Below are 143,010 nucleotides of genomic sequence, written 5' to 3' on the forward strand. Positions count from 1 at the left end.
ACTGTTATCAACAATTACCTCAGAGTTTGACTGTTTTGCCATTGCTGGAGATTTTAACATCCATATAGATAATGCAGAAAACAATATGGCAAAAGAAATCAAAACTGTTTTAAAAACTTTCGATCTGACTCAGCATGTACATGGACCCACACACAATCGTGGACACACTTTAGATTTACTTATCAGTAAAGGTCTAAACATTTCATCGATTGTTATTAAGGATGTAGCACTGTCTGATCATTTCTGTATTTTCTTTGATATATTGATCTCTCCTGCCACTGAAGCTAGATCTGTGTCTGTCAAGAAGAGATGCTTAAATGAGAACACTAGTGTCCTATTTATGAAGGCTATATCTTTAACACCAAGCATATCTGCAGACTCTGTTGATTTTCTCCTTGATTCTTTTAACTCAAAAGTTAAAGGTGTAATTGATGATATTGCTCCTGTTAAAGTCAGGAAGAAGAGTGGCAGACAAAAGGCCCCTTGGAGAAAATCAACAGCAGTGCAAAATATGAAAAGACAATGCAGAAAAGCAGAGCGCATGTGGCGGAAGACAAAACTTGTAGTCCATTATAACATCTACAAAGACAGCCTTCATGCTTTCAATATGGAACTAGGCAAAGCTAGACAGACTTTCTTCTCAAATATTATAAACAGCAATTTAAACAACACACGCACTCTTTTTGCTACTGTAGAGAGACTGACAAACCCCCCAAGCCAGATTCCCAGTGAAATGCTCTCAGACAGCAAGTGCAGTGAGTTTGCTTCTTTCTTCTCTGAGAAAATCAATAATATCAGAAAGGTGATCAGCACATCCTTGAGTTGCGCTGGGGTCAGACAGATCAAACCACCTGAGAAAGTAGTTACTATGTCTGATTTCAAAGAAATTGATGGCAAAATTTTGGAAGAAACCGTACAGCACCTTAAAACATCAACCTGCGCTCTTGACACACTTCCCACATCGTTTTTCAAAAGTGTGTTAAACAGTTTAGAAGCAGATCTTCTAGAAGTGGTAAATGCTTCACTTCTCTCTGGGAGTTTTCCAAACTCCCTGAAAACTGCAGTTGTCAAGCCCCTCCTGAAAAAGAGCAATCTGGATAAGACCATATTAAGCAACTATAGACCGATCTCAAATCTTCCTTTCATAGGCAAGATCATTGAAAAAGTTGTCTTCAATCAACTGAACAAATTCTTATGCTCGAATGGATACTTTGACAATTTTCAATCTGGTTTCCGACCGCACCACAGCACAGAGACAGCGCTCATAAAGATAATAAACGATATTCGCTTAAATACTGACTCAGGCAAATTATCAGTGCTGGTACTACTCGACCTCAGTGCTGCATTTGACACTGTCGATCACAACATACTTCTGGACAGGCTGGAAAACTGGGTGGGGCTTTCTGGGATAGTCCTAAAATGGTTCAGGTCATACTTAGATGGGAGAGGTTATCATGTGAGTATAGGAGACCATAAGTCTGAGTGGACATCTATGACATGCGGAGTCCCTCAAGGCTCAATTCTTGCGCCACTCCTGTTCAACCTGTATATGCTCCCAATGAGCCAAATAATGAGAAAGAACCAAATTGCTTACCACAGCTATGCAGACGACACACAGCTCTACTTAGCCCTATCGCCCAACGATTATAGCCCCATTGACTCCCTGTGCCAATGCATTGATGAAGTCAACAGTTGGATGTGTCAAAACTTTCTTCAGTTAAACAAAGACAAAACTGAAGTCATTGCGTTTGGAAACAAAGATGAAGTTCTCAAGGTGAATGCATACCTTCACTCTAGGGGTCAAACAACCAAAAATCAAGTCAGGAATCTTGGTGTGACACTAGAGTCAGACCTTAGTTTCAGTAGTCATGTCAAAGCAATAACTAAATCAGCATACTATCATCTGAAAAATATTGCAAGAATTAGATGCTTTGTTTCCAGACAAGACTTAGAGAAACTTGTGCATGCTTTCATCACCAGCAGGGTGGATTACTGTAATGGACTCCTCACTGGCCTTCCCAAAAAGACCATAAGACAGTTGCAGCTCATACAGAACGCTGCCGCCAGGATTCTGAGCAGAACCAGAAAATATGAACATATCACACCAGTCCTCAGGTCTTTACACTGGCTCCCAGTTAAATTTAGGATTGATTTTAAAGTATTATTACTGGTATATAAATCATTCAATGGCCTAGGACCTCAATACATTGCAGATATGCTCACTGAATATAAACCCAACAGATCACTCAGATCATTAGGATCATATCAGCTTGAAATACCAAGGGTTCACTCTAAGCATGGCGAGTCCGCTTTTAGCTATTATGCCAGCCGCAGCTGGAACCAGCTTCCAGAGGAGATCAGATGTGCTCCTACTGTAGTCACATTCAAATCCAGACTCAAAACACATCTGTTTAACTATGCATTTACTGAATGAGCACTGTGCCAATGTTCGTCCGACTGTTTGTACTGTATTTTATTTTTTATTTTTCTAAACTGTTTTAATTATTCTTATTTCTTTTTATTATTTTAATTTCTTCTATGTAAAGCACTTTGAATTGCCATTGTGTATGAAATGTGCTATATAAATAAACTTGCCTTGCCTTGCCTTGCCTAATTGGGGTTGGAGCTAAACTCTGCAGGACAGCGGCCCTCCAGGACCGAGATTGGTGAACCCTGGATTAAGGTGTGATTGAGCAGCCAATTTGAATACTAATGTATTATTTGGTTAAAAAAATAAAGCCTGTAGGCTACAGCTGTTCTGTCTGCCCAGTGCTTCCGCCGGCCGGCCGGCCGGCCGTGTGTGTGTGTGTGTGTGTCCATACCTTAGACATACTGCCAGTCTCTGTTCAGGATGGATTGGTTCACGATAATTGGTGGTCTTCTTTTTAATGTGTGGCTCCAGTATTGCTAGCAAATCGTCAAACTGTTCCACTGACATTCTGAAGTAAATTTTAAATCGCTCGGGATAATTTAGTAACTCCTTAATTAGGAGGTGAAACTCTCCTTCCTCTCGCCGCAAAGTCAGAATTGGATGGACCCAATATTTCCTCTTTCTTTTATTTTTAAGAAGAGACAGGGCAACAAAATCATCCTCACTGCTTAACGAATCCATTTTGTATTGTTTGCGTTTTTTTCCGCAAATGTGTAATAAATACGCATCGGACTCGGTGTGCAAGGTTTCTGTGCGTGACGAATTTTTAGGCTGACGAACACGAAAAAACGCATACGAAAATTTCGGACTCGGTGTGCAATGGCCTTAACAGTTTTTAATGCACAATGAATGAAGTGAACAAACATGACCAATCAAGTGTTTGCATTAAATAACATTCACAAACATTAATTAATGTTGTAAAAATTTATTGTTCACTCGATGTGTTGATGTTAGACAACGCATTAAGTAATGTTAATGAATGGTATCTTATTGTAGTGTTACCAAACTAGATAAAACGTGTTTTATTTGACTTGACTGTACTTTTATTTAATCCAAAACTGCATTCATGTTTAATTTTACTACTACTTTTATTAAGCTGTTCTTGTCTTTACTAAAATCAAAATTAGGCTAATCAAAAGGGATTATTTTTTGTAATGATTTTACTTATTGCGAGATGAAAAAATTGACTTTTAGTCGCACAACATTGGTTAATGGAAACGCCGTCATTTCGCAATAGTTTTTTGTAATGGAAACGCGCATAAAGACACTTAAGGTGGGATACAAGACATTTTATGCTTCCACACTCTTTGCCACAAAACTCCCAAGAACACTTTAACTGCACAGATATATGACGATTAAAAGACTGCTTTCCCCCTTCACGGTGAATTCTGGACAAGTGCACATTTAAAGAATTATAAGAGGAAAAGCTTCTGCCACAAGGAAAAATTGCCCAGCTAATGTTTCTATGGGTCCTGACGTACTTCACATAGTCCGAAACTGAGGCACTGATAAACTCACAAATACCACAATGAAACATCATAGTAAGATATTGCTGAAGTGGAATAAATTAATATAATTAAATTATATAAAAGTTATTGAAGTGTAAATTTATTGTAATGAAAATATAATAAAATATAGATTTTTTCTTTTATTAAAAAAATATATAAATTAATATAGGTTTCAGCCATAGTTCTAACCAAGTTGTGTTAATAATTTAAGGTCAAAATCTCAAAAAATGAGCTTTGTGAGACTTTTAGCTGCATCACCTCCATAAATCCACTAAGGGTCAGGCACACCATATTGGTGATTCCTAAAGGTCACTTAGTTACTTGATCTGGCATATGATAACACAACACACATTGATTTGTTGTTTTTTTCCATACTATTTGTTTGATTGCTTTTATACAAATAAATGTTACATTTCTATAAAAATTTCATTTGGAACAAACAAATAAGACAATGAATCAAAAAAGAAAACTATGAAAACTAAACCACAAACATTTTACAAAACTTTTTACAATCTAAACTATTTTCACCTATTTACAACTCTTTTCCCTCTTGTTAACAACTATTTACACCTTTATCAGAGCTAAACTACAAGTTATGGACATCATGCCAGTAATTGAAGCAGTCTTGTGCTAAATCTATTTTGTTTTGCAATAATAGGGGATATTCTAGATATGTATAATATTATTTTCTGAATATTTTTGGCTAGATACTAGAATCAATGTTTCTTTTATGAACTCTGAGCATGAAAAATCAAAGTTTGAATGATTAAAAGTGTGGTTGATGACGTTTTGTTACAAAGGTGAAAATGTTGGATCAAGTTAGGGTTTTTGCTTACTCAAACTGGCCCAGAATTACGTTAAAAGAGAGCCTTCATTAAACGTTCAGCCCCCAAAAAGACACCACTGATGTCGCACATCAACACATTAACGTTAACTAACACTGTCTTAACCACAACCGAACATTTAATGTTTACAGCTTACGATACCAAGAAAATACTAGCGTTAACTTCTATGACATTTCAAAATGACCTTTACCACTGCCACAAAGAATGGAGAAGCGGGACATGATCAATAAGGGGTGACAATTTGCTCTGACCTATAATATTACAAAAAACAACTCACACAAACCTGGTCAGTTTTAAATCTTCTGAGAAATAACAGCTCTTTAATCTCCCTAACCAGGGGCCCCAGCTTCTGCCCATTTCTCTTCGGAGTGTGTGTGGGAATAGGCAAGACTATTTTGTTACTGGCCTTACATCAAAGCATGGTGTGAGCAGTACAAGGCATGTCAGACACGGTGCGGTCCGGTTCCAGCCCTCTGTGCACCAAGGGGGGGGGGGGGGGTCCGAGTCAGTACGGCCATTTGAAAGAGTAGCTATGGACATCTTAGAGCTGCCAGTGACTTTAAAAGGAAACCGGTATGTGCTGGTTGTCGAGGACTACTTCACCAAATTTGTCAACCTGTATGCTTTGCTTAATCAGCCAGTACAGACAGTAGCACATTGTCTGTTTGAGGACTATGTTCTGATTCATGGCATTCTAGAGACTTTGCATTCGGACCAGGGTTGTCATTTTGTGGCGGAGGTGGTTCAGAATCTCTGTCATCTGCTGAGCATTAAAAAGACACGCACCACTCCCTACCATCCGCAGTTGGACGTTATGGTTGAACGATTTAATCGGACCCTGATTGATCAACTGGCTAAGACTCTTTTGACCTATGGAGGGGAATGGGACGATTATGTGAAGCATGTGGCTTTCGCTTACAACACAACGACTCCAGCACTCGTTTCACACCTTACTTCTTGACCCATGGTCTTGTTTCTCAGATGTCAGCATCACATGTTGAGTTTGTTTGAGTTTGAGTGTAAAGTAACTGAATACCTATGTGAATAAGAGAGTGCAAGTTTGATTTTTTTCTATTGTAGAGCATGTTGTAAATGTCAAAAAACAAACAATTAAGTTAAATTAGTCAGTTAAATTAAATCTGCTCAGAGTACAAGTGGTCCCTCTCTAAGGAGTGTTATGCTGAGTTTTTCACACTGAACGATTTTAGCCCCGATTTTCACTCAATGCCCGAAATCACAGGCAAAATGGTGCTCGTTCCCGTGAGTGACAATCACGCAGTGTGAATTATCAAAGACTCGATCTGAGAAAATATCTGTGAGATATTTGGCTAAATATCGGTGATTCACAATCCTGCTGTGTGAATAGGCTGTGTTTGAGATTAGCAAAATCTGCGCAGAACCAATCAACGGTGATCAGCGCGGGATGCATGCCAGTTAGAAATGTGTCCGAGTGCGGTCCGCCTTGGTCTGATGTCATGCTGACGTATGTCAAAAATCTCTCGCGACCGCAAGGTGCACGAGTTGGATTCTATTGCTCTCCACCGACTGCGCTGATTAAAAGCATGATCGGAAACAACTTGCTGACGACATGGCTTAATGCTAATTGGTTTAAACAACCGTGATGTATTGTTCTCTTTTAAAATGTTTGATTTTAAAACTCTGATCTCATGTTTTTATGTGTGTAAATCAGGCTTGTGCACAATTCAGAATTGAATTGAGAATGACTCCTTAATTCCAATTAAATTCTTGAATTTGAATTGAATTTGAATTGATGTCAAAAACAGGATCTAGAATCCCCGGTTCCACTTGACCAAGTGTCGAGGTTTTCCATGAGCAAGACACCTAACCCCAGACGAGCTGGTTGGCGCCTTGCATGGCTGACGCCGTTGGTGTATGAATGGATGAATGTGAGTGTGACGAGTGTATGTTGTTACACTAGATTATTGACATAATTTAATCAAAAGCAGTATTATGTTTGGGGACTCTTATTTTGAAGACATTTATTTTGGAAGTTGCACAGTTGTCAATGGTCATGTGATCATAAACTTAATAATTTGCGTTGTTTTCAATTCTTCATACATGTTTATTTCTTATTTTGTTTGTATTGTTTTTGGTTTCATTATTGATAAATATTTCTGCATTAAATCAAGGAAGCACTATTACGTAAGCGACGTCATGCGTTAGGGTAATGCTGATGCAATTTGCGTGCGCGCTCTCTCTTTCGCTGGATCTCGTGGCGAGAGGTACGTTTTTATCTGCTCCTCAGACAAGTGTGTAAATGTGCTTTATTGAGTGTTGTATTGGGATTTTCTGTATATAATGAGTTTATTTGTTGCCTCTTCTGTACTGAGAGATCAACAATCTGGGTTATAAATGTTATAAGAGTATGTTTGATCGAAGTACGAATTTGATTAATGGCCGCTGTTACACGTGCGGTATGCTTGATATGCAGGATATGAGTTTAGAACGATATATTTTTTCGTTATGACATTTACAGTTGAATTTAATGTGAGTTATACATTTGTAATTGTATAAAGTTGTATTTGTTTATTTTGAAGGATCCATGCAATGGTCAAATGTATTTTCTGTATATGAATTTACATTGAGATATCGTGTGTTGATTGACAGGCACGGCTAGACCTGAAATTGCCAATTACCTGTGATTAATTGTGACCGTCCTTCGGATGAGACGTAAAACCGAGGTCCTGACTCTCTGTGGTCATTAAAAATCCCAGGATGTCATTCGAAAGAGTAGGGGTGTAACCCCGGCATCCTGGCCAAATTTGCCCAGTGGCCTCTGTCCATCATGGCCTCCTAATCATCCCCATATACTGATTGGCTTCATCACTGTCTCCTCTCCACCAGTAAGCTGGTGTGTGGTGAGCGTTCTGGCGCAATATGGCTGCCGTCGCATCATCCAAGTGGATGCTGCACATTGGTGGTGGTTGAGGAGATTGCCCCTTCTATGTAAAGCGCTTTGAGTGCCGAGAAAAGCGCTATATAAATGTAATGAATTATTATAATTATTATTATCGTGTCTGTTATTTCTTTTGACACAGGTATGTAGATGGATCATTTACTATTGTTATTTTTCTATACTTCTTATTTCTCTTTCTTTCATTATTATTGAGTTTTTCTATTATTCTATTATTTTCTATTATATTTCTATAATTGTTAAGTGCGCTCTCTTTCGCTGGATCTCGTGGCGAGAGGCACGGCTAGACCTGAAATTGCCAATTACCTGTGATTAATTGTGATCGTGTCTGTTATTTCTTTTGACACAGACAAAGTGAAGCTGAGAGTAAATCAAAACAAAATTACATCATTGTGTGGGATCTCTTTATTTAAAATCAAACACAACGCAGAAGAAAACCCACTACAAATTGGTGCCGTGACCTGTCGTTTGGTTCGCTGATTGCTGACCACCTGGGATGCTGCAAGCGTGCCTCGTCTGCTGGAACTGTCGTCGTCGTCCTGAATAATCTGCCTCGTCTGCTGGGACTGTCGTCGTCGTCCTGAATAATCTGCCTCGTCTGCTGGGACTGTCGTCATCGTCCTGAATAATCTGCCTCGTCTGCTGGGACTGTCGTCGTCGTCCTGAATAATCTGCCTCGTCTGCTGGGACTGTCGTCATCGTCCTGAATAATCTGCCTCGTCTGCTGGGACTATCCTCGTCGTCCTGAATAATCTGCATCGTCTGCTGGGACTGTCGTCGTCGTCCTGAATAATCTGCCTCGTCTGCTGGGACTGTCGTCGTCGTCCTGAATAATCTGCCTCGTCTGCTGGGACTGTCGTCGTCGTCCTGAATAATCTGCATCGTCTGCTGGGACTGTCGTCGTAGTCGGGGATGTTGTGAATGGTTGGAGTATTTAAGTAGTGACTAGTTTGAAATTGGTTAGTTTTATTTATTTTTTATTTTTTTTCTCTCTCTCTCGCTTGTAAAAAAAAAAAAAAAAAAAATTCTTAAGGGAAAATTATTTCAGAGATAAAGTGATAGATATTTAACTTCATTTAAATTTTTCAAATTCAGTAATTTTTCAAAGTTCTTTCAAAGTGTGTTGAGAAATTGAGGGTGATAGGTGTGGCAAACGAGTAAAGGTTAGCATTTGAGCAGAGTGTAATTATGGCTGGTAGAGGAAGAGGTGTATTACTGGCCACACCTGACAGAGATTTCAAGTTTATGGGTCCTGAGTATACAAGCACTGGGAGGGGTAAAGCAGTTAGATCATCGGTTGATATTAGGCCAGACATGTGCTGTAGTCCCATTGCAAAACCGGTCAAACCAGAGTATACTAATGTTGAATCAGGACTTACAAATGAAATGAGTGACCTCGTTAGACAAATTGGTTCTGAAATTGGCGAAGCCATCAGGGACACTCTGTTGCAGACTGGACGTTCAAGTTTGCCATCTAGTGGTCGCTTTGCAGATGCCACTAACAGTTCTGACACAAAGGTATCAAATGCAACCATCATAGATGCTTCCAAGTTAAATTTGGTTCTGAAGTCTGAAGTATCCTCACCGCCGTATTATCGTGGAGATGGTACAGATAAGTGCTCCATGATGGAGTGGGAAGAATTGATGCGAGTGTATCTTAACAAAAAAGAAGTGGCAGATTCTGACAGAGTTGAGGAAGTGATGAACAGACTAATGGGGAGGGCCAGGGATATCATAAAAGTCTGGCTGAGTAATAGACTAGTAACCCCGACTGTAGATGCGGTTTTCACAGTCTTGAGACATCATTTCAGTGATTCCAGTAGCTCAGGGATGCCTTTAGCTGATTTTTACTCTGTGAAACCTTATTCCAATGAAAGCTCTTTGGACTATTGGATAAGGTTAAACAAAGCAGCTGAGGTGGCTGAGCGGAGCCTTAGGGAGGAGGGCAGAACCTTGGAAAATCGGAGCAAAGAACTGGCTGTGATGTTTATTCGACACTGTCCTGATAAGGAACTCTCTTTGGTGTTCAAAAGCAAATCTGCGCAGTCATGGACCGCGTCTGAGGTCCAAGAGCGATTAGATGAGATGCTAAGGGAACAGAAAGCCACTAAGCGAGTTACGTGCCAACAAACAGCCAAAGTATTTGAGCCTAATAGTGAATCATCTTCTGTGTCTTCTTCTCAGTCAGAAACTGCCACACCAGTAACTGACAACAGCACTCTGGACAAGGTCTTGACCATGTTGGAAAAGGCTCTTGTGTGCAATACTCAATCTGTGCGTGGTGGTTGGTCTAAGAATCCTAACAAACAGGGTCGTGAATGTCGAGTTTGTGGCAGCAAAGATCACAGCACTACTGCCCATTGCAAAATGTACAATCTCTGCTTTAAGTGTTTTTTGTCTGGGCACCGGAGTTTCAATTATGAGATGACCGGGCCCAGGGAAGGCACTGGCAGACGAGGAGATGATGCGCCGCAGGGAAACTAGAACGCCTACATTGGGGGGAGGGCAATGTGGGGCAAAATGAGAGTTCCTCCTGGAATACTGATGTCGAGTCGGTCTATTCATTTTATTGTGAGAATGTAAGCAGAGACAAAACTGTGATTTTTCAAAATACCATTCGTTCTGCACAAAATGACAGTCTGTTTTATACTAGTGTTTTAGTACAGGACAAAGTTCGTTTGAGGGGGATGTTGGACAGTGGCTCTATGGCGACTACATTGAGTGCTGACATGGTACCTCATCTGTTGGAAGCTGGAGTCCTGGATCAGGAGTTCTTTTCCCCATCAGACATTGTTCTGGTTGGGTGTGGTGGGAAGCAGACTTGTCCTGAAGGTATGTGTGATCTGAAAATTGAGGTGTATGGGTTCAGTTTTAGTGTTCCAGTCCTTATTGTCAGTGGGCAGGTAGACCAGCTTATTATCGGAACCAATGTGTTGAAACCACTGATTAGAGAAATGAAGTCGAATGAGGGGTTTTGGAGAGTTCTGGATAAACCAGACCAATCAAATGCAAGTGAGGATTGTCAATTTCTGCGTATGCTGTCAAGCATTGAGAGATGGAGGGGTAGTATGATCCCTGACATGGTGGGCACTTTAAAATCCAAGTCTGCTGTGGTCCTGCAGCCCATGAGTGAACATCTTGTTTGGGGTCGGCTGCCACCGGGATCAAAACTTTCAGTGGGCAGTACAGTTGTGGTTGAGCCGAGTAAGTCTCGTTGCGTCCACCGTAATGTTCTTGTTGGTAGAGTGATCTCGCCTTTGTGGGGCGACGGTTGGCTCCCGGTGAAAATGATAAACCCGACAAATTCTGAAATTGTGCTGCGCAGAAATGCTAAATTGGCTGATGTCTACCCGTGCATCGCTTTGGAAGATTTTGATCATGTGACAGAGAGAAGGATTTTCCAGAATGTGGCCATCCACAGTGGTAGGTTTTGTGGTAGTTTATCAGCAAAGAGTTCTGTGTCTGGTGTTAGGCAGGTGAATGACACTCAGTTGGATGGCTTGGGTCTCAAAGACTTAAATGTGAACGACTGTGAGGTGTCGCCTTTCTGGAGGGACAAGCTTGTTGATTTGATAAAGAAATATGAATGTGTTTTCTCTAGGCATTCGTTGGATTGTGGCGAAGCGAAGGGGTTCTGTCATCGCATTCGTTTGTTAGATGATAGACCTTTTCGTCTGCCTTACCGTAGACTTTCTCCAGCGCACTATCACAAGTTGAGGGAGACGCTTGATGAGATGGAACAGAAGGAGATCATTAGGAAATCTTCCAGTGAATTTGCATCACCTTTGGTGTTAGTTTGGAAGAAGAACGGTGATTTGCGGCTGTGCACTGACTTTAGGTGGTTGAATGCTCGTACGGTGAAGGATGCACATCCACTCCCTCACCAAGCAGATGTGTTAGCAGCTCTGGGGGGGAATGGTATGTTTAGTACCATGGATTTAACCTCTGGGTACTATAACGTCCCTTTACATGAAGAGGATAAGAAATTTACAGCCTTCAGCTCTCCTCTTGGGTTGCATGAGTACAACCGCTTACCGCAGGGTCTGTGCAACAGTCCTGCAACGTTCATGAGAATGATGCTAACTATTTTCGGTGATCAAAATTTCTTGAGTTTGCTCTGTTACTTAGATGACCTGTTAGTTTTTGGTAAAACTGAGGAGGAGAGCTTGCAGAGACTGGAAATGGTGTTTCAACGGCTCAAGGATCATAATTTGAAACTGTCGCCTTCCAAATGTAAGTTTTTGCGGAGATCTGTGAAATTTTTGGGTCACATTGTTTCACAGGAAGGTGTGGCGAGTGATCCAACAAAGGTAGAGGCTATTGTGAATGTGTCAGAGGAAGACTTGATGGAAGCTGATGGGGTTACTCCATCTGTGGGTAAAATCAGGTCATTTTTGGGCATGGTTGTGTACTATCAACATTTCATTGAGAATTGTTCCATGATTGCGAGGCCTCTTTTTCAGCTGATGTCTGGCCAGAAGAGACCTAGGAAAGCGAGGGGTCTTGGAAAAAGGTCAGGGGCTGTTCGGAAGCTCACGCCTGAGGATTGGACAGAAGAATGTATATGTGCATTTGAGAATTTGAAGGCTGCACTGGTAAAGAAAGTTTTGCTTGCCCATCCTGATTTCTCTAAACCATTTTTACTGTCGGTCGATGCTTCGACCAGTGGGCTTGGGGCCGTGCTCTCCCAAGTTCAGGAGGGTTGTGCGGTTGCAAGGCCAATTGTTTTTGCATCGAAGTCACTTAATCATGCTCAGTCTAAGTATCCGGCACACAGGCTTGAATTTTTGGCGATGAAATGGGCCATATGCGATAAATTCAGCCACTGGCTTCGTGGACATAGGTTTACGGTTTGGACGGATAACAACCCGCTCAAGTATATTTTGACCAAACCAAAGCTTGATGCCTGTGAGCACAGGTGGGTTGCGAAGTTGGCTCCGTTTGAATTTGACATACAGTACATTCCTGGACCAAAAAAAGTGGTGGCTGATGCCTTGAGTCGGGAACCTTTTGCTACTCCCAAGATCTTGCACAGACTTACCAGAACGCCTTATGAAATCTTGAGGCATGAAGCAGATGCACTTGAGGTTGAGCGGGTTCAGGATATGTTTCATTTGTCCTGTGAACATACAAAGAGTGTAGCTATGGAGAAAATATCTGGGTCGCAGAAGTGTCATGAGGTCACTAACATGGTTCAGAGTTTGGCTGGGGGGCGAGTGTCCTGTGAAGAGAAGTCAGCTGTACTCCGCTCTCATCGTCACTGGGAGGAAGGAGCAGCTGTTAGAGCAGTGACTTATGTGCAGCATTTAAGGGGTTTGGAGGATGCGGGGCAGTGCCCACTCGATAAACTTACCCAGGCAGATTTATTTGACAAGCAATGTCATGATCCGGTCATAAGTAGGGTGAGGTTCTTTGTGGAGCGAGGTAGACGACCATCTAGGAGAGAGAAAGTCAGTGAGTCAAAAGAAACTGTGCGAACACTCAGACAATGGGGCAAATTCACAATGAGGTTAGGTATACTTTACCGTGTGTCTAAGAATCCGACAACCAAGAAAAAGACTTTTCAGTATGTCGTCCCGGCAGCTTTGAGAGGCTTGGTCCTAAAAGGGGTGCATGATGACGCAGGTCATCAGGGCCAGCACCGCACTCTTTGGCTAGCGAGGCAAAGATTTTACTGGTATTCTATGGAGAAAGACACTAAACTGTACGTGATGCAGTGTAAGAGATGTGTGTTGAGTAAGACTCCTGAGCCTGAGGCCAGAGCTCCACTTGTGTCAATAACCACTACAGCGCCGCTTGAGTTGGTTTGTATTGATTTCTGGTCGGCTGAGGATGTCAATAACAAATCGGTTGATGTGCTGGTAGTAACCGACCACTTCACAAAACTTGCATGTGCATATGTCTGTCCGAATCAAACTGCGAAGTCTGTTGCCCGGGTTCTGTGGAACAATTTTTTTTGTGTGTATGGATTCCCAGGACGGATTCATTCAGACAAGGGTGCAAATTTTGAAAGTTCTTTGATTGCTGAAATGTTGAAGTTGTCAAGTGTTACCAAATCTCGTACCACGCCCTATCACCCTATGGGTAACGGTCAAACTGAAAGGTTTAATCGTACTCTTGGTGACATGATAAGGTCTCTGCCTCCGAGGTCTAAAGCTGTTTGGCCTCAGATGTTGAACACACTGACTTTTTCGTATAATTGCACTAGACACGAGACAACTGGCTACCCACCTTTCTTTTTGATGTTTGGCCGTACTCCGAGATTGCCTGTGGATGTTTTGTTTGAGAGTGTAATTTTGGATGATGGGACTGTTGATGTGAGTAAATATGTCCAGTCTCTGGGGAAGGATTTAAGGGAGGCAATGTCAATTGCACAACTGAATGCACATCAGCAGCAGAGTAAACAAGCTGAATATTATAATCGCAAGTGCAAGGGTCATTCATTGGAGTTGGGCGATCGGGTCCTTCTGGCAAACAAAGGAGAAAAGGGAAAGAGGAAATTAGCTGATCGTTGGGAAAGCACGGTGTATATTGTGATCAGTAAGAACTTTTCTTTGAACACGTACAAGATTCGCCACCCTGTTAATGGTCGTACCAAAACTGTTCATCGAAACCTGTTGATGCCGGTGAACTTTTTACCATTGCCTGCTTGGGATGATTCTGTGAGTTCAGAGTGTGATTTGAGTTCAAACTGTGATTTGTCACATACTGACTGTCAGAAGAGTGATACTACAGACCGAATTTCTCAATGGATTACTAATCTAGACGAAGTCGCAGGGACTGCCAGTGGTGAATTGAATGATGACATGATTGACAGTGGTGAGCATGAAATTTGTGATCATGAAGTGAGGAATCAAATTGAACAGGTTGGAGGGATGGAGTTTCATGATAGTTCTGAGAGAATGTCTGCTCCTTCAGCGTCTTTGTGCCTCACATCAATTGCTGGAACATCATTTGTGTCAGATGTTGAGACTGAAGTCTCTGTATCTCAGATTGTCGTGCCTGTAAATGATCTTGATGGTGACATTTCAGTGGCAGTGCGAGAGATCTCTGAGAGTTCATCTGAACGTGATTCGGTTTCTTGTCATGCTTCAAGAGAGCCTGGTGAACAGCAGAAAGTATATACAAGATTTGGTAGACTTATTAGACCTGTGAGTAGATTGATTCAAACAATGTCAACTCAAAGAGTTTATCCTGTTCTGGAAGTTTGATTTTTATTTATTTATTTTTTTTTATTATTTTTTTTTTTCAGTGTTTTTGATTGAGTGTACATCGGTCGATCTGTCAGAGGTGGCATGATCTTTCATGATCTGTCATAGATTAAGTTGTTTAAAACAAACAATCAGCGTAAGTGATTTATTGGTGTATGTCATATTTGAAACTATGTATATGGCATGGTTTTTCGAATGGTAGATTGGGGATTAGCTACCCTTGATTTACCTGAATTTTAAACAAGATGGCTTTAGAGCTGTATAACCTAAGGTGGGTTATGTGTAATGACATCACCGATATATCAAGTGGATGACCTGTCCAATAATCTAGAGTAAAACAGTGGGGGTGAATGTGACGAGTGTATGTTGTTACACTAGATTATTGACATAATTTAATCAAAAGCAGTATTATGTTTGGGGACTCTTATTTTGAAGACATTTATTTTGGAAGTTGCACAGTTGTCAATGGTCATGTGATCATAAACTTAATAATTTGCGTTGTTTTCAATTCTTCATACATGTTTATTTCTTATTTTGTTTGTATTGTTTTTGGTTTCATTATTGATAAATATTTCTGCATTAAATCAAGGAAGCACTATTACGTAAGCGACGTCATGCGTTAGGGTAATGCTGATGCAATTTGCGTGCGCGCTCTCTCTTTCGCTGGATCTCGTGGCGAGAGGTACGTTTTTATCTGCTCCTCAGACAAGTGTGTAAATGTGCTTTATTGAGTGTTGTATTGGGATTTTCTGTATATAATGAGTTTATTTGTTGCCTCTTCTGTACTGAGAGATCAACAATCTGGGTTATAAATGTTATAAGAGTATGTTTGATCGAAGTACGAATTTGATTAATGGCCGCTGTTACACGTGCGGTATGCTTGATATGCAGGATATGAGTTTAGAACGATATATTTTTTCGTTATGACATTTACAGTTGAATTTAATGTGAGTTATACATTTGTAATTGTATAAAGTTGTATTTGTTTATTTTGAAGGATCCATGCAATGGTCAAATGTATTTTCTGTATATGAATTTACATTGAGATATCGTGTGTTGATTGACAGGCACGGCTAGACCTGAAATTGCCAATTACCTGTGATTAATTGTGATCGTGTCTGTTATTTCTTTTGACACAGGTATGTAGATGGATCATTTACTATTGTTATTTTTCTATACTTCTTATTTCTCTTTCTTTCATTATTATTGAGTTTTTCTATTATTCTATTATTTTCTATTATATTTCTATAATTGTTAAGTGCGCTCTCTTTCGCTGGATCTCGTGGCGAGAGGCACGGCTAGACCTGAAATTGCCAATTACCTGTGATTAATTGTGATCGTGTCTGTTATTTCTTTTGACACAGACAAAGTGAAGCTGAGAGTAAAGCAAAACAAAATTACATCATTGTGTGGGATCTCTTTATTTAAAATCAAACACAACGCAGAAGAAAACCCACTACATGAGGCTATGGCCCTTTGGCGGCCATAGGTCTGTGAAAGTGCTATATAAATGCAGTCCATTTACCATTTAGTCACAGAACAAATAATTAAGTTTGATTTATTGTAATTGTAATTTTTTGGAACATGATGGAACATGACTCCATTTCCCAGAATGCTTTACTTTAACCAAGTATTTAAAATGGTTGCTAAACAATTTGAGGTGGACATTTGTTTGAAAGCACAATTTGATGGGCAACACTTGACTTTTTAAGTTTCAGAAGTCCCTTACAACTTCACTCTGCACCTGTTGAGAGAATCTTTAGTGTTGCAGGAAAGATATTCAGACCAGAACTCTGCAGACTCAATGAAAAGGAGTTGAGGAGCTATTGAGAATTAGATGCAACAGTGTTGCTCAGTAATTTTTTGCATTGGAATAAATGATAACTTCTTTTACAACAACTTTGTGTTTGTGTGATTACTTTGAAATGAAAATTACATTGGAACAAAACTAATTAAACAACACTGAGGGGGTAATTTATTTCAAGAATTTGATCAATATATATTTTAGAACAAAATGTATGCAGGGTTGAGGAGTAAATAGTTACATGAAATGAAATTTCTGTTATTAAATTACAAAATTAAAGTAATTGTATTTAGTTGTATTACTGAGGTAAAATGTTTAATTCAACTAGTTACTTATCAACTTAAAACGAAATTGCTTTGCTTTGATAAAGTTATCCAAATAAAGTAATCCAAACCACATGTATAATGGGTAACTAATAACAGTAAGCAATAACATTTACAAAGTAACCTTCCTAACACTGAATGCATGCGAGACTCAACACATTCTTTCTGTTGTGTGACTGTGTGGAATTTCTTTGAATTGCCATGAATTTAACTCCACTTCCTGTCATTCCAATTCAAATTCAATTCAATGTCCTGTGGGGCGGAGTAAATTCAATTCAAATTCCAATTCATAAATTGAATGGAGGCCAATTCTGAAATTCTGAATTTTGCACAAGCCTGGTGTAAACTAGATGTACCGCATCGTGGTACAAAATATGACCGCCGCTCAGGCCTGCACTGGCTTTCCACAAAAATAAATGACGTGGAGTAATTTGGCTGTATTGCGTGTTTATGTATATACCTAAAAAAAGTAGTAGTATGTGCATGTCTGTCTGTGTGTGTGTGTGTGTGTGTGTGTGTGACGTGTGTGTGTGTGTGTATGTGTGTGTGTTTGTGTATGTGTGTGTCTGTGCGTGTGTGTGTGTGTGTGTGTGTGTGTGTGTGTGTCTGTGCATGTATGTATGTGTGCGTACATGTGTGCGCGTGTGTGTTTGTGTGTGTGTGTCTATGCATGTGGATTTGTATGTGTGTGTATGGGTGTGTGTCTGTGCGTGTGGATGTCAGTGTGTGTGCATGCTTGCGTTTGTTTGTATTCCTGCATGTGTGTGTGTGACATCCTAAACCAGCAACCCTTCGCTCAACAGCACCATCTACAGGCCGAGTGTACAGTCACTAAATGTGCACATAAATGAATTTATTTTATACCCCCCCATGGATGAAATTCTACGAAACTTAGCAGAGGATACCCCCAGAGGATGTCAAGTTAATCATACACATGAAATATGGTGCAGTTCTGAACATCTCCACTGAAGGTAGGGGCGATTAAAGCAGAATAATATTGCATTTTCATTTTTTATGGGAGGGGCGCAAATCACAAATGAGTGATTATGGGCTAGGTTGATGTGGGCCCTTAACCCTCTGGGGTCTGAGGTGTTTTTGGGGTCCTTGAGATGTTCTGACATGCCCTGACATTTGTGCTTTTTTCAGTTGCTTATAAACATATTAATGGCAAAAAAAAATTACACACTATTTAGCACAAACAGGGCTACCATAATATGTGAGCAACAAGAATGTACATGTCTGCATTTTTGAGAGAATAATGTTTATGCGTGGTTATTGAAAAAACTAAAAACTAAAGTTTCTGAAATAAGACCACAAAACACACACTAAATATGTGCCAATAAGACTTTTGTCTAATGGATGTCATCGCCTAGTGTTTTTTCTTCAAAATTATGTGAAAATCACCCTGCCTAATCCTTCACATAACACAATACATTGATTTGAATTTTGCAAAGCACTTTCTGTTTGGAAAGGCCATATGCGGAGTGGGCGTCACAGATCATGCATATGTAGTGGTTCACACCTGAGGACCGCATACTTAATGAGCCATTCATTCAGGTGAGTCACTGAGCCACAAGAATGCAAGAGCAACAGTTGGAAGCATCTCAATTCTTTTTTATTTTTCCACATATTGTGCTTGCAATTTGGCCTATAATAGCCAAGGAAAACATGTAATTGTGCCGTTAATTCTCATACTGTATTTTCAGTTTTGGAATATTTATCCTCTCCCCAAATTTGTCACTAATAAAACACAATAAAAATTATTTAAAGAAAAGGCTTATATTTACCTTTTAATAGTTTGTTTACATCTACCTTGTAAATATTTAAATAAACAACAATTCAAGTGTAATCTTTCTTTGTACAAACTAAAGTATACATTTTATCATACATATTTCAAAGTTAAGGATTTGATTGATTATTTGATTATTTTTGACAAAAAAATTGGCAAATAAAAGCTTATTTGAGGTGGCAGATATTTTACAGTAAAAATGTATAATCTATCCAAAACTAATCAACGAAATGTTGTCTTTCATATGTCTGTAACATAGGTCTTTCATTTTTATTATAAGGAATATAAATGCTAATTTGCAGTTTAATACGTTGCTTATACAAATATATATATGTGCATACACACACACACATATACATGTGTATATATTTATACATAAAAATAAATTTTATTTATATTTTTTATATACATTTTTTTTTCCACAAATTGTGCTTGTAAATTGTATAATATCCAAGGTAAACATGTCTAGTAATTGTGCAGTAAATTCTCATACTGTATTTTCAGTTTTGGAATATTTATCCTCTCCCCAAATTTGTTACTAATAAAACACAATAAAAATTATTTAAAGAAAAAAAAATTATATTTACCTTTTAATAGTTTGTTTACATCTACCTTTTGAGGGACATTTTCCCTTATTATTATTATTCCTCACAGCGCTGCGAGACGGTGTAAACAAGTAATGATCTGAATAAACTTGTGTTTTCTTGAGCTGATATGGGGCTCGAGAAAACACAGCCCCTCACAGGTTTGCGCCGTGGATTCCCGCGAGTCAGACGCGGATACTGTGTTTGTTTTAGGCTCGCGCAGTCTTCACTCGGACGCGCGCTTCAATCCGTTGTGGAGACTCTCTTTTCGTTCCAGTGAAATTACAAAACAAAATACACACACACACATGTCTCTGCCTGATATACAACCACTGATAAACATAATCTGATTTGACAAAAAAAAAAAAAAAACTATGAGTGTAGATTCGAACTCAGAACCTCTGACACGCTAGGCAAATGTTCTACCACTAGACCACTTGATGATCTCCAGTTCAAGCACCTTATGTTGTGATTGCTAGCCTATTTACTTTTTATGTATTAAATCCAGGAAATTTGTTAATGAAAATAATATTAAAATTAAGATACAATTAAAACAAAACGAAATTCGTTTTAAAGAATGGATTTGTGCTTTCTGTTTTGAAGTCTCTGTGAAAGTTTGAAAGTCTTTTAGTGCTGCTTCAGAGCGCTCGCGTCCATAATGGAGAACTGTCACGTAATATTGTTTTTTCCTCATAAATGCGAACATGTGTCAACTAATGCAAGTAAATTTAAAAAGACTTACCCGAAATATTATCCACGGCTGGATCAAGTCGCTCAACGTTCGTCGCTCAAAATACAAACGTTCGTCGTCAGAGTCCTGCTCTTCTTCTGAGCAAAATTTGAACTCGTGTCATCTTCCAACAGCGCAGGAAAGTGAATAAATGAAACTTGCTGGTTTTAAGGCATTTCAGGGGGCGTTTACCTTATTTTGCATAGATCACCTCAGCTCATTATCTTATGAATAGCGCGCTCTGCGAGTGGGTGTGAACTCATTACCGATAATTAGGTGAGACGGGAGAAACTGTACTTCTCTTTAGTTTCTTACAGATTACATTGCAGGAGAATATTTGTTTTGAATGTGAATTGTTTTATTTAAAAGTAGAAATTTAAAGCTTTCTTTAGACGCATGTTTCATGGTTGTGTGATAAGTATTAGCTGAGTTTCAGTTCATTTTCCAGACTTGTTTCAAAAAGATTTTTGCGGAGACAGAGTGAGCTGAAAGCGCACCCTGTTTATTTTATTTATTTAAAAATAAAAACAAGGTTTTGATGTTAATGTGAGTGTACACAAAAAAAAGAAGACCCTCTATAGTTTATAATCATGTATTTATTTTATTAATATGACCGTAAATGACGGACTTTTTTAAGTTTATGTTGCTGCTATGTGAAAAAAATCCAGCAAAACGCGGGGGCGCGTTTGCCGACCTCAGAGGGTTAAGAGCAACATACCATAAAAATTTCTTCATCCTTGGTGCCACGGTTCAGGTAGTTATTTAGGAAAAACTGCATTTTTTTGGTTTTGGGGGGGCCCAGCGCGGGGGGGGAGTGGCCCCCAGGGACCAAACAAAATTTTTCCGTAGAAGTCTAGTGGGGCTACATGCCCACCAAATTTCATGTTCCCCGGTGCTTCGGTGTCCCTGGTATTGTTGACGAAAAATTTACGGGGGCCCCAGCGCGCGGGGGGGGGAGTGGCCCCCGGGGACCAAACAAAATTTTTCCTTAAAAGTCTAGTAGACCAACATACCATAAAAATTTCTTCATCCTCGGTGCCACGGTTCAGGTAGTTATTTAGGAAAAACTGCATTTTTTGGGGTTTGGGGGGGCCCAGCGCGGGGGGGCAGTGGCCCCCGGGGAGCAAACTAAATTTTTCCGTAGAAGTCTAGTGGGGCTACATGCCCACCAAATTTCATGTTCCCCGGTGCTTCGGTGTCCCTGGTATTGTTGACGAAAAATTTACGGGGGCCCCAGCGCGCGGGGGGGGGAGTGGCCCCCGGGGACCAAACAAAATTTTTCCGTAAAAGTCTAGTAGACCAACATACCATAAAAATTTCTTCATCCTCGGTGCCACGGTTCAGGTAGTTATTTAGGAAAAACTGCATTTTTTGGGGTTTGGGGGGGCCCAGCGCGGGGGGGCAGTGGCCCCCGGGGAGCAAACTAAATTTTTCCGTAGAAGTCTAGTGGGGCTACATGCCCACCAAATTTCATGTTCCCCGGTGTTTCGGTGTCCCTGGTATCGTTGATGAAAAATTTACGGGGGCCCCAGCGCGCGGGGGGGGGGGAGTGGCCCCCGGGGACCAAACGAAATTTTTCCGTAAAAGTCTAGTAGACCAACATACCATAAAAATTTCTTCATCCTCGGTGCCACGGTTCAGGTAGTTATTTAGGAAAAACTGCATTTTTTTGGGTTTGGGGGGCCCCAGCGCGGGGGGGGAGTGGCCCCCGGGGACCAAACGAAATTTTTCCTTAGAAGTCTAGTGGGGCTACATGCCCAACAAATTTCATGTTCCCCGGTGCTCCGGTGTCCCTGGTATCGTTGACGAAAAATTCAGTAAGGTGACGAAAAAAAAAGAAAAAAAAAACTTTGACAATCCCTATATGACCGCTTTCGCTAGCTACGCTAGCGGCGGTCATAATTATGTGTTAGTATTCCCAAACTCTCTGACAGTGTGATTTATGGGTTATTTGATTGTTGTCATATTTATACAAAAATATAGGCTATATAAAACATGTCTGTAATTAAAGTAAAAATGATTGATAAACACATCTTTGGTATGTTATTAAATGAGTGTCTTGTTTATTATAATTATTTTCATATAAAAGCAACAGAACTTAAATAACATCCAGTTTATTAGCAACACCGAGCACGAGCGTGAATCCCACGATATCCGCCTTCTCACGGGTGTCTGATCCACTGTGAGAAGAGAGGTCTGCCCGTCTCGCCTGCACTTTTTTCACTCCTCCTCTCTGCAGCGCCTAGTCTCGACTACAATTCAGACAAACAAGCCTAATGTGTTCGGACTGAAAACTACATCGGCGATGATTGACAGCCAATGAGAGAGCAAGATACAGGACAGCGGGATGATCGGGGAGGAGTTATAGACTAGACAATTTAAGAGATATATTTACAATCATATCATACAGAAATAAAGCACAAACATTTGCTTGACCAGCAGCAACAGCAGCACATTGCAAAATTATTTATTTACCCCCAACTCTCTTTGCAGAAACACACAATCCTTGCTCTCCTCAACCATTTCCTTCTGCATAATGTTTTTCATTTTCTCCTTTTTACTGCAAATCAGCGCACAGACAATTTGGATCGCAATCTTCTTGCAGGCTATCATTTTTAATAACAATTTCGGTCTCACGCATGCGTGATCTCGCGTTATTTCCATATCACTTCTCGCATACGTTTGCTTTTAGTGCTATCAGGCTAAAGTTAGCATTTTCCCAGATGTCCTACAGCACCTTTACATCTCTGGAGATTTCAGCAGAGGATGATTAAACAACTCCACAAACAGCATTACCAGCTTCACTTATCTTATTAATAAACAGATCGACTTTATTTCTGTCAGATGTCTACAGAAGCTCTTATTGAGATTAACAGTGGTTTAAATGTTGATGATTTATTGAGCATGTGTGGTTACCATTATGGTGATCAGTGTTTCATTTAGTTGACAGTTTGACTCTTGGCTTTTATGTGAGTGTGTGGTCTTTGTAACAGTGTTCAACAAAACACATAATTTGTTGCAAAGGGAACCTGAAACAAAGATGATTAGGTGATATAGTAATTCACTGATATTATCCCTGACCAAAAGTGGCTATTTCTTATTAATAGATCAGAGGCTAAAATCAGGCTAGGAACTTTTTTTTTTTTTTTTTTCTAAATCATGACCATTTTTTATGTTAAAAAAAAAAAAAAAAAAAAAAAAAATCACACTAGCATTATAAGAGCACCTCATGACCATGATATAATAACTTAAAAAATGCATTTCATAACCCGTTTGAGAACATCTGCTAATGCCTGATATGTAACTATCACTGATCTTAAAAGAGAAGAGCTGATAGAGAAGGTTGTATTTAATTAAATTGCACATTGATGTGATTGTTGTGTTGTAGTTTCAGGAGAAAGTTCAACAGCTGAAGATGAGCATCAGATTCCTGTGAGGAAAGACCAGATCAGACTGATTCTGCTGGGAAAAACTGGATGTGGGAAAAGTGCCACTGGAAACACCATCATCGGCAGAAACCTGTTTAAATCTACATCCGGTTCAGACTCTCAGACGAAACAGTGTCGGGCAGAAACTACAGTGAGGATGGGTTAAGAGATCTCAGTGATCGACACTCATGGCCTTAATAATTCTAGCTTTCGGCCGAACGCAGTCTACTTGCGCCTAAAGCACTAAGTGTGTCATGGCGTAGCGTAAATATCAGCAGTGCGTCACATTATTTGCGTCAGTCTAAGCGCAACTTAAGTCAAATCCATATGTTTGTTTGGCCGGGAGCTAGTTATTTTGCTTTATAAAGTTTTAAATGTGGACATTTTTCTTACGCATCGCTTCAGAAGGCATTTTATTAACCCCCTGGAGACATGTGGAGCTCTTTTATCATGGATAGATGCACTTTTATCATGGATAGATGCACTTTTATGGACTTCAAAACATAAAAAGCCATTCCCTGCCATTATAAGCGCATTATAAATAGCCAGGACGGCCGTCAAAAGCCAACCACCTCCTCCTCGTGGCGTCGGCTGGAAACGAGGACCCTCGGGGACCTACAGCGGGATGTTCGGGGTGTGAGTGCCGCCTGGTCAAAGTGGCGCCAAGTCACGGGAATGCTATGCGATCGCCGAATGCCCATCCACCTAAAGTCCAAAATCTATAAGATCATTGTACGCCCTGTCGCCCTGTATGGAGCCGAATGTTGGCCAGCGACTGCCAAACATGGCCAGCTTCTACACGCCACGGAAATGCGTATGCTCCGCCGGTCACTCGGCCTGACAAGGCTAGACCACGTCATGAACATCGACGACAGGAAGCGGATGGAAATAGCGCAGATTACGGAGAAGATGCTCGAGGCTCGTCTCCGCTGGTACGGCCATGTAACACGCAGCCATGAGAACTCAGTGGCGAAAACAGCTATGCGCCTTGACCCACCCGGTAACCGACCATGTGGCCGCCCAAAGATGAGATGGATGGACCGGCTCAAACAAGATATGAAGGACGTGCAAGTCGCCCCGGAGGACACTACGGACTGGAATAAATGGAGAGCAGCCTGCCAAAAAGCGGACCCTGCACCTGCGCGGGACAAACGCTAGGATGAAGAAGATAAATAGCCAGGACATTTTTTATATAACTCTGATTGTATTTGTCTGAAAGAAGAATGTCAAACACCCCTAGGATGAGTTGAGGGTGAGTAAATCATGGGCTAATTTTCCTTTTTGGGCTAACTATCCCTTTAAAATGCTTTCTCAATGGATCTGCCAGCTCTGTGTAGTAATGTTGTTGTGTGATCGAGATCGGCTCGAGTAAACCGCTGTCTAGTATTGCTCCGAGCGGATAAACTGTGTGTGCTGCGCAGCCTCAGGCGAGTAGCGTGGTTTCATTCTGCTTTCGTTTGCCGTGTGATGTTTCTCGTATGCGGCAGAAATGGCAGCTCTCTCTTATAAAAGGTCACAAAATGTGACCATTTACTCGCAGTCTAGAGCCCTGTATAGTGCTGTATTTCTGCTTTACATGAGCGCCACCTACTATTTTTGCTGCGCTGCTCACGCTCAATTAAAGTGAAAGCACACTTTTGATGGACAAAATAAATATGATTTCACACTAAAAGTACCTAAAATGCACATAATTTCCATGTATAGTGTGTTTTAATGTCAAAAATCAGAAAGACTCAAACATATTTATATAAAATGTACCCATTTAAACTTGTTTTTATTAATCAGTTTGGGTAAAAGTGGTGTTTTATAAAAAAATATATATACAGTGGAGAGAACAAGTATTTAATACATTGCCGATTTTGCAGGTTTTCCTACTTACAAAGCATGTAGTCTTTAATTTTTATCATAGGTACTCTTCAACTGTGAGTGACGGAATCTAAAACTAAAATCCAGAAAATCACATTGTATGATTTTGAAATAATTAATTTGCATTTTAATGCCTGATATAAGTATTTGATCACCTACCAACCAGTAAGAATTCCGGCTCTCACAGACCTGTTAGTTTTTCTTTAAGAAGCCCTCCTGTTCTCCACTCATTACCTGTATTAACTGCACCTGTTTGAACTCGTTACCTGTATAAAAGACACCTGTCCACAAACTCAATCAAACAGACTCCAACCTCTCCACAATGGCCAAGACCAGAGAGCTGTGTAAGGACATCAGGGATACAATTGTAGACCTGCACAAGGCAGGGATGGGCTACAGGACAATAGGCAAGCAGATTGGTGAGAAGGCAACAACTGTTGGCACAATTATTAGAAAATGGAAGAAGTTCAAGATGACAGTCAATCTCCCTCGGTCTGGGGCACCATGCAAGATCTCACCTCGTGGGGCATCAATGATCATGAGGAAGGTGAGGGATCAGCCCAGAACTACACGGCAGGACCTGGTCAATGACCTGAAGAGAGCTGGGACCACAGTCTCAAAGAAAACCATTAGTAACACACTACGCCGTCATGGATTATCTGCAGCGCACGCAAGGTCCCCCTGCTCAAGCCAGCGCATGTCCAGGCCCGTCTGAAGTTTGCCAATGACCATCTGGATGATCCAGAGGAATGGGAGAATGTCATGTGGTCTGATGAGACAGAAATAGAGCTTTTTGGTCTAAACTCCACTCGCCGTGTTTGGAGGAAGAAGGAGGATGATTACAACCCCAAGAACACCATCCCCAACCGTGAAGCATGGTGGTGGAAACATCATTCTTTGGGGATGCTTTTCTGCAAAGGGGACAGGACGACTGCACCGTATTGAGGGGAGGATGGATGGGGCCATGTATTGTGAGATCTTGGCCAACAACCTCCTTCCCTCAGTAAGAGCATTGAAGATGGGTCGTGGTTGGGTCTTCCAGCATGACAACGACCCGAAACACACAGCCAGGGCAACTAAGGAGTGGCTCCGTAAAGAAGCATCTCAAGGTCCTGTAGTTGGCCTAGCCAGTCTCCAGACCTGAACCCAATAGAAAATCTTTGGAGGGAGCTGAAAGTCCGTATTGCCCAGCGACAGCCCCGAAACCTGAAGGATCTGGAGAAGGTCTGTATGGAGGAGTGGGCCAAAATCTACAGGAAACGTTTGATCTCTGTAATTGCAAACAAAGGTTTCTGTACCAAATATTAAGTTCTGCTTTTCTGATGTATCAAATACTTATGTCATGCAATAAAATGCAAATTAATTACTTAAAAATCATACAATGTGATTTTCTGGATTTTTTTGTTTTAGATTCCGTCACTCACAGTTGAAGAGTACCTATGATAAAAATGACAGACTTCTTCATGCTTTGTAAGTGGGAAAACCTGCAAAATTGGCAGTGTATCAAATACTTGTTCTCCCCACTGTATATAGAAATTAAGTCACAAGAAGAAATTAAGCCTCGTCACAAGCATTTCAATGCACAGTTCTTCCCCAGTGTTAACTATGCAAATGACAAATAAATGCCTCTTGACTCTTCTTAAATATTTGTGTGTGCTGTAAAGTGGTTAAAAAAATGAAATCGGAATCGGCTAAAATCTGTATCGGCAGGTCAAACTCAATGCAAAATCGGAATGGGCCTAGAAAATTGTAATCGGTGCATCTCTATAATCTTTCTGATTGGCTGGTATCAAACATTATCACATAATCTGATGTTCACCTAGATGTTTCATTTATTTATTTCTACATTTGCCGTATAGTATTGTCGATGGGTTCAATAACACAACCTGCAAAAGGGGGGCCTTGGCCAGAACCTAGTGGTATTTGGGGGCCTTGTCATTTGAAAAGTTTGGGAACCCCTGCTTTAAGATATTTTAACTGCGCTTATTTCCGTCATTGGTATAAGTTGTAGTGGGTGGTAATAGACAAGAAATTTACAGTTTTCGACCATCTTGCTGACAACGTTTCTTTAGTCATTCGGCAGTCTTGCAGCCTGAACCCCTGCAAGAAATCCAACTATAAACGGATTTTAATGGTGATTGAATGTGGTTCAAATGAGCTGTTGTCACACAGAGGTGGTAAAGGATCAAAGGATCACTTGTAAGGTTTTTCTCCAGTGTGGATCCTCTCATGTCTTTTCTGATCTGCTGACAGACTGAATCTCTTGTCACAGTGTGAACACTTGTAAGGTTTTTCTCCAGTGTGAATTCTCTGGTGCCGTTTTAAACAGTTCGCTGTAGTGAAAGTCTTCTCGCACTCAAAGCACATGTACTCTCTCACACCCGTGTGAATTTTCTCATGTCTATGTAAATTGTGCAGCAGTGAAAAACTCTTTCCACACACAGAACATGAATGTGGCTTCTCCTTCGTATGAACTGTCAGGTGTTTCTTCAGGTTTGATGCACAAATAAATGTTTTGCCACATTGGTTACATGAGAACGGCTTCTCTCCGGTGTGGATCATCATGTGAACATTAAGGTTTGCTGATTGACTGAAACTCTTCCCGCATTGATCACATGAGAACAGCTTCTCTCCAGTGTGGATCCTCATGTGAACATCAAGAGAATGTTTGTATGTGAAATTGTTTCCACATTGATGGCATACATGCGGCTTCTCTCCAGTGTGAATCCTCTCATGTTTTTTCAGAGATAATGACTGACTATATCTCTTGTCACAGTGTGAACACTTGTAAGGTTTTTCTCCAGTGTGAATTCTCTGGTGCTGTTTTAAATTGTACGCTGTAGTAAAAGTCTTCTCGCACTCAAAGCACATGTACTCTCTTACACCAGTGTGAATTTTCTCATGTCCATGTAAATATTGCAGCAGTGAAAAACTCTTTCCACACACAGAACATGAATGCGGCTTCTCCTTCGTATGAACTGCCAGGTGTGTCTTCAGGTGTGATGCACAGAGAAATGTTTTGCCACATTGATCACATGTGAACGTCTTCTTTCCGGTGTGGATTCTCATGTGAACATTAAGGGATGATGATTGACTGAAACTCTTCCCGCACTGATCACATGAGAACGGCTTCTCTCCAGTGTGGATCCTCATGTGTCGATAACGATTTGCTATGTGTGTGAAATGCTTTCCACATTGATCACATGAGAATAGCTTCTCTCCAGTGTGGATCCTCATGTGAATCTGAAGACTTTGTTTTCTTGTGAAACTGTTTCCACACTGAGTGCAGATGAAAGATTTCTTGGCTCTTCTTTTCTTTAAAAATGTCTTTTTAGTCTTTGAGCGACTTTGAGGTTGGACATGATGTTCCTCCTCCACTTCACTCAGTTCTTCACTCTCCTCCTTCACTTCACTCAGTTCTTCTCTCTCCTCCTTCACTTCACTCAGTTCTTCACTCTCCTCCTCCACTTCACTCAGTTCTTCACTCTCCTCCTTCACTTCCATCAGGTCTGACATGAAAGAAACAAATATTACATTTAATTTTCAGTACATCAAAATAATTCAAAGAGAGAAATATAAAGTGAAAGGACATGAAAGTGAGCCCTGATGTAATAGTAGAAAGTAGACAACTGTTATAAATTATTGTGATCATTTGATGCCTTTTTATAAATGTAATTATCATTATAATAAAATTATCATTAAATTGATTATATGTTCTTGAAACTTTCCATGAATGAGGTCAATATATCTTCCAATTATTATTTTTAAAACATTGTAGGCACGAATCCCATGTTTCTTTAGCAAGAACTATTAAATGTATTTGATCAATGACAATTATCTAACATGATATTAAAATTAAAATATACAATACTTCCATGTTTTGACACCAACTTTGAGATTGATATTTATTTTACTAAAAACTTTTTAATTATTACTGGCCGTTAATATAATAATATTAATTTTGTAAACTGTTGAAAATGACTAAAATTCTGGTAACGTTGTTGCAAATTGGAAACCAGATATAAAATAAATATAAAATAAAACAATTAAAATAGTATTTAGCCTGATCTGATATTGACAATCAATATAAAAATGTCTCAAATCTCCCTTTACTGACCATATGTTGAAGAAAACCCAGAACATTCTGTACCATTTCATAGTTTAACTGTTTATCTAAACGTGATGAAGTGCTTGAATGTTTCTAACATGAATGTTCTTCAGCATCATGAATGAATGAAGAATAAACACCAACCTCTTTGTTCTTCAGGATCTTCAGTGTGTTTCATTCTGCAGGGTTCTGGATCACTCATGTTCTCACTGTCCTCTTTAATAAACTTTGCAGATTTCAGCTCTTCCTGATGCTTTCATGCTCGTCTTCACTTGTAGCTGATAGGAATTTACAGCATTTATTGCTGAATTACTGTGGGAGGAGCTTCACTGATGATGTGATTGCAGTGGGAGGAGCTTCACCGATGATGTGCAGGAGTGCAAAAAAAGATATTTTGTGGAAAAAAAAGATATTCTTATTAAATAACATTTGAAAAACCTGTATAATCGGAACACCAAATAACATTATTAACTATGCAAATTATTAACAATATACCGAAGTAAAATAAATAAATAGCCAAAGCTAAAGGCTAACACTTCTGTTGCCTTTTTCCGAGGGAACTCGCGCTGCATCGATGACGCTTTGGGAACGCCCCCACATGATTACGTCTGAAGCACATAAATCAACTAGTCCAATGGAAATAATGAACGTCACAGACGGGTGACGTCATGACCAGGAAAGGATAATAAGCACATCCGGTGCAACCGGCGCTAGCTTTTGTGCCTCAGCAAAGGGCTCTGTGTCAAAACTGTCTATTATATTTATTGTTTGTCTGTCACATCATTATCTAAAGTATGGCAAAACAGTTATTCAAGTCATGTGCTTCTCCTTGCCCTCGTTTCCTTACGGGTGGGGATACACACGATTTTTGTGTAATCTGTTTGGGAGTGGAGCATGCTATTGTCAGCCTTTGAGGGAGCTGACTGTCAGCATTGTGAGCAGCTACGGCTCTGCATGCTCCGCTCCCGCCCCGCATGCTCCGTTCCCGCCTGTCATTATTTGATGAAAGTGGCCAGGCTCGCAAACCTCAGGGTGTGGGACCCGCTGCTGCTTAGGCAGCACGGAGATCGCATACCTGGGGTTCGCAAATGGATCTCTCGGTGGGGTTGGAGACGGCCCCTGCCTTATCTCCTCCCTTATCCGTGGGATCCATTGCTCTTTTGCCTGTGTCGGAAGCCCATCCTGCGGCTCCTTCCACCCGGGGAGAGAGCCCAATGCTTCGGTACTCTAGCTCTGAGGAGGCAGATGTACTGAGCATTGGAGATAGTGTCTCAAACATTAGGGAAGAGGATTCGCCATCTCTTTCCGCAGCATATAAGGAGCTTGTGGAGGTGATAACTCGTGCTGTACATAAATTAAAAATTGAGTGGCCAGCCAAGAAAAAAGGAGCTCGTCCCAAAAGCAAGTTAGACGAGCGCATTTTATCTTCTAATTTATCATCTCCATCACGGGGCCTCCATTTTTTCCCGATCTACATAGTGAGCTATGTAGATCGTGGAATAAACCATATTGTTCCCTTCTCTTCAGTCCCCAGGTGCATACATATTCAGACATAAGGGGACTGAGGGAACATGGTTATGGGTTGATGCCCCGGGCTGAGCAGAAGCTCGCAAGCTATCTGTCTCCTGGTTAAGCATAGTCCCTGAAGGCTCCCGTGCTGCCCACTAAACCTTTAAAATTAAACTATATCTAATTTAGTGGTCAAAGCTTATACTGCAGCAGGTCAATCTGGAGCCTGTCTTCACACTATGGCAGTGCTTCAGGCTTATCAGGCAGACCTGTTGGGGGATCTGGATAATAGTGAGGGAGTGGGTCCGATGAAATTCGAGAACTTTGTCGGGCCACAGATCTGTCTCTCAGGGCTACGAAGGAAACCACTCATGGGTGGTCTATGGCAGCCCTTGTAGCTACTGAGAGACATCTCTGGTTAAATTTAGCAGAAATCTCTATATTAACGAATGGAGCAATAGAGCAGGTGTACTCGCCCAATAGAGAATCAGGGTTTGCGGGGGGGGGGGGGGTAACAAAATTGTTGCGTCCAATTTTAGATCTTCATCTGTTGAATCGCGCAGTCGAGAAACTCAAGTTCAAGATGCTCACACTCAAACAGATCGTGACTCAAATCAGATATGAGGACTGTTTTGTCAAGACAGATTTAAAAGACGCTTACTTCCATGTCTCCATCCTCTCTCGACACAGGAAGTCCCTGAGGTTTTCTTTCGGGGGCAAAGAATACCAATACCGGGTGCTTTCGTTCAGAAGAGTGTGCTTTCTCCACTATAGAGAACCACTTTCCTTGGTGTGATATGGGATTCAGTCACGATGCAAGCCACACTATTGCCTGTTCGTGTAGCTACTATCCTCACAGCCACAAAAGAGTTGAAACTAGGCCAGTCACACACTGTGAAACAGTTTGAGAGACTGTTGGGCCTACTGTACATGAGACCCTTGCAGTGGTGGCTCAGGACCAGAGGGTTCTCCCTGAGGGGAAACCCATTTCGTACGATCAAAATCACATGGCACATGATGGCAGTCTTCAATGCGTTGAGACATTTCCTCCCAGACCTGAGGGGCCATCATGTGCTTGTGGAGCACATAGACAACACATCGGTGGTCTCTTACATAAATCGTCAGGGGGGTCTGCATTCTCGTCCATTCTGCAAACTGGCGCACCAGATCCTCCTGTGGTCCTTAGGGAAAATACTCTCTCTGAGGGCAGTGTATCAGGGGGGCAAAATATAGGAGCAGACACCCTGTCGAGGCAGGGGCTGAGGCCAGAGGACTGGAGACTCCACCCCAAGGCGGTGGAGCAAATATGGGAATTTTACAGCCATGCAGAAGTGGATTTGCTTGTGTCTCAATACACAACGCTTTGTCCACTATGGTTTTCCCTCACTCACCAAGCCCCCTGGGGCTAGATGCTATGGTGCAGACGTGGCCGAGGCTACATCTGTACGCATTTCCCCCTGTTGCTCTGCTCCCAGGAGTTCTGGAGAGAGTCCGCCAGGACGGAATAAGTCTACTGCAAGTAGCACCATGCTGGCCGAGCTGAAATTGGTTTGCGGACCTAATTCATCTCCTCAATGAGGTTGTTGAGACCATCCTAAGCTCCAGAGCTCCAGCTACGAGGAAATTATATGCACTAAAGTGGAGAGTTTTTACTTTCTGGTGCCACCAGCATCAGAGGGATCCAGTTAACTGTTCTGTAAACACAGTACTTGAGTTTCTGCAAGATCGCTTTGCATCAGGTTTATGTCCTTCCACCTTAAAGGTCTACGTGGCGGCCATTGCAGCTTTCCACACCCTGGTGGGTGGTACATCTTTGGGTCAAGACCCCCTGGTCATACGATCCTTTGTGGCACCTTGAGGCTGAGGCCAGCAACTCGCACTAGGGTGCCGGCTTGGGACCTGGCAATAGTTTTGGAAGGCCTGTCAGGGACTCCATTCAAGCCCCTAGATTCAGTCTCAGAAAAATTTCTTACTTTAAAGACCATCTTTCTTTTAGCTATTTCGTCCCTCAAAAGAGTCGGAGACCTTCAGGCCCTTTCGGTTTCTCCCACCTGCCTTGAGTTTGCACCCAGGATGGTCAAGGCATTCTTATACCCTAAGAAGGGATACGTCCCTAAGGTGCCGACCAATATTCCGAGGCCTATTGTGCTGCAGGCTTTCTGTCCTCCTCAGTTTGCTTCTTCGGACCAGGAAAAACTGAATCTCTTGTGTCCAGTGTGAGCACTGGATACTTATGTCCAGTGTGAGCACTGGATACTTATGTCCACAGGGCTGGGCCGTGGAGAAAATCAGATCAGTTGTTTGTCTGCTTTGGATCACCTAAGAAGGGTCTTCCAGCCTCTAAGCAGACAATCAGCAAGTAGATATTTGAGGCTATAATAATAATAATAATAATTCGTTACATTTATATAGCGCTTTTTCTGAGACCTCAAAGCGCTTTACATAGATGGGGGAATCTCCTCAACCACCACCAATGTGCAGCATCCACTTGGATGATGCGACGGCAGCCATATTGCGCCAGAACGCCCACCACACACCAGCTTACTGGTGGAGAGGAGACAGTGATGAAGCCAATCAGTATATGGGGATGATTAGGAGGCCATGATGGACAGAGGCCAAGGGGCAAATTTGGCCAGGATGCCGGGGTTACACCCCTACTCTTTTTCGAAGGACATCCTGGGATTTTTAATGACCACAGAGAGTCAGGACCTCGGTTTAATGTCTCATTGGAAGGATGGTGCTCTTTGACAGTATAGTGTCCCGATCACTACACTGGAGCGGTAGGTCCCACATAGACCACGGGTGAGCACCCCCTGCTGGCCTCACTAACACCTCTTCCAGCAGCAACCTGGTTTTCTCAGGAGGTCTCCCATCCAGGTACTAACCAGGCTTGCTAACCTCTTACAATAACAAAGGTTTACAGCTTTCCTGTAGCTCAGTGGTAAGAGCATTGCGTTAACAACGCAAGGTTGTGGGTTTGATCCCAGGGGATTGCACATACCTATGTATAAATGTATAGGATAATGCAATGTAAGTCGCTTTGGATAAAAGCGTCTGCCAAATGTAAATGTAATGTAATGTAATGTAAAGGTGTAGGTTGATGACGCATAAGCTGAATTATGGAACTTGTCGTCATGCCGATGGATCTAATAATGTTTATGGGTGAGTGAGTACATTGATGTTTTTAACATGACTGTGGTATGTAGCAGGTCGCCCATATGGAAAAGGTTTGCTAAAAACTCCTGTGATTCTAATATGTTCCAACAGAATATTGTAAGGGACATATATGCTGCAAAAACCACATATATAAATTGTATAATATTAGTGTATTTTTAATCATATTATGTCATATATGTCCTACATACAACTGAAGCCATATAGATTTTCATGATGTAAAAACATAGGAAAATAATGCTAATTTAATATGAATGTCCAACATGGATGTGTATAAAACAGTGCAGTTTACCAATCAGTATAAGGCTGTACTTCACTCATGCTTGTTCTTATCTTGTCCTAAGTCAAGCCCTATGCCTGTAGTCAATCATGGTTACTGTATATACTGTATAATCAGCCTTAGATAAAACACAACATTTAAACTACACTAACAAGCACACATTTATTAGAGTGTGTTCTACAAGATACAGTTGCATATTTCACATATAAATAGTTTTCATTTTAAATCCTGCATCACCAGATTTCATTTTCATTTGTGAAAATTTCTCTAAACATTATCACAGTACTATGGTATACAACATGCAGTTCTATTCTTAACATATAACTTTCCTAAATGTCGAAGTGATTCTTGTGGGTAAAATAAAAAATAAATTCTAAAAAAAATAATTCAGTGGCTTAGTAAATATCACAGCAATAATTAACTTTATTCACTTAATAAAATCTCTGAATATCATTTACTTGATAGTTTGAGTTGAACATACCGAAATAGGCTAATTGACTAAAACTCCAACAATTAATTTTGTCTGAAATGTACAGTTATATTTAAGTTTGAAGTTTTTCACTAAAATAATTTAGTATTTGACTAACCAATTATTTATTTAAAATACACTGAGCTAATATATTTGTGAAATTTCCATCACCATATTTGAGAATGGATAATTAAAATGATCTGTTTCAAGAACCACAAATATTACTTAAATAAAATCAATATTATTAATATTTAACACGCATAAGAAATTAAGTTTACTCAATAGGCCTATTAAAACAATGCGCGCACCTCCCCCCTCCCCTCTGACGTGACGAGACAACAGCTCAGCGGTTGAGTGAGCGCGCGCTGTTTGAATTCTCTTCAGTCTTCAGAGAGTTCTCCTCTTCTCTTCTCAGCGGCGCAGAATTGGTGCATTTCCTCTGTGAAATTCAGGTGTGTGCATGTTTTATTTGGTCTGTATAATCATTAATGTGCTTTAAATCATTTTATTTAATGCGAAAGAACATACAGAGATGCAATGTTACTCACCGAGTGTCGGCTCGCGTCTGCCTTTTCGCATGATTGTAACGCCTTGCATAAACACACGACTATATTCCTAAAGATAGTGAATATAACTAATTTGGATGATAAAATGTCCTCAGAACTGTGCACTATTTGTTTATTGGCAGGTTATGGAGTCAGTCGCGTCGCAGTATCTTTCGGCTGTGAGTGACGCAGGACGGCGGTGTAAAGTTAGAGGCTTCCCCGCAGAGGCGAGTCCATCTCCGGGATGGGAACCAGCGCTGATCCGGTGGATACTGGATAACAGACTGGTTGATTACACTTGAATTACTTGAATGTTTAGGCCTAAATGTTTAATTTTTACTTCGAAAATGTTTCTTACATGAGTTTAAATATTGTATACGTGTTAAAAAGATTATAAAATATGCTGTATTGCTGTAGGCTACTCATTGACAATAAAGGCCAATGTCATGTAGTTATACTGGTGGTTGTATGGAATATTTTTTACAAAGGTTTAGAGGAAATAAAAAAGTTAATATTACTGGCATATAAACACAGTTAATATTACTCATAAATATTTGTTTTTAAATGTTCTCCCCAAATTATTTCTACTCAATTTTATTTGTTAATGTACCAAATGCAGTTACTCAGATCTATTTAATTAGTTTTACTTACATTTACTCAGTTAATACAGTGTATGTAATTTATTTCACTGCTTAAAAATCTAATCAATATTCTAAGTGTAAAAATGTTTCACCAAAAAAAATTGAGTAAATAATATTAAAAGTTTTTTGAGTGAATCACCACCAGAGTTCATATACAAAAGCATATTCCAGCCAATTTTCAACATTTTAATCACTGTTCTAGAAACATATTTGACTCAACTTTGTTCATTTGCAATAATATGTTATGATTTGTTCACAAACAACAGGCCCAGACAGTTCACAATTAATGTAAATGCACGGTCTTACAATGTCATTGCTTTATAACTGCTCTTTCAAATCCTGTAGGAAAATTAACAGTCTTCATAAAGGTCAGTGATATTCTGACAGCTAGTAATCCTCGAACCGGCTTCTGCACTGTGTACAATTTAAAGGGATACTCCACTTTAAAATTAAAATTCTGTCATCATATATTCACCCTCATGTTGTTTCAATCCTTTATGAATTTCTTCTGCTGAACAGAAAGGAAGATATTTAGAAGAATATCAGTAACCAGACAGTTTCTGGTCTCATTGACTTCCATAGTAGGAAAAAAAGTCAATGAGACCAGAAACTGTCTGGTTACTGATATTCTTCTAAATATCTTCCTTTCTGTTCAGCAGAAGAAAGAAATTCATAAAGGATTGAAACAACATGAGGGTGAGTATATGATGACAGAATTTTCATTTTAAAGTGAAGTATCCCTTTAAAAATTTGCCAACTGCATTTAAGTGAATCAGATGTTGGTCATCAAAACATGAAATCTGTATGAAACACATAAACAAATGACACAAAATGTGTATAAATTCTATATGACTTTAATTTGACTAGCATATGATTCAATATAAGAACTTTAAATGATTTATATATGAATTGTATATGAGTTTTATATATTTCTACTAATACCATACACATTTGCATACTTTTGTCATGTAAAACTCATATAAGTCTTTTAACAGTATTCATATATAACGCAAAAATCCCCTACAAGTTGTATGTGTGCTATTTAGTATGAAAGTGGCCATAATCGGTCTGATTTTGTATAGGACATATATTGGCCTTATATGAAACACAGAAGGTAATTCTGGCCGATTTAAGTAAGGAAGATATATGGTTGCTGTATATGAACCATGCAGGTTTTTTTCATATGGGCGCAATTGCCAAAATGGCGGTCACAAGTTTCTGTTCGTCTTGTTGGTCACGGTAACCCCGCCCCCAGCCCCTGACGCGAGCGGTTCTTACTTCTAGACCAGCAATGTTTTGGTGCTACTTAAGAACCACTTTTCCTGGTTCAGAGCTGGTGCTCTGGGTGTCGAAAAAAAAAAGAACCCATTTGAAACTAGGCTCTAGGCGTGAACCAGCACCAGCACTGCCTTGGTGGAAAAGGGTTAACAAGTCAGTTTATTTGGCGAATTAAACTTGTGAGGTAACGCAGCGCTGTTTCACTTGGTCTACACTATCACACTAAACTGCATTTGAGTGTGTTGAAAGTTATAATGTTATTCTATGCGTTGGTTTGTCCGTATGAGACTAGCAGTAAGCTAGATGAACATTAGAATAACATACTGATCATATTCTAACATTTCATCATGTTGAGCTATATGACATTGATTAGTTTTATGTGCATTTGCTCAACTGTCTAATAAAGTACATGCAAGACGTCTCTGTCAAGTCGAAGTTTGCGGCATCTCGAAAACACCACGACGATATTGATCCTCGTTTTAGTTCTCCTTTTGTCCCAAAGTCTGCTTGCCATGGTCCATAATGTTTGAACGAAACAACTCCATGAGCGTGCCGCTAGACGTAGCGCAGTTGTCTCCATGGTTACTATGGCAGTACGAGCGGAAACCAGGGATAAGCGGATATTACGTCAAAGACAGGCGACAAGTGAACATGGACGAGCCATTATTAGGGGTTCATGCACGAAGTGCTAAAACCCTATTGTAATTGTTAGGGTTTTTATTATAATTATTCCGCCTTAAAACTGATCGTGCAGCCCAAACCGTAAATGCTGGAGTCTTGAAACTTGGCCAAATGGTAGTCCTCAATTTGGGGAGAACCTATCAAAGTATGACCCCGATTGGCCAATAGGTGGCGCCACAGCAAGCAAAAGTATGAAATTGCTCATAACTCCTAGACGGTTTGTGTATATTATATTGAATATTCACGATTATGTCAAAAACCTACTTTTGCGAACTTGCAACCAAACCAGTCTAGGACAATTCTCTGGACTCTCTAGATCAATAATTATCAAAAAAAGTTGAACTTTTGCATTTGGATGGCTATAACAGGGTCATTTAGAAAATGAACTCGAAAGCCTTTAAATCCTAAACGAAAACTCAGAACTTCACGAAAATTGGTGAGCATATGTAAAATAACATTGTAAACAAGCATGCACAATTTTATGGAGATCAGACCATAGGTGGCGCTATAACTGTTAAAAAGCTTTGAAAACCATATATTTCCTATGTTAAACTGGCTGGAAATGGTCTTTTCCATGTATGATGTCAGTGGTTAAATGGTTGCCAAATAAAACTTAAAGGTGCCCTAGAATGTGAAATTGAATTTATCTTGGCATAGTTAAATAACAAGAGTTCAGTACATGGACATGACATACAGTGAGTCTCAAACACCATAGTTTTCTCTTTCTTATTTAAATCTCGTTTTTGAAAAACACCCCTGAAAAACAGGCGAATCTCCACATAACATCGACTGTGACGCAACAGTCGGGATCATTAACATGTACGCCTCTAAAAATTTGCATATGCCAGCCCATGTTCAAGGCCAGGCGAAACTGCACAGCCGAATCATCGGAAGTTCTGCAGGTGAAGAAACAAGCAGGAGGGAAAATGGCAGATGATGATCTATCTATAATCTATCTATCTATCTATCTATAATCGGATACCGCTACAGTTTAATTCGAAGTTGTTAGTTGCTCTGCCCATTTCACCACGAACTGTTTTTCTAACCTGGAACAATATCAAGCAGCCAGGCTTCTCTCGGCGTCTCAAACGGACGAAGGGGGCAATTTCAACTCACGTTATATTCCCGCAAGCGGTAAGTAGTGATTTTATTAACGATAATTTACACTGTGTTATTTAGATCCAGCGCGATATTGTTTTTTTCCTCGAGAGACATTGTGGCTTGCAAACGAGCGAACGAAGCATGGCAGTTGCTCAGTGTTTGGATGTACAAATGAACACAAAAATATTTTTTTTAGCTCCTTCATCCGAGCCTCTGAAGAAACAGTGGGTTATGTGAATTTCTGATGTGTAATTGTTCAAGTTCAGACAGATAATCTTTCTCTCAAAGTCGTTCAACACTATTTATGCATCAGTAAATCGCGTTGCAGTGATAAGATCTTCATTCACGCGATCAACAGGCTGTCATCTGCTCAATGGTCTGACTCATCACTGCAACCTTTTATGTGACGGGAATAGATCTAAATACTTAAACTTCTCACGATTTGTAAATCCCGATAGCTGTAATAGTAAAAACTTATAAAAGCTGTAATAGTAAAAGTTTTCCTGATAGCTCTGAAATACATTTTGAAAATATATTATTTCAAAATACATTGAACATAAATCTTTTAAATTGTTCCTCATGTTACATCTGTAAATGTGTAGCCTACATATTGTGTATATTTCACAAAATATATTCATGCCTTATATCATGTTTAGTTTTCAATAAATGTTTTAGAATTTTTATTTAAACACCACGTTTACCATTTATAAAGCTATGTAATATAATAGGCTATTATATATTACATTATATTATAGCCTATTATAACCTATTATATAAATTGTACATTGTTTTTCATGCTTCATATACTCATTCCGTTTACAGTTTGGTGATGGCCACTAGCCTATACACTTAAATGTTAACCTCACATTTCAGGATATTTTATCTGATTATCAAATAATTCCCTCCATCAATTCTTCTTTTATGTAAATGACGCGAGACGTCTTTTAATTGGCGCGCGCACTCGAGTTGCATTTGAACCAGATTTGAACTGGAGTTGCTATAGAAACGGGCGGGAAGCTCAACTGACGAGAAGCTCAAGTGACGACAAGCAGCAGCTCCGTCTCTCACTGTTGTCTTCGCTAATTTCAGGTAAGTTTAGTCACCAAAATTACACAAATAGTACATACAAATGTTTCTGACACATTCTTTCATGTAAATGACACGCTTCCGTTGAATCAATTTACTTTATAGAAATGGTATAGTGCATCTTCGGGAAAAGTCAGTTAGCATCTCAAAATTTAGGTAAGTTAAGGTTAGGTTGATTAGACTTTAGCTGTAAAGTTTAGGCTTTTAATCTTATGTGTTGATTAGAGGTTTTGTAAAGGTTTTGCTGGCAATTTTTCAATGTGAATGGAAGTAAACTATAAATTATCTTAAAAGTAATTAACTTAAAAATATTCACTGGACGGTTAATTCATGTAATTCACGTGACGGAATGCCCACCTGGAGGGCAAATTGGGGTTTTATAATGCCATTTATGCCTAACATTAGTATTAACATGAATGTCACGCAACCGCTTAATTCGCAGGTAACGTAACGTTAACTTGACTGTTAACGTTACACACCGATTAATAACCTTAAGTTACTTAAAAAATATATATATTCCTGGACAAGCTGCTTTTTTTTCTTTTTTTACAAGTGAATGAACGATTTATTTGTCCAAAGGACAAATAACTTACAAGACCAGGGTTAATGCCAAGCCCTGGTTTATAGATTTTTATAATTTTATTATAATTGCTTCAGAAGACATTTCTCAATGCTGCTATTGTCATACAATTGAAAGTATTATATTCCTACTTCCATAGTATGGCAAATTAGTACAAATTAGAAAAGTTTAGCATGTAAAGAATTTTGATGCACGTTATCTTACTTTTCCCCTCATTGATAGAAGTTTTCATTTTCAGGTGTAGCTAATCCTTTACAATGTGTTATTGAACCTTTCCATTGTATAACATTTGTAAACTACATTTTAATCTTGTGTGGTTTAATATTTATAGTACTCAAAGCACAGCCTAAATAACTTAAGGGTTAACATTTATAGAGTAGTCACACTGTTATTATTAAATGTTTATGACATAATAAATCACCATTAGTAACATCAGTCAATCTGTTCACTTTCCAGATGGGGCATGAAGAGACTGGACCACAGCACGAAGAGACTGGACCACAGTGCTAGTTTGGCACCCCACACTACTTATATTTAAAGGGGACATATCATGCTAAATGCACTTTTTTAGCCCTTAAATGCATTTTGTTGTATATTTGGAGTGTTTAGAAGTACAGAAAATATGAAATTATTCTCTTCAGGTGCTTCGTTGATATCTTTATATTCTGTTTTGGTCATATTTTTCAACCTGTTCCGATTTTTCTGTTATCTATGACGTTTTTTGAACTATCATGTCACAGTATTTGCAGCAGAACTGCCAAATAAGGACATTGACTTCCGGCCCAACACTTCCAGCAATCCGCCATTTTTATTTCTCGCTGCAATTTTGTAGTCCAAGCTAAAGGGTGCAGAAGTTTTGAGAGGGTAAGTTAAAATGTTCGGTTGTTGGATGTAGTAACCCACACGCTTCATTACACCGTCTAATGTAGATGAACTGCCACGCTTGTGGCGCATGTTTGACTGAAAGAACGAGCAGAGAGAGAGACCCGGTCGCGCGCGCGCTCGCACTCTCTCTCGGAGCCCGGCGAAAGTGTAAACAAGACACCGTCTCCAAACTAGACGCTGTCTTGCTCTCTCTCCCTCGCACATATTAATCAAAATAAATCGACACGGTGGTAAAAGGTCGGAAGACCAAAGTTTCATGTGTAAATACAGTAACACACCATTGCGATACATCCATATGAAGACGTTGTTCTGCAGGTTCGTCGTCTTCATTTTCATCTCGCTCCGGCTTCGACTCTGGCTCGAACATGTAAGGCTGGCTGGACAAGTCTTCCATTGTTGACATTTTGTCAATAACGTGTGAATGAAAAGTTTCTGTGCCGCTAGATAATCCTATCTCTGCTATCAGACTACAAAAATGGCCGAACGGGGTGGAGTTGAACTGAGTGTCACCGCTACAACCTGGAGAGGGGGCGGGGTATGAAGTGTCTCAATATTATTTAAAGAGACCGCACCAAAACGAGTTGCTCTCAGAAGCACATCAGAAACGGGGTAGAAAAGGGGCCTGTGGAGCTATAATAATGAGGAATTCAGACCCAAGCATTGCAGTTCTGCTTTATATAGACCACAAATGTATGATTTATATGTAAAAAGGAACAATTTAAAAGCAGGATATGTCTCCTTTAAGGGTTAGTTCACCCAAAAATGTATATTCTGTCAGTAATTATACACCCTAATGTTGTTCCAACCCCTTAAAGGATTAGTTCACCCCAAAATGAAAATTTCCGAATAATTTACTCACCCCAATGCCATCCAAGATATCCATGTCTTTCTTTCCTCAGTGGGAGAGAAATTATGTTTTTGAGGAAAACATTTCTGGATTTTTCTTCTAACAACAGACTTCATTGGTGACCATCATTTTTAAGTAAAAAATCAATGCAGTTTCAAAAGTCTTTGAAGTGTTTAAACGGGCTGTACGCGATCACAGCTGAAGAAGAGGTTGTTATCTAGCGAAAAGATAGGTCATTTTCAATTTTTTTAATAATTAATAGACTTTTTACCTTCAATAGTTCGAATTGAGCTGATCAACAAACGGACAGGGAACTACGTCATCACGATGAAAGGTCGCGCCGGCAATACTATTTGAACTACTATTCATATTCATCAGAAGTACCAATGAAGTACATTGTTAGAAGAAAAATCCAGAAATGTTTTCCTCAAAAAACATAATTTCTCACCCACTGAGGAAAGAAAAACATGGATATCTTGGATGGCATTGGGGTGAGTAAATTAGTAGGAAATTTTTATTTTAGGGTGAACTAATCCTTTAAAGGATAATTCCGGTATTTAGCACTTTGAGTCTATTTTCTGGTTTGTTTTGGATGAACTAGAGTGGTGGACGATGGGTCCTGTCTCGACTCTTGACTCGTTTAGAGTCGCCTTTGACCGCTTCAGAGTGGCTGGCTACAGGCATACACTAACATGTCCTTAAAACAACCCTTAACGTTCGTTTTCAAAACTGCAACTCACCGACATGCCGGTAGCTAGCCACTCTGAAGCCGTCAAAGGCGACTCTAAACGAGTCAAGAGTCGAGACAGGACCCATCGTCCACCGCTCTAATTCATCCAAAACAAACCAGAAAAGAGTCTTAAAGTGCTAAATACCGGAATCATCCTTCAAGACTTCCGTTAATCTTCAGAACACAAATTAAGATATTTTTGATGAAATATGAGAGCTTGCTCACTCCTCCATAGTCTTCTAGGCAATTTCATTCTGCCTTTTCTGCCCAGAAAGTTAGTAAAGACATTGTTAAAATAGTCCAAGTGACTGGCTCAACCTTAAGTTCATCAAGTGATGACAATAATTTTTGTGTGCAAAAAATGTGTGGGCCTCTGAGTGAGTTCACAAAAGTTCCGCACTACATCGAGACCCATATGCGTCATCTTCTCGCTGCTCTAGTGAACTCTAGGGCCGGGACGACGATACTATCACGATACTTGGGTGCTGATACTGCTGGTATTATGATTTTTTTTTAAGAATTGCAATTCGATATTGCGATTTTTTTATTTAATTTTTTAACACTAGACCATCAGAAAATGTTAAATCATACACTTAAATACAGACTGTATAGGCTAAATGAGGTATAAGATGAGTCATATTTACAAAAACAATTCATCACATCTTTCTGACTTATTTCAGAAGCATCATACAGTTAGTACTACATTCTCTTTAATAAATGATTCGATAACAAATACATTTTGTAACAGTCACTTGTCCCCATCTTGTGGCGAAACAATATAATCGATAAATGCGTTATTTTAAGGGGCCAATCACACCTAACACATTTTTGGAAGTGAGAGGCGCCTTTTTCAATTGATTTCCTATGGCAGTGCACGTTCTGCGCACTGTTTATGCGCCCCAGGCGCCTCGCGTTTAACCGCCGGCTGCGCCTCATGTTTTTGGACTTGAAAATAAAATCAACTCGAATCAAATGAATGGAGAGGCGGGTCTTCCGTTGTAGTGAACACCAGAGAATGTGATGATGGAGGATAAACTTGTGGTGCTCTCGCAGGTTACGAGGAGCTTAACAACTTCACGAATCGTAACTACCACAATGTTAACAGAAAATAAACGAAGTTAATAAAAGGCTGATTTGACGTTTACTTGACTGACAGGACAGCTGTTTCAGTGTTTGCCTAGCAACAAAAAAACGCAGTTCACTGCTCGTTCTGTGTGATTGAGGCAGTGCTGTGCTCCTCACTTTCTCAAACCGGAAAAACGCGTTAGGTGTGATTGGGGCTTTACTCTATTTTGATCCCGTTTATAAACATCAGTGTTTATTATTTGAAATTTAAACTTTTATCCAAGTACTTCTATGATAATTTGAACTATTGTATCACAGAAATAATGATACTATGAGGTTGAAAAGATTGTTTGTGAAGCTGTTTCATGACGACTCTGGGTCAGCACAGCTTTAAATGTTGCGATATGATTTTGTCAAAGGTTTAATAGACAGACGAAATGGTAGCAGATCGTATGGGCGTTTGAATCGAGATCACATTTTTTTAAAGATGAATCGTGCAGGTGCAGCTCTTTTGTCTTATCTCTCTCCCAGTATACGAGTAGCGCGAGGGCTTTTCAATGCATTCAATCTCAGGTCGCTTTTAGTAGAGGAGTGAGCCAGCTCTCAGATTTCATCAAAAATATCTTCATTTGTGTTCTGAAAATGAACAGGAGTCTTACGGGGTTAGAATAACATGAGGGAGAGTGATTACTGACAATTTTTTTTTGGTAAACTAAATCTTAAACACAGTTTTCATTTCATTTAAATGTTTATATTAAAATATTTGTTGTTGTTTTTTAAGCTATAATGTAGCGTTTAAAATGTATGAAAATCATATGAAATTTTCTACTTTTTGATGTGCTATAAAAGTGTGTGCTTATAATTCACATGGTTGTGTTAATAAAAAAATTAAGTTGGACGAATGGTGCAGAATTTTTTTATACCTTAAAATAACCTTAAAATAACATTTTAACTTGAAAGAAAGTGGACATTTTAATGTTCTTTGAATGTTGTATTGTTAATAACATTTTGGGGGAAAGAACGTTGCAGGAACGTTATGCTTACCTTAAGATGATGTTCTAGCAATGTTATGCTAATGTTCCAGCAATGTTGTGCTAATGTTCTGGCAACGTTATGCTAACATTAAGATAACGTTCCAGCAACGTTATGCTAATGTTCCAGCAACATTATGGCAATGTTATGCTAACCTTAAGATAACATTCCATGAACGTTATGCTAACCTTTATGAATGTTCCAGCAATGTTGTGCTAACGTTCCGGCAATGTTATGCTAACCTTAATATAACGTTCCAGCAACGTTATGCAAACCTTAAGATAATGTTCCATGAACATTATGCTAACCTTAAGATAACGTTCCAGCAACGTTATGCAAACCTTAATATAACGTTCCATAAACATTATGCTAACCTTAAGATAACATTCCATGAACGTTATGCTAACCTTAAAAATGTTCCAGCAATGTTGTTCTAACGTTCCAGCAACGTTATGCTAACCTTAAGATAATGTTCCAGCAACGTTATGCAAACCTTAAGATAACATTCCATAAACATTATGCTAACCTTAAGATAACATTCCATGAACGTTATGCTAACCTTAAGAATGTTCCAGCAATGTTGTGCTAACGTTCCAGCAACGTTATGCTAACATTAAGATAATGTTCCAGCAATGTTGTGCTAACGTTCCAGCATTGTTATGCAAACCTTAAGATAATGTTCCAACAATGTTGTGCTAACGTTCCAGCAACGTTATGCAAACCTTAAGATAACGTTCCATTAACATTATGCTAACCTTAAGATAACATTCCATGAACGTAATGCTAACCTTAAGAATGTTCCAGCAATGTTGTGCTAACGTTCCAGCAACGTTATGCTAACCTTAAGATAATGTTCCAGCAACGTTATGCAAACCTTAAGATAATGTTCCAGCAACGTTATGCTAACCTTAAGATAACGTTATGCAAACCTTAAGACAATGTTCCGGCAACGTTATGCTAACGTTCCGGCAACGTTATGCTAACCTTAAGATAATGTTCCAGCAACGTTATGCTAACTTTCCAGCAACGTTATGCTAACGTTCCAGCAACGTTATGCTAACCTTAAGATAACGTTCCCGCAACATTATGCTAACATTCCAGCAATGTTTTTCTAACATTAAAATACCATTCCAGCAACATTAAGCAAACTGGACATTTCTACATTTTTAGAACATTCCAAATCAACGTTCCCACAACGTTCTTAGAACATATTTTTGTTAGCTGGGTAAGAACGCACTGTACCATTTGCATGTAGGTGTCACACATGGCAAGTACAAACTTTGCGTACTTGATATTAAGATAAGCCTAATATCTGCGCTTGTCTTCTTGAGACAAACATGTCGAGGAGCAAGAACAAGATCTGCTGTATGTCATCCATTGTAGTTTACTATGTTCTTCTTCGCACGAAAATGACGTCGATCGAAACACCACGCCTATCAAGTAAGGGTACTGTTGGCAGTGGAAACGCTAGCCAGATCATGGTTAACAGACCCGTACCGTACTGTCCCGTACCGCTCAGTGGAAACGAGGCATTATACGAAATAAAAGCATGAATGAGTTTCTTAGCATCATCCAAAGATTAAAAAGGACGAATCTTGGCTATATTTCTCAGATGATAAAAACAAGTTTTTGTCACTTGATTAATATGAGACTTACAATTCAGGTCACAGTCCAAAATGACACCTAGGCTCTTTACTTCTTTCTTAGATTGTAGGGCTAAGGGACCCAATCCAGCTGAGCTTCTAAGGGACCCAATATAAGAATACAGCTGTTCTAAGGCAGAGCAGAGCATAACACATGTGATGGTGTAGTTAACCCACACGAACATAAACATTTCATGCTGAGAATAATTACACACACACATTTAATTTTAATTTTGTGTTGAAAATAAAGTAATGTAAAAAGTGAAGTAAATAAAATAAATACTAAATAATCTGTGTGATTTTTATTTTTTATTTATTGGAACAGAACTGTGTTGTCTAATCAATGCAAAATACAAAAATTTGATACCATCTATATTAGAACACGTGGCATTGCACAAGATTTTGGAAATCATGCTTAAAGGGTTAGTTCACCCAAAAATGAAAATTATGTCATTAATGACTCACCCTCATGTCGTTCCAAGCACGTGAGACCTCCGTTCATCTTCGGAACACAGTTTAAGATATTTTAGATTTAGTCCGAGAGCTTTCTGTTCCTCCATTGAAAGTCAATGGACAGCATACTGTCCATGTGCAGAAAGGCAATACAGACATCATCAAAGTAATCCATGTGACATCAGTTGCTCAATGTTAAGTTTATCAAGTGACGAGAATACTTTTTTTGCACAAAAAGTAAACAAAAATAACGACTTTATTCCACTATTCATTTCCTTCTCTCTGGACCTCGTAGTGTTTTTGCGCAGCGCGTCTGTGTTGCACGTCACCACGTAGGCTCACTATTGGCCGACGCTGGTCATGTGTGATGCGTGTGACGTGCAACACAGACGCGATATGCAAAAACACTACGTAAACTAACTCGAGGCCCAGAGAGAAGGAAATGAATAGTGGAATAAAGTCGTTATTTTTGTTCACTTTTTGCGCACAAAAAGTATTCTCGTTGCTTGATAAACTTAAGATTGAGCCACTGATGTCACATGGACTACTTTGATGATGTCTGTATTGCCTTTCTGGACATGGACAGTATGCCGTCCATTGACTTTCAATGGAGGAACAGAAAGCTCTCGAACAAAATCTAAAATATCTTAAACTGTGTTCCGAAGGTCTTACGGGCTTGGAACGACATGACACCCTCAGTCATTAATGACATAATTTTAATTTTTGGGTGAACTAACCCTTTAATATTTTCTAAACCAGTATTTATTTTCAGTTGAATTTTCAGATTTTTTAGGTACCGTATTTTCGGATTATAAGGCGCACCTTCAATGAATGGCCTATTTTAGAACTGTTTTCATATATAGGGCGCACCGGATTATAAGGCGCATATAGAATAGAAGATACTGCAGTCAAACGTTTGACTGGGTTTGCGTTATGCAGTGGTCACCAACCTTTTCAAGCCTAAGATCACATCCAAAGTCCAAATCTAAACCAAGATACCTTGCTTATACTCGACACGTCCGCATGAGCGCGAAGGTAATAAAAAAACGAATTACTGTCTGCTCGGGCAGATTCGGCTTAACAGCGCGCGCGCCTCCGCATCTGAAGATGCACGACTTTGAGCCAAATCTGCCCGAGCAGACGGATATTAGTAGTACATCTCATCACACCGGCACCCAGTTTGCGCGTCTAAATCAGTTATATGGTCTGGTGTTCAGTCTAAAACAAAACAGTTGCGTCAAGTATAAATGCCTCGTCTGTTTGGGGAGTTGTGCGCGCAGTCGGCGGAGGCTCGCGCTCCGGTGCCAGGCGAAAGTATAAACAAGGTTTAAGTCAGCGGTTGTTTAACAGATGATAAGGGCGCCAGATCCATATATAAGGCGCTCCGGATTATAAGGCGCACTGTCATTTTTTGAAAAAATTAAAGGCTTTAAGTGCACCTTATAGTGCAGAAAATACGGTATTTATTCAAGTAAACTGTCAAATCATATGTAAATATTACGTAGGGGAGAGCGGGCTATTCTCGTCACTTGATAAACTTAAGGTAAGAGTGTATGATTAAGACGATGAGTTGGTCCGGTAACGTTTTGTTTAACCCTCTGGGGTCTGAGCTGTTTTCTGGGCCCTGGAGGTGTTCTGACATGCTCTGACATTTGTGCTTATTTCTGTTACTTGTGACATTTTCATGGCTAAAGTTTAATTACACTGTATTCAGCACAAACTCTGCTACAATAATATATCAACAGCAAGTATATAAAAGTTTGTAGTTTTGAGATAACATTTATGCGTGGTTTGTGAAAAAAACAAAAAACAATTGTCACTGAAATAAGCTCATGAAACCCATACTGATTATTTCTTCACAACACTTTTGAAAATTGTATGACGTAGCCTAGAATATTTGCTCTAAAACTATGTGAAAATCACCCTGACTGCTCATTCAGAGAAGACAATATATTGATTTAAAATTTTGACGACGTGTTTTGTGTTAGAAAGCTTTATTCGAAGGGGCGGATCACCTCATTAATATGTAAGCTTTTCACACCTGAGAAAGACAAAGACACTCCCTAATGGCCCTATTAGGAGCCATCAGGCCCTGTCATTCTGAGCAACCTTGCACAAAGAATGAGGAGATTTAAAAAAGAATGGCTTTTAGATTGTTTTTCATTTATTTACAACACACCATAATCCAAAGATACACAAATGACAAAAAAAACACATTATTTAACACACTGAACTAAAGACAGAGACTTGAACTGTCACACACCTTCGTGCCATTCCTGAAACATAGTACATACCTTTCATTTCCATGGTGTTTGATTTTTCACTTTAGCATGTTCATGGATGGAGACTTATGTTGAAGTCAGCAGGACTTATTTAGTGGCATCTTGTTCCTCTAAAAACAACAACAAAACCGCTGTGAACATGCTGATATCAAGAGAAAATATGCTGCACAATTTGGGGAATACATTTTAGATTTTTCAGGTTAAAATAGCTTTTTAAAATGTACAGAATACACACACACACACACACATATACATATATATATATATATATATACTAGCCTACTTTTACCATGCTGTGTTTTATTATAGAATATGAAATCATCCTCGTGTCGAACATGTATACAAGCACTGAAAGGTTGCCTACCATTCTAGTTCACATTTCATGTTTCTGTCTATATATACATGTACATATATGACATTAGGCTTAGTTCATGTTTTTACTCCAAACTCATTTTATAACATACATTTTAATCCGGCACGACCAGTTTAACATGTCTTACCTTAAAAATCGTCTCATCTTCAAATCGCGTTCTTCTGAGGTAAATCCGAGGAAAATTCAAGGTAAACAGCACAGCACAGCTTACAGTTGTCCAAACCCGATGAAAGCAGAGAAGAGTGAGTTACCGAAGTCTCTGTTTCTTTGTTTTGAGGTAATGAGGGCGTTTACAGGTCTGCGTTTCTCCGCATGGATCATTTGCATGTCAATCGCTCGTGCGCGCATGGGTGTGGTCACATTATAGTTAATTAGGACGCATTTGAGAAACTGTACATGCCGCTGCTTTCGTATGGATTACTTAAAAATGTAATATTTGTTTTTTATATAATTTACATACTTTAAAAATAGAGATTCCAAGCGTTGTATAGACATGCGTTTCAAGTCTGTGAGACAAACATTCGCTGAGTTACAGGTCATTTTCTGTCGCGTTTCAGAATGAGTTTAACATTGAGAGAGACGGCAGAACGCGCATCATGTTTATTTTCTTTGTTTTACGAAAAACACAACATTTTGTTTTTATAAGGAGTGTACACAAATAAAAGAAGACATTTAACAGCTTTGAATGATGTACAACACAAGTATCTAAAATCAAAATCAACAGAGTATTTTGCACTGATATAAAAAAAAACGAGCAGATCACGCCGGCGTGATTGCCGACCTCAGGGGGTTAAGGTTGAGCCACTGTAGTCCTTTGGACTATTTTAACGATGCATGCGGTGATGTGGTTTCTCCACTGCATGGATCTTCATGTGTCGCTTCAGGTTAGATTTAATAGAGAAACTCTTCCCGCACTTATCACACGTGTGCGGCTTCTCTCCAGTGTGGATCATCTCATGTGTTTTTAGAGATGATGAGTGACTGAATCTCTTGTCACAGTGTGAACACTTGTAAGGTTTTTCTCCAGTGTGGATCCTTTCATGTATTATCAAAGCTGTTAAGTGTTTGAATCTCTTGTCACAGTGTGAACACTTGTAAGGTTTTTCTCCAGTGTGGATCCTCTCGTGTGATCTCAGAGATGATGACATGCTGAATCTCTTGTCACAGTGTGGACACTTGTAAGGTTTTTCTCCAGTGTGGATCATCTCGTGTGATCTCAGAGATGATGACATGCTGAATCTCTTGTCACAGTGTGAACACTTGTAAGGTTTTTCTCCAGTGTGGATCATCTCGTGTGATCTCAGAGATGATGACATGCTGAATCTCTTGTCACAGTGTGAACACTTGTAAGGTTTTTCTCCAGTGTGGTTCCTCTCGTGTGTTTTCAGATGTTCTGACTGATTGAATCTCTTGTCACAGTGTGAACACTTGTAAGGTTTTTCTCCAGTGTGGATCCACTTATGTGTTATCAAACTTGTTGAGTGTTTGAATCTCTGGTCACAGTGGGAACACTTGTAAGGTTTTTCTCCAGTGTGGATCCTTTCATGTGTTTTCAGAGATGATGACAGACTGAATCTCTTGTCACAGTGTGAACACTTATAAGGTTTTTCTCCAGTGTGGATCCTCTTATGTGATCTCAGATGTTCTGACTGATTGAATCTCTTGTCACAGTGTGAACACTTGTAAGGTTTTTCTCCAGTGTGAATTCTCTGGTGCCGTTTTAAACCGTCCGCTGTAGTGAAAGTCTTCTCACACTCAAAGCACATGTACTCTCTCAAAGGTTTTTCTCCAGGTTTGACATGATGTTCCACCTCCACTTCGCTCAGTTCTTCACTCTCCTCCTCCACTTCACTCAGTTCTTCACTCTCCTTCTTCACTTCACTCAGTTCTTCACTCTCCTCCTTTACTTCGCTCAGTTCTTCACTCTCCTCCTTCACTTCACTCAGTTCTTCACTCTCCTCCTTCACTTCACTCAGTTCTTCACTCTCCTCCTTCACTTCACTCAGTTCTTCACTCTCCTCCTTCAATTCACTCAGTTCTTCACTCTCCTCCTTCACTTCACTCAGTTCTTCACTCTCCTCCTCCACTTCAAAAAGTAAAGAAAAAAAATATCACATTTAATTTTCAGTACATCAAAATAATAATAATTAATGAGAGAAATATAAAGTGAAAGACATGAAAGTGAGCCCTGATGTAATAGTAGAAAGTAGACAACTGCTATAAAATATCATAATTTGATGCCTTTTTATAAATAGATTATATGTCCTTGAAACTTTCCATGAACGAGGTAAATTTATCATCCAATTATTATCTTTAAAACATTATAGGCACAAATCCCATGTTTCTTTAGCAAGAACTATTGAATATATTTGATCAATGACACAATTACCTAACATGATATTAAAATTAAAATATACAATACTGCCATGTTTCGATACCAACTTTGAGATTGATATTTATTTTACTAAAAACGTTTTAATTATTAATGGCCGTTCACACTAGACTTTTCCTTGCACTGACTTACATTCATGCACATGTGAAAGTGGGACACAAGAAACACAAGCTCAAGTGAATTGCCCTGTGAGAAATAACACAAGCGTTTAGCATTCAAGTGGAGTGGATTGTTTATTTTTACATTTTGAATTATTATTATTTGTTATATGTTGAACTTGTGTTTGTAAAAAAGCTGCCAGAGAATGTGACGTCATTTCACGGCCGTTGCAGTGTCTGTAGAAACTTCACAAGCTCAAAGTGTAGAGTGGCCATAACTTTAACTGGCTTTAAATTAACTATTTTATTAGCATTATCTGTGTCCTACATGTTTCACTCAACCCTGTTACTCCTGACATGATTTTCCTCCTTTTAAAAACAGAGCATTTCCTAATACTGTGACACACAGGAAGTGACATCATCTGGGCTCTTTCTGCAGCATGATGGGAAGACAAGAAAAAACTAGGCTTGATGAGTAAAATCTGTGCAGAATTGTTCACCGGTGATCAGAATGAGGTGCATGCTGGTTATAAATGTGTCCGCGTGTGATCCGCCTTGCTCTGATGTCATGCCCTGATGTCAACGTGTCTGAAACTCTCGTGAGCGCAAGGCGGCCGTGTCGGATTCTGCAGATGCTCTCCACCAACTGATCAAGAGCATGATGGGAAATGACTTGCTGATGACACAGCTTAATGCTCATTGGTTTAAACAAATGTGATGTATTGTTCTCTTTTAAAATGATTGATTTTGAAAAAACTCTGAAAAAACTCTGATCTCAAGTTTTTGTGTGTATAAATTAGTGCTGTCAAACGATAATGTCAGAGTTAACACGCGATTAATCGCAATTAAGCACATTTTTATCTATTCTAAATGTCTCTTGATTTCTTTTTGTCCCATTATTTTTTCTTATTTTAATGCTCTTATCAACATGGAAAAGTGGATTGGCTTGCTTTGTGCAAATGTTTTTTTGACAACATTGGCCTATAAACAACAAAACAACATATACAGGCTTGGGAAGGTTACTTTAAAAATGTAAAGTTTAAAGTTTAAAAAACTTCTATTATTAATAATTTCACAGCCCTGAATATATATTTATGTAAAGGACTATACAGACATCTAATGGCTACAGTATGGTATTACAGATAATTTTGTTTTATTTTTAACTTGCATGTACAAGAAAAAAAAAAAAAACATTTAAAAATTCAACATATTAGTTTATTTTAAAATAGGCCTACATGTTGACTAAAGCCGTGATCTTTCTGAATTTTCCTGACTGAACTTGGACCGTTGGCATTGGGAGTTCCCCTATGTTACCTAGACAGCAAACATCCCGTTAAGAGAGAAGAGATTAAGAAAGGACATTTTGGGTACTAAAAAAGCTACTGTCCTAATTTCTACAGATTCGAGCATCCATTTATTGAAAGTGTTTTTACCCGCGGGCAGCATCGTTTCTACTGTCTGAGGAGATTGTTCTACTGTCTGAGGAGATTGTTGACAGCTGTTATTTGCGCATGCATATAATTGCAAGATGGCGCCGCTGCGTTCGGTCGCCGTCAGGGTAGCTCCTCATAGATTGTGCTTTTACTTAATTTTTTTACTTACTTTTTCTTTCTCTTTCTACCCATATAACATCTGCACTGATAACTTACAAGAAATTGTCACTTTTGGATATTGGATATCGCTGTACTGACTTGTTTTGGGACACTTTATCCTCAAACTCTTAATTTCCACCGGAGATTCTTCGCAATGAAGAAACAAAAAATGGACACCCACCGAGACGACGCCACAAAAAACATTGCGGGAAACGCGCCGGTATTCGAAACAGATTGAGGCAAAGAGCACACAGTCCTCCTCTGCCTAGCATTTTACTCGCCAATGTCCAATCCTTGGAGAATAAGATGGACGATCTGAGAGCCAGGACAAGTTTCCAACGGGACATCAGGGACTGTAAGATCTTTTGTTTTTCTGAAACATGGCTCGCGACCTCAGCCCCGGACTCTACTGTGACGCCGTCTGATTACTTCTTTGTGTTACGGAAGGACAGAACAGCTGAGGCCGGGAAAACAAAGGGTGGTGGAGTGTGTTTTATAATTAACAAGAAATGGGGTGACCCCAGGAACACCACCTCTCTGTCGAACTCTTGCTCGCCCCATCTGGAACATTTATCCATCTCTTGCCGTCCATTCTATCTACCCCGGGAGTTCTCATCGATCATCGCTACTGCTGTTTACATTCCACCACAGGCCGACACCGGTGAGGCTTTGTCTAAACTCCATGAAGTGCTAAGCGGCTACATAAACAAACATCCTGATGCTGCTTTTATCATCGCGGGGGACTTTAACAAAGCTAATCTCAGGAAAGTCATGCCGAACTTTTACCAACATGTCACTTGCCCTACCAGAGGGAACAATACGCTAAATCATTGCTACTCTCAGTTTAAGAATGCCTACAAAGCCCGATCACAACCCGCTTTTGGCAAATCGGACCATGCCGCCATCTTCCTCACACCGGAATATAAACAAAGGCTCGTCCAGGAACCTCCGGTACAGAAAGTAGTGACGCGCTGGTCCTCCACTTCTGAAACTTGGCTACAGGCGGCTCTTGATGACGTAGACTGGGACATGTTCCGGGCGAGCTCATCTGACGTCAGCGAGTTTATGGACGTAGCATTAAGTTTTGTAAACACACTAACAGAACAAGCAACGGAAACTGTAACTATCAAGATTTTCTCAAATCAGAAACCATGGGTGGACAAAAATATTCGTGCTGCAGTGAACAAATGCACGGAAACATACAATGCCGGTCTTCTGTCTGGGAATATGAGCGAGTACAAATCATCCTGCTATGCTCTTCGCCACGCAGTTAAAGACGCCAAACTCCGCTACAGGGATCGTGTGGAGTCTCACTTCCAACTAAATGACTCCCGACGCATGTGGCAAGGACTGCGGACCATCTGCACCTTCGGAACCAAATCCTCTACAGAGGTGAGAGCAGATCCGTCGCTGGCTGACGAGTTAAACTCTTTCTTTGCTCGCTTTGATTGCAATCGCGGCAGCGCAACTCTGCCTCTCGGCACGCGAGAAAGTAGCGGACAGAGCGGCGACAACCCTGCAATCACCGTGTCGGAGGACTAGGTTAGACGGGCGCTAAAGCGGGTTAATGTCAGGAAAGCAGCCGGACCTGATGGCATCTCTGGTCGCGTACTGAGGTGCTGTGCTGACCAGCTCGCTGGATTGTTTACATCTATCTTCAACGAGTCCCTTGCTACATCCGTGGTCCCCTCATCTTTAAAAAAAATCAGTCATCATTCCTGTGCCGAAGAACAATAAACCCTCATGCCTGAATGACTATCGTCCAGTTGCCCTCACATCCACAGTCATGAAGGTATTTGAGAGACTGGTTAAAAACAACATCTGCTCCTTCATACCTGATACACTGGACCCTCTTCAGTTTGCCTATCGGCCAAACAGATCTACGGTGGAGGCCATCTCTCACGTCCAACACTCCTCCCTCACTCACATCGACAGCAAATATGGGAACTATGTAAGGCTGCTTTTCATCGACTACAGCTCAGCCTTTAACACTATAATTCCCAGCAAATTAACTTCCAAACTCCTAAATCTGGGTCTGAATCCTTCACTCTGCAAGTGGATTGGCGACTTTCTCTCATACAGACCCCAGGTAGTGAAAATAGGCCGGTTTACCTCCGACTCCATCACCCTGAGCGTAGGAGCGCCACAGGGCTGCGTTCTGAGTCCCCTACTTTACTCTCTCTACACACATGATTGCGTGTCTTCTCACAGCTCCACTTCTATTGTCAAATTCGCTGACGATACAGTGGTTCTGGGCCTTATCTCCAACAACAACGAGACCGCATACATGGAAGAGGTTGAGAAATTAACATCTTGGTGCCAGGACAACTGTCTCTCTCTGAATGTGACCAAAACCAAAGAGCTGATTGTGGACTTCAGATAGAGACAGCAGGCCTTTACTCCTCTTATGATCAGTGGGACACCTGTGAAGAAGGTGAGCAGCTACAAGTACCTCGGTGTGAACATCTCTGAGGATCTTACTTGGACCTCTCACATTCACACACAGGTGAAGAAAGCCAGGCAAAGACTATACCATCTGCGACAGCTGAGAAAATTCAGGGTATCACCAATGATCCTAAAAACTTTCTATTCAGGGGCTATAGAAAGTGTTTTAACTCAGTGTATCACAGTGTGGTATGGGAATAGCTCAAGTCACGACTGCAAATCACTTCAGAGAGTTGTGCGCTTAGCTGAGCGCATCTCTGGGTCTTCTCTTCCCCGCCCTGCAAGACATTTACCCCAAGCGCTGCAAGAGCAGAGCCAACAAAATTATTAAGGACTTCAACCACCCACATAACTGTCTCTTCAACTTGCTGCCATCAGGTAAGCGCTACCGCAGTGTGAGGTCTAAAACAGAGAGACTTAGGAGAAGCTTCTTCCCTCAGGCCATCAGGCTCCTAAACTCGGCCTCCTAGCATTATCTTTACCCTGGACATTAATACCTGCACTCTGGACATTAATACCTGCACTCAGCACTGACTGCTCTTTATTGTAATGCAGCTACAAATCTGCATCCTTGCACTTTACACTGCTGCTATGTAACTACCTCGTTACTATTGTCTGTACATTTCTGTAAATATTCTCAGTTAACTTACAGATTTTTATTTAATCATTTTTAATTTTTTATTTAATTTTTATTATTGGAATTTTATCTTATATTGCTTAAATTGTTAATTATTTTTAGTGTTTTATAACATTGCACTATCTTGGAGTTCACCCTATTTACATTTCACTACTGGTTGTATATTCTGTATATAACTGTGTATGTGACAAATAAAAATCTTGAATCTTGCACCAGCGGGTGGCACACGTGAGTCATTACTGCCAATAGAACCAGGAACTACTGTATAATCAAGCAGCGATTAATATAGTGATGCCAAAAACTGATTTATTTAGTTTTAAATGAAACCATTGTAATCCTGAAAGTATTCCCCCTTTTTTCAAAATCTAACTATAATCTAATTACTGCGGTTTTTGACGTAAACGTAACGAATTACAGTTACTGGATTTTTGAATCCTGATTACATAACGCCGTTACATGCATTCCGTTACTCCCCAACCCTGCACACTAACATTCTCACTTGGAGCAAATAATCTCTCACAAATTACATTTTGAAATATTTTAAAATAAGATTTTAAATTGTAATACTATTTCACAACGTAACAAGTTTTACTGTATTAAATTCAGCTTTGGTGAGCATGAGCTCTTTATGAAAAAAAATGTGTTCCTTTGTTCACTGGCTAAGGAGCAAACTGTCAAACTGAAAAAATAAAACCAAAGTTTTTCTGAGGTAATGTGTTAATCTTATTAAATTGAATTTCATAAAATTGGTCGTAAAAGTATCGTTTGGAACCGGTATTGAAATCAAGGTATCGTTATCGAAATTTTTTGAGCGATACCCAGCCCTAATTTTTTCAGAAAGGCCCGAAAAAAAAATGTTCAAAGGCTGCAAAATTTGCAACAAGAGGTCTGTGGAGCAGTCATAGAACATGTAGCAATGGCAATGTCTTTAAGTTATCTAACACTAAGAGTTGACAATGGAAATGTGTATACGTGTCAATAAAAATATATGATATATTTAACCCTTTTGTTGTGCCTTAATCACCCCCACCACACCACACCACACCACACCCCCCACCCCACCACACCACCGCAAATATAATCTAATTCTGTGGGAAACACTGGTTTCTAACATGAATGTCCTTCAGCATCATGAATGAATGAAGAATAAACACCAACCTCTGTGTTCTTCAGGATCTTCAGTGTGTTTCATTCTGCAGGGATCTGGATCAATCATGTTCTCACTGTCCTCTTTAATAAACTCAGTCTTGACAGATTTCAGCTCTTCCTGATGCTCTGATGCTCGTCTTCACTTGTAGCTGATGGGAATTTACAGCATTTATTGGAGAATTACAGTGGGAGGAGCTTCACTGATGATGTATTCCAGTGGGAGGAGCTGATCTGCCAAAATCAAAAATATTAATTACTGAGTTTGTTTTTATAATAAATGACACTTCTAAGCATTTACTCCTGTCTAACTATTTATCGTACAGTAACTGATGCCAATTCATTATTTTTATTTATTTTTATTACTAATCCTAACATTATTCATGCTTCTTCATTAAAATACAGGTATCTACAACTAAAGAAAATAATATAAATAATTACAATTCTTCCAAATATAAATAATGGTAAGGAAAACAGTTAAAAGCATAAAGACAGAAATAAACGTACAAGCAACAAATCCCCTGAGGGCCTCAGTCTGCTGACACCAATGAAATGAGCTTTAAGTGTCAATTTACAGGAGATCTGGAGACATCAGCATAATAAATGAGGTGAAAACAGGAACTATTGTCATGAAATAAAGAGCGTTTTCAGCAGATCTGTTAATATTGATGAGCCTCAGACTATCAACACTCATTCAACAAGCCATTCAGGATCATCAGCAGATCATCTCATTTTATTCTGAGTGTTTGCTGTAAGAAACACATTATTTGAGTCGGGATACATGATAAAAGCCTGTAAAACTGCTATATTGAAAGACAATACTGTTATTTCTCACAATATAACCACCAAAATAAGTGATAAATCACCAATAATAAAACAAAATAATTAAATAAATAACCTCTTCAGGCAAATAACTACAACACCATAGAATGTAAAATCTAAATATAGTTTGACTTTATAATAACTATTAATAGCAATAAAGTAATTCCATCATTAACATGTTACATAATTGTACAGAAACTGACAATGATCATAAAACTCTTAAAAATGAAGAAAATGTAATGTTTCCTGTGTCAAACTTCATTAATATGTATCTATATGACTATATTCCCACGTATAGATTTGTTATTTCCGACATTCATTACTCATACAGGGGCAATATAAAGTGTCTACATCAATTTTAATAAGTAAATGTAATCTGCCAAATATAAATGTCGACAAAGAAATAAAGGTAAACATGAAAACGGCAACAGCAACACTTGAGATCGATTCCCATCACAGATCTCAAACTTTAACTTGACATTCAGTAACAGTTCTCACTCCAAACATCGAGACAATCACACAAACGAACACAACATCGCTCAGGTCTGAATGAACTCAACATATTCTCCTCATGCTCGCTGCTGCTGCACTAAATGTTTATTTCAGAAGGAAGACGCCAGAAAAGACGCACAAGTATCGCTGTGATCGATGAAAACAATACAGAAATGAGCCTGTCGCTTAATCAAACAGTATAAAGTGTGTGTGATGGTTGTGTTAATATGAGAAATACCGTGAACTGCTCTCCTCACCTCAGAAGACTCGACGGTGCCTGAAACTCAGTGAGTGAAGCGGTGACGTCATCGGAAAAAAACCCCGGACACCCCCGCAGCCAATCAGGGCCACGCAGATTCAGCTTTACTAGTAGCCTTCCATTATTATTATTATAGAACTGAAGTGACCCCAGTTACTAAAGGTGAAAGGAACTTTTTCAAGTGAAGCACAAAATAGTCAGAATAAGCAGAGGAGGATCACCTCCATCCAGTCTGAAAAGTGTTATGGCCTGTAAAGTCCGGCTCAGTTTATTCTGTAGCGTCCTAAGACAAATAGTCAAGGGGGGGGGGGGGGGGGGGGGGGGGGGGGGGGGGGGGGGGGGTGTTGAATGCATGTATGTTGAATGCATGGGGGGTATGTAATGCATAGATATAAATATTGGGGGGTTATCTCATAAATAATATATGAGATAAATAATATATCATAAATAATATATTTATGGGGTAGCGAGAGGGGGGCAGGAATTTTGAGGGGTGGCAACATATGGCAGACGTATAGGCCTACTGTATTTTAGTGTTGTCACGGTACCAAAATTTCAGTATTTGGTACCAATACCAGTGAAAATCCATGGTTCTCGGTACCAATTTCGGTACCAAAGCTTAATTTAGATTAAATTTACATATATTAAAGTGTATATCACAGTTACAAAGATGGAAACTGTAGTATTAAAAACACTTTACAATAAGATTCCACTTGTTAGATAACACTAGATAAAATGACCTAACAATAAACAATAGTTATATACTGTTGCAATAATTCTCCTTGGGGTTAATTTAAAAATACATTTTTAAAATCAAAAGTTAACATTATTTCTGTTAACAGTTTTTAATGCACAACGAATGAAGTGAACAAACATGTTTGTATTAAATAACATTCACAAACATTAATTAATGTTGTAAAAATATATTGTTCACTCGATGTGTTGATGTTAGACAACGCATTAAGTAATGTTAATGAATGGTATCTTATTGTAGTGTTACCAAACTAGATAAAACGTGTTTTATTTGACTTGACTGTACTTTTATTTAATCCAAAACTGCATTCATGTTTAATTTTACTAAGAATTATAATATTTTATATTTTTTATTAAGCTGTTCTTGTCTTTACTAAAATCAAAATTAGGCTAATCAAAAGGGATTATTTTTTGTAATGATTTTACTTATTGCGAGATGAAAAAACTGACTTTTAGTCGCACAACATTGGTTAATGGAAACGCCGTCATTTCGCAATAGTTTTTTGTAATGGAAACGCGCATAAAGACACTTAAGGTGGGATACAAGACATTTTATGCTTCCACACTCTTTGCCACAAAACTCCCAAGAACACTTTAACTGCACAGATATATGACGATTAAAAGACTGCTTTCCCCCTTCACGGTGAATTCTGGACAAGTGCACATTTAAAGAATTATAAGAGGAAAAGCTTCTGCCACAAGGAAAAAATGCCCGGCTAATGTTTCTATGGGTCCTGACGTACTTCACATAGTCCGAAACTGAGGCTGCAACAAAGAACAAACAAAGAATGGAGAAGCGGGACATGATCAATAAGGGGTGACAATTTGCTCTGACCTAATATTACAAAAAACAACTCACACAAACCTGGTCAGTTTTAAATCTTCTGAGAAATAACAGCTCTTTAATCTCCCTAACCAGGGGCTCCAGCTTCTGCCCATTTCTCTTCGGAGTGTGTGTGGGAATAGGCAAGACTATTTTGTTACTGGCCTTACATCAAAGCATGGTGTGAGCAGTGCAAGGCATGTCAGACACGGTGCGGTCCGGTTCCAGCCCTCTGTGCACCAATGGGGGGGTGTCCGAGTCAGTACGGCCATTTGAAAGAGTAGCTATGGACATCTAAGAGCTGCCAGTGACTTTAAAAGGAAACCGGTATGTGCTGGTTGTCGAGGACTACTTCACCAAATTTGTCAACCTGTATGCTTTGCTTAATCAGCCAGTACAGACAGTAGCACATTGTCTGTTTGAGGACTATGTTCTGATTCATGGCATTCCAGAGACTTTGCATTCGGACCAGGGTTGTCATTTTGTGGCGGAGGTGGTTCAGAATCTCTGTCATCTGCTGAGCATTAAAAAGACACGCACCACTCCCTACCATCCGTTGGACGTTATGGTTGAACGATTTAATCGGACCCTGATTGATCAACTGGCTAAGACTCTTTTGACCTATGGAGGGGAATGGGACGATTATGTGAAGCATGTGGCTTTCGCTTACAACACAACGACTCCAGCACTTGTTTCACACCTTACTTCTTGACCCATGGTCTTGTTTCTCAGATGTCAGCATCACATGTTGAGTTTGTTTGAGTTTGAGTGTAAAGTAACTGTATACCTATGTGAATAGGAGAGTGCAAGTTTGATTTTTTTCTATTGTAGAGCATGTTGTAAATGTCAAAAAACAAACAATTAAGTTAAATTAGTCAGTTAAATTAAATCTGCTCAGAGTACAAGTTGTCCCTCTCTAAAGAGTGTTATGCTGAGTGCTTCACACTGAACGATTTTAGCCCCGATTTTCACTCGCCAACACGTTTGGGAGATCGCCGACAAATGCCCGAAATCACAGGCAAAATGGTGCTCGTTCCCGTGAGTGACAATCACGCAGTGTGAATTATCAAAGACTCGATCTGAGAAAATATCCATGAGATATTTGGCTAAATATCGGTGATTCACAATCCTGCTGTGTGAATAGGCTTGTTTGAGATTAGCAAAATCTGCGCAGAACCGATCACCGGTGATCAGCGCGAGATGCATGCCAGTTAGAAATGTGTCCGAGTGCGGTCCGCCTTGGTCTGATGTCATGCTGACGCATGTCAAAAAACTCTCGCAAGCGCAAGGCGGACGTGTCGAATTCTGCAGTCAAGCGCAGTTGCTCTCCACCGACTGCGCTGATCAAAAGCATGATGGGAAACGACTTGCTGATGACATGGCTTAATGCTCATTGGTTTAAACAACCGTGATGTATTGTTCTCTTTTAAAATGTTTGATTTTAAAACTCTGATCTCATGTTTTTATGTGTATAAATTATGTGTTAGTATTCCCAAACTCTCTGACAGTGTGATCTATGGGTTATTTGATGATTGTCCTATTTATACAAATATATAGGCTATATAAAACATGTCTGTAATTAAAGTAAAAATGATTGATAAACACGTCTTTGGTATGTTATTAAATGGGTGTCTTGTTCATTATAATTATTTTCATATAAAAGCAACAGAACTTAAATTACATCCAGTTTATTAGCAACACCGTGCACGAGCGTGAATCCCACAATATCCGCCTTCTCACGGGTGTCTGATCCACTGTGAGAAGAGAGGTCTGCCCGTCTCGCCTGCACTTTTTTCACTCCTCCTCTCTGCAGCGCCTAGTCTCGACTACAATTCAGACAAACAAGCCTAATGTGTTCTGACTGAAAACTACATCGGCGATGATCAACAGCCAATGAGAGAGCAAGATACAGGACAGCGGGATGTTCGGGGAGGAGTTATAGACTAGACAATTTAAGAGATATATTTACCATCATATCATACAGAAATAAAGCACAAACATTTGCTTGACCAGCAGCAACAGCAGCACATTGCAAAATTATTTATTTACCCCCAACTCTCTTTGCAGAAACACACAATCCTTGCTCTCCTCAACCATTTCCTTCTGCATAATCTGTTTTTCGTTTTCTCCTTTTTACTGCAAATCAGCGCACAGACAATTTGGATCGCAATCTTCTTGCGGGCTATCATTTTTAATAACAATTTCGGTCTCACGCATGCGTGATCTCGCGTTATTTCCATATCACTTCTCGCATACGTTTGCTTTTAGTGCTATCAGGCTAAAGTTAACATTTTCCCAGATGTCCTACAGCACCTTTACATCTCTGGAGATTTCAGCAGAGGATGATTAAACAACTCCACAAACAGCATTACCAGCTTCACTTATCTTATTAATAAACAGATCGACTTTATTTCTGTCAGATGTCTACAGAAGCTCTTATTGAGATTAACAGTGGTTTAAATGTTGATGATTTATTGAGCATGTGTGGTTACCATTATGGTGATCAGTGTTTCATTTAGTTGACAGTTTGACTCTTGGCTTTTATGTGAGTGTGTGGTCTTTGTAACAGTGTTCAACAAAACACATAATTTGTTGCAAAGGGAACCTGAAACAAAGATGATTAGGTGATATAGTAATTCACTGATATTATCCCTGACCAAAAGTGGCTATTTCTTATTAATAGATCAGAGGCTAAAATCTAAATCTAAAATCTTTTTTTCTAAATCATGACCATTTTTTATGTAAAAAAAAAAAAAAAAAAAAAAAAAAAAAAAAAAATTCACACTAGCATTATAAGAGCACCTCATGACCATGATATAATAACTTAAAAAATGCATTTCATAACCCGTTTGAGAACATCTGCTAATGCCTGATATGTAACTATCACTGATCTTAAAAGAGAAGAGCTGATAGAGAAGGTTGTATTTAATTAAATTGCACATTGATGTGATTGTTGTGTTGTAGTTTCAGGAGAAAGTTCAACAGCTGAAGATGAGCATCAGATTCCTGTGAGGAAAGACCAGATCAGACTGATTCTGCTGGGAAAAACTGGATGTGGGAAAAGTGCCACTGGAAACACCATCATCGGCAGAAACCTGTTTAAATCTACATCCGGTTCAGACTCTCAGACGAAACAGTGTCGGGCAGAAACTACAGTGAGGATGGGTTAAGAGATCTCAGTGATCGACACTCATGGCCTTAATAATTCTAGCTTTCGGCCGAACGCAGTCTACTTGCGCCTAAAGCACTAAGTGTGTCATGGCGTAGCGTAAATATCAGCAGTGCGTCACATTATTTGCGTCAGTCTAAGCGCAACTTAAGTCAAATCCATATGTTTGTTTGGCCGGGAGCTAGTTATTTTGCTTTATAAAGTTTTAAATGTGGACATTTTTCTTACGCATCGCTTCAGAAGGCATTTTATTAACCCCCTGGAGACATGTGGAGCTCTTTTATCATGGATAGATGCACTTTTATCATGGATAGATGCACTTTTATGGACTTCAAAACATAAAAAGCCATTCCCTGCCATTATAAGCGCATTATAAATAGCCAGGACGGCCGTCAAAAGCCAACCACCTCCTCCTCGTGGCGTCGGCTGGAAACGAGGACCCTCGGGGACCTACAGCGGGATGTTCGGGGTGTGAGTGCCGCCTGGTCAAAGTGGCGCCAAGTCACGGGAATGCTATGCGATCGCCGAATGCCCATCCACCTAAAGTCCAAAATCTATAAGATCATTGTACGCCCTGTCGCCCTGTATGAGCCGAATGTTGGCCAGCGACTGCCAAACATGGCCAGCTTCTACACGCCATGGAAATGCGTATGCTCCGCCGGTCACTCGGCCTGACAAGGCTAGACCACGTCATGAACATCGACGACAGGAAGCGGATGGAAATAGCGCAGATTACGGAGAAGATGCTCAAGGCTCGTCTCCGCTGGTACGGCCATGTAACACGCAGCCATGAGAACTCAGTGGCGAAAACAGCTATGCGCCTTGACCCACCCGGTAACCAACCATGTGGCCGCCCAAAGATGAGATGGATGGACCGGCTCAAACAAGATATGAAGGACGTGCAAGTCGCCCTGGAGGACACTACGGACTGGAATAAATGGAGAGCAGCCTGCCAAAAAGCGGACCCTGCACCTGCGCGGGACCAACGCTAGGATGAAGAAGATAAATAGCCAGGACATTTTTTATATAACTCTGATTGTATTTGTCTGAAAGAAGAATGTCAAACACCCCTAGGATGAGTTGAGGGTGAGTAAATCATGGGCTAATTTTCCTTTTTGGGCTAACTATCCCTTTAAAATGCTTTCTCAATGGATCTGCCAGCTCTGTGTAGTAATGTTGTTGTGTGATCGAGATCGGCTCGAGTAAACCGCTGTCTAGTATTGCTCCGAGCGGATAAACTGTGTGTGCTGCGCAGCCTCAGGCGAGTAGCGTGGTTTCATTCTGCTTTCGTTTGCCGTGTGATGTTTCTCGTATGCGGCAGAAATGGCAGCTCTCTCTTATAAAAGGTCACAAAATGTGACCATTTACTCGCAGTCTAGAGCCCTGTATAGTGCTGTATTTCTGCTTTACATGAGCGCCACCTACTATTTTTGCTGCACTGCTCACGCTCAATTAAAGTGAAAGCACACTTTTGATGGACAAAATAAATATGATTTCACACTAAAAGTACCTAAAATGCACATAATTTCAATGTAGAGTGTGTTTTAATGTCAAAAATCAGAAAGACTCAAACATATTTATATAAAATGTACCCATTTAAACTTGTTTTTATTAATCAGTTTGGGTAAAAGTGGTGTTTTATAAAAAAATATATATACAGTGGAGAGAACAAGTATTTAATACATTGCCGATTTTGCAGGTTTTCCTACTTACAAAGCATGTAGAGGTCTTTAATTTTTATCATAGGTACTCTTCAACTGTGAGTGACGGAATCTAAAACTAAAATCCAGAAAATCACATTGTATGATTTTGAAATAATTAATTTGCATTTTAATGCATGATATAAGTATTTGAACACCTACCAACCAGTAAGAATTCCGGCTCTCACAGACCTGTTAGTTTTTCTTTAAGAAGCCCTCCTGTTCTCCACTCATTACCTGTATTAACTGCACCTGTTTGAACTCGTTACCTGTATAAAAGACACCTGTCCACAAACTCAATCAAACAGACTCCAACCTCTCCACAATGGCCAAGACCAGAGAGCTGTGTAAGGACATCAGGGATACAATTGTAGACCTGCACAAGGCAGGGATGGGCTACAGGACAATAGGCAAGCAGATTGGTGAGAAGGCAACAACTGTTGGCGCAATTATTAGAAAATGGAAGAAGTTCAAGATGACAGTCAATCTCCCTCGGTCTGGGGCACCATGCAAGATCTCACCTCGTGGGGCATCAATGATCATGAGGAAGGTGAGGGATCAGCCCAGAACTACACGGCAGGACCTGGTCAATGACCTGAAGAGAGCTGGGACCACAGTCTCAAAGAAAACCATTAGTAACACACTACGCCGTCATGGATTATCTGCAGCGCACGCAAGGTCCCCCTGCTCAAGCCAGCGCATGTCCAGGCCCGTCTGAAGTTTGCCAATGACCATCTGGATGATCCAGAGGAATGGGAGAATGTCATGTGGTCTGATGAGACAGAAATAGAGCTTTTTGGTCTAAACTCCACTCGCCGTGTTTGGAGGAAGAAGGAGGATGATTACAACCCCAAGAACACCATCCCCAACCGTGAAGCATGGTGGTGGAAACATCATTCTTTGGGGATGCTTTTCTGCAAAGGGGACAGGACGACTGCACCGTATTGAGGGGAGGATGGATGGGGCCATGTATTGTGAGATCTTGGCCAACAACCTCCTTCCCTCAGTAAGAGCATTGAAGATGGGTCGTGGCTGGGTCTTCCAGCATGACAACGACCCGAAACACACAGCCAGGGCAACTAAGGAGTGGCTCCGTAAAGAAGCATCTCAAGGTCCTGTAGTTGGCCTAGCCAGTCTCCAGACCTGAACCCAATAGAAAATCTTTGGAGGGAGCTGAAAGTCCGTATTGCCCAGCGACAGCCCCGAAACCTGAAGGATCTGGAGAAGGTCTGTATGGAGGAGTGGGCCAAAATCTACAGGAAACGTTTGATCTCTGTAATTGCAAACAAAGGTTTCTGTACCAAATATTAAGTTCTGCTTTTCTGATGTATCAAATACTTATGTCATGCAATAAAATGCAAATTAATTACTTAAAAATCATACAATGTGATTTTCTTGATTTTTTTGTTTTAGATTCCGTCACTCACAGTTGAAGAGTACCTATCATAAAAATGACAGACTTCTACATGCTTTGTAAGTGGGAAAACCTGCAAAATTGGCAGTGTATCAAATACTTGTTCTCCCCACTGTATATAGAAATTAAGTCACAAGAAGAAATTAAGCCTCGTCACAAGCATTTCAATGCACAGTTCTTCCCCAGTGTTAACTATGCAAATGACAAATAAATGCCTCTTGACTCTTCTTAAATATTTGTGTGTGCTGTAAAGTGGTTAAAAAAATTAAATCGGAATCGGCTAAAATCTGTATCGGCAGGTCAAACTCAATGCAAAATCGGAATGGGCCTAGAAAATTGTAATCGGTGCATCTCTATAATCTTTCTGATTGGCTGGTATCAAACATTATCACATAATCTGATGTTCACCTAGATGTTTCATTTATTTATTTCTACATTTGCCGTATAGTATTGTCGATGGGTTCAATAACACAACCTGCAAAAGGGGGGCCTTGGCCAGAACCTAGTGGTATTTGGGGGCCTTGTCATTTGAAAAGTTTGGGAACCCCTGCTTTAAGATATTTTAACTGCGCTTATTTCCGTCATTGGTATAAGTTGTAGTGGGTGGTAATAGACAAGAAATTTACAGTTTTCGACCATCTTGCTGACAACGTTTCTTTAGTCATTCGGCAGTCTTGCAGCCTGAACCCCTGCAAGAAATCCAACTATAAACGGATTTTAATGGTGATTGAATGTGGTTCAAATGAGCTGTTGTCACACAGAGGTGGTAAAGGATCAAAGGATCACTTGTAAGGTTTTTCTCCAGTGTGGATCCTCTCATGTCTTTTCTGATCTGCTGACAGACTGAATCTCTTGTCACAGTGTGAACACTTGTAAGGTTTTTCTCCAGTGTGAATTCTCTGGTGCCGTTTTAAACAGTTCGCTGTAGTAAAAGTCTTCTCGCACTCAAAGCACATGTACTCTCTCACACCCGTGTGAATTTTCTCATGTCTATGTAAATTGTGCAGCAGTGAAAAACTCTTTCCACACACAGAACATGAATGTGGCTTCTCCTTCGTATGAACTGTCAGGTGTTTCTTCAGGTTTGATGCACAAATAAATGTTTTGCCACATTGGTTACATGAGAACGGCTTCTCTCCGGTGTGGATCATCATGTGAACATTAAGGTTTGCTGATTGACTGAAACTCTTCCCGCATTGATCACATGAGAACAGCTTCTCTCCAGTGTGGATCCTCATGTGAACATCAAGAGAATGTTTGTATGTGAAATTGTTTCCACATTGATGGCATACATGCGGCTTCTCTCCAGTGTGAATCCTCTCATGTTTTTTCAGAGATAATGACTGACTATATCTCTTGTCACAGTGTGAACACTTGTAAGGTTTTTCTCCAGTGTGAATTCGCTGGTGCTGTTTTAAATTGTACGCTGTAGTAAAAGTCTTCTCGCACTCAAAGCACATGTACTCTCTTACACCAGTGTGAATTTTCTCATGTCCATGTAAATATTGCAGCAGTGAAAAACTCTTTCCACACACAGAACATGAATGCGGCTTCTCCTTCGTATGAACTGCCAGGTGTGTCTTCAGGTGTGATGCACAGAGAAATGTTTTGCCACATTGATCACATGTGAACGTCTTCTCTCCGGTGTGGATTCTCATGTGAACATTAAGGGATGATGATTGACTGAAACTCTTCCCGCACTGATCACATGAGAACGGCTTCTCTCCAGTGTGGATCCTCATGTGTCGATAACGATTTGCTATGTGTGTGAAATGCTTTCCACATTGATCACATGAGAATAGCTTCTCTCCAGTGTGGATCCTCATGTGAATCTGAAGACTTTGTTTTCTTGTGAAACTGTTTCCACACTGAGTGCAGATGAAAGATTTCTTGGCTCTTCTTTTCTTTAAAAATGTCTTTTTAGTCTTTGAGCGACTTTGAGGTTGGACATGATGTTCCTCCTCCACTTCACTCAGTTCTTCACTCTCCTCCTTCACTTCACTCAGTTCTTCTCTCTCCTCCTTCACTTCACTCAGTTCTTCACTCTCCTCCTCCACTTCACTCAGTTCTTCACTCTCCTCCTTCACTTCCATCAGGTCTGACATGAAAGAAACAAATATTACATTTAATTTTCAGTACATCAAAATAATTCAAAGAGAGAAATATAAAGTGAAAGGACATGAAAGTGAGCCCTGATGTAATAGTAGAAAGTAGACAACTGTTATAAATTATTGTGATCATTTGATGCCTTTTTATAAATATAATTATCATTATAATAAAATTATCATTAAATTTATTATATGTTCTTGAAACTTTCCATGAATGAGGTCAATATATCTTCCAATTATTATTTTTAAAACATTGTAGGCACGAATCCCATGTTTCTTTAGCAAGAACTATTAAATGTATTTGATCAATGACAATTATCTAACATATTAAAATTAAAATATACAATACTTCCATGTTTTGACACCAACTTTGAGATTGATATTTATTTTACTAAAAACTTTTTAATTATTAATGGCCGTTAATATAATAATATTAATTTTGTAAACTGTTGAAAATGACTAAAATTCTGGTAACGTTGTTGCAAATTGGAAACCAGATATAAAATAAATATAAAATAAAACAATTAAAATAGTATTTAGCCTGATCTGATATTGACAATCAATATAAAAATGTCTCAAATCTCCCTTTACTGACCATTTGTTGAAGAAAACCCAGAACATTCTGTACCATTTCATAGTTTAACTGTTTATCTAAACGTGATGAAGTGCTTGAATGTTTCTAACATGAATGTTCTTCAGCATCATGAATGAATGAAGAATAAACACCAACCTCTTTGTTCTTCAGGATCTTCAGTGTGTTTCATTCTGCAGGGTTCTGGATCACTCATGTTCTCACTGTCCTCTTTAATAAACTTTGCAGATTTCAGCTCTTCCTGATGCTTTCATGCTCGTCTTCACTTGTAGCTGATAGGAATTTACAGCATTTATTGCTGAATTACTGTGGGAGGAGCTTCACTGATGATGTGATTGCAGTGGGAGGAGCTTCACCGATGATGTGCAGGAGTGCAAAAAAAGATATTTTGTGGAAAAAAAAGATATTCTTATTAAATAACATTTGAAAAACCTGTATAAACGGAACACCAAATAACATTATTAACTATGCAAATTATTAACAATATACCGAAGTAAAATAAATAAATAGCCAAAGCTAAAGGCTAACACTTCTGTTGCCTTTTTCCGAGGGAACTCGCGCTGCATCGATGACGCTTTAGGAACGCCCCCACATGATTACGTCTGAAGCACATAAATCAACTAGTCCAATGGAAATAATGAACGTCACAGACGGGTGACGTCATGACCAGGAAAGGATAATAAGCACATCCGGTGCAACCGGCGCTAGCTTTTGTGCCTCAGCAAAGTGCTCTGTGTCAAAACTGTCTATTATATTTATTGTTTGTCTGTCACATCATTATCTAAAGTATGGCAAAACAGTTATTCAAGTCATGTGCTTCTCCTTGCCCTCGTTTCCTTACGGGTGGGGATACACACGATTTTTGTGTAATCTGTTTGGGAGTGGAGCATGCTATTGTCAGCCTTTGAGGGAGCTGACTGTCAGCACTGTGAGCAGCTACCGCCCTGCACGCTCCGCTCCCGCCCCGCATGCTCCGCTCCCGCCTGTCATTATTTGATGAAAGTGGCCAGGCTCGCAAACCTCAGGGTGTGGGACCCGCTGCTGCTTAGGCAGCACGGAGATCGCATACCTGGGGTTCGCAAATGGATCTCTCGGTGGGGTTGGAGACGGCCCCTGCCTTATCTCCTCCCTTATCCGTGGGATCCATTGCTCTTTTGCCTGTGTCGGAAGCCCATCCTGCGGCTCCTTCCACCCGGGGAGAGAGCCCAATGCTTCGGTACTCTAGCTCTGAGGAGGCAGATGTACTGAGCATTGGAGATAGTGTCTCAAACATTAGGGAAGAGGATTCGCCATCTCTTTCCGCAGCATATAAGGAGCTTGTGGAGGTGATAACTTGTGCTGTACATAAATTAAAAATTGAGTGGCCAGCCAAGAAAAAAGGTGCTCGTCCCAAAAGCAAGTTAGACGAGCGCATTTTATCTTCTAATTTATCATCTCCATCACGGGGCCTCCATTTTTTCCCGATCTACATAGTGAGCTATGTAGATCGTGGAATAAACCATATTGTTCCCTTCTCTTCAGTCCCCAGGTGCATACATATTCAGACATAAGGGGACTGAGGGAACATGGTTATGGGTTGATGCCCCGGGCTGAGCAGAAGCTCGCAAGCTATCTGTCTCCTGGTTAAGCATATTCCCTGAAGGCTCCCGTGCTGCCCACTAAACCTTTAAATTTAAACTATATCTAATTTAGTGGTCAAAGCTTATACTGCAGCAGGTCAATCTGGAGCCTGTCTTCACACTATGGCAGTGCTTCAGGCTTATCAGGCAGACCTGTTGGGGGATCTGGATAATAGTGAGGGAGTGGGTCCGATGAAATTCGAGAACTTCGTCGGGCCACAGATCTGTCTCTCAGGGCTACGAAGGAAACCACTCATGGGTGGTCTATGGCAGCTCTTGTAGCTACTGAGAGACATCTCTGGTTAAATTTAGCAGAAATCTCTATATTAACGAATGGAGCAATAGAGCAGGTGTACTCGCCCAATAGAGAATCAGGGTTTGCGGGGGGGTAACAAAATTGTTGCGTCCAATTTTAGATCTTCATCTGTTGAATCGCGCAGTCGAGAAACTCAAGTTCAAGATGCTCACACTCAAACAGATCGTGACTCAAATCAGATATGAGGACTGTTTTGTCAAGACAGATTTAAAAGACGCTTACTTCCATGTCTCCATCCTCTCTCGACACAGGAAGTCCCTGAGGTTTTCTTTCGGGGGCAAAGAATACCAATACCGGGTGCTTTCGTTCAGAAGAGTGTGCTTTCTCCACTATAGAGAACCACTTTCCTTGGTGTGATATGGGATTCAGTCACGATGCAAGCCACACTATTGCCTGTTCGTGTAGCTACTATCCTCACAGCCACAAAAGAGTTGAAACTAGGCCAGTCACACACTGTGAAACAGTTTGAGAGACTGTTGGGCCTACTGTACATGAGACCCTTGCAGTGGTGGCTCAGGACCAGAGGGTTCTCCCTGAGGGGAAAACCATTTCGTACGATCAAAATCACATGGCACATGATGGCAGTCTTCAATGCGTTGAGACATTTCCTCCCAGACCTGAGGGGCCATCATGTGCTTGTGGAGCACATAGACAACACATCGGTGGTCTCTTACATAAATCGTCAGGGGGGTCTGCATTCTCGTCCATTCTGCAAACTGGCGCACCAGATCCTCCTGTGGTCCTTAGGGAAAATACTCTCTCTGAGGGCAGTGTATCAGGGGGGCAAAATATAGGAGCAGACACCCTGTCGAGGCAGGGGCTGAGGCCAGAGGACTGGAGACTCCACCCCAAGGCGGTGGAGCAAATATGGGAATTTTACAGCCATGCAGAAGTGGATTTGCTTGTGTCTCAATACACAACGCTTTGTCCACTATGGTTTTCCCTCACTCACCAAGCCCCCTGGGGCTAGATGCTATGGTGCAGACGTGGCCGAGGCTACATCTGTACGCATTTCCCCCTGTTGCTCTGCTCCCAGGAGTTCTGGAGAGAGTCCGCCAGGACGGAATAAGTCTACTGCAAGTAGCACCATGCTGGCCGAGCTGAAATTGGTTTGCGGACCTAATTCATCTCCTCAATGAGGTTGTTGAGACCATCCTAAGCTCCAGAGCTCCAGCTACGAGGAAATGATATGCACTAAAGTGGAGAGTTTTTACTTTCTGGTGTCACCAGCATCAGAGGGATCCAGTTAACTGTTCTGTAAACACAGTACTTGAGTTTCTGCAAGATCGCTTTGCATCAGGTTTATGTCCTTCCACCTTAAAGGTCTACGTGGCGGCCATTGCAGCTTTCCACGCCCTGGTGGGTGGTACATCTTTGGGTCAAGACCCCCTGGTCATACGATCCTTTGTGGCACCTTGAGGCTGAGGCCAGCAACTCGCACTAGGGTGCCGGCTTGGGACCTGGCAATAGTTTTGGAAGGCCTGTCAGGGACTCCATTCAAGCCCCTAGATTCAGTCTCAGAAAAATTTCTGACTTTCAAGACCATCTTTCTTTTAGCTATTTCGTCCCTCAAAAGAGTCGGAGACCTTCAGGCCCTTTCGGTTTCTCCCACCTGCCTTGAGTTTGCACCCAGGATGGTCAAGGCATTCTTATACCCTAAGAAGGGATACGCCCCTAAGGTGCCGACCAATATTCCGAGGCCTATTGTGCTGCAGGCTTTCTGTCCTCCTCAGTTTGCTTCTTCGGACCAGGAAAAACTGAATCTCTTGTGTCCAGTGTGAGTACTGGATACTTATGTCCACAGGGCTGCCCCGTGGAGAAAATCAGATCAGTTGTTTGTCTGCTTTGGATCACCTAAGAAGGGTCTTCCAGCCTCTAAGCAGACAATCAGCAAGTAGATATTTGAGGCTATAATAATAATAATAATAATTCGTTACATTTATATAGCGCTTTTTCTGAGGCCTCAAAGCGCTTTACATAGATGGGGGAATCTCCTCAACCACCACCAATGTGCAGCATCCACTTGGATGATGCGACGGCAGCCATATTGCGCCAGAACGCCCACCACACACCAGCTTACTGGTGGAGAGGAGACAGTGATGAAGCCAATCAGTATATGGGGATGATTAGGAGGCCATGATGGACAGAGGCCAAGGGGCAAATTTGGCCAGGATGCCGGGGTTACACCCCTACTCTTTTTCGAAGGACATCCTGGGATTTTTAATGACCACAGAGAGTCAGGACCTCGGTTTAACGTCTCATCCGAAGGACGGCTATCTTTCTTGCCTATGAATCCTCTGGCCAGCCGTGCCCTTTGGTGGTCAGAGCTCATTCTACTAGGAGTATGGCAACTTCTAAAGCCTTATCAGGGGTTTCCCTTCAAGAGGTTTGTGATGCGGTGGGTTGGTTCTCGCCTCTCACAACGCTGCCCCAGGGTCTCAGGTGCTTCTTACATAGATTGGCAACAGTTTTACATACAGGCAATTGTAAGTATGGCGTATTGGGTATTCTTGTTCCCAAAGCGTCATTGACGCAGCGCGAGTTCCCTCGAAAGGGAACGTCACAGGTTACGACTGTAACCCTATTTCCCTGAGAAGGGAACGAGACGCTGCACCCTGCCATACTTTCTGCATCCCTGTGATCGACTTTGCTTCAGCTCTCGAAGCAGCACAGAATGTGCTTTTATCCTTTCCTGTTCATGATGTCACCCGCCCGTGACGTTCGTTCTTTCCAATTAACTAGTTGACATACGTGCTTCAGAGTTCAGACGTTTGATCTGACGTGTGGTTTATAACAGAATTCTGCGCCTAATTTGAATGCTTCCAATTAGATCTCGCTGCGATGTTATTAATTCTGCTGTGAATTCAAACGCTTTCTCACTGGATCTCCCAGCGCTGTGTAATAACAGTGTCTTGTGATTGAGATCGGCCCACGGATAAACCTGTTCTGAGCTCAACTCAAAAGAATAGCGCAAAAAAAAACCCCAGATTAGTGCAGTTTCGTTTCACTTTCGTTTTGTTTGATGTTTCTCGTATGTAACAGAAGATTGTAATGCAGAGGGTGCCAGTCCGATTCCACATCTCAAGCGCAGGCATAACGCTTGCCACAAAGAACCGGCAAAAGTAATGATTATGCATGAGACATTTTAATTGTTTATTAATAAACTAGTGATTTCTGTCAGTGTCGGCTGCAAACAAAGTTGGTGATGCTGACTCGCCATCCTCGCAGTACTTAGTGAACCCACCTATAGAGAGAAATGCACACTTCATACGAATTAGCCTACATAAGCAGAGAGTAGCCCAGTTCTTTTCGTTTTGAATTGTTTTGTTTAAAAGTAGACATTTCAAGCTTTCTCTCAAGTCTGTGAGGCAAATATAGCCTATACACTGAGTTTCTGTTCATTTATGAGGCGAGCTCCAGTTCACGCACCGGCGCCTCCGTGTCCTGATTATATTGTCTGCTTTATTTGCTTCTTATTTATTAAATCCAGGCAATAGGTTGATGAAACATTGATTAAATTAATAGGCCTATACAATTTATACAAAACGAAATTCACTTTAACGAAAGGCTTTCTACAAATCAAAACTTAAGTGGTCAAAATCATGTCTGACCCACTCCATATGTCTCCCGATATATTGGGCATCTTATGATCCTATCTTACTCATCTCATACGGTTTCCGCTTTCATATAATCAACCCAAACAATCCTAGGTTTTTATTTAACACCGTGGCTAGACTAACAAATAAACAGATGTCACCTGAACAAAATATTCCTTTACAGTTTAGTAGCAATGATTTCATTAAGTTCTTCACTGTGAAAATAGAAAACATCAGAACCACAATTGTAAAAGTTCAATCCTCAATCGCGCCTTATAATTCAGCCTCAATTATCACCCCGCAAGAACAATTACAGTGCTTTACAACTATAGAACAAATAGAGTTAAATAAACATATCACTTCATCTAAAACAACAACATGTTTATTAGATCCTATACCCACTAAACTACTGAAAGAAGTGTTACCTATAGTGGAAGAGCCTCTCCTCAATATTATTAACTCATCTTTATCTTTAGGTCATGTTCCAAGAACATTTAAACTGGCAGTTATAAAACCTCTCATTAAGAAACCACAATTAGACCCACATAATCTAGAAAATTATAGACCCATTTCAAATCTTCCTTTTATGTCTAAAATTCTAGAAAAAGTTGTGTCCGCCCAACTAGGCTCTTTCCTGCAAGAAAATGACATCTATGAAAAGTTTCAGTCTGGATTCAGACCGCATCATAGCACTGAAACTGCTCTTGTTAAAATCACAAATGATTTACTCTTATAGCTTCTGACCAAGGCTGTATCTCAATACTAGTTTTACTTGATCTTAGTGCTGCGTTCGATACTATAGATCACACAATACTTTTAGATCGACTACAAAATTATACTGGTGTTCAAGGACAAGCATTAAGCTGGTTCAGATCATACCTATCTGACCGCTACCATTTTGTCTATTTAAATGAAGAAAAATCTATCATAACTCCAGTAAACTATTGAGTGCCGCAGGGATCTGTGTTAGGCCCTCTGTTATTCTCAATATATATGCTGCCACTTGGAAATATTATAAGGAAACATGGAATTAGTTTCCATTGTTATGCTGATGACACTCAAATATATATTTCATCACGGCCAGATGAAAACGCTAAATTATCCAAATTGACAGTGTGTTAAAGATATAAAAGATTGGATGACGCGCAATTTTCTTTTATTAAATCCTGACAAGACAGAGGTACTAATTATCGGTTCAAAAAAACGCCTACAAAACCTCTCACACTACAACTTTAACATAGTAGGATGTCCTGTTACTTTATCCTCTACAGTAAAAGACCTGGGTGTTATATTAGACTGCAACCTGTCTTTTGAAAATCATATTTCATATGTTACAAGAACAGCCTTTTTTCCACCTTAGAAACATTGCTAAGCTACGTAATATGCTATCAGTTTCTGATGCAGAAAAGTTAGTTCATGCATTCATGTCCTCGAGATAAGATTACTGTAATGCTTTATTAGCCGGTTGTCCTGCATCCTCAATAAACAAGCTACAGTTAGTCCAAAATGCAGCCGCTAGAGTTCTTACTAGATCAAGAAAATATGATCATATAACACCAATTTTATCATCACTACATTATTTACCTATAAAGTTCCGTATTAATTACAAGGTATTGCTACTGACTTATAAAGCCCTAAACGGCTATTTAACGGATCTTCTATCGCCCTATAATCCATTGCGCTCTTTAAGATCACTAAATTCGAGGCTTTTGGTCTAGAGCCCGACCGATATATCGGCAGGCCGATATTATCGGCCGATATTAGGCATTTTCCTAACTATCGGTATCGGCATTTATAATGGCCGATAAATTAATATTTTAAAAAAAAATGCAGCGTGCGCCATGCGTGATTTATGTAAGGATGACGCTGCCAATAAAGCACCTAAAAGCTGTCACAAAGAACTGGCAAAAGTGGCAAAAAATAACAGCCGCTTCTGGTGTAGACACAGTGTTAAAGCTTTTTGAGCTTCGGTAGTAATGGACATCGGATAGACGGTGCTGAACATATTTTTCTCTCTAATAAAGGTAGGATTCTCTATGTGTCTGTATGTCCGTTTGCATTTTTATTATTTAATCCAATCTACTTCTCAAGGGAGTGCATTGTGGCATTTGGTGCAATATAGATGGACACGCGAGATGCGACACGTTCAGAATTAATACACTTTTAGTAAACTACAGAACAGTGCGAGCGGGAAGCGGCGCACCTCCCGCGGGCAGAGAATGCGTCTGAGAAGGACACTGCAGTGATATAAAACGCACACACACAGGTCTGTTAAATTAAGCAATACTTTTAAGGTAATCTAATATTTTTCTGACTAACAAATTACTGACAGTAAAGGGTAGATTTAAATAAAGAAAAACGAAATTTAAATAAAGAAAAACGAAATTTAAATAAAGAAAAAACGAAATTTAAATAAAGAAAAACGAAATTTAAATAAAGAAAAACGAAATTTAAATAAAGAAATTACAAAATTTAAATAAAGAAATTAAACGAAATCTAAATAAAGAAAAAGGAAATTTAAATAAAGAAAAAACGAAATTTAAATAAAGAAAAACTAAATTTAAATAAAGAAAAACTAAATTTAAATAAAGAAATTACAAAATTTAAATAAAGAAATTAAACGAAATTTAAATAAAGAAAAACGAAATTTAAATAAAGAAAAACGAAATTGTTAAATTAAAAAACGAGATTAATTTAAATTGATAATAACGGGTAAAAAGGCTAATACATTTTGTTTCTATTATTCTATTTTCCACAATGTCAAAGCAACGCAGCTTAACCCAAAACACAAGCTCAGGCATGCACTTTGTCCATACACACTCCGCTGTTCTGCGCTCTAGCCAGAGAACACCGTTGCCGGAACACTCAGACGTCGGTTATATTTCTAGCATGCACTGCACGCGTTTTCCGCGTGGCTCGAGCCGGGCCTGAGAGACGCGTGTCTCACGCAGGCAGTGTGCAAACTCCAACCTGTTAACATGGGAGCCGAAATAAAAACGGCCATGCCACGCAGTCAGTGTGTCGCCGGCCTTATTCAAGCACGAATGAGAACCGTTTTGCGGGGGATCCCAGATGTGAAAAAAAACGAATATTCAAATGTCAAATTTTCAAATCTACTACCAACCCACCGAACAAATATTCGAATATTCCGGTCCAGCCCTACTCCAATAATTTATATAATTATAACACTTTATATAGGGCCATTTTGCATTAAGAGTAGCCTAGTTTCACGTTTAGTACATTTTGCTTACTAATTTAAAATAGTATAAAACTACTGTACATATGTAATTATAAACGTTTTCATTATGATATGATTCATTTTACTTTACTAAAAAGATCTGAGTTCTTCCTCCACTGGTAGATATTAGAGAAATTAAGATTAAAAATAGAAGATAAGGTTTTGTCAGTGACACTTTTGATATATTTATTGATACAAGTTATGTTTTAAATAAGCTGACTAAATTAAAAGGACAAAGTCGTTAGTGAAGATTATGCAACCGTATTTAGAATATAATAAAATATAAAATGCAATGCAAACTAGTTTGGTTACAGCTCAAATGCTCATTCTATCATTCACCCTGCCTCCATTACATATCTTTGTCACACAAGTGTTTGATCACATTTGAGTGATCATTGCAAAACGTTTATATATTTATTCTGTTTATACTGTCTATTCTATATACAGTACCCATCAAAAGTTTGTACACACCAATTGGAAAGTGTGTCCAAACTTACTGTACTATAATACACATAAATAATATTGCTACTGTATTATAATATACACATAAATAATATCGGCCGATATATCGGTATCTGGCTTTTTTTTTATCGGTATCGGCATCGGCCCCCAAAAATCCATATCGGTCGGGCTCTATTTTGGTCATACCTAGGATATCTAGGTCCACCAAAGGAGGGAAAGCATTTTCATATTTAGCTCCAAAACTCTGGAATAGTCTTCCTGATACTGTTCGTTGCTCAGACTCGCTCTCCCAGTTTAAAACTAGATTAAAGACGCATCTCTTCAGCCAGGCATTCATATAATACTTTTAATCTTACAGTTAAATCCGGTCTCTAGTTCATAAACGCCAGAGGAGAACTGGCCCCCAACTAAGCCTGGGTTCTCCCAAGGTTTTTTTTTTTTCTCCATTAGGTCACCTGATGGAGTTTCTTGGTTCCTTGCCACTGTTGCCTTTGGCTTGCTCAATTGGGGACATTTGGGGATATTTAATTTAATTAATCAATCAACAATACTATTGATCAGCATTACCAAACGTGGACGTTTTCCACTAGAAACAAACATTGATGTATTATTTTAATTAAATACTGTGAAGCTGCTTTGATACAATCTGTATTGTGAAAAGCGCTATATAAATAAACTTGACTTGACTTTTCAAAAACACCCCCTAATCACCGCCGGTATTGGTCAATTTCCACCGTGGTGGTAAAAAACTGCCACGTCACAGCCCTAGGTAGCATTGGATCTGGACGGGAAGGATAACTCTGAGTGTTGGAAGGGGTGTGTCGCGATTTTACCTTCTCACACCGTGACACAGGTTCGTGGATCTGAGTGTTGCGATTTCGGTTTCATGTCGCATATCGCTACAGCCCAAATCAACACTCATTCAACAAGCCATTCAGAATCACCAGCAGATCAACTCACTTTATTTTGAGTGTTTGCTGTTAGAAACATTATTTGAGTCAGATAGATGACAAAAGCCTATTAAACTGCTCCATTGAAAGACAATACTGTCATTTCTCACACTATGACATGGATAAAACATCAATAATACAAAAACAATCACTAATGACACTAGGGACGTTAACGATTAATTGACGATAATACATTTAATCGATAAAACTTATCAGTCATTGATTAAGCAGGTTCATAAGCGTGCGTCTGCGTGCTGCTCGACCACGAAACGTAGCGAGCGTGCCGGAGTTATTTTTGGGACCATTTTACACCTTTATCATGACTATAAGTTTGCGTGTGCATTCGCAGCCTTTTGTTCTGTGCAAATGTAAGTTGTAATATTGTGTTTATTTTGTGTAGGCCTATCTATATCTGATTTATCTCATATAGGACGCATGTGGTTAAGAATTAATGTAGTAAAGTGTACAGTGATCCTTTTTAGTTTCAGCGCGCGCAGCTCAAACGGCAATGCACGACTAATAATGACTATTGGACTGTCATATTATAACATTATAAAGAGAACAACATTGTAATAAAACATTGTGAATTATTTGGGTTAAGTTGCCGTTAGGGATGTCAATTTTAACAAATTCCCATGATCGATTGTCGTTTAAATTAATGATCAATTAATCGATTACCCGTTAGCCGTAACACTGCATTATGAGTCTGCTGCATTGGCATATGGCCAACAGCATGACAGGGTGTGCAAATACTGCACAAAACGCTATGTTCCTCACCAAATGAATGAGAAATGGTTTTTAATCTAAATAAAGGGCTACTTAGGATTGTAAAATGTTTCAATGTGATTATTTCATTAAATTAATTATTTAATAATTAAATATAACGACTAATGAAAAGTGTCACAACGCCTCAGATGCATGCTTGGAATTAGGGCTGGGCGATATGGCCAAAATTTCATATCCCGATATAGCTCATTTGATATCCCGATAACGATATACATAACGATATAGCAATTTTTCTGTTAATGGGCAGATGACGTGACCCGTGTTTTTACTGTAACTAAGTGTAAATGTTTACTGAACTGCATTTTTCAACTAAAACAACACATGCCAGTGGGGCATAGAACATAATTTTATTTTAATATTATGATTTTGGGACGTAAAATTTATTTGGTGTTGTTCATATTTCAAGGTGAATAGCAAAATGTCCTGCGGTGTGACTGTAACATTGATGACTCATCAAATGTAAATATCAGTAAAATAAATCAGGTATGTTTGGAGCAGCTAATAAATGCCTTGGCATTATTTTGTATGTATTTACTTAATTAACTTAAGTTTTAAAAATGCTAAAAGTACTAAAATAATATTTACAGTACATTTAGTTTTGTAACACAAATGCTGTCCTGCAGTGTGACATAGGATATTAGATTTTTGTACTGGCAGTTACATGGACAGCCATAGGGGTCCTTTAGTCAAGACCCCTACCAGGAAGTCCCCCAGATGTTTGGATGTGCTAAGGAGGTTAAAAGATGAGTGTTAATCTCTTATTAATTTGATATATTTCATCATTTCTGTCAGACCATGAACGTGTCCATTTTTGATAGTCCTGTGGTGTGACTGATCTAGACTGATCTAGTTCGAGAAAAAATAAAAATATCTTTAAAAAAGAATCATATTCAGGTTTAAAACAATGGACTTATTCAGTTCCTGTAATGCCCAAGGTCAATCTTGTATAGCAATTACTCAAAATGGCTGCAAAAGTGGAAAAAGTCCTGTGGTGTGACAGCCTGTCCTGTAGTGTGACATAATTAAGTCAGATGTCTAGCTAGATTCTAGACTGTTATCTTTGCAATATTAAACATAAATATAAATATATCTCTGTCTCTCTATATATATAGTAAACAAATATTGCAAATATATGTATAATATAGGTATATTATATATAATATTAAACATAAATATATATCTGTCTTCATTATACATAATATACCTATATTATACATATATTAAACTTAAATATATATCTGTCTTTATTTGTTTGTTGTATGTGTATGTTAACAGTCACTGATCATTGTTTTTAAAGTCAGTTTTAGGCATGAGCAAAGAAAGGACAAGGAGGTACAGGGAAGGGTTAGCACAGAATGAAGTCAAATTTCTCTTGTTCACTGGAATCTTTGTTCAAAGAGCTGAATTGATGATTTTCACACGCTTTTAATTATTTTAGCATGATTTTAATGACTTTCTCCTGAAAAACAAGATATTTGTTTAGTCTTTTAAGTTAAAAATAGGAATGAATGGTCTTTATGACTGGGTCTGATTTGACGCCTCCAAAATGTTAATTATTCAGTATGTCTTGTTCACTATGTTTTTAGTTCAAATTCATACACTAAGTAATAAGATTGTACTGATATGTTGCATTTTCATTAATGTTCAAATAGAGATGCAAATTAATTTGTTTGTTACAAAAATATTCAATACATTTCACCATAAATGTTCATACAGTGTTTCATTTCGTCCTGTGGTGTGACGGGATGTCCTGTGGTGTGACATCACTTCAAACACAATTAAACGACTTTTACTATGTTAACTAGCTTAAATGATTATATGCATTTGAAAACATTTCATAATATAACTATATAAAAAAATAATAAACATTTTCAAATATTTTTTCTCATTTTACACAATATTTCCACTGGAGAGAGTGGTAAAAGATGGCACAAGCAAAGAATATAATCAAAAAACAGCTGTGAAAAAAAATCTATGCAGAATTTTAATGATCATGCTTTAAGAATGCTTGTTAAACTTGAAACATACCTGATTTGTATTTGAAATTAATAATATTTCAATATTTGAATTTTATAGTAATGTCATGTCACACCGCAGGACATATTTTGCCTGGAGCTGTGAGAAAAGCTTAATAAATTACATAATGAAAAAAAAAAATCTGCTAACCTCTAACAATTTCAAAAACAACAGTATTTGAACTTTACAAATTCATACAATTCTCAAGCAATTTAGAACTTTGTTTTCAAAAATGCTGTTTCACCCTTATTTGTCATCTGCCCTAATTCAGTTCATGAATAGTCTACCGTAAATCCTCTAATATTGGCCTGTATTCCATTACCGGCCGGGTCTCTAACATTGGCCGGTCTCGCTGTTGGCGGAGGTAAATAATTATTAGAACCAACGTTTTTCTGGGCAGGCCACAACATTATGCTTGTGATAGTAACATGCAAATAGAGAGCCTAAATCTCTCTATATGGCTCTGGGCTCTCTATATACCACAGGGGGGCAATGTTTGCTAATGAATCCAAGCCATAGCTACGGTAGCTTGGTAATGTCAATCACTTCGCTCTTGACTCGCACGTGACGTCACCGGTAACGTTGTACCATGGCAGCCGCGGAGCCAAAGAGGATTTTTGGCGAAAATCTATTTTTTAACCCCCTGGGTTCGACAATCGCGCCGGCGCGATAGGTTTTTTTTCTTATAAGTGCAAAAGAGATTCAAAATATTCTGTTGACTTTGATTGCGGAGAGCGCGCGCTATTCAAACGCAAATAATCTGAGGCGATCCACGCAAACCTGTGAACACCCACAATCAGTTGGATATGTTCACTTTCAGGTTCACCTCGTTTTCATTTTGAGGAGCAACGGATCCGGTTGAGGAATAGGTCAGTTCTATATTTGCTTTGTTCTAATCGCAATAGTGTCTGTACACGCAAAAAGACTGTTTAAATATGAATCGCGTTTCTCTCTCTCTCTCTCTGTGTGTGTGTGTGTGTGTGTGTGTGTGTGTGTGTGTGTGTGTGTGTGTGTGTGTGTGTGTGAATGAATGAATGCACAGATGCGCGCTGTTGTGGAGCTACTAACCGGTTGGGTTGGCTGGTCATCTAGTTGAGAATTAACTTACCCTGGTCTGAACCGCGTCTACTACCGTCTTCCTCCATGTTTGTTTATGTATTGCAGCGTGCATGGGCATGCCGTGAGGTTAATTCTGCCGTAAAACGCCTTATCGTGGTGTAAACGATAGAGCCTTATATAAAACGATAGACATTTTCTATCGTCCAGACGATATATTTCGTCATATCGCCCAGCCCTACTTGGAATATGTGACTGTTGTGGACGTGCTCTTCCTGGAACAACGCGCTGAAAATGGCAACTAAACCCAATGAATTCACAACTCATGTTATGTAATATGACAGTCCTAATCATAGTTATTAATAACCGTGCATTGCTGTTTGAGCGGCGCGCTGAATGAATACCATCAAACTGGAGCACTTTGCCAGAGCGTTATTTAACTCAAAGAAACGCATATGAGATTAATCAGATACAAAATAAACATAATATTACAAATTATATCTGAACAAAATGAAGCGAATGCACAAGTGAACTTGAACTAAGTTACGTGCCATTCAGAATGACTCATGTTGTGGACGTGCTATTTCTGGAGCAACGCGACTATGGCAACTAAACCCAAATAATTCACAATATTTTATTTCAATATTGTTCTCTTTATAATGTTATGTAATATGACAGTGCATTGCCGTTTGAGCTGTGTGCGCTGAAACTGAAGAGGATCACGTACCGTAAGCTAGGGCTGTGCGATATAGCTAAAAAAATTATCACGATATAATGTTTCATATCATTCGGTATCGATAATTATTGACATTTTTTATAACCTTTTTTTTGAAGACAAGTAGAAAAGTTTGAATTTAAACCACTTTTTTATTTTATTTATCCACATCAAGGCTAAAAACAAATTATTTTAGTTTTAGCAGTAAAAAATTTAATGTAAACAAACATATCTTCTTTAAGTGTTAAAGTGTTAAAGAAACTCTTGAACTTAAAATGTTATAAAATGTGTGCAAAGTGCAATGTAAAAGTGTAAACGTAGAAGAATCAAGGCAAACTTTGAGGTAGATCAACATCTGTAATAAGTAGGGGTGTAACGGTTCACAAAATTCACGATTCAATACGACACAGTGGTGTCATGGTTAGGTAGCCTACATTTTTCGATACAGCAAAAAGAAAGAAATGCCAAAGAAATTTCCTTGATTAAAAAAAATATATTATTAAAAAGAAAAGTTATTTTTAAATAAGTCTGAGTTTTCCCTACATCTTGAAACTTTTACTTTTATAAATGGGAGATAATATATTTGAAAGATCAACAAATGTGTTTTGGTCATCACATTAAAATAACATTTAAATATGATAATATTAGTGCTGAAAAAATATGTGTGACGTACTTGAAAGCATTTTACTATTCCTTCCAAACTTCCATGGCTACTGTGAGTGTTACTACATTAAATCCATATACAATGAATGTTGCTGATCTGTGGACTTAAAGCCTATAACTAGTTCATTCATGGCACAATGTTTCTCCTGGTTTCCACGTCGGCGCTGTTTGATCCGTTAATAACGGAGAAATGTGAATGTTTCTCACTAGATCTCGCACCGATGTTATTACTTCTGTGGCGAATTCAAATGCTTTCTTTACTGGATCTTTAGCGCTGTGTAGTAACAGTGTCACTTGATCAAGATCGCCTCGCGCTGCACTGACATTGATGGTCCAAACTGATAAACAGTCAGTGAAGCACAAAATAATAACGCAGTTTCGTTCCGCTTTTCATTCTGCTTGCCATTTGATGTCGGGCGACGTTATGGTGGTTGCGCGTGCATTTGAATGAAAATATTGAGCGCTTTATCGAACATTTTTTTATCGTTACCGACAATGGTGTACCGTCGATAAATACCGATACCGTTTTATCGCCCAGCCCTACCGTAAGCTTTACTACATTAATTCCTAACCAAATGCATCCTATATGAGATAAATCAGATATAGATAGGCCTACACAAAATAAACAACATTACAACTTACATTCGCACAAAACAAAAGGCTGCAAATGCACACGCAAACTTATAGTCATGATGAAGGTGTAAAATGGTCCCAAACATAACTCCGGCGTGCTCGCTATATATGTATGTTTTGCGGTTGAGCAGCACGCGCGCGCTAATCGATGATCAATGTTATAGATTCTCTCTAACGATTCTGTATCTGTAAAAATTATATCCTGAGAAAAGTGGATTTTGAGGGGTATAGCGCCATAGACCTCCATTCATTCTGCACTCGCCTGCGAGCTCCCCCGCATGGACAGAGACGTGTTACTGCAGCCAGTCAAGAAACCGGAAGTAACCAGAGAGTGCCAATTCTCTTCCTATTAGACATTCTCTGATATTACCCGTTGAAGGCAGCTGAAAACAGACATTCATGCGGAAAATGTTTAACCGGTTTGCGTTCATCCACAAGGAGGGAAAATTATTTTCCAGGACAACGCAAAAGTTTCCAGGACATTTTACTTTTTTTTCCATTTTCCATGTGTTTTCCAGGACTGGAAAATTGGTCTTTCATTTTCCAGGTTTTCCAGGACGCGTGGGAACCCTGGTCTTGGAATGCAGTTGGCTTATATATTAAAAATATGAAAAACACCAACAGAAGCTTCTTTCAATTTCAAATACTCGCGCGCGCTTTGCGAAGAGCGTTTGAGCATGCGGCTGTGATTGACTCCGTCTACGTGGTTAAATGTACTTGCATCTCAAAATGCTTTTATGACGCGAAATTAATGAGACACAGGCAGTTATATCTTAAGTTATTAAACAGACAGGACAAACCACATCTTATAATTGCAAAAGAGATGAAAACGTTAGACAGCCTTGCCTACTCTTAAATACTGAAAGCACTCTTTGTTTATTGCTTCTAATATTTTTTTCCCCTCTTTGTTATTTGTTTTGAAGCTATATTTGTTTGTTAAAATTATTAACATGTAATTGTATTAATGTAGTTTTTTAATGTGTAATTATTATAAGTAGGCCTACTTATAATTATGTAGGCTAATTCAATTTTTTAAGTTTTATTAATAAGATCAATAAAAGAACAAAATGTAATCGGCTCATGAGGTGCCTAAAGATTCCCTTCCCTATTTTACAATGATTTATTGCTTGTTTTGTTTGAATAATAGAAAAGATAAAGAGCTTAAAAAAAAATCTCATATTAAATCGCAATCGCTATATTGGTAAAACTAAATCGCAATTAGATTATTTTCCAAAATCGTTCAGCCATAGTATTTGCACAACCTGTCATGCTGTTGGCCATATGCCACTGCAGCAGAGTCATATTGCAGTGTTAAGGCTAACGATTAATTAATTGATCGTTAATTTAAACGACAATCGATCGATGGGAATTTATGAAAATTGACATCCCTAAATGACACTCATCTTCATCAACCACTACAGATAAATAACTACAGCAGCATAATCTGTCCAAATTAATCTAAATATAGTTTGAGCTTATGATTCATTAATCACTATAAATTAGAACATTATAATAATATTTTATATGTGCAGAAACTGAGAATTATCATTAAACTTTTGAAAATAAAAAGCACCAAAGAGCACTATTGTTCCAAGAGTAAAACGCTATTCATATTTATAAGTAGGCTATTGATTTAATGTCTCACGTGGCTCATTATAGGCTGTAAACTTTAAGTATATAAGAGTAAAGTAAAATAATGTAAAGCTTTAGCAGATCTGTTCCAGTATGACACTTGAGATCGATATCCATTCATTCCCTTCACAAATCTTAAACTTTGACTTGACGAGACAATCACACAAACGAACACAACATCGCTCAGGTCTGAATGAACTCAACATATTCTCCTCATGCTCGCTGCTGCTGCACTAAATGTTTATTTCAGAAGGAAGACGCCAGAAAAGACGCACAAGTATCGCTGTGATCGATGAAAACAATACAGAAATGAGCCTGTCGCTTAATCAAACTGTGTAAAGTGTGTGTAAATATGATAAATACCGTGAACTGCTCTCCTCACCTCAGAAGACTCGACGCTAAAACTCTCATTGACGGAAGAGAGACGGCGCGAGCGAGCGGTGACGTCATCAGCCTGCGTACGGGACACCCCCGCAGCCAATCAGGGCCACGCAGATTCAGCTTTACTAGTAGCCTTCCATTATTATTATTATTTTAGAACTGAAGTGACTCCAGTTACTAAAGGTGAAAGGAACTTTTTCAAGTGAAGCACAAAATAGGCAGAATAGGCAGAGGAGGATTATGGGGTTAAAATTGTTGCATTATTCCAGATAAATAGATTAATATTCGCAAATAAATGTAAAGAGATTCACAAAAAATGTATCAAATTCACAAATAAATAGATTAAGATCTGCAAATAAATGTAAGGAGATTCACAAAAAAAAAATCAAATTCACAAATAAGATTTAAGATAAAAATAAGATTTGCAAATAAAAAAATATTTACAAATGTTTTATTATTTAACAAACACAACTCTGCCTGGCATTAATTTGTGAACCGCTTTCTGTGCATTTGTAAATCGCTGCACGCATTTGTGAATCTCTTCTTGTGCATTTGTGAATCCCCTCACGCATTTGTGGATTTTGAAAGGCTATATATAGGCTGTCGGTTGTTAATTTATCATAGTTAGCTCTCATAATTCCTTATTATGCTGTTTGTATAACTAATAATTTATCCTCTTACGTACACTTCCCATCTAATACTTGCCGTAGTTTCATTCGTATTTAGTTCAAAATATTTATCAATACAATTCTCCACAAATTTGATAAAAGCTGGGTCTTGTAACAAAATTTGCAACCTCCATCTGGAACAATGCTGAAATCTACCCAAATGTATCTCCATAGATACTGCTGCATGATCACTGATTATTGTACCAGCATTTTTCCATATGTGCAGGGACGGACTGACAATCTGTGCTTCTGGAAAAGTCCAGAACGGCCATCCAACCGAGGGCCGTCGGCACAAAAAAAAATCACTTATATATGCTACGTGTAAAAACACAACTGAGGAAGAAGAGTCGGTCTAGCCACTGACAGAAAGTTAGTTTTGTAAGGCTTACCTATAGGCCTACTACACTTTTAAATTTGCTTACATGATATTTGAATAGTTAAGTTATAGTATAGCAGTGGTCTCCAACCTGGTGCCTGTAAGTTGCCCGCTAAACACATTCTATAAATAGCCCCAACTTGCCAATAGCGATCCACTGTAAATCGGGGCTCCAGACTTCGACTAAATGGTATAATTTTGCGACCAATTTGAACTTTTGCCTCTACAAAATTATCCAACTCTCTTTGATTATACGCTGTCATCCCCACTAACACAGTTTATGGTTCTCTAAAGGTTAGTTTGAACCAAACCAAAAACTAACGTTCAGGGAACATTCCCTCAGGGTTATAACGTTCCCTAAACTTTAAGGGAACCAACCAACTAAAACGTTCTCCTGTGGTTGTACTGTACCTCCACACAACGTTCCTGTTTGCTTGTTTTTGGTTGTTCTGAGTGTGGTTTTGAAATGTTTATTTAAAACAGCTCCATTTAAGTTTTTGACGTAGCATATAAAAAGTTTACAGTCACTTGATTTCGATTCACTCAAAAATGATTGGTCTTATGAAATCTAAGTTACTTTGTTACTAAGCGGTTGCTAGGCAGTTGCTAGGGTGTTCTGGGTGGTTTCTAGGTGGTTGCTAGGCAGTTGCTAAGGTGTTCTGAGTGGTTGCTTGGCGGTTGCTAGGTTATTCTTGGTGGTTGCTAGGGCATTGCTAGGTGGTTGCTAGGGTGTTCTGGGTAGTTGCTATGGTGTTGCTAGGCAGTTGCTAAGGTGTTCTGGGTGGTTGCTAGGGTGTTCTGGGCGGTTGCTATGGTGTTGCTAGGCAGTTGCTAAGGTGTTCTGGGTGGGGTCTAGGGCATTGCTAGGCAGTTGCTAGGGTGTTCTGGGTGGTTGCTAGGCAGTTGCTAGGTGTTCTGGGGGTTGGGGGTTGCTAGGCAGTTTCTAGGGTGTTCTGTGTGGTTTCTAGGGTATTTTTGGTGGTTACTAGAGCGTTTCAAGATGTTGCTAGGGTGTTCAGGGTGGTTGCTAAGGTATTTTTGGTAGTTGCTATGGTGTTACTAGGTGGTTGGTAGTTGTCAAAGATGGTAACTATGGAGTTTCTTATAGAGTTCTTAAAATCTTTAATAACGAGTGCCGAATAGGCACAAGCATGGAGCGATATCGCAAGGCTACGAGTGTGATATTGCTTTATAAAAAAAAATAAAAAAAATTTTTTTTTGGTTTAGGGTGGTTGCTAGGGAGCTCTTAGTGGTTGCCAGAGTGTGGCTATGAAGATTTTAGGCCATTACTTATTGGCTACTTGATAATATAAATCCTCTGAGGGAGAGAGAGAGGGAGAGATGCAGGGGTTTCAGGCCCTTTGGAGTCTGTGTGTGTGAAAACGGCAGTTGGGATTTGAATTTTTTAGAATGGCCAATGTTAAGTCAATGGGACTTTTTTGGCCGCTTTTTCATCCGCTGTGCGCTGTTTTGGGGTGGTGTGGCGCAATGGATAAGACACATGCCTTTAGTGTGAGAGACCCGGGTTCGAATCCACTGTGAGACACCAATGTGTCCCTGAGAAAGACACTTAACCCCTAGTTGCTCCAGAGGCGTGCGACCTCTGACATATATAGCAATTGTAAGTCGCTTTGGATAAAAGCGTCAGATAAATGTAAATGTTTTATCGGGAATTGTCAGTTGCACACGGGAATTGTCACATTGTCACTATTTTACCGGGAATTGTCACAGATCGCTCGAATAATAGCTTGCCTCCGGCGCATGTAGGCAGTTAGCATTGTAAAATGCAGAATTTACTTGCACAACAGCTTCTAGAAAAGATATAGCCTACGCCATGACTGATGACACCCAATCATAGATCCGAGCGTGAGCCTCTACTACGTCATCGTTTCTAAAGTCCTCCGTTTTGACCCGTCCAGACTAAAACGCCCTCCGGAGATTCAAAACGAAAAACGGGTCGGCAGCGTTTCTAAACTTCTCCGTTTTGGGTCTCCGTTTTTGCCGTTTTAGTGTGGACGGGAGGTGCAAACGTAGCAAAAGGTCTCCGTTTCTAAACGAAAACGCAGTAGTGTCGACGGGGCCTAAGTGTTGTCCACAAAATAATATAGAATTCATAGACAATTGGAAAAGTTTTTGGGGCAGACATGACCTGTTGAAAAGAGATGGTATTCATCCCTCCTGGGATGGTGATGCACTTCTCTCTAGTAATATGGCACATAGTCTTAGAGCTCAACCATGACAATCTGGGGCTCAGGTCAGGAAGCAGACAGACTGGCTAAACCGACCGTCTGCTAGCTGTCTCATGTCACCAAGGTCAGATAAATCCAATCACATAGAGCCTCTTTTACCTAGCTATCATCATATAGAGACTGTGTCTGTTCCCCGAATTAGGAAATGCAACAAATTTCCAAACCCATCTAAGGGTAAAAATGTAATTGATGTTCAACAAATAAAAAAAAACAGATAAAATACAAATGAATGGTTGCTGAATATTCGAGCTCTTACTTCAAAAGCACTTATTGTTAATGATATGATTACAGACCATAACCTAGATGTGCCGTGTTTGACAGAAACCTGGCTAAAACCAGACAATTACATTACTTTAAATGAGTCCACCCCGCAAGATTACTGTTATAAACATGAACCTCGTCTGAAAGGCAAAGGGGGTGGTGTCGCTGTAATTTATAGTAATGTTATCAGAATTACTAAGAAGTCTAGTTTCAAATATAATTCTTTTGAAGTGTTGGTGCTTAATATAACAATATATACTGTAGTGTAAATGATAAATCACGTTTGAGATTTGCGCTGGCTACTGTATACAGGCCACCAGGGCACCATACAGACTTTATCAAAGAATTTGCTGATTTTCTATCAGAGTTAGTACTGGCTGCAGATAAAGTACTAATTGTTGGGGATTTTAATATACACATCGATAATGAAAAAGATGCATTGGGTTTGGCATTTAAGGACATTCTGAACTCTATTGGAGTTAGACAACACGTGTCAGGACCTACTCGTTGTCGTAATCATACTCTAGATCTAATATTATCACACGGAATAGATGTTGATGCCGTTGAAATTCTGCAGCAGAGCGATGACATCTCAGATCATTATCTAGTCTCGTGTAAATTACATTTAGCCAAGGCTGCAAAGCCGACTCCGTGTAACAAATATGTTAGACCTATCACTTCTGCCACTAAAGATTGCTTTATTAATAATCTTCCTAATCAGTTTCATCATCTTAGCATCCCGGATAGCTTAGAAGAACTTGATATTGCGCCAGAAACTTTAAACTCTCTTTTCCAACACTTTAGACACAGTTGCTCCGTTGCGCTTAAAGAAGATTAAAGGAAATAGTCCAGGTACAACGAGCACACTCGGGCCCTTAAGAGAGCAGTCAGAAAGATGGAGTGCAACTGGAAGAAAACAAAACTAGAGGTATTTCGCATTTCATGGAAGGAGAGCTCGATTACTTACAGAGTGGCCTTCAGAAAAGCTGTTAGATCTGCTTATTTTTCAAACCTATTAGAAGAAAATGAACAAAACCCTAGGTATTTATTTGAAACAGTGGCAAAACTAACGAAAAATAAAGCTTCAAGCCCAGACGTTTCCAAGCAGCACAGCAGTAATGACTTTATGAACTTCTTTACTTACAAGATTGCTCCCTGTTAAACAACGTATACATTTTAAAATATTGCTGATTACTTACAAAGCACTAAATGGTTTAGCTCCGCAGTACTTGAGCGAGCTCTTAACGCATTATAGTCCTTCATGTCTATTGCAATCTCAAAATTACAGTCAGTTGATAATACTTAGAATAATCAAAATCGACTGCTGGCGGTAGGTCCTTCTCCTATTTAGCACCAAGACTTTGGAACAATCTTCCTAACATTGTCCGGGAAGCAGACACACTCTGTCAGTTCAAATCTAGATTAAAGACACATCTCTTTGACCTAGCATACACATAACACATTATAGACTTCTATAATTCAATGTTAGGCTGCATAGATTAGATCAGCCGGAACCGGGAACACTTCCCTTAAATCCTGATATACATGGTACATCATAAGAAGGATGGCGTCTGCGCTAATATTAGTCTCTCTGTTTATCCCGAGGTTTACCGCAGTCCGCCGGATGCAGGCCGTATCCAGATCTGATGAAGGACCAGCACCTGGACACGACAACGCAGTCCTGAAGTGTCCACTAGTCTATCCCTTGTGAAGGCCTCCTTCCTTTTACCTCTATACAGATAAAACATTGTCGGGATAATTCCGGTTAACGTGGCTATGCAGACACGACAAAAATTTCTGAATTATTCATTTTTAAGGCCTAACAAGTAGTTTGTTGAGGGTTGATTTGTGAAGGACTACACGCCTGCGCACATATATATATTCAAACACGCATACCTATCGACCGAACACGTGATGCGCATTTGGCGCCGTCTGCGTTTTCGCGGGTTTGCGTTTTTGAGGTTTGCGCAGAGAAAACGGATAATCGTTTGCACCTTCAAACTTATTTTAGGGAGTGCGTTCTGGAGACACTAGGCACTTTTTGTGCGGATGGGCGGCCGGAGCGCGTTAAGGGTTTTCTGTTAGAACGGTGTCGTGTTAGCAGCCTCTAAGTTAATGACTAATGATCTTCGCAACTTCACTGTTACGCTAACTGTAAACCCAAAACAATGTGATGAAGTGCTTGAATGTTTCTAACATGAATGTTCTTCGCAACTTCACTGTTACGCTAATTTCTATTATCACTGTAAAGCTGCTCTGAAACAATCCTATATAAAGCGCTATATAAATGAAGGTGACTTGACTTTATAAAGATATAGTTATAGTTAAGGTAATTTGCAGCATATGTAGGGCCCAAACATAACCTCAAGCCCAGGGGCCCCAGACCTGATCTTTGTTCTTTTTACTTGCACTGTTTACTTGTCTTTATATTTATTAAAATACTTTTTGTGATGGGCCAGTGAAGATTATTGCAGGGCAAGTAAAAATCTGAACCAGAATTAACCTGTAGAAAAGCTAATTTTGAGCCCTGCAAATATCAAGACCTGCCTCTTTTGTTTATTCTCATGGTGTGAATGAACTTCAGACTGACTAGAACAAACTCTTTGAAATGTATATATGATACTGGATATGAAACTGTTAATAATGTAGACAGACAGCAATCTCAATCAATGTCAGTCATGTGTGCAGTGAAATATAATTTATTAGGCATTTAAAAGCTCTATTGAGAAAATGAAAACATGGAAAGCTCAAAAAGCAATAATATCAGGATTACTTTCAGAACTAAAATAACTAATTCAAGCAGAATCAGCAGAAAATAAGAAAATGGACAATTACAATGAGATGTTGATTAAATGAGTAAAGAGTTTAATCAATCATTATATAGCAAATACAAACATTAAGTAAAAGTGAATGAGACAGATCTCTCTCTCTTTACTGACTTATAAGAGCCAAAGCATCTCAAGAGAAGAAGAGAAGAAAAGCATCCAGTTTCAAAGATACATGAAAGTATATCTTGCGTTTGCATGGAAGAGTAGAAGTGGAAGAGAAACTAGATGTTCTAATGAAAAACAATGAAGAACGAGTTAAAAATTAATATCAGATTCACATCTCTCTTAAAAGTGTTATGGCCTTCTTCTCCATGTGAATTTTCTGGTGGTCTTTCAGTTCATCTTCAGTAGTAAAGGCCTTCTGCACTGAAACACACACCACCGTGTCTTTTCTGCTGTAATATTAAGGATAAATCTTCTCCTTTGTGTGAATCTTCAGGTGTTTCTTCAGGACTGATGCCCAATGAAATGGTTTACCACACTGTGATCACAGTTAAATGGTCTTTTCTTTAAAATGAAACTCTTCCCGCATTGATCACATTTCACAGTGTCTTTCCGGTGTATTTTTCCGGTGCTCTTCTTCAGAATGAGAAGGCAGAACTCTCATGTGAACCTTCAGACTTTTCCATGTGAAGCGTTTTTTACACTGAGGGCAGGAGACAGATTTTTTGGCTTCTGTTTTTCCTTTCTTGTTCACGTCCATCAGGTCTAAAATAAACATTAAGTCAAGTGAGATTTCAAAAGAGTCAAATGTGACATGAAAAGTGAAGCTCAAAGTCAATATTCAGTCTTCAACAGACATTTTAATCCCTTCAAATCTGGTCAACAACTGCTGTGCACGATTATGATCTATTTTAATGTCATGAAGATGATTTGTGTTATAAATCACTAGTTTGGTCATGAAACAATGTAAATCTGTTGAGCATCAGCATGTTCTTCATCATGGTGAATGAATGAGGAATCAAGAATAAACACCGACCTCTTTGTTCTTTAGTGTGTTTCATTCTGCAGGTTTTGGATCACTGGCGTTCTCTCTGTCCACTCCTTCCAGATGCTTTCTGGGAGTTCTGCTATAAACAAACAAGTTTAATTTCGAACAGACATGATGCGAGAGGAATAATTAATATTTCAGACTCTGAACTAGGCTAATCACATGTTAAAAAAATAGTGACATTGATCATGTGACTTAAAGGGCACTTGTTATGCAAAATTCACTTTTACATGGTGTTTGACGGACACTGCAGTTTTAGCGTAGACCTGCCCTGAGTGAGCTAAACACAGTCCGCCAGTGTTTCGACGCCGGAGCAGCTGTAGACACGAATGTCTCCTAAGCGACTGAGGTGTTTTGTTGTTGGATGTAAGAATGAACATGGCAGTCTTCATTTACTCTCGTTATTACTCGAGAATGGATCTGTACCAACTGACCGTGATCCAGCTTACAGTCTCCGGAGTGATAGGCCTAACGTTACTGATCATAACAGTAATGCCCACTTTATTACAGTCAGAGTCAGAGTCGTTTATTACATCAGAGTTGTTTTACGGATACAAATTTTACCAGTTTATTAAGCACTCCCTGAAAGGGTGTAAGGGTCAAACAGGTCAATTGAGCTCAAAGGGAATTATTAATTAATTTAAGGCCGTAACCATCAGCTCCGCAGCGGATATAAATATCCAAACTAGTGAAAACACTATTTATGAGCAAGGTAACTTAGATCAGCAGTTTAAGACATTAAATTCCTAGCACATAACACAAGAACACTTCTCTTTGAAATACAAACAAGACTTGATTATTCTATTACATAGAACTAATATCTAACAAACACACACACATTCATACGAGTTGCAGAAAGAAAGAAAGCAGGGCTCCAGACTGCGACAAATGGTTCGCAAATCGACAAAAAAATTGAGAGTGCGTGACTGAATTTTACATCCATGTACATTGTTACATTACATTTTACATTTACATGTGCAACCAGTATATTTGCCATAAAGGCAATCCATGAAGACATTCATCTTTAGGAACTACATGGACAAGTCTTACCATGCCTTATGGGGGATGATGGTAACTAAGTTGCCATTCTGCTTTGATTACAAGGTACCCCATTATGATCATATCCTTGTTAATTTAGTAATTATTACTTTTTGATTAAATAAAACCTACACTAATGATCCATTCTTTGTAGAACATCCTACATCTTGTGCACATCACACTGGTCCTCCCGGTCTCCTCTGCTATATGCGAAAGGGGATTTTCTGCTCAGAAGAGGATTAAATCTGATGTCCCTGCATGTAGACACTGTGGAGGACTTGATTTGAATTAGCATGGAGGGACCTAGTTTACAAGAGTTTGATGCCAAGGAAGCTGTACAAACATGGTTCAGTCAGGGTAAAAGGTAGCCTGACGTCGTCATACTCAGATTCTAGTTAGAATGTGAGTCTGATACTGGTCCATTGGGCTGTGATTATGGGGCGTGTTTCAACCGAACCAGGAAAGAAAATTCCTCTGCACTCAATTGGATAGGCCTACAACCAATCAGAGCAACGTAGTAAGTGACGTATGTTTTTCATTCATGTTTCCGATCGACAAATGCCTTGATCGCGGTTCTCTGTTCCTCTTTTAAAATTAATGCGCTGTCGATATCTTCTATAACAGGCGCGATGGCTCTCGCGATGAATCTACACATGATGTTTCATAAACAAAGTTCAGGAGGAGCACATTCAAATAATCAATCCAATCAACCGTCTGCGGTCTACACTATCAGCATGAGAGGAAGCATATATTTATCACTCTGTCAACTCACCTAACATTCCTTGACAGTTTTCAGCATCCCTCCACTCACTCTCGGCTTGTTCTTCCACAGCCAGGAATACGGGGGAGTAGCCTACTCTGGGTTCGGGCCGAATACCGAGCCCGAGCCCTCTCCTCGTACAGCACGCCAAATATGCATTTATTCTATCTGACTTATTTGTAAGCGTGAACTCGTGCAATCACAATTCTCCAGCGGCAGTCATTTGAATTCAACCCAAGCGCTCGTTGATGACGTGGATGATTACGTTACTGTTGCTTATAATTTTTGTTTGGGCATAATAGCTCCTCAACGGATCGAGTCCAGACCGAACTTCCCGACCTAAAAAATTTGTGGGCGGGGCTAAGTTCGGCTGGCATCCAGGCTAGGTAAAAGGTCTAGGAGGCCAAATTACAAGGGCTGGCCTTCTGAGCCTCCTAGTGGAACACAGCAGGATCTGCTCTAAGGGGGAGTGAGTAAAGGCTCAAGTTGTTTAGGCCTACCAGTGCCCCTAATGTTTACATACATTTAAGTATTGTTTGTAACTGTGAAATGACCAAAAGGTTACTAAGCACATTTTTTATTCTGAATGTATGATATATTTGTTTAATATGTGTACTGTCATGACAGCGATGGTGCAGTCAAGTTTACCTTGTTGTTGCATCTTCAAAAGTGCACTGCATCTATTATCAAATTATTTATTAGTAATACAGTGGAAATTAGTAGATTTGGTTAGCATGTTGATTTACAGTGTGCGTCCCTAGATTTTCTGGTTGTGCCCCTAAAATTTTAAGGTGGGGGCCACTGTTGTCAGGTTTCGTACAAACGAAGCAGGCAAGATGGTAAGTTTAATATTTTAATAGGAGAATGGATCGGACACAGCGTGAAAGGTGAAGTTAACAGGAAGTAGATCATTGGATGAAGCTTAACTGAATGATAACAAAGTCTCTCTTTCTCTTGCAGATGCAGATGATGAAGATTCTCTGAAGATGGACTGAAGACAGGCTGAAGAAGATCGGGATCGACGGTAAGTATGCAGGTAGGTGAAGTAGAGAGTCTGTGTGTCAATAGACATGTATTGACAAGACCAGGTGAGCTGGTGATGGGATCCAGGTGACGGTGATACTACTTAGAGGAGAGTGAGTGCAGGTGTGCGCCAAGGAGGATTCTGGGGAGTGTAGTGCAGAGACAGATGAGGAAGACAGACGGTGGATGTGACAACTGTGCTCATAGTGAAAAAAGTTAGTCAGAGACTTTGTTGCTCAGCACATGAAAATAAACTACTTACCGTGATCTCAGACTGTGCTTAAGTGGTTTCTCCACTGCATGGATCTTCATGTGTAGATTAAGGTGAGTTTTAATAGAGAAACTCATCCCGCACTGATCACACGTGTGCGGCTTCTCTCTGCTGTGGATCCTCTCATGTGATCTCAGATTTGTTGACCGACTGAATCTCTTGTCACAGTGTGAACACTTGTAAGGTTTTTCTCCAGTGTGAATTCTCTGGTGCTGTTTTAAATCGCTTGCTGTAATAAAAGTCTTCTCACACTCAAAGCACATGTACTCTCTCACACCAGTGTGTATTTTCTGATGTGTGTGTAAATTAGACAGCAGTGAAAAACTCTTTCCACACACAGAACATGAATGCGGCTTCTCCTTCGTATGAACTGTCAGGTGTCTCTTCAGGTGTGATGACCTAAGAAATGTTTTGCCGCACTGATCACATGAGAACGGCTTCTCTCCAGTGTGGATCATCATGTGAAGATTAAGGGATGATGATTGACTGAAACTCTTCCCGCATTGATCACATGAGAACGGCTTCACTCCAGTGTGGATCCTCTCATGTGTTTTCAGATGTGTTGACTGACTGAATCTCTTGTCACAGTGTGAACACTTGTAAGGTTTTTCTCCAGTGTGAATTCTCTGGTGCAGTTTTAAGTCCTTTGCTGTAATAAAAGTCTTCTCACACTCAAAGCACATGTACTCTCTCACTCCAGTGTGAGTTTTCTCATGTTTATGTAAATATTGCAGCAGAGAAAAACTCTTTCCACACACAGAACATGAATGCGGCTTCTCCTTCGTATGAACTGTCAGGTGTCTCTTCAGGTTTGATGCACAGAGAAATGTTTTGCTGCACTGATCACATGAGAACGGCTTCTCTCCGGTGTGGATCATCATGTGAAGATTAAGGGATGATGATTGACTGAAACTCTTCCCACACTGATCACATGAGAACGGCTTCTCTCCGCTGTGGATCTTCATGTGAACATTAAGGGATGATGATTGACTGAAACTCTTCCCACACTGATCACATGAGAACGGCTTCTCTCCAGTGTGGATCCTCATGTGAATCTGAAGACTATGTTTGCGTGTGAAACTGTTTCCACACTGAGTGCAGGTGAAAGATTTCTTCGCTCTTCTTTTCTTTATAAATGTCTTTTTAGTCTTTGAGCGACTCAAAGGTTTTTCTCCCGGTTGGACATGATGTTCCTCCTTCACTTCACTCAGTTCTTCACTCTCCTCACTCTCTTCCATTGGGTCTGACAGGAAAGAAAAAATATTATTATTTGTTATGTTAAATTTATTTCCATCCTTTCAAGGCCATTGCAGTGTCTGTAGAAACGTCACAAGCTCAAAGTGCAGAGTGGCTGCGGCTTTAACTATTTTTAAAGTAATTATTCGTATTATCTGTGTTGTATTATCAAGTTATCTGTGTCCTACATGTTTCACTCAACTCTGTTACTCCTGACATGATTTTCCTCCTTTTAAAAACACAGTATTTCTTAAAACACACAGGAAGTGACATCATCTGTGCTCTTTCTACTGCATGATGGGAAGACAAGAAAATAATCTCAATCCACTGTCTCAGTTTTTACACAAACTGTAGCATTGACTGTATTCATCAACCCTGTTACCAAATTTACTGTAAGAAGAATCTCTATAACTATGAATAACTTGTATGATATTTGACAAATACAACTTTATCAGTAACTTGGTGTTAACTGACTATTCCTAAAAATATATATTTTGTAAACTATGTTGAAAATAACAAAAATTCTGGTAACGTTGTTGCTACTTGGGAACCAGATATAAAATAAATGTAAAATAAAACAGTTAAAATAGTATTTAGCCTGATCTGATGTTGACAATCAATATAAAATGTCTCAAACCTCCCATTACTGACCATTTGTTGAAAATAAACCCAGAACATTCTGTACCGTTTCATAGTTGAACTGTTTATCTAAATGTGATGAAGTGCTTGAATGTTTCTAACATGAATGTTCTTCAGCATCATGAATGAATGAAGAATAAACACCAACCTCTTTGTTCTTCAGGATCTTCAGTGTGTTTCATTCTGCAGGGTTCTGGATCACTCATGTTCTCACTGTCCTCTTTAATAAACTCAGTCTTTGCAGATTTCAGCTCTTCCTGATGCTCTGATGCTCGTCTTCACTTGTAGCTGATGGGAATTTACAGCATTTATTGGAGAATTACTGTGGGAGGAGCTTCACTGATGATAAGATTGCAGTGGGAGGAGCTTCACTGATGATGTGATTGCAGTGGGAGGAGCTTCACTGATGATGAATTACAGTGGGAGGAGCTTCACTGATGATGTGAATGCAGTGTGAAGAGTTTATCTGCCAAAATCAAAAATATATAAGTTACTGAGTTTGTTTTTATGCTCATGGACATCAGAATATAATAATGTAAATTCTTCCAAATATAAATAATGGTAAGAAAAACAGTTGAAAGCGTAAACAGAAATAAACATAGGCTACTGTTAGATTGAACGAACAATGCCAAACCCAGCGCTGAGGGAGAAAATGTATCTCTCAAGTTTATTAGCATCTTTGTCTCAGAAGCAGAGGTGGACAACGTACACAACTTCCTTACTTGAGTGAAAGTACAGATACTACTGGTCAAATATTACTCAGGTACAATTAAAAGTTGTAAAGACCGATTTTTACTTAAAGGGATACTCCACTTTTTTCGGAAATAAGCTCATTTTACATCTCCCCCAGAGTTAAACAGTTGAGTTTTACCGTTTTAGAATCCATTCAGCCGAACTCCGGGTCTGACGGTACCACTTTTAGCATAGCTTAGCACAGATCATTGATTCTGATTAGTCCAGTAGCATTTCTTTCAAAATGACCAAAAAGTTTCAATATTTTTCCTATTTAAAACTTGACTCTTCTGTAGTTAAACCGTGTACTAAGATCGACGGAAAATGAAAAGTTGCGATTTTCTAGGCTGATATGGCTAGGAACTACTCTCATTCCAGCGTAATAATCAAGGAACTGTGTGTCTGTACCATGGGTGCAGCAGGCGTAATGATATGACGCAGCGCCTGAAAATAGTCCCCAGCTCGGTAACTTCTTCCAACGTGACCGGGACTAAGTTTGTCTAACCTATTAGACCTATTTTCAGGCGCTGCGTCATATCACTACGCCTGCTGCACTCATGGTACAGCCGCACAGTTCCTTGATTATTACGCCGGAATGAGAGTAGTTCCTAGTCATATAGGCTTAGAAAATCGCAACTTTTCATTTTCCGTCGATCTTAGTACACGGTTTAACTACAGAAGAGTCAAGTTTTAAATAGGAAAAATATTGAAACTCTTTGGTCATTTTGAAAGAAATGCTACTGGACTCATCAGAATCAATGATCTGTGCTAAGCTATGCTAAAAGTGGTACCGTCAGACCCGGAGTTCGGCTGAATGGATTCTAAAACGGTAAAACTCAACTGTTTAACTCTGGGGGAGATGTAAAATGAGCTTATTTCCGAAAAAAGTGGAGTATCCCTTTAAGTAAAAGTACAGGAGTACTTGTTTTTAAAAGTACTTAATTATTAAAAGTAACTTTCAATGCATTGTTTTATTATTGTTGCATTGTTGTGTGTAATACTTACACACTTACACTTACCTCTGAATCTATGCCTGCCTACCCTCATATCAATATCAAATTTATTTCTAGAGCACAGTTCCAGTGGGATTGAATGTGAGACTGAATAAGTCACCTTAATAACGTCCACAATGGTTTCGGACACCCAAATGGCTGTTCCCTCAAATAGTGCCCTATTTAAAGTGTTTTGGCTTTTAGTGTGAATATGTTAGCCTTACTGTTATCTATAAGCTAGTGTGCACCAAAACAATGACAAAATGTGCATTTAGGAGACCAAACCCAACGTTGAAAATGAAAATCAACGGCAGATTGACATTAATCTCCAACGTTAGATAGACATTGTATTGTGGTTGAAAACGAAAATCTGGTTGACGTCAGAAACCAACATCGGGCGGTTTCTGACGTCAATTCGACTTTCATTTCCAGTCACAATGCAACCCCTGCGGTTCCCTGTAACCAAAATCATCCCCTGACTGACATTACTACTTTCTACTCAAGGACCTGACAGAATTGTAGTGGAGTAAAAAGTAAGATACTTGTCTTTCAAATGTAGAAGTTAAAGTAAAAAGTTTCTAGAAAACATAATACTCAAGTAAAGTACAGATACTCAAAAAGTGTCCTTAAGTAAATGTACTTTGTTACTGTCCACCTCTGCTCAGAAGATATAGCAAGAATATGAGGGGAGATACAGAGAGTTAACCAATAAGATGTGTATACCTTACATCATATTTGAATAAGACACATTGAATAACAAGGCCATATGGTCCGTTTCTGGCTATCCTACCACATGTACATTTGTAGCCTGGAGGACCCTTATACTGTGTTCATAATAGAGAGAATAGGAGACAGTGCCTTCTTACAGAACAAAGAAATCCCTCTGTTATATGCTTTTGCTGAGACTACCATACTAGAATTTCTTAAAGCTACATATAGTAGGCAACAAATACCCTCAGTCTGCTGACACCAATGAAATGAGCTTTAAGTAGGGTTGCCAATTCTCTGAAATGAAAATAAGGAACGGGGTGACACGCCCCCGTGACACGCCCCCGGACACGCCCCCCAAGGAATAATAAATAAAAAAAATAACTCCTGAAATGATGACTTCTGGTGAATATTGTGGAAACTAATTGATATATTTAGATAAATATATTTAATACATTGTAGCATATTATAATACAACTTATAGGCCTATAGAATAGCAAAGTAGGCCTAATCAATATACAAGACTGAACCACATAAGTTAGATGTGAAATATAAAGCCTATCATGATCATTTTGCCAACAATGAACCATGGATTTGTTTAGTTTATAATACATTTTATTTTTAACTTAAACAAATACAACATCTAACATTCAAAACTTCTGTAGCCTTGTGCAAACTTATTCAATAGAATTAGACTTCTAGAATGTTCTTTCCAGTGCAAAAAAATATATTTTTAATTTAATTAGACAACATTTTAAGGAGTTGTAGTGCAAATATATTTATATAATTATACTTCCATTATAGTTAACTTTCTTTCCAGTGCAAAACAATAATATAAAAACATAAATAAAAAAAGCTAATAAAGAAAATCTAAAATATTGCACTCAAATACTGCATTCAAGCAATACAACACCTGTATGTATGCACATGGAAAATCTCACAGAAATAAATAAACCTCCAGACTAAGCACATTGTGCAGCTATTTTTTCCATGTGCACTTTTTTGATTTCTTTACAATGTTAGGCTAAACTTGTAATATCTCTTTTAATATAATCACTTTCTTATGAACTAATTTGAGTCTTAAAATTACATAGCCTACCATATCAGCTGGAGACGTCTGACGGACAAGGAACCGTGACATCGCTCGGCCGTGTATGTATTCATTGTCCCTCTCACGCATTCCAGCCACGGGTAGTCATTTTCCCATTCAATACTATATTTTTGTGCTCTTTTCTTTTTCGCCGGCTGCTCGGAGGAAGTAATTTTTACATTTCCCGCTGTTGTCACTTGTCGTCATCGTTGCTACGATACGTGACTCACAATGACTGAAACGACCAATTAAAAGGGTGATGATGATGTTGTTCCAAGATGTTAAAAACGCTACGCTGATCATAGACAATCCGGGGGAGAAATTAGTAGCCTATCTACCGCACCGTCGGGGTTTTTTTTCACTGCACTGAATTGATTCTCAAAAATACGGAACAAAGTGCGTTCCGTATCAGTTCAATACGGAACAAGACTTTTATGTGTCAAATACGGAACGATTCCGTATTATACGGAACGGTTGGCAACCCTAGCTTTAAGTGTCAATTTACAGGAGATCTGAAGACATCAGCATAATAAATGAGGTGAAAACAGGAACTATTGTCATGAAATAAAGAGTGTTTTCAGCAGATGTGTTAATATTGATGAGCCTCAGACTATCAACACTCATTCAACAAGCCATTCAGGATCATCAGCAGATCATCTCACTTTATTCTGAGTGTTTGCTGTTAGAAACACATTATTTGAGTCAGGATACATGATAAAAGCCTGTAAAACTGCTCTACTGAAAGATATCTCACAGTGTAACATAAATCATCAATAATAAAACAAAACCATTAAATAACCTCTCTTTATGAACCTCTTCAGGCAAATAACTACAACACATAGGCCTAATATGTGAATCTAAATATGACTTTATAATAACTATTAATTGCAATAAAGTAATTCCATCATGTACATGTTACATATTCATATGTACAGAAACTGACAATGATCATACAACTCTTAAAAATAAAGAAAATGTAACGTTTCCTGTGCCAAACTTAATTAATATTCATATTCCCATGCATGTATTCACCTTATTTTCCACGACAACAAGGGTGACGCCATTACGTTAATTTTGTCATCTTACTTCCGGCTGAGAGGGACTTCAACTTCCGGCTGAAAGGACCTACGCTAGTTTCTAGCATAATTCTATAGTTGTAACGGTAAATATGTAAAGTATTATATGCTCAGTTAGGGGCTGCCATAACAATTGGATTAACCCTCTGGGGTCTGAGCTGTTTTCTGGGCCCTGGAGGTGTTCTGACATGCTCTGACATTTGTGGTTATTTCTGTTACTTGTGACATTTTCATGGCTAAAGTCTTATTACACTGTATTCAGCACAAACTCTGCTACAATAATATATCAGCAGCATGTATGTAAAAGTTTGTAGTTTTGAGATAATGACATTTATGCGTGGTTTGTGAAAATACAAAAAAAAATTCTCACTGAAATAAGGCCATGAAACCCATACTGATTATTTCTTCACAAGACTTTTGAAAATTGTATGACGTAGCCTAGAATATTTGCTCTAAAACTATGTGAGAATCACCCTGACTGCTCATTCAGAGAAGACAATATGTTGATTTAAAAATTTTACGACGTGTTTTGTGTGATAAAGCAATATGCGAAGGGGCGGATCATCTCATTAATATGAAAGCTTTCCACACCTGAGAAAGACAAAGACACTCCCTAATGGCCCTATTAGGAGCTTATCAGGGCCCATCATTCTGACCACCCTTGCACAAAGAATGAGGAGATTTAAAAAAGAATGGCTTTTAAAATTGTTTGGATTTATTTACAACACAACATAATCCAAAGATACACAACAAAAAAGCACTTATTGATAACAATGATCCAAAGAAAGAGACCTTTGTGCCATTCCTAAAAACATTGTACATACCTTTCATTTCCAAGGTGTTTGATTTTCACTTTACCATGTTCATGTACAGAGACATGTTGGCCTACTGTGAATGTTGAAGTCAGCAGGACTCAGTGGCATCTGGGCCCTGAAAAAAAAAGAAAAAAAAAAGTGAACATACTGATATCAAGAGAAAGGCCGGCACGATTTTGGGAATACATTTTAGATTTTTCTTGTTAAAATTGCTTTTTAAAATTCACAGAATACACACACACACTCACACAAATGTTTCCAACAATATATTATATAATGAACACCACCAGGTTTGTTGTGCCTTGTAGGTATAGGCTATGCGCAGTGCTGCATAAAATAATAACAATATAGCAGCCTATATATATTTTCAAAAAGATTTCAGTACCAACTAAGCTAGAGAAAAATATATTGATTATCATGTTACTTCAAATGTTTCCATTCGTTATGATGATATGAAATGAGATAGGCCTAATAGTAAAAACATGAAGCCGTTTGGAGCGTTTTGCTTTTCCAAAATATGATGCATTCAAACGCGATCGCGATTAAAAATATGATACATTAAAACGCGATCACGATAAAAAATATGATACATTCAAATATAAAACATTATGGTTAGGCCTACCATATACATATCTACGTTTGAGCAGATATCCACAAACACAGTAGCCTAACAGTAAACACGGGTCTAAATATTATAATATTCACCATATATCTAGCAACAGTTCAACTGCAATGTGAAATTTTTGCAACAATAGCAAACTAATATGTAAGAATTTCTTACCTTATCTTTCTTGTCTTCAAATATCGTTCTTCTTCTTCGGATGTAAATCCAATGTAAGCTCATATGGGGCGCCGTTTGTAAAGCGGCTCACGCTGAAAATAACAGCAACATTTTGTCACATTTAGCTTCAAACAATGTTTAAAAAACTGGTATGAATTTTTGACGGTCACTTTTTAGCACATTTACAACAATATTTGTCAATGTAGAGATATTTTAAATAGTTAAATCTTAATATTAAATGTTACACCTAAATGTTAAATGTTAAATCTAAATGCTAAATCTAAATCTAAAACTAAATGTTAAATCTAAATCTAAATGTTAAATCTAAATGTTAAATCTAAATGTTAAATCTAAATATTAAATCTAAATCTAAATATTAAATCTAAATGTTAAATCTAAATGTTAAATCTAAATGTTAAATCTAAATCTAAATGTTAAATCTAAATGTTAAATCTAAATCTAAATATTAAATCTAAATCTAAATGTTAAATCTAAATCTAAATGTTAAATCTAAATCTAAATGTTAAATCTAAATATTAAATCTAAATCTAAATCTTAAATCTAAATGTTAAATCTAAATCTAAATGTTAAATCTAAATGTTAAATCTAAATCTAAATGTTAAATCTAAATGTTAAATCTAAATCTAAATGTTAAATCTAAATCTAAATGTTAAATCTAAATGTTAAATCTAAATGTTAAATCTAAATCTAAATGTTAAATCTAAATCTAAATGTTAAATCTAAATCTAAATCTAAGTTTCACCTGAAACATTTAGATTCAACATTTAGATTTAGATTTAACATTTATATTTAGATTTAACATTTAGATTTAGATTTAACATTTAGATTTAACATTTAGATTTAGATTTAACATTTATATTTAACATTTAGATTTAACATTTAGATTTAGATTTAATATTTAGATTTAACATTTAGATTAAGATTTAGATTTAATATTTAGATTTAACATTAAGATTTAGATTTAACATTTAGATTTAGATTTAATATTTAGATTTAACATTTAGATTTAGATTTAATATTTAGATTTAACATTTAGATTTAGATTTAATATTTAGATTTAACATTTAGATTAAGATTTAGATTTAATATTTAGATTTAACATTAAGATTTAGATTTAGATTTAACATTTAGATTTAACATTTAGATTTAGATTTAGATTTAACATTTAGATTTAACATTTAGATTTAGATTTAACATTTAGATTTAGATTTAACATTTAGATTTAGATTTAACATTTAGATTTAACATTTAACATTTAGGTGTAACATTTAATATTTAGGTGTAACATTTAATATTTAAATTTAACTATTTAAAATATTTCTAAGTTGACAAATATTGTTGTAAATGTGGTATAAAAAGTGACCGTCAAAAATTCATACCAGTTTTTTAAACATTGTTTGAAGCTAAATGTGACAAAATGTTGCTGTTATTTTCAGTGTGAGCCGCTTTACAAACGGCGCCCCATAAGCTCGGGCACGTCTTTCAAACTCGACGAAAAGTGAAGTGAAGTGTTTTGTTGTTGAGGTAATGAGGGCGCTCGCGTTCCATGTGGAGATTTGCATGTGAATATCTTTTGCGCGAGTGGGCGTGGTAAATTAAAAAATAATTAGGAAGCGTTTGAGAAGCTGGACATCTTGTTGGTTTTATACAAATTACTTAAACAGAGAATATTTGTTTTCGTTTTGAATCCGATCATTTAAAAGTACACACTTAAATGTTTATAAAGGTGTATGGCTCATAAATGTGTGACAAGTATTCGCTGAGTTTTGTTTCAGTTTATAGACGTGCTCAAGAAAAAAAAGTTCACCGCGACGGAGAGGCAGAACGCACACCCTGTTTATTTTCTTTATTTTACAAAAGCACAATGTTTTGATTTGATTGGAAGTGGACACATACAAAAGTAGAAATATCACAGATACTTTTTATATATTTCTTTTTTCTGTATGACCATAAATGACGGAGAATTTTTTTTTTTCATAATTTTATTTATAACAGTTTTTATACAAACACAAACAAAGAAAGATGCACAAAATGTATACAAAAAGTATGTTATACATAAAATAAACAAAGAAACGGGGGGCGCTGTTGGACACCGAGCATGTAGGACGTGTCTCCCTTTTGCTCCGCGAGTTTGTGTTTATTTTAACTTTTTAACACAGTTTCTCTTCACTAATTTGTCCGGTGCGCAATTGTGACAAGTACTTGGTCAGTTTCGGTGTTCTTTAAGGTAATTTCAACCGACAATGGCAGCTGCACGTGGAAACTCGGCTCGCACAGGCCGTGCTAAAGCTTCACCCTCGACTGAGCCCGCATCCCCGCCGAAGGTGGTCACGGACCCTGAGTGTGCGCCCAATTTGGATCACCTCCGGGCTATGTTAGACCAGTTGAAAGGGGACATTTGCGGCAAAATAGACTCGCTGTCTTGCGAGCTTCGTGCGGACATTTATTCGGTTAGAGAGGAGCTTAGGCACGCAATTGAACCGATGCAACAAAAACTTAGCTCCCATGATCAAGCTATCACGGAGTTGCAGCGCGCGTGCACTGACCACAGTGACCTGCTAACTTCACTGGATTCAACAGTTTCCACGCTGAAAGCCGAGGTTAAACTGCTGACCGATAAATGTGAGGACCTGGAGGGTAGAGCGAGGAGGAACAACATACGGCTGGTAGGTGTGCCGGAGGGGGTCGAAGGTGCGCGCCCAACCGAATGTATTGCCCAGTTGTTGATGGACTCCCTTGGCCTGGATGAGTTGCCCCTGCTCGATCGTGCGCATCGCACTCTCCGAGCCAAGCCTAGTGATGGTAAACCACCCCGACCCTTTGTGATTCGTGTGCACTTTTTTCACGTGAGGAATGACATTTTACGCCGGGCCAGCGAGGCTCCTCTTCTCCACCAAGGCAAAAAACTGTTTCTCTTTCCTGACTATACTTCGTCAGTTGCGAAGAAACGTGCTGCATTCACGGACGTTAAACGTCTGTTACATTCGTGTCCTGGAGTGAAGTTCGGATTGAGGTTTCCCGCGACTTTGAAGATCACTCTTCCCGGTGGAGCTACACACACCTTTGAGGACCCAGCCACTGCAATGGACTTTGTCAAGGTGAACTTAAAGTCTGGTGTCTCTTCTGGAGCTACAGTTTGAAAGCGGCTGGCAGTTTGTTCGGTAAACTGGGGGTTAATTTAACCCGTTCTCTGTTGGTAACGTTAAGCTGCCCTGCTTTAAGTTTGTGTCACTTGGACTTGAGTCACTTTTCATTTTTTTCTACTGTGTTTGTTTACATATTTATTTAATGCTTTATTACAAACTCGCATGAGCACTACTGGTTTGTGCTGTTAATGGAGCGTGTTAGGATGTTTTTGGTAGTTTGTGGGATTTGCTCGCGTCTTGTTTGGGAAGACGCTTCAGCTCGTGGGGTGGTGGGTGGGTGTGTGAGGAGTTCTCTCTTTTTCTCTTGCTGTGTGTTTTGTGTTTTGTTTAGTCAGGTCGCCCATGTTTTAATTTATTTCTGTGACTGTTATACATTCCATGCTGCAGTGTACACTAATACTTGACTAGCATGCAGCAGTCTAGTATGCCACGACAATCAGGGACAGGACTCAAATTTGTTAGCTGGAACTGTAATGGTCTAAATCAGCCTATTAAACGTAGCAAAGTTCTTCACCATCTTCAACAATTAGGTGCTCATATTGTCTTCCTTCAAGAGACTCACCTAAAATCTTCCAGCCATATCAGATTAAAGGGGAGGTGGGTCAGTCAAGTATTTCATTCTAGTTTTATTGGTAAATCTAGGGGGGTTGCAATTTTAATTCACAAATCGGTTCCTTTTGTGTGCTCTAATGTAATAGCTGACCCCAATGGTAGGTTTGTGTTTGTAACAGGACAGTTATATAGTAATTCTGTGATTCTGGCTAATGTGTATGGTCCAAACTGGGATGACGACAATTTTTTCCATCAATTGTTCGCCAAATTACCTGACATGTCCACACATCTACTTATTATGGGGGGTGACTTCAACTGTTGGCTTAATTCTGTATTAGATCGTTCTTCTATTAGACCAGGAGTGCCCTCAAAGTCCTCTAAGACCATTTTATCTTTTATGGATGAGTTCTCGGTCTCTGATCCATGGCGCTTTCTTAATCCGTCTGGTAAAATGTATTCTTTTTTCTCTCATGTACACCACTCCTTTTCTCGTATTGATTATTTTCTCCTGGACAACCGTTTTCTCCATTCTGTTCAGTCTTGCTCTTACGACTCTATTATAATATCAGATCATGCTCCGACCACACTGGAGTTATTCATACAGGAGCGCGAACGTGCGTGCCCCCCTTGGCGTCTCAATACGCGCTTGTTATCTAATGAGGATTTTGTTAAGTTTGTTTCTAATCAAATTGACTTTTTTCTTACTACCAACAGAACTCCAGGGATCTCAGCCTCCCTTCTTTGGGAGACTTTGAAAGCATACATTAGAGGTGAAATTATTTCATACAGCAGCTATGAGAACAAACAGAGGAAAAAAAAATTAAAGGAATTGAGGTTACGAATCTCCCAGCTTGATCATATTTATGCTTCCTCCCCATCCCCTAACATATATAAGGATCGTCTCTCTCTTCAGGCTGAGTTTGATGTTCTTTCTACTAAAGAGGTTGAGGAGCTCTTATTTAAGGCTAAATATTGTTATTATGAATCTGGGGATAAGGCGACCAAACTTTTGGCCCATCAGCTTCGACAGGCTTCCTCCTCTCAGCAGATTTCACAAATTCATACTCCTTCTGGCGTCACAACTGATCCAAAAAAAATTAATGACCAGTTTAAACAGTTTTACTCCTCTTTATATACTTCTGAAGTTGGGTCTGATCTGTCAGCCCTGGATAGTTTTTTTGACTCACTGGAGTTGGTTAAGGTTGATGCTGATACTGCTGTGCAGTTAGAGGGCCCAATCACCATAGATGACCTTAAACGGGCAACATTTTCTATGCAGTCTGGAAAATGTCCAGGCCCGGACGGTTTTCCGACCGAGTTTTACAAAACCTTTTTTGACAAATTAGCACCAGTTTTGATAGAAATGTTCAATGAATCTCTTACTCTTTCTAAGTTACCTCAGACTCTAAATCAGGCCTCCATATCATTACTCTTAAAAAAGAATAAGGACCCTCTGTCCTGCTCAAGTTACCGTCCAATTAGTCTTTTATCTGTTGATGTAAAACTTCTGTCCAAATTATTAGCTCTGCGACTGGAATCTGTTTTGCCTTTGATAATATCTCCTGATCAGACAGGTTTTGTCCAGAACAGACATGGTTTTTTTAATCTCAGACGACTTCTCAATGTTGTTTACAATCCTTCTACGTCAATGGGGCCGGAAGCCGTAATTTCATTAGACGCGGAGAAGGCTTTTGACAGAGTGGAGTGGAACTACCTTTTTTACGCTTTGGAGAAATTTGGTTTTGGTCAGGAGTTCATTTCTTGGATTAAGTTGCTTTATTCATCTCCTGTGGCTTCAGTCAGAACTAATGACACCCATTCAGATTATTTCCCTTTGCACCGCTCCACTCGTCAGGGCTGTCCTCTGAGTCCTCTTTTATTCGCTGTTGCTATTGAACCTCTGGCTATTGCGCTTCGTTCAGAGCCACGCATCACTGGAATAACAAGATATGGTCTTGAACAGAAGGTCTCCCTCTATGCCGATGACTTATTACTTTATGTGTCCAATCTCTCTGTCTCAGTTCCAGCTGCTCTTGACATCCTTAGTTCATTTGGTCAGATTTCAGGCTATAAACTAAATTTGGACAAAAGTGAGCTGTTTCCTTTAAATCAAGGTGCCCAAAATGCTGCTCAGGGTTTCCCATTCAAAATTGTTCCATTTGGCTTTAAATACCTTGGTATTCAGATTAGAGACCGTTTTGAAGATTTGTTTGATTATAATTTTGCCCCTTTGTTAGATCAGATACGGATGGACTTTCAACGGTGGTCACTGTTGCCTCTTTCCCTTGTGGCCAGGGTTAATTCGGTTAAGATGAATATTCTCCCCAAATTGTCTTATCTCTTTCAGTGCATACCTATTTTTCTCCCTCAGTCTTTTTTTCACAAATTAGACAAATCAATTACTGAGTTTATATGGAACAGGAAGGTCCCTCGTATGCGAAAGGAGCTGTTGCAGAGACCTAAGACCCTTGGGGGCTTGGCCCTTCCTAACTTGAGGTTTTATTACTGGGCTTCCATCCTTAGAGTAATTCAGCTTTGGATTTCTCTGGAGGGGGCACCAGTTCCTCCTACATGGTTGTGTATGGAGATGTTTTCTGTTAAACCTGCTTCGTTGACTGCTCTCATCCACGCTCCTCTTAGCTTTTCTCCCTCCCCTTTTTGCAATAATATTTTAGTTAAATCCACTTTTAAAATTTGGAAGCAATTTCGACGCTATTTTGGTCTACAGACCTTCTCTTTCCTAGCACCTTTATCAGCTAACCCTGTTTTTCATCCTTCCTTAATTGATGGGGCTTTTTCTTTGTGGTCTGACTATGGCATCAAGGCATTTAGGGACATGTATATTGCTGGTACATTTGCATCTTTCCAGCAACTCTCAGAGAAATTCCATTTGCCTAGACAGCATTTTTTTAGATATCTTCAAGTTCGTAGTTTCATCCGTAATCTTAGCCCCAATTTCCCAAATCTCCCAGCGGTCTCTCTAATTGACTCCTTTCTAACCCCATTGCCTACCATTAAGGGTGCCATTTCATGTTTATACAATCTTATCTACTCTTTGCAGCTTACCCCGCAGCATAAAATTAAAACCCAATGGGAGGAGGATCTAGGGGAGGGGATCTCAGAGGAGCTGTGGGATACCATTTTGCGTCGGGTTCACTCCTCATCTATTTGTGCTAGACATGGTCTGATCCAGTGCAAAATTCTACATCGTACCCATTTCACTCGGGTTAGGCTTTCCAAAATCTATAATGATGTTGATCCCATGTGCATTAGATGTCATCAGGCTCCAGCTACCCATGTCCATATGTTTTGGTCTTGCCCTTCACTATTTCATTTTTGGACACAGATATTTCATTCTATTTCTGTTTGTACGGGGGTTCAATTTGATCCAACAGCATGTACCGCTTTGTTTGGGGTTTTACCTCCTACTTTGCAGCTTCCTAAATATAAAGCTGACTTTGTAGCCTTTGTCTCCTTATTGGCTAGACGTTTGATTTTATTGAGGTGGAAGTCTCCTGTGCCGCCTTCTCACTCGTCTTGGATCAGGGACATCCTACAGTTTGTGAAGTTGGAGAAAGTTAGGTGCTCGATACATGGTTCTCTTGCAAAGTTCAATAAAACTTGGGGTCCATTTTTTGCACATGTTGAGGGGTTGACTTTTACGGCTATTCCAGAGTAGCCACCCTGATTGTCTACTAATTGTTAGTTTTTTTGTTTGTTTTTTCTTGTGTGAATTGGTAGCATGCTGGGATGTTTTTTATTTATCTCTGTAAAGTTTACATATTGGGCTTTTATTTAGCAGTGGGGGACCTTTTTGTGTTTTTGTTTTGTTCTGCTTAATTTTATTTTTTATTTATTTATTTATTTATTTGTATTTTTTTTCTCTGTAGTTGTACTTGTTGTACTTGACATTGTTTTGACTCCCGAATTTACCTCTTGATTTTGTTATGTCACTGAAAAATCAATAAACAAATGTTTAAAAAAAAAGAAAAGAAAAAAAAGAAAAAAAACACACACACAAACCCCCCACCCAACCCGCACCATAGAAAGAAAAATTACACCTTAAAACCATACATAAACTTAAACAAAACAAAACATTAACAATGGAGTGAAGAGATAAAAGAGAGAAGTTATCCATATTACATAGGCTCAAACATATTTCAACTCTTAGAAAGATGCCTAAGGAAGGAGCCCCAGACTTTATCAAATTTTTTAGAAGCATCCACTCTAGAGAAACGAATCCTTTCGTGCTTGAGAACAGCAACCATTTCAGCCAGCCATTTTTGAAAGCTGGGTGGTACAGTGGACTTCCAGTCCATCAAGATCACCCTTTTAGCCACCACCATACCAAACATAAGAGACAGTTGCTGAGAATGTGTCAATGCTAATATAGGGTCAGAACATCCAAACAACGCTAACCCCAAATCCGGACTGATATCTTCTCCAACAACGTTCGAGTACCACAGAAAAATATTCTTCCAAAACTCAGAAATCTCAGGACAAAACCAAAAAGTATGAGCATGCGTCCCATCAGCGCTCTTGCATCTATCGCATAACGGGGAAACTGAAGGGTAAATTTTATTAAGTTTAGATTTGGTATAGTGTAATCTATGCAACACTTTAAACTGAATAAGTTGTAATCTTGCATTAACAGAACAGGTATGGATTCGCTTCAGCCCTTCTTCCCAAATCTCGTTTAAGATATTAATTCCGGTGTCATTTTCCCATGCTGCTTTGATGTGATCTGAAGAAACTGAAAAATGAGATGCAAACAAAGAAACAAACCGAGTCACCAATTGTTTGGCATTAGGGGGTTGACCAAAAAGATCATACAGATAATGATCCTGAGGTAACTCCTGAAACTCAGTAAAAGAGTGTTTAATATAGTGGCGCACCTGTAGATATCAGAAAAATTGTGATTGGGAAAGATCAAAGGTTTTATACAAGTGCTCAAAAGTGGCAAATTTTCCATCAATATAGAAGTCCTTAATCATGGTCAGTCCTTTGCTTCTCCACAGTAAAAATACCTTATCTGACTGGCCAGGCAAAAAATTATGATTATCACAGATGGACTGGCGCACTGAGGGACGCGTAATATTCAAAACAGTCTTTAAATGATTTAAAATTCTAATGGAATTGAGCACAACAAAATTTTTACATTGTGACTTCTTTAAAGGTACAGGGTTCGAAAAAAGAATAGCAGCAAGAGAGCTACCAACAACTGACCGAGCCTCCATGTACAGCCACCTGGGTTGGATGTCCATCAGTTTATCAGCAGATTGATCACTAAGCCGCCAGAACATTATAGCCCTGGCATTAGCAGCCCAATAATAACGACGGAAAACAGGAAGCGCTAGACCACCCAAATCTTTCGGCTTCTGCAAATGGTCCTTAGAAATGGTCCTTAGAAATTCGATGTGCTCTATAACCCCAAATAAATGGCAAAATGACGGAATCTAATTGTTTAAAAAAAGAATGTGGCAAATATATAGGCAGGTTCTGAAAAAGATAAACAAAACGAGGTAGAGAGACCATTTTAATAGCATTGACCCGACCGATTAAAGGTAACGGAAGCACCCTCCATTTATCAATAGATATTTTTAACTTATTTATGGCTTCTGCAAAATTTAGAGTGAAAATTTGTTTAAATTTTTTCGGAATGATTAACCCTAAATAAGTGAAATGATCCTCTGTTACTCTAAAAGGTAATGACCTCCGAAACTGAGCATCCAACCCTTCCCCCAAGGGCATGAAAACACTTTTCTCCCAATTAACAGAATAACCAGAAAAAGAGCCCAAAACCTCAAGTGATTCCATTAAAAATGGCAAAGCAGAAGAAGGGTCACTCAAATATAAAAGCAGGTCGTCTGCATATAAGGAAAGTTTAACCTCAGAATGACCACATGATATACCCCTGATCTCAGAATGATTACGAAGATGGATGGCCAGGGGTTCTAAAGCTAGATCAAATAACAATGGGCTTAGACAACAGCCCTGCCATGTACCTCGCTGAAGAGGAAAGAAAGCAGACCTATCCGAATTAGTGAGTATTGCAGATTTGGGAGAAGAATAAAGCATTTTTATGATTCGTTTGTAATTCTCACCAAAGCCAAACCGATCCAGCACAGAAAACATATAACTCCATTCTATTTGATCGAAGGCCTTTTCAGCGTCTAAAGAAAGAACAGCTGCCTTAGAGCTCTTCCTCTGATTACTGTACAAAATATTTAGCAGGCGACGTGAATTAAAAAAAGAAAATCGTCCTGGGACAAAGCCAGTTTGGTCTGGGTGAATTAACGAGGCCACATGCTTATTCAGACGGGTGGCCAAAATCTTGGCAATTACTTTTTGATCGCAATTAAGAAGACTTATTGGCCTGTAACTAGAAGGCTCCGTAACATCTCTGTCTTTTTTCTTCAAAAGGCATACATGTGCCTCATAAAAAGAGTCTGGAAATATTTCCTTCTCAATCGAATGATTTACCATTCTAAGTAGCAAAGGAGCAATTGCATTTGAATTAGCCTTATAGAATTCCACACCAAACCCATCAGGGCCTGAGGCTTTACCATTAGAAAAGGAATTAATTGCCTCCAAAATTTCACAGAGAGTAAACGGTTCCTCCAATTCCTCTCTGGCACCTTCATTAAGTTTTGGAAAGTCCACCGCATCAAGGAATTGCTGTCCTGTAATGTTCAGTTCAGAACAGTTGGATGAGTAAAGCTGCTTATAAAATTCAACAAAACGATTATTAATTTCTTTAGGATGTGTTACTAAGGTACCATTCTGAGATTTAATTTGATGAATGGCCCTACTAGCCTGCACACCTTTTAGTTGCCTGGCAAGAAGCTTATCTGCCTTATCACCCAACTCAAATTGTTTCTGTTTAAGTTTAATTAACAAATTAGAGACATGATCACTCAAAATAGAGTTATATTCATATTTCAACTTAAGAATAGCGTTAAGGTCACTCTGAGCTTTAGATGAACGGAACATTTGTTCTAAAGATGGAAGTGTTGATTCTATCTCAGCCAGGCGCTTACGCTTCTCCCTCCTCAAAGAGGATTCATATGCAATAATATGACCTCTCAACACTACTTTACATGTTTCCCACAGACAAGAGTCTGAAACATCCCCCTTGTCGTTAGTCTCCAAAAATTGGTGTAAACACTTAGACATGTAAGACTGAAACTGTTTATCCATTAATAATTGAGGATTGAAACGCCAACAATACTGCGCCTTTGGTAGTGAAATTTTCAGACCCATAGAAACAGGGCTATGATCAGAAATCAAAATATTATTATACTTGGACTGAGTCACCCCCTGAATTAGTTTGGAGTCAATAATAAAGTAGTCAATACGTGTATAGGATTTGTGAACCTGAGAAAAAAAAGAATAATCACGAGCAGTCGGATTAAGTAATCTCCATATATCCACAAGATTCATGGATTTTATCAAATTATTTAAAACACCAACAGATTGAATAGGATGAGGAACTTGTGAAGAATGACGATCAAGATGAGGATCCAAATAGCAGTTAAAGTCTCCAGCAATTATCACATTAGTCGAGTTAGTATCTGGAATAAGTCCAAATAATTTCCTGAAAAAAGCAGGATCATCTATATTTGGTCCATAAACATTAATACATGTAATCGGGAAATTATTTATGCATCCGGATACAATAATATATCTTCCCGCAGGGTCAGACACCACAGATTGCATTCGGAAAGGAATAGATTTCCTAAAAAGTATAGCCACCCCTCTGGCTTTAGAGGAAAAAGTGGATTGATAAACTTGTGAGATCCAATTTGCCCTAAGCCGCACCTATTCGCTGGGTCTAATATGGGTTTCCTGAAGAAAAATAATATCAGCCGACAATGACTTTAAATGTGCAAAAACTTTTCCCCTTTTAATCGGGTGTCCCATTCCTCTTACATTCCAACTTACAAATGTAATATTCACTTCAGCATCGCTATTAGTAATAGTGCCACTACTCATACGGCATCTTAAAGAACATAAACACAAAAATAGTAATAATCGTAGCATTATCTGGTGCACCACAAAACACAAGAAAAGAACTCAAGAACTCCCCACAGCTGCTCCAAGAACCGAAGCAGCAAGTATTCCCCATCAGCTCGGAGACAACAAGAGTGCAAAGTTAAACTAAGCTTACCTTAGCCCAAAAAGAGCAGAAATAACGAAACACACAAGGAGTAGGCTAACACACACCCACAGAAATAAAGCTGCTCTCCGCCGCGCAAATAATCATTCAACTGAAATACGTACCACGATGAAAATAACAAAATAATCCAAAAATAGGCCACTTCAGATAATCAAGGACCATACTCAGATCAAGCTGAGTAGAGTCACACATAAAAGTTACGCTGAGTCATTCGACAAGTTATCCACAAACTTCTTAGCCTCCTCAGGAGAATCAAAAGTGCGCTCCCGCCCGTTGTGATGCAGTGTCAGTTTCGCTGGAAAATGCAGGGACCATTTCAATCCGGCCTCCCGTAGAGCTTTCGTGACTGAACTGAAGGCACGTCGCCGCGCGGTCACCTCCGGAGTATAGTCAGGGAAGATGGACACGGAGGGGCGTCCCCGTTCCTCACCCTCGGTTATTCCAACAAATTTTAGGTTTAGCCTGCGAGAGCGTCCCTCCAAGTCATTCAGTTTAGTCCAGAGAGATTTATTTTCCGCACGCAAATCTTCACACACCTTTTCGACCGCACCGAGGCATAAATCACTCCCGTTCAGGGCACCTTCAATCTCTACCATTTTTTGTTTAATGCCGGCCTGTTTTGACTGCAAGTTAACCAGCGTGGCGTCCAACGCATCCAAGCGAACACTTAGAGCTGTCATCTTGTCCTCTATCAGTTTTTTTAAATCATCTCCTTGGGCACCAATTGCAGCAAGTATCGCGTTCACATTTCCCTGTGCGATAGAATCACTTGAATTGGCGTCCTCCTTAGCTGCAACGGTTTTTGAAGATTTCTTCGACGCCATTTTGCGCACACCGAATGAGTTAGTGAATAACGAAAATCGCGCTCAATCCACTTAAACTTCACAAAATATTCAAAACAACTGACAACTGGTAACTCTCAAAAAGTTGTTATCGCCTGTTAGGTGAACTGATGGTACTTAATTTACAAAAACATTCAAAATCTAGTGTCAGCGGAGAAGAGCTCTGTAAAAAGCGACTACTCCATGAACTGCGCGCATGCGCCCCTATGACGGAGAAATTTAAGTTTATAGTGCTACAATGTGGAGAAAATCCAGCAAAACGCGCCGGCGCGTTTGTCGACCTCAGAGGGTTAAGAGGATAGAACGATTTAACCAACGGTGTTACGAACACAATGTAAAGCGATCGGAATGTTGTGGTTTACTCTACGATTTACACCCACCACCACCTCAAGACGAGGAGCACCTGAGGCAATGGCGGAAGGCGCTAAACTTGAAGTGCTCACCCAAGCGCTCTTAAGTGTGTTGACTGTGTTCGTACCATTTTATGGACGGGGAGCCGACTGACGAACACCCTTACCCCGAGTAAAGGCTCGGCTACGATGTTCTGGTATAAAGAAGTCCCGCCGGGTGCTGAACAAGTTGTCAGATTCAGGTAAGCTAATTTACCTAACTGTTGTTGCCTAACTTACCTATCTATGTGCTTGTTAGCCTAATGTTAGACCCGTGAAGTCCGTTCTAAGAGCACATTTAAGATTAGTAATGAGCCGTTAACAAAATACAATGAATCTTGCATGATAACCATTGCCCAGCTATATATGTCATATTTCGGTCCCACTTTATATTAAGTGGCTTTAAGTACTATGTACTTACATAAAAAAAATAAGTACAATGTTCTTATTGTGTTTATGCTGTATTGTAAAACACTTTTGCTGCTTTTGAGGTGTGATACGGGTAAGGTCAGGGACAGGTGTGGTGGATTGGGTAGGTTTAAGGTGTTAGAGAAGGGTCAACTGTGTAATTACAAATGTAATTACATAAATTAATTACAGCTGTAGTTACATGCAGGAATTTTTTTAGTGTACGTACAATGTAAAAACATGTAGTACGTTTGGGTCTGCCGAGTCTGTCCGGCTTCCTCTCCCGCCATCGGATCCAACTCTCCACCAGGTGGTGATCAGTTGATAGCTCCAACCTCCTGCAGGTGGTGGGTCCACGGGAGGGTGGCCCCACGTCGCTCCTTCGGGCTGAGCCCGGCCGGACCCCATGGGGGGAGGCCCGACCACCAGGCGCTCGCATACGAGCCCCAACCCCGGGCCTGGCTCCAGGGTGGGGCCCCGGCTGCGCCATGCCGGGCGACGTCACGGTCCTCGAATTTATAGGCATCATAAGGTTTTTTGAACGGCTCTTAGTCTGACCCTTCATAAAAAATTATGATAGCCTAAAAAAAAAAAAAGAGTAGGGGTGTAACCCCTGCGCTGGACTTCCCGTATCAACTCCACTTATGAAGCCGGGATCTAATCCTGTTAACATGAAATAAGCTGCTCCCGAGCAGGTTTAAGATTGCGCACCTGTTGCTATGACAGCAAGTCCAGGATGAGCGTCAAAGAACCAAACTATCAAAGATCATGCCAAATCGCCAACAATCAAATCCAGCTAACTGAGTTAGCGACGTACGAAGAACGGGCCCCTGATCTTTGTTCTTTTGACTTGAACTGTTTACTTGTCTGTATATTTATTAAAAGACTTACAAAATATATATTTTTGTGATGGGCCAGTGAAGATTATTGCAGGGCAAGTAAAAATAGAAAAGCTAATTTGAGCCCTGCAAATATCAAGACCTGCCTCTTTTGTTATAAAATAAAGTTTTGTTACGGGTAAAAAATCATGTTAAAACTAGGAGTTTCACTTGGCCCACCCTACATCTCAAAGCTGGAGCCGGGTCTGGTGTTGTTTAAAGTTCATAGTGATTGTTCTGACTTCATGAAGCCTCATGGTGTGAATGAACTTCAAACTGACTAGAACAAACTCTTTGAAATATATATACTGTATGATACTGGATATGAAACTGTTAATAATGTAGACAGACAGCAATCTCATTCAGTGTCAGGCATGTGTGCAGTGAAATATCATTTATTAGGCATTTAAAAGCTCTATTGAGAAAATGAAAACATGGTAAGCTCAAAAAGCAATCATATCAGGATGACTTTCAGAACTAAAATTATAACTAATTCAAGCAAAATCAGCAGAAAATAAGAAAATGGACAATTACAATGAGATGTTCATAAAATTAGTAAAGAGTTTAATCAATCATTACATTGCAAATACAAACATTAAGTAAAAGTGAATGAGACAGATCTCTCTCTCTTTACTGACTTATAAGAGCCGAAGCATCTCAAGAGAAGAAGAGAAGAAATGTTCCAGTTTCAAAGATACAAGAAGTGGAAGAGAAACTAGATGTTCTAATGAAAAACAATGAAGAAAGAGTTAATAATTTACATGAGATTCACATCTCTCTTAAAAGTGTTATGGCCTTCTTCTCCATGTGAATATTCTGGTGGTCTTTCAGTTCATCTTCAGTAGTAAAGGCCTTCTGCACTGAAACACACACCGCCGTGTCTTTTCTGCTGTAATATTAAGGATGAATCTTCTCCTTTGTGTGAATCTTCAGGTGTTTCTTCAGGACTGATGCCCAATGAAATGGTTTACCACACTGTGATCACAGTTAAATGGTCTTTTCTTTAAAATGAAACTCTTCCCGCATTGATCACATTTCACAGTTTCTTTCCGTTGTATTTTTCCGGTGCTCTTCTTCAGAATGAGTTGCAGAACTCTCATGTGAACCTTCAGACTTTTCCATGTGAAGCGTTTTTTACACTGAGGGCAGGAGACAGATTTTCTGGCTTCTGTTTTTCCTTTCTTGTTCACGTCCATCAGGTCTAATATAAACATTAAATCAAGTGAGATTTCAAATGAGAGACAAATGTGACATGAAAAGTGAAGCTCAAAGTCAATATTCAGTCTTCAACAGACATTTTAATCCCTTCAAATCTGGTCAACAACTGTTAAGCACGATTATGATCTATTTTAATGTCATGAAGATGATGTGTGTTATAAATCACTAGTTTGGTCATGAAACAATGTAAATCTGGTGAGCATCAGCATGTTCTTCATCATGGTGAATGAATGAGGACTCAAGAATAAACACCAACCTCTTTGTTCTTCAGTGTGTTTCATTCTGCAGATTCTGGATCACTGGCGTTCTCTCTGTCCTCTCCTTCCAGATGCTTTCTGGGAGTTCTGCTATAAACAAACAAGTTTAATTTCTAACAGACATGATGCGAGAGGAATAATTAATATTTCAGACTCTGAACTAGGCTAATCACATGTTTAAAAAATAGTGACATTGATCATGTGACTTAAAGGGCACTTGTTATGCAAAATTCACTTTTACATGGTGTTTGACGGACACTGCAGTTTTAGCGTAGACCCGCCCTGAGTGAGCTAAACACAGTCCGCCAGTTTTTCGTTACTCTCGTTATTACTCGAGGATGGATCTGTACCAACTGACCGTGATCCAGCTTACAGTCTCCGGAGTGATAGGCCTAACGTTACTGATCGCGACAGTAATGCCCACTTTATTACAGTCAGAGTCATTTATTACATCAGAGTCGTTTTACGGATATAAATTTTACCAGTTTATTAAGCACTCCCTGAAAGGGTGTAAGGGTCAAACAGGTCAATTGAGCTCAAAGGGAATTATTAATTAATTTAAGGCCGTAACTATCAGCTCCGCAGCGGATATAAATATCCAAACTAGTGAAAACACTATTTATGAGCAAGGTAACTTAGATCAGCAGTTTAAGACATTAAATTCCTAGCACATAACACAAGAACACTTCTCTTTAAAATACAAACAAGACTTGATTATTCTATTACATAGAACTAATATCTAACAAACACACACACATTCATACGAGTTACAGAAAGAAAGAAAGCAGGGCTCCAGACTGCGACAAATGGTCGCATTTTGCGACTAATATTTGAGAGTGCGTGACTGAATTTTACATCCATGTACATTGTTGCATTACATTTTACATTTACATGTGCAACCAGTATATTGCTGACAGACTATGGTGCAGAGGAGCTGGACTTCCTGCTAGACCACATTTCCTCTGTCTTAACAAGGTTAGTGACTCTTTTTAAATTATCATAAAGATATAAAAAGTATAACACAGAGCAACATTTCAAACATCTACTTTGATCCTTAACCTAGATTGTTTGGTCAGTTTTTCCTTTCACTCTGTTCAGGAATGGCTGTGATTTCAATCTGGCTAGAGAGGAGTATCAATCCATGAAGACATTCATCTTTAGGAACTACATGGACAAGTCTTACCATGCCTTATGGGGGATGATGGTAACTAAGTTGCCATACGCTGATTTCACGCAGCCGTTATTTTGAAATCGAAAGCGAGGCTCCGGTGGGAAGAAAACCGGAAGTGTCGCCTTTAATCATAGGAGAGTCGTGAATGCGATGGCGTATGGTTGTGTTTAATGATGTTGTGTCAATTCTAAAACTGTACATACATTTCTTTCATACTTTAGACTATATACAGTGAAATTTATTTATAAATAAAATAATTTTTATATATATAATTCAGAGAGTAAAAAATGAAGCAGGAATGAACTATATACATATCCTATATTAGATATTATCTTCCAATAGTGTAAATCGCGGCAGCAGCTTCAGGTTGGTAGTCCAAGGCATTGTTGTTTATCTGTACTTCCGGGGTTCTTCCCACCGGAGCCTCACTTTCAAGTTCAAAATGGCGGCTGCGTGAAATCAGCGTATTCTGCTTTGATTACAAGGTACCCCATTATGATCATATCCTTGTTAATTTAGTTAGTTTTTGATTAAATAAAACCTACACTAATGATCCATTCTTTGTAGAACATCCTACATCTTGTGCACATCACACTGGTCCTCCCAGTCTCCTCTGCTATATGTGAAAGGGGATTTTCTGCTCAGAAGAGGATTAAATCTGATGTCCCTGCATGTAGACACTGTGGAGGACTTGAGTAACGATAAGTATGCAGGTAGGTGAAGTAGAGAGTCTGTGTGTCATGAATAGACATGTATTGACAAGACCAGACAAAGAGTGAGTGACTGAGTGCTGCATATAAAGGTGAGCTGGTGATGGGATCCAGGTGACGGTGATACTACTTAGAGGAGAGTGAGTGCAGGTGTGCGCCAAGGAGGATTCTGGGGAGTGTAGTGCAGAGACAGATGAGGAAGACAGACGGTGGATGTGACAACTGTGCTCATAGTGAAAAAAGTTTGTCAGGAGCCCTGAAAAGTGTGGAAAGAATGAGTTTTAAGAGTGAGATGATGAAATGCCAAGTTTCTAGCAATATATGCTAGCCGAACTAAGCCCCACCCGCAACATTTGAGGTCGGGAAGTTTGGTCTGGGCTTGATCCGTTGTGGAGCAACTATGCTCGAACCATAGCTGTTCGGACCAATCAAATTGTCAGGGCTTTTTTTATACGATGATGGACAGATGATCAACAGTAACGTATTCATCCACGTCACAAAGAGCATTTGGGTTGAATTCGTTAACAACAAAGATGGCTGCCACTGGAGAATTCAGGTGTAGATTCCACCATTACATAAGACATTCACACATTAGCACATTCATTTTAAAAGAGGAACAGAGAACGGCGATCAAAGCATTTTTCGATTGTAAAGATGAATGAAGAACATGCATCACTTATTTTCATTTTCTTTCCTGGTTCGGTTGAAACACGCCCCATAATCACAGCCCAATGGAGCAGTCTCAGACTCAGATTCTAGTCAGAATATGAGTCTATGATGACGTCAGGCTAAATATATGCACTTATAAGACATGACCTGAATGAACCAACAATCATTAATTTAACCCATCTATAGTTTCTTAGGTGGGTTATTAAGTTTTATATCAAGGCACCAGTTCAGCTAAGAGTCTGGAGGCTACTAGCATTTGTTGTGTTCCTTTACTCAAAGGGGTTTTCCTTTGTCTGCGTTCGGGTTCACTGATTGGCTGGCGGTCTAACCTGGATCGATGTCTTGATGACAAAGACATCTGGATTGATGTCTTGAGCAGTCAATCACATAGAAAGTCTTTGAATGAATGAATGAGGCATTTCATCAGTGGGCAACCAGTCTTGGGCTACAAGGTGATATGGCTGCTGGCGTTGAAGTTGGAAGCGGGCTTTGCAGTCAAATTGTTGACCGAGACCTTACAGCAAAACTTACTTAGGACTTTCAACGGAAAATAAAATAAAACTAGGTAAGAGAAAGAAAAGTGAGGCGAAAGTAGTTAGATGGGTTGAATGAAGCGGTTAACCCCTTCTGATCTTGAGTTGGGTTCTTTCGTCTGCTTGTCCACATGGTCACTCGTCTGTCTGGTTACTGCGTCATGGCTACTCCATGACTATGTATCTTCTAATGCATTCTGGAATCCTCTCTAGCGAAACTCTAAGGCGCAGGTGTCAAACTCAGTTCCTGGAGGGCCACAGCCCTACAGAGTTTTGTTCCAACCCTGCTTCAACACACACACACCTGCAGTTTTCAAATAAATCTAAAGGACTTGATTAGCTGATCAGGTGTGAACCCACCTCTGTTAATTGACAGTTTATCAGCATCCCACCTCCACCCCATCTCCTCACTTCTAGTTCCATCTACTCTTACCAACGGGGGGAGTACTCTAGGTTCGGGCAGAAAATCCGAGCTCGAAGCCCTCCACCCGGACAGCACGCCAAATATGCATAACCTTTACCATAATAATTATATGTAGATGTGAACTCATGAAACCACCACAAATGCCATCTGAAGCACTTGTGCCAAGTACTGGCCTATTCTTCCTCTGCTGTGAGAAGGGGGGACTCATTGGGCCCAGTACCTGTTTTATTAAATGCTGTCCTCTGCAGTGCCCTTTTTCCTTTTAGCAAGCCTGGCACAGTCCTGCCACTTCTTCCTGACCTCCTTCCCTGTTTTTTTAATGCCCCTAGTTGAAGTCAGTTTTGTAGCAATATCCTCCCAGATTTTTTGTTTTTGTTTATTTGTATGACTGCCCTTAAACCTGCTGAAAATATGTTTGTATAGCTCCACCTCCTCTAAAATGATATTAATCTCCTCTTTTTGAAAAAATTTTTTTTTTTTTTTTTTTTTTTGGTTCAGCCATTTTGCTGTAGGTTTGTGCTTTTATAGATTATTGGCTTCATAGAAAATGCACATCAGATGAAAACAATGAAGCTAAACATTTCATAATACAAGCATGTGCTACAATTACCAGCCATTCTACAAGGTGACATTTCCGCACTTGACAAACGGACAGCGACTCTTAAAGGGTTACTCTCGCCAAAATCGAACCTAGGCTCTTTTTGTTAATATACCCGAGTCAAACATTCGTGCAAAAGCATAATTTGAATGGAAACTCCACTTTTAAGTTTGACCGTATTTTCGTTTTCGGTCAAAATGCCTTTTGAATGGGAGTGAATGGGGCACAACAACGAGAGCATCAAAATCGCTATTTTTAAAACACTAAGGAGGCTCAAAACAACATGAAACTACTTGAAGTATCTTATGTATGCAGATGACCTTGTTACTTTTAGTCCGAGTAGTGCTGGGCAGCAGGAGCTGCTTGATATATGCTCTGATTATGGGGTGGAATTTGATATAAAATTCAATTCCTGCAAAAGCGCTGTTTTAATATGCAGAACGAAACAGGATAAATGGCTTAATTTTCCTGTGTTCACGCTAGCCAATAAGTGTCTTGAGGTCTGCAAAAAAATTAAATACCTTGGTCATTGTATTGCAGATGATATGAACGATGATGATGACATATACAGACAGTGTTATAAGTTATATGCACAGGCAAACACCATAGCATGTAAGTTTAGCTACTGTTCTACTCAAGTTAAAGTGGCTCTGTTTAAAGCTTACTGTACACCACTCTATACTGCCCATCTGTGGTCTTCTTATAGAAAATCCAGCATGCAGAAGCTACAAGTTGCCTACAATGATGGAATGAGAATTTTGCTTAAGGTTCCCAGAGGAGGGAGTGCTAGTCAGATGTTTGTATCTGTAGGAGTAACCACACTGAAAGCACTTTTTAGAAATTTGATGTTTAAGTTTATGCAACGTCTGGATAAGTCTAACAACAGTATCATGGTGGCACTCTCTGTCACGGTTCATAGATCCAATGTCTCTCTCTCGTCTCGTGCTTTGTTTGTTTACATGTGTGTGAGCGCGTGAGTGGGTGTGTCCGGCTTGTTATCACTGATCAGCGATCCAGCTGCAATCACTCATCATCAGCTGCAGCCCATCTCATCACAGCATATAAACTCACCACTTTCTCATCTCCCCTGTCAGATCGTTGTATGAAGTCCTTGTATTGTGTCTGATCCTGTTCCCGTTCCTGTTCATTGTCTCCGTCCTGAGTTCCTGTGTTCCGGTCACCGTCTTGTGGATTCGTTTGATGTCAGGATTTTGTCGGCACTTCAGAGCACCCTGCACTTCTGTCTTCACCGTGTCTGGCCATCGAAGTCCCTGCGCCACAGCCTGCATCATCTCGGACTTTCATCGTCGTCATCATCATCATTACTTTATTCTAATAAAAGAGTTTTACTTGCACAGTGTTTCCTCATTTCTGTCGTAACAGAACGATCTGACCAAACATGGAAACAGCGAGTAATACAGCACCATCGATGGAGGATTACATCAGTAACAGCATGGCGCGTATGGATCTTCAAGAGAAAAACCTCAACGATACTGGTCGCGCTGTTCAGGCTTTAGTGGCGCAGGTGTCCGAGCTCACCCGGCAGATCCAACAGATGCGGGCTCCCACTGCGCCGCCCACACCAGCCGCTCCCCCCACACCATCGGAAGGCCCATCCCAGTCAGAGCCCCGCCTACCTATTCCAGAACCCTACTCAGGTGAACCTAATTTTTGCAGGGCTTTTCTAACCCGGTGTTCCATGCATTTCTCCCTCCAGCCCAAAACCTTCAATAATGAACATTCCAAGGTCGCCTTTGTCCTCACCCTCCTGACTGGGAAAGCGGCATTATGGGGGACGGCGGTGTGGGAAAATCAAGACCCGTGTTGTTCCTCGTTCCAGGAGCTCTCCGCCGAAATGAAGAGAGTGTTCGACCGCGCTGTCGCCGGGAGAGAAGCCGCAAGGATGCTGGCCGATTTACGTCAAGGAGAAAGATCTGTATCAGAGTTTTCGATCGAGTTTCGAACCTTAGCGGCGGAGAGCCAGTGGAACGAGGAGGCGCAGTGGGACATGTTCCTGCATGGGCTGGCTGACCGCGTCCAAAGGGAGATCTACACCTTGGACTTACCTCAATCACTCAATGACCTCATCGCTCTGGCGCTACGAGTCGACGCACGGCTATCAAGAGTCGGAGGTCGCGCAACGAGCAGTCGCCCTCTGGCAGGAGCCGAGGGTCCACGTTTTGGAGGCGGGGACGCGGTCAGCCCCGTCTACGATCACGAGCCCATGCAGGTGGGTCGAGCTCGGCTTTCCCGGGAGGAGAGGGAAAGGCGGAGGTCCCAGGGCCTTTGTCTGTACTGTGGAGGAGCCGGGCACTACGCTTACAACTGCCCTGTAAAAAGGCCAAGCCCGATAGTAAGTATGAGGCTACTATCGGGTGGGATCTCCGCCGAGAAGACCTCATCAACATCTACCCTCCTTCCGGTAAGACTGAGATGGTCAGCACGCATTCATGATTGTCGAGCACTCTTGGACTCCGGGGCTGAAGGTAATTTTATGGACCACTCATTTGCACGTCAGTTTCAGATTCCCCTCAAACCCCTCACACATCAGATCGCTGTACACGCACTCAACGGACAAGAACTTCCTACCATCACTTTTGCTACTGAAGACATCACCCTCATCACATCTGGCAACCACACTGAAACCATCTCATTCTACATCCTGGACACTCCCCTTGCACCCATAGTACTTGGTCACCCCTGGCTCACCCGTCACAACCCTAAAGTGGACTGGCAGCTCAAGTCTGTGTCAGCGTGGAGCAGTCAATGTCATGAGTCTTGTCTAGTGTCTGCTTGTCCGTCTGTTTCTGTCCCTGTGTTTCAGGAGGAGGCAATGGATCTGTCTAACGTGCCCGCGGAGTACCTGGACCTGAAGGAGGTGTTCAGTAAGTCTCGGGCTGCTTCTCTTCCTCCACATCGTCCCTATGACTGTGCCATAGACTTATTACCAGGTACAGCTCCGCCTAAAGGCAAGTTATATTCACTCTCAACACCAGAGAGGGAGGCTATGGAGAAATATATTTCTGATTCTCTAGCAACGGGGTTCATCCGTCCTTCCTCTTCACCAGCGGGGGCGGGGTTCTTTTTTGTGGGGAAGAAGGACGGATCCCTGCGACCTTGTATTGACTACCGGGGGTTGAACAACATCACGGTAAAGAATACCTATTCTTTTGCCGTTGATGTCTTCAGCCTTCGAGAGGTTGCAGGGAGCGTCCATCTTCACAAAATTGGATTTACGTAATGCTTATCATTTGGTCCGCATCAGGGAGGGGGATGAGTGGAAGACCGCTTTTAACACCCCCAGAGGGCACTTTGAATATTTGGTTATGCCTTTTGGGCTTTCCAACAGCCCAGCGGTCTTCCAGGCACTCGTCAATGACGTGCTGCGAGATATGATAGATCAGTTCATATATGTCTACCTGGACGACATACCGATTTTTTCTTCTTCTCTCCAGGAACACGTGCAGCACGTCCGACGAGTGCTTCAGAGGTTGCTAGAGAATGGGCTTTTTGTCAAGGCGGAGAAATGCGATTTTCATGCACAGTCTGTTCCATTCCTAGGGTACATCGTGTCGGTTGAGGGAATGCGCATGGATCCTGAGAAGATCAAGGCTGTGGTGGATTGGCCAAGTCCAGAGTCTCGTAAGGCCCTACTGAGATTTCTGGGGTTCGCCAATTTCTACCGGCGTTTTATTCGCAACTTCAGCCAACTAGCCGCACCTCTGACTGCCTTGACCTCCCCCAGAACGACGTTCAGGTGGTCAGACGCAGCTGAGGCTGCGTTTGCCAAACTGAAGGGTTGCTTCGTTTCAGCCCCCATTCTTACAACCCCTGATCCTTCACGTCAGTTCGTGGTGGAGGTTGACGCGTCAGAGGTGGGGGTAGGTGCAGTGTTATCCCAGCGTTCTCTCTCAGACGACAAGATGCACCCTTGCGCGTTTTTGTCTCATCGTCTATCTCCTGCCGAACGCAATTATGACATTGGGAACAGAGAGTTGTTGGCAGTCAAGTTAGCATTGGAGGAATGGCGGCACTGGTTAGAAGGGTCGGGGGTACCTTTTATCGTCTGGACCGATCACAAGAACTTGGAATACATTCGGACTGCTAAAAGATTGAACTCCAGGCAGGCTCGGTGGGCACTTTTTTTCGGTCGTTTTGATTTTACTCTCTCGTACCGCCCGGGTTCTAAGAACATCAAACCCGATTCTTTATCGCGCATTTTTACCCGTCTACTCCCGAGTGCATTTTACCGGAGACTCTATTCATCTCCACACTCGTATGGGAGGTCGAATCGAAGGTCAGGAAGGCCTTAGAAGGGGTAACGCCCCCGGTCGGTTGCCCACCGAATCGTTTATTTGTGCCTGAGAGTTTACGGTCCAGCGTTATTCAGTGGGGGCATTCTTCCAATGTTGCTTGTCATCCAGGAGTCAGTCGTACTAAATTTTATAGTTATGCAACGATTCTGGTGGCCTCTCATGGCTCATGACATTCACAATTTTGTTTTGGCTTGCTCAGTTTGTGCCACTGGTAAGACTTCCAATCGACCCCCAGATGGGTTACTCCAACCGCTGCCGGTCCCTTCGAGACCCTGGTCCCATATCGCACTAGATTTTGTTACCGCCCTCCCACCCTCTCAGAGTCACACGGTAGTTTTGACCGTGGTGGACCGGTTCTCGAAGGCGGCCCATTTCATTCCCTTGCCCAAATTACCCTCAGCCAAGGAGACAGCGGGGATTGTCGTTGACCACGTCTTTCGGTTACATGGCCTCCCGACAGACGTGGTTTCTGACAGAGGACCCCAGTTTGTGTCCAAATTTTGGCGAGAGTTTTGTAGATTACTGGGTGCGACTGTCAGTCTGTCCTCTGGGTTTCACCCCCAGAGCAATGGCCAAACTGAGACAGCCAACCAGGATTTGGAGAGAACGTTACGATGTTTGGTCTCCAAGAATCCTTCCTCTTGGAGTCACCAACTCTCTATGGTGGAGTACGCCCACAACACGTTGCCAGTGTCATCCACGGGCCTGTCTCCGTTTGAGTGTAGTGTAGGTTACCAGCCACCAATCTTTCCTAGTCTGGAATCCGAAGTTGCGGTCCCCTCCGCTCATGCCTTCGTCCAGAGGTGTCACCGCACATGGACTAGAGCCCGCGAGACTCTACTCCAGGTGGGGTTGCGCACCAAGGCCAAAGCCGATCGCCACCGGCCTAGGCCTCCCGTATATGTCGTTGGTCAAAAAGTGTGGCTTTCTACCAAGAACATTCCTCTCCGTTCCGTATCCAATAAGCTTGCTCCTAAATTCATTGGCCCGTTTACTGTCACCAAGATCATTAGTCCGGTGGCAGTCCGCCTCAACCTTCCTCCGGCGTACAGGAGGATTCACCCCGTCTTCCATGTGTCCAAAATTAAGCCCGTATTTCATTCTCGTATTAATCCGCCAGCCCCGGTTCCTCCCCCGCCGCGACTCGTAGATGGGGAACCCACTTATTCGGTCAATCGTGTGCTGGACTCAAGGCGGAGGGGACGCGGATTTCAGTACTTGGTGGACTGGGAAGGTTACGGTCCAGAGAAGAGAAGTTGGGTACCTGCCAGAGACATTCTGGATCACTCCCTTATCGATGATTACAATCGGCAGGTAAGGGGGCCTGGGAACACCAGGAGGTGTTCCTAGGGAGGGGGGTACTGTCACGGTTCATAGATCCAATGTCTCTCTCTCGTCTCGTGCTTTGTTTGTTTACATGTGTGTGAGCGCGTGAGTGGGTGTGTCCGGCTTGTTATCACTGATCAGCGATCCAGCTGCAATCACTCATCATCAGCTGCAGCCCATCTCATCACAGCATATAAACTCACCACTTTCTCATCTCCCCTGTCAGATCGTTGTATGAAGTCCTTGTGTTGTGTCTGATCCTGTTCCCGTTCCTGTTCATCGTCACATCATCCTGAGTTCCTGTGTTCCGGTCACCGTCTTGTGGATTCGTTTGATGTCAGGATTTTGTCGGCACTTCAGAGCACCCTGCACTTCTGTCTTCACCGTGTCTGGCCATCGAAGTCCCTGCGCCACAGCCTGCATCATCTCGGACTTTCATCGTCGTCATCATCATCATTACTTTATTCTAATAAAAGAGTTTTACTTGCACAGTGTTTCCTCGTTTCTGTCGTAACACTCTCAAATCCCTTAGTGAGTTGCTCCAGGTACAAATCCAGACTGAGAGTGCATTGGCTGAAATGTCTGTATGCATTTTAATTATTGTATGTGCTTTTTATTATTGTTGTTTGCTCGTTTGTTTTGTTTGTTTTTATCTGTTCTGTATTGCATGGCTTTTGGACATGAGTCTGGCAAATAAATTGAATTGAATATCACCAGGGGCTCTACATATGAACTAGAGCATTGACAACATTGTTTGTGTGCACAAAGTTTGCTAAAAAGAAAGGTTTTGTATGACTTACACAGAAGAGACTTTGTTTCTCAGCACATGAAAATAAACTACTTACCGTGATCTCAGACTGTGCTTAAGTGGTTTCTGCATGGATCTTCATGTGTAGATTAAGGTGAGTTTTAAAAGAGAAACTCGTCCCGCACTGATCACACGTGTGCGGCTTCTCTCTGCTGTGGATCCTCTCATGTGTTCTCAGATGTGATGACTGACTGAATCTCTTGTCACAGTGTGAACACTTGTAAGGTTTTTCTCCAGTGTGAATTCTCTGGTGCTGTTTTAAATCGCTTGCTGTAATAAAAGTCTTCTCACACTCAAAGCACATGTACTCTCTCACACCAGTGTGTATTTTCTCATGTCTAAGTAAATTGTGCAGCAGTGAAAAACTCTTTCCACACACAGAACATGAATGTGGCTTCTCCTTCGTATGAACTGTCAGGTGTGTCTTCAGGTGTGATGACCTAAGAAATGTTTTGCCACATTGATCACATGAGAACGGCTTCTCTCCGGTGTGGATCATCATGTGAAGATTAAGGGATGATAATTGACTGAAACTCTTTCCACATTGATCACATGAGAACGGCTTCTCTCCGGTGTGGATCCTCATGTGAACATCAAGTCTTTGTTTGGTTGTGAAACTCTTTCCACACTGAGTGCAGGTCAAAGATTTCTTGGCTCTTCTTTTCTTTAAAAATGTATTTTTAGTCTTTGAGCGACTCAAAGGTTTTTCTCCAGGTTTGACATGATGTTCCTCCTCCACTTCACTCAGTTCTTCACTCTCCTCCATCGGGTCTGACAGGAAAGAAATTTTTTTTTATTTGTTATGTTAAATTTATTTCCATCATTTCAAGGCCGTTGCAGTGTCTGTAGAAACTTCACAAGCTCAAAGTGTAGAGTGGCTGCGGCTTTAACTATTTTTAAAGTAATTATTTGTATTAGCTTTAACTGTGTCCTACATGTTTCACTCAACTCTGTTACTCCTGACATGATTTTCCTCCTTTTAAAAACACAGTATTTCTTAAAACACACAGGAAGTGACATCATCTGTGCTCTACTGCATGATGGGAAGACAAGAAAATAATCTCAATCCATTGTCTCAGTTTTTACACAAACTGTAGCATTAACTGTATCCATAAACCCTGTTACCAAAGTTATGTAAGAAGACTCTCTATAACTATGAATAACTTGTATGATATTTGACAAATACAACTTTATCATTAACTTGGTGTTTACTGACTATTCCTAAAAAATATATATTTTGTAAACTATGTTGAAAATAACTAAAATTCTGGTAACGTTGTTGCTACTTGGGAACCAGATATAAAATAAATGTAAAATAAAACAGTTAAAATAGTATTTAGCCTGATCTGATGTTGACAATCAATCTAAAAATGTCTCAAACCTCCCTTTACTGACCATTTGTTGAAGAAAACCCAGAACATTCTGTACCATTTCATAGTTGAACTGTTTATCTAAATGTGATGAAGTGCTTGAATGTTTCTAACATGAATGTTCTTCAGCATCATGAATGAATGAAGAATAAACACCAACCTCTTTGTTCTTCAGGATCTTCAGTGTGTTTCATTCTGCAGGGTTCTGGATCACTCATGTTCTCTCTGTCCTCTTTAATAAAAGATGCTCTGATGCTCGTCTTCACTTGTAGCTGATGGGAATTTACAGCATTTATTGGAGAATTACAGTGGGAGGAGCTTCACTGATGATGTGATTGTAGTGGGAGGAGCTTCACTGATGATGTGCTTACAGTGCGAGGAGCTTCAGTGATGATGTAAATGTAGTGTGAAGAGTTGATCTGCCAAAATCAAAAATATATAAGTTACTGAGTTTGTTTTTATGCTCATGGACATCAGAATATAATAATGTAAATTCTTCCAAATATAAATAATGGTAAGAAAAACAGTTGAAAGCATAAACAGAAATAAACATAGGCTACTGTTAGATTGAACGAACAATGCCAAACCCAGCGCTGAGGGAGAAAAGGTTTCTCTCAAGTTTATTAGCATCTTTGTCTCAGAAGCAGAGGTGGACGAAGTACACAACTTCCTTACTTGAGTGAAAGTACAGATACTACTGGTCAAATATTACTCAGGTACAATTAAAAGTTGTAAAGACCGATTTTTACTTAAGTAAAAGTACAGGAGTACTTGTTTTTAAAAGTACTTAATTATTAAAAGTAACTTTCAATGCATTGTTTTATTATTGTTGCATTGTTGTGTGTAATACTTACACACTTACACTTACCTCTGAATCTATGCCTGCCTACCCTCATATCAATATCAAATTTATTTCTAGAACACAGTTCCAGTGGGATTGAATGTGAGATTGAATAAGTCACCTTAATAACGTCCACAATGGTTTCGGACACCCAAATGGCTGTTCCCTCAAATAGTGCCCTATTTAAAGTGTTTTGGCTTTTAGTATGAATATGTTAGCCTTACTGTTATCTATAAGCTAGTGTGCACCAAAACAATGACAAAATTCGCATTTAGGAGACCAAACCCAACGTTGAAAATGAAAATCAGATTAATGTCAGAATCCAACGGCAGATTGACATTAATCTCCAACGTTAGACAGACGTTGTATTGTGGTTGAAAACGAAAATCGGGTTCGATTCAATTCGACTTTCATTTCCAGTCACAATGCAACCCCTGCGGTTCCCTGTAACCAAAATCATCCCCTGACTGACCTTACTACTTTCTACTCAAGGACCTGACAGAATTGTAGTGGAGTAAAAAGTAAGATATTTGTGTTTCAAATGTAGAAGTTAAAGTAAAAAGTTTCCAGAAAAAATAATACTCAAGTAAAGTACAGATACTCAAAAAGTGTCCTTAAGTAAATGTACTTTGTTACTGTCCACCTCTGCTCAGAAGATATAGCAAGAATATGAGGGGAGTTACAGAGAGTTAACCAATAAGATGTGTATACCTTACATCATATTTGAATAAGATACATTGAATAACAAGGTCATATATGGTCAGTTTCTGGCTATCCTACCACATGTACATTAGTAGCCTGGAGGACCCTTATACTGTGTTCATAATAGAGAGAATAGGAGTTCTTACAGAACAAAGAAATCCCTCTGCTATACGCTTTTGCTGAGACTACCATACTAGAATTTCTTAAAGCTACATATAGTAGGCAACAAATACCCTCAGTCTGTTGACACCAATGAAATTAGCTTTAAGTGTCAATTTACAGGAGATTTGAAGACATCAGCATAATAAATGAGGAGAAAACAGGAACTATTGTCATGAAATAAAGAGTGTTTTCAGCAGATCTGTTAATATTGATGAGCCTCAGACTATCAACACTCATTCAACAAGCCATTCAGGATCATCAGCAGATCATCTCACTTTATTCTGAGTGTTTGCTGTTAGAAACACATTAATTGAGTCAGGATACATGATAAAAGCCTGTAAAACTGCTATATTGAAAGATATCTTACAATATAACATAAATCATCAATAATAAAACAAAATAATTAAATAACCTCTCTTTATGAACCTCTTCAGGGGCCGTATTCACAAAGAATTTTAAGGCTAAAAGTAGCTCCTAACTGGCGAATTTAGGAGCAACTCCTTAAAATAATGGGCGTGTCACTCGTAACTTTAGGACTCCTAATTTTTTTGACTAAGAGTAATTCACGAAGCATTTTAGCCCTAAAAGTAGCACCTAAGCCTGGGATAGCTTAAAAGAAGTCGAGAGGACTCCTAACTCACTAAGACTCTAAGGCCCGCTATATTGGTCCAATCTGCCGGTTCGCCAATACACGGGGAAGGTATCATGTGTTCTGTCCTCACTCATGCAAAGTATTGGTTGGTTAGATTTGTAATACATTGATTATATGTATTGACTCCATAAATGAAAGGTTTTAATAATATCTGTGCCTCACTAAAAGTGAGCGAATGTTTGACTATTCCTTTAACCATTAAATGAACAATGTCAAAATCAGTTAGAATAACCAAATGTAACAATTTAATATTTCAGATATCAGAGATTAATTCCACAATCAATTCAAATATCTAGAACAAGGTTATACATTGGTTACACCAAATAATCTTACCCAGCTTGTACCAGAGAGAGAGAGAGAGAGACCACCTATTCCATTCCTGTCCAGCAAAGAAGAGCCCAGAGACCCGGCCGGAGCACACCTTCCTTTATCCCCTTGACCAGGTAACATGGGGGATGGGGGAGGCCACCCTCAAAATGGCTTCTTATTCAACAAAAGGGGGATGGCATTATCTGGACCAGTTTTCTCTAAACTTCTATAAACCTTATTTCCTTTTATTTTATCTATCTGGATATGAGATATCTGTACCACTCACTTTGAGACATTTCAAATGACACCAAAAACATAACAGTCAATGATAAACATTCACATTAAACCATGTTCTTGTATGAGTTGTTCTTAGTAGTGTGTGAGAGGAAGTCAGGCTGTGTGGGGGAGGTCGAATGTTAATTAGCCATCAGGGCCTTTTGCTTCATGCAGGCCTCAACCAGTATTTTCAGTCTTACAAGACCTATTCACAAACCGCTTTTTGTGGTATTTCACGTCGCAATGTTTTGAAATGCGTACGCGGCGGCTACAGGAGCTTCCGATCGCGAGGGAACAATTTTGCATTGTAGGCATAACTAGGGATGCAATAACGCCACCAACAACAACCAAAACTAGGCTACTCATTACATGTAAACTAATTGTAACGTTTCATTGTGAATCAAATTAAAATGTTCTTCTCTTTGCAAATGTAGGCAGAGGCATATAGTGACAGATTAATTAAATAATGTTGCAAAGATATTGCATCAATCCATATGTTTCATTAGGCTACTAGGCTATTTGTTTTGCCTTACTCTTTATTCATTTAGGCTATTTATTCAGTTATTCATCATCTTCCGTCCTTCGCACTACTTGTGAAGCGCACGCATTCTCAGACCTCTCACCTGTCACTCATCATCGTAGGGGAGGGGTTTGGAATCATTACCGCGTTACAATCATCAGCCAATCAAGCTGGTCACTTCAGTCAAGCTCGTGCATGAGTAATGAAGTCATCCATAGCAACGAAGACTCGCTCTTAGTTTAGGAGTTGTCATTTTTCTTTACTAAGAGTAGGTCTGAAAGACGTTGTGAATAACTTTTAAGAGAAAACTCCTAGCTAAAATCTTTTAGTGCGATTTAGGAGTACTCCTAGTGGTAAGATAAAATGCTTTGTGAATACGGCCCCAGGCAAATAACTACAACACATAGGCCTAATATGTGAATCTAAATATAGTTTGACTTTATAATAACTATTAATTGCAATAAAGTAATTCCATCATTTACATGTTACATATTCATATGTACAGAAACTGACAATGATCATACAACTCTTAAAGGTGTCATGACCCACATTTTGCATTTTTCCACGAGAATCAATGTATGTTATGATTGCCTAACGATTATACACTGGCCGGGAAGCCGATATTTAAAAGTGAAGCGTTTGTTTACCTCAGGGTTTGTAAAATATCCCACGTGCACGCGCACTCAAATACGAGATTTTGATTTCTACCCTGGCTTGACGTCACGACGGTGGAGGATATGCCATATATGGACAGCGCAGCAGGAAGCCACGCCCTACCCCTCTCCCCCTCATATTCATTCGGCAAAGAAAGATGGAGAAACCAAGTGCACACCTGCGTTGCTCTGTGGTTGACTGCCATAAACAGCATTCTAATGTGTTTTCTCTACCCAAAACGGACGAAACTATCAGGGATCAGTGGATGAAATTCATTTTTAATGACGCTGTCCCAACAACCCTTTCAACTGGCCTAACGTTTGGTGTCTGCGCTAAACATTTTACACAGGATTCATTTAGTAATTTGGGACAATATCAGGCGAAGTTGGCCTCGAAGCTCCGTTTGGGAAAAGGTGCCATCCCCACCATCAGAGACCTGCCTGAAATTGAAACGGCAAGACTGTGTTTTTATTGCTCTACTGTGTGTACGTTAACAAACATCAGCTAACTGCTAATGCGGCTATTGTATGTAACGTTAGCTTCGAGATTGTTGTGTTTCTATACCGCTGTAACATCTGAGTCCATCTACAACATTCCCATTAACCTACTACAATCAGAGATTGCCCTTACCTGCCGGTTAAAGATGCTATAGTTGGCTCCAGGGTCCTCGGCGGTGTCCGATCCAGCTGAGTCCGGGATCCGTTTCACAGGGCTTTTGCTTAGTATTAATATCTAAACTATAACAAAGTAAAGATATCTCCAGGAAAAATCACTCTGAGACTTATTTAAAAGTTTTTTCGAATCACCAAAAGATTGGTTTCGTTTTACTTAAAAAGTTTCAGAACAATACAAAGATAATTAATCCAAAAAGGAAAAAAAATAACAGAAATGCGTATAGGTCTTCACCTCGAAGTGCGGCCCCGAACAACAGGATACAAAACCTTTTATATGGTTTGATAGGGGCCGTCTTAAGCTTTTAGGGCTGTCCCTTACAATAAAGCGATTCTTAAAATGTTAAACTATCTGGTCTGGAATTTTCCATGACCCTAAAGCTATTATGCAATAAGCATGCATGCATAGGTTATCTCATCTGTACCACCCACGCTAAAAAGCTTAATATACATTTTGACCGTTTCTTGGCCTGCAGGTGTTAAAACCACAGCTCGCTTCTCGCCTCGTCTCTAACTGGGAGGAGGCCTCTTTCCATCTTCTTAAACCGTGCTCAAAGGTCAACTAAGCGGGCATAGCCTTAACACCTGTTGTTCCACTGAACTCACTCTGAGAGATCAAAGAAAACCACAAACACTGTGGTTGCAAAGCAAGCTTGCAACATGCATCTAGCGTTGCAAGCTTCTTTTGCAAGCAATGACATTTAAACTATAAGACATTATCACAGGGCAAGTTTGCATCAAGTGATTCAAACTTCTCCTGTAAACAGGATATTTCACAATTTGGACATTTAAACTGATTCTCTAACATAACTCCCCTTACAATACAAAGTAATCTTTTATGCAATTTCTCCATCTGCCTTAAAATCCTCAAAATTCGTTGGCTTTGATGTGTCAGCTTGTTCTGTGGTAGTTGGATCCTTCTTCTTCCTCTTCTCCGTTTTCTTAGCTTTATGAAGTTCTCTGGCGTGTTCTCTCTGGAGTCGTGCAACTAAAAGATCGTCCATAGATATTTCAATTTTGTCAGTTACTTTTGAAACATGTAAATCATTTAGGAGCGGTTCCAATTTAAGGGATTTATCAGAAGATTTCATATTATTTTCACATAACAAAACACCCACTCTTGAAATCTTATGGTAAAGACTTCTAGTGAATTGTGCTGTCTTTGGTAGTCTGTCTAGAGGACAGTCTAACATCACAACAGTTCCCCTTTTTGCACTTTGGTATTCCTGTTCGACATATAAATCAAATAAATTTCTCTTACGTCTAAACAAAGTTACTTCATCAAAACGATTGTTAGACCATTTAAAATTTGGGTCCTGGTATCTGGGGGTCTCATGGATAAAGTTATCATTTCTATCGTCGTGGTCCACACATAGCCTCATTACTGCCTTGGAGAACCATACCCTCTCTGCCGTCTCCGGTCGGGATTTCGCCCGTGTTAGAAACTGCTCGAAGGTTTCTCCAGCCAACTGGCCTCCGGTCTCCTGGATCAGCACTTGAGGCATCTGAAGAACACACGCGATTTATCAATGAACGCAAGTCCAAAAGCCCCCGATCCCACAGACATTGTTGTTTGTCTTAAAGCAACTCCATCCCAAATTGTGAGTTCTTTATCATCCAAAAATTCTACAATTTGGAAAGTACATGTAGATCTCCCATCATTGTCAGAGATCGATACCCACTGTCTTCCAGGAATACACAATTTTAACCAGGCTGGAAGCACATAATATCTAAATCTATCCATTCCCAATATAATTTCCGAGAAGCCATGTAGTTTCAACTCATTTCTTAAACATAGGCCTTCTCGAACACTCATACTCGTTACAAAATCCCAACTCTTGGTTTCACCATGGAACCCATTCTGTATCACTTTGTTTCTATCATTTATACAAGATCCACACCATCTTTGACCGTTAATTAATTCAAAGTACACTCGACTTATTGATCTCCCACACTCATCACAATGATTTTCACGGAAATTTCTCTCCGTTGTATTTTGAATACCATGTTCGTTTTTGCTAAGCCGTCTGTTTCCCACAATTTCAATCTGACGTGTCAGCTCCTGAAATTTGGGTAGACATTTAATTAGGACTTACAGAATTCAGATTATTCCAACAGTCTTTACAATGTTTTATCGGTTTTTTCATCTTATCCCATCTATGGAAAAGGATTATAATTCCTAATAGCAAAATATTTTCGCTGGGAATAAAAATTCCCAGAGTAAAAATACTCATGGTTACTACCCCAATTAAAATCCACAACCTGGATTCTTTTCCATGTCGAAATATCAATAATCCAGTCAAATACATTGTCGTTACTGCGATTATTGTTATCTCGCACCATACGGTAATTTCAGGTTTTTTAATTATTTTCATGGTTATGTCGATTGCCAGTTTACCCCCACTCAATAGATGGAGAGCTACGGCTCCTCGCATTTCCAATAATTTAGACCATCCGTCCGAATTAATCAACATATCACAAACTAGTATCAGTTTGCTTAATTTGCCGATCATAAATATTCTTCCAATTTGGAGTGCAGAAATTAACAGGTGCCAACAGAGATTTTGGTTGTAACCATTTAAAAGCATCCATACAAAATAAATAGCAAATTCACTGACCTGCGCAAACGAGCTACTAGAGGTTCCTGGGAAACTCTCAGCCTCGTCGGCGATCCCAATTGAAGTCTCGTTCTTTGTCCCGTTGGATGCCATGTTAATGATTTATCAATTTAGATCTCTGTTGGTCTTACTGGAACAATTCTTGCTCTTAATTTTTCTTAATGAAATAAGTAATTGGTTCCCCTTCTACTTCTTATCTTCAGGAAATGCAGAGTGAAGTTTAACTTTCCTCTATGTCTGACCTACACAGCTGCCTAACCTATATACTCTTGTGACTCCGCCTGTCAGTCACAGGTTTTCCGGGCCACCCCCTCTGCATGTTGCTACAGCAACGATTTCTCAGAGAGGGTCCTCTTTTTCTTCAAATTAGAGCCTTGCAAGCTTACCAACTGTTCTAAGACCGCTAATTGATCTATTTCGTCACTTTTCGAACAAATCCTTCTTCCTAAAGCATTACATGAACACTTCACTATAATGAGAATTAACATCAGCCCCAAAATCCCCAATGCACAGTACAAAACATACCATCCCATAT

At 39.7% G+C, this 143,010-nt stretch overlaps 4 protein-coding genes across 4 annotated transcripts; all 4 read right to left on the reverse strand.

The window, feature by feature from the left end:
* Window positions 1–27,647: 27,647 nt before the first annotated feature.
* Window positions 27,648–60,110, reverse strand: LOC311299329 (uncharacterized protein; the record flags this gene model as incomplete). Its single annotated transcript, XM_084422847.1, has 4 exons — window positions 60,079–60,110; window positions 29,707–29,918; window positions 27,836–28,963; window positions 27,648–27,697 (listed from the first exon to the last, which is right to left on the reverse strand). Exons 2-4 carry the CDS (start codon window positions 29,762–29,764, stop codon window positions 27,648–27,650), a joined length of 1,236 nt encoding a protein of 411 aa, XP_084278973.1. The 5' UTR covers window positions 29,765–29,918; window positions 60,079–60,110.
* On the reverse strand, window positions 50,802–88,758 carry LOC311302201 (uncharacterized protein). The gene is made up of 3 exons (XM_084427883.1): window positions 88,704–88,758; window positions 58,539–58,760; window positions 50,802–52,302 (listed from the first exon to the last, which is right to left on the reverse strand). Exons 2-3 carry the CDS (start codon window positions 58,594–58,596, stop codon window positions 51,041–51,043), a joined length of 1,320 nt encoding a protein of 439 aa, XP_084284009.1. The 5' UTR covers window positions 58,597–58,760; window positions 88,704–88,758; the 3' UTR covers window positions 50,802–51,040.
* On the reverse strand, window positions 68,081–88,802 carry LOC311302166 (uncharacterized protein). Its single transcript, XM_084427818.1, has 3 exons — window positions 88,723–88,802; window positions 70,797–71,008; window positions 68,081–70,056 (listed from the first exon to the last, which is right to left on the reverse strand). The coding sequence occupies exons 2-3, from the start codon at window positions 70,852–70,854 to the stop codon at window positions 68,741–68,743; spliced, it is 1,374 nt and encodes a 457-aa protein (XP_084283944.1). The 5' UTR covers window positions 70,855–71,008; window positions 88,723–88,802; the 3' UTR covers window positions 68,081–68,740.
* Window positions 88,803–98,733: 9,931 nt separating this feature from the next.
* LOC311302172 (uncharacterized protein) lies at window positions 98,734–101,498 on the reverse strand. The gene is made up of 3 exons (XM_084427833.1): window positions 101,210–101,498; window positions 99,178–100,429; window positions 98,734–99,057 (listed from the first exon to the last, which is right to left on the reverse strand). Exons 1-3 carry the CDS (start codon window positions 101,265–101,267, stop codon window positions 99,015–99,017), a joined length of 1,353 nt encoding a protein of 450 aa, XP_084283959.1. The 5' UTR covers window positions 101,268–101,498; the 3' UTR covers window positions 98,734–99,014.
* Between the last annotated feature and the right edge of the window lie 41,512 nt (window positions 101,499–143,010).

This window comes from Rutilus rutilus (assembly GCF_951802725.1).
Source record: "Rutilus rutilus genome assembly, chromosome: 1".
Lineage (NCBI taxonomy): Eukaryota > Metazoa > Chordata > Actinopteri > Cypriniformes > Leuciscidae > Rutilus > Rutilus rutilus.

Excerpts from the sequence above, each read along its gene's own strand:
- LOC311302201 (XM_084427883.1), bottom strand. The coding sequence starts at position 58,596 with ATGATTGATCCAGATCCCTGCAGAATGAAACACACTGAAGATCCTGAA. Across the intron at positions 52,303-58,538 it reads AGATCCTGAAGAACACAGAG|TGGAGGAGGAGAGTGAAGAA; the intron begins GTTGGTGTTTAT and ends TACTTTTTGAAG.
- LOC311302166 (XM_084427818.1), bottom strand. The coding sequence starts at position 70,854 with ATGAGTGATCCAGAACCCTGCAGAATGAAACACACTGAAGATCCTGAA. Across the intron at positions 70,057-70,796 it reads AGATCCTGAAGAACAAAGAG|ACCTGATGGAAGTGAAGGAG; the intron begins GTTGGTGTTTAT and ends CTTTCATGTCAG.
- LOC311302172 (XM_084427833.1), bottom strand. The coding sequence starts at position 101,267 with ATGAGTGATCCAGAACCCTGCAGAATGAAACACACTGAAGATCCTGAA. Across the intron at positions 100,430-101,209 it reads AGATCCTGAAGAACAAAGAG|ACCCAATGGAAGAGAGTGAG; the intron begins GTTGGTGTTTAT and ends CTTTCCTGTCAG. Across the intron at positions 99,058-99,177 it reads AAGCACAGTCTGAGATCACG|AATCCTCCTTGGCGCACACC; the intron begins GTAAGTAGTTTA and ends TACACTCCCCAG.